The sequence below is a fragment of the Nilaparvata lugens genome, chromosome 2 (genome assembly GCF_014356525.2).
Source record: "Nilaparvata lugens isolate BPH chromosome 2, ASM1435652v1, whole genome shotgun sequence".
In the NCBI taxonomy this organism is placed as follows: Eukaryota; Metazoa; Arthropoda; class Insecta; order Hemiptera; family Delphacidae; genus Nilaparvata; species Nilaparvata lugens.
Window position 1 is genome coordinate 66,718,898 of NC_052505.1, and position 124,992 is coordinate 66,843,889.

The following is a 124,992-nucleotide window of genomic DNA, read 5'->3' on the forward strand; positions in this document are numbered from 1 at the left end:
GATCCTTCCCCTTTGGGAATGATCATTGTCATATTACCTCTCCCACTATTTGGATAAATTTCATAGGACATTAGGGCATGAAAGAGGCCCGTAGGGAGCCTGTAGATTCCTTCTACTTTTTCTATATCTCCTCTCTGGATACCTGCAGGACCCGGGGTGCTTCCAGGCTTAATCCTGCAGAGCTGTGCTCGAAATTCATTGGAGTTACTGAGGAGATAGTCAACGGCTAGAAAATATACAGAGAAAATACATTCTCTGTATTTAATAAGATGTTTAATAAACTTTCATTGCTTTTGACTTTCAAAGTCCTCCATACTGTAGGAACTGGGAACATTTTACCCAGAGAGTGGGAGCTTCCACCTGCCCGGTAACCAATGCGGTTCCTATTCATGTTAAAGTCCCTGATTCTATCGAGGACTGGGATAATGTTTCTGTAGTGCAGAACGTTGTGTTGCCGCTGGACATTATACAGCAGAAAATCGTGGATAAACCAGTGATGCAACTGCTGGCGAAAAATGGGCTGACAAAATCAGAGCACAAACTATTCACTTTGGCCGAGCAGCGTCGCTTGGAACGCTTTCAACAAGAGAAGGCAATGGAGGAGGAGAGAGCTAAACTACAAGGGGCAGCAGGAGAGAAGAAAGAGAAAAAAGACAAGAAATCCAAGTCCGATTTGGACTCAAATATGCCACTTTGTCTGCCAAAGACTCAAAAATTATTGGAAAATGCAGTCAGAACACTCCAAATGACAGAGAGAAAGAGGTCGAGCAGATTTCCCAGTGCCTGGCGGAACAATATGTAATGGAGACTGAGACTAGTTTTACGCTTGTCTGTAGGAAGAAGAGGAACTCTAAGAAGCCCCGAGGCTAATAAGTTACCTGCACATATATACAATATATATGTGCATTTTTGTGTTTAATTTTTCTCCATTTTCAGTTGTAACAATACCCAATAATTATGTATCATTTTTGGTCAATTACTCTTCAAGTACAGTAACACATTCATTTATTATATATTTGTTTATTTATTTATATATAATATAAATTGAAACAGGATACAGGAGATCTTCCTGTTTGATTGATGAAGGGAGCCCTTCAGAGAAACTTTCATTGCTCAGTAAATTGTCATTTTATAGGCATATTCATGGGTATTGAATCATATATTTTGCTGCATGAGAAGATTCAATATAATATGATTCTAATTCAAGCAAAGCAGAAATTGAATCATTGGAACAAGAAAATTGTACTGATTTGAAATGGCACATTGATAATCCAAAGAGTAATTATTCAACTGTAAGCTTTTCAGGACAAGTTGTTTGGTGTATTTTCAAATTTGATTTTGCAATTAATATTGGCAGAAGGCGATAAAACTGATTTGGATGAAGGGTGTTGTATTACATTGTTTGTAACTTGTCTGATTAACACAATTTTCTCCTGTACCTGTGGGACCTTTCACTGATGGTGCCCTTGGGATATCCACTTTATCCTCTCTTCTAGCGGGGCGAGTTGTTATGTCATCAAACCTCAAGCACATGAGCAAGATGTCAAACCTTTTTTTTGGACATCGTTGCTGAATATATGGGTCGGCCAAAACAGTCTTTAGTAAATAAAGATTTTATTCTTTCATCATCTGAGCTCAAAATGGAAGAGAGCAACTCCAAACCTATAAGAGCATTTATTTCTTCAACATCAGTGTCTCAGTAGTTATTTTTTTTTTTGGTCTGAGCCGATAAACCAGCCCTTACTGAAGCTAACTTTACATTAGTATTTCCAACGCTTGAATTCATCATGATAGGATCAAGCAAAAGCTGCCAAACATCTTTTTTAGCTGGTTTATCCCCGAATGTCCTTGCACGACCTTTGATGCCAGGTAAAGAGCATATTATATTCCTGGCTGGAGTTCTTACATTTCTAGGAGGCTCCTTACTGCTCCATGCATTTGGAGGGTCTATTTCCTTTTTCCTCTTCCTTTCTACAAAGAAATTTTCTTGTTCATTTTGTGAATTATCTTGAATTTGTAGAATTGTTCTTGCTATCCCATGAAACGTTGGTGTAGTATTCATTTCATGATCTGCAACTTATATCTTCAGCTTCAATTTGAGAGCAACATACCATTTTATATTATTAAATTTTTCAGCTTCTTTTAAACAGATATCAAGTACAATTAGTTTTGAAATATCAATATAGGATCAATAATTTCAAAATTTTCCTATCTAGAATGCAAACAGTTTCCATTTAAATCACTTTTTTGCTATTATAAAAACAGCTAGCAGTCAGATATTTTACAATAAATGAATTAATCACTCACTTTGACAATGAGATCTTTCGGAAGGTTCGCCATCCTCTTGGTTGTACTCATAGACAAGTAGAAGGATAGGATGGCAATTTTTAGTGTGCTGTTGGTGTCTATTGGATTAGTGTCTGTTGGTGCTGTTGGTGTCTATTGGGTTTGTTGTGGCTGAGAAGGTAATCAAAGAGGATGCAGGATTTGAAGTTGGTTTGTTCGTTTAATATACATTGTCTATTGCTTTTAAATTGGGTGTATATCTGAAACTGTTCTATTGTGTCCAATTCTGGTCCTTTGTTTTTCATGTGTATGATTTGTAGATCAGTATTTATGTTTGTGTGTTTGTGATTTTCTTGAATTAGGTGGTCGGCAAATGTGGATTCTGTTTTTGTTTTTAGTCCCTGGATATGTTCCTTGTATCTTTGATTGAAAGAACGGCCAGTCTGTCCAATATAGAATTTATCACATTCAGAGCATTTCAGCTTGTATATTCCTGGGAGTTTGAGTTTTTTGTTGTCTTGAATTCTCTTTTATTGATTTGCTTGTAGATTTTATTTTTTGTTCTAAATGCCACTTTATACCCAGATTTTCGAAACATACTTCCTATTCTGTTGGATTTGTTGTTTATGTATGTCAGTGTTATGAACATTTCAGTTTTGTCCTTCTCTTGTTTTTTATTTTCCATTTATACCTCTCTCTGTAATATATATTTATATATATAACTAAACTAGACTTAATATTAATCTAAATTAGTCTTATTGAAATACCATTCTACCATAATATGATGATGTATGGAGATGAGTGTGACATTCCCAGAAATTTCTGTCTTGGTGACATTCTGGTAGTGAAGGATTGAACTGAGAATAGATTACAATCTCCTGGACTCCTGAAATCAATAAAAAATTCTATGTTCTTTCAAAAGTTTCAATTATGAATGAATTGGAGAGTGAGAGAGAGAGGGAGTTAGTGGAAGAGAGCATAATAGTAGGAGTGAGTGAGAGGGAGTAAGTAGAAGAGTGCATGATGGAGTGAGTGAGAGGGAAGAAGTAGAATGCTTTTAGGTTACTCTACTCTGTTTGACTTGTAGCTGAGTGTGTGTGATAGAAAGAAAGCAATAGAGTGCAAGTGGGAATGAATCTTAGAGTATGAACTGGAACTTTCTCATATTTCAAACTGTAGTCTCATAAAACTGTAATACAAAAAGTAGCCTACTCACAATAATTATTGAACTCCTCCATATTCATGTCCTGGTTCAGAATAGCTTTTTATTAGGGTGACTTCTCTCTATTTTGTTTTCTCTAAATACAGGTATATGTGGTTCCTGAAAAGACAAAAGTGAACTTAAATCAATAATCCATCTTCTATACCTAATATTTCAAGAATATTGAGAAATAATTGAGAATAATTAACATAAATGTACCAGAGCTCCTGATATTTATCTTCCAATAATATTTAAAATCATAATAAATTCAACAATTAATCATAATTAAGAATCAATAACTTAAATGAGTCCCTAATATTCAACTACTGACAATAGTATTATGATTTTGAATAAATGTATCATAAATTGAACAATAAATCATAAACAAGAATTAATAACCTTAGTTGCTTGAAGCAACCTTGCAATAATTAGCAGACAATGGAATTAAACTCATAACCAAGGTTCTAACCTTATTCATAAGACACTGTGTTTGACGAACTTACTTGAGTGTTAGGTTTGAAATTACTGTTTTGCTGTTGAAAGCTTTGTTGTGGAAAACGTTGTTGTTGAGAGTTTGGACGATAGTTTTGTCTTTGGAAGCTTTGGTTTGAAAAATTTTGTTGAAAGTTTTGCGGGAAGTTAGTTTGTTGAACATTGTGTGTTGAAAATTGTTGTTTACTTTGGAAGGGTCTGTATGTTTGTTCGAAAGAATTGTTGTGTGACCATTGGTTTTGAAAGTTTGGTTTGTAATTGAAGGGTTTCATTCCAAAAATGACTATCTCCAAAAAGGAAATTTTTCAGGAGAGCCAAAAAACTGTATCTCGCTTATGTGTTCACATTCTAATATCAATTTTTCCATAAAAATGAGTCCTTGAATTCTGTGCACATTTAAATCAATCATAAAAGTTGATTACAGCTCAAATATATATTTTCTCCAATAAATGTTTTTCTTGTTTCCACAAAATTGACTATTTCCAGGAAATAGTCAATTTTGTTGCATTTCAACCAAGATAATATTTCCAAAGCATACTTTGCTAAAGTATTAAAAATAATCATAGTCTCACATTCTATTTTACCAAATAAGTTTTTCTATTTTCTATCTAATGACAAGCAGCTGTTATGTTATCAAGACTGACAACCCTAACTACTGCATTATAATCTCAGGTCTGTACTATACGGTAATATTTCTATGTCATACATCTATTATCAAAGATATTGTAACAAACAAATTCACTAGGTGAATATATTATGAGATAGAACATTAATATGATCGACTATTAGTCCATTACACTGATATATTTCATAATCACAGACGTTTTGATGACAGAAATATGACATAATTAACTATTACCGTCCAATACCAGCCTTAATAATAAATGGTATATGTATAGTTTTCAATGAAAACGAATAAATTAATAATAGAGATAATTCTGTATTATGAAATTATAATCATAGAGTACATAAGTAAAAAATATTAAGTAGGCCCATATGAAAGGTGGAAAAAAAAATTGATATGATTTAGGCCTATATTGAAAGTTTGTAGAAAAATATTATATTTACAATATGATTTCTGTGTCAGAATCAGCATTATATTCAATGTCTTCTTCCTCTTCATCTCGTGAGCTGCACAAAACATTTTCATAGAACTCCTTGCCATCTTCTGGTACAGTGAAAAATCTCATCAAGTTCTTAACATCCTTTTGTTTAGCGATTTTAACGTGATTTTCTTTTGAAAGAGAAGTGAGTTTACTATTGAGAACAGCAATCGATTTATTCTTCTTCAATATTGATACTGAAACTGGTAATCCTGTGTACGACGAAGATACTCCAACCGAAGTCTTGCTGCTGTCTTTGTATGAAATCATTTTTTGCTGTGTTGTTTTGAAAGGTAGAGGTGAACGGAGAATGGGCTTTAGAGTTTGCTTGTAATTGAAAAAATTGAAATCAGTGCCATATATCTTGACAGTTGCATGTTGACTCATTATTCTATGGTACTGGGAAGGACTCAAAATTTCACGCTTTTTTCTTATTATTTTCTCAATACGTCCAAACACCCTATCTGAAGGCAAGTAGCTATGACCGCGAACTGGATAGAAGTGAAAAAGTCCAATAATAAATTGATTCTTATTCTGCGCTGAAGAGGAGTCTGAAAATAATCTGAGGGTGTGTGGTGGAGGATCAGTACTTTTATATCGATTCTCAATAAGTTTCAAAAAATCATCCAGGATTGAACAAACTTCGTTGGGACCCCTTCCACCTTCTGTCTCATTCCATGTGTATATGAAGCTATTATTTGGTCCTTCGTCATCTTCTGAACAAATTACAAAATTCAAAATGTATATCCATACTTGCCTACTGTAAAACACATCAGTTGTGTTTAATTTTGGAAGCGGTTGATTTTGCATCATGTCAAATGATACAGTGACAACTCCGGGATCCTTTTGTTTCAACAGATTAAAAAATGCTTTAGCTTTCCTCTTGTGTAAATTCACCGATGTCTGAAGATCTTCCTTCTTTTCATTGTATTTCTCACTAGAAATTTTATTATTATATTCTGTGCAGAAGCTACAAACATCTCGTCTTGGATGGCTGAAGGCAAGATTGAAAGAATTGACGAATATGCTGTAATATTTTGAATACAATGCAATTGGTAGTTTATTTGTTGTTTGTTGCTTCTTCCATAAATGCCACATTTTCTTCACTGAAAGCTCTGAGCTCAAATAGCTTCTTCCAGTATCAGCACGTACATGATGTGGTTTGTTACACTTTAATGTCTTTATATGAGAAATAATTGATTCACTAATAGATGGATCAGCAAAAACTCTTTCGCCACCTCGATTTGGTAGATTCTTTGTGTTGAAAAACTGCCTTGAAATGAGGTTTAATCATCTCCTTTTAATGCAACTTATGCTTTCAAAACTTTGAGAGCATACCTTCCTCTTTGATCCATCATTCGACAATATGAAATATGACATAGTGAGTCTATCATTTTCTTTTTTCCAATGAGGATTCTTCAACTTCTCATCAAGAAGTCACCTAATTCTATCTGGTTTTTTAACATCTACAAAATTCAACAAGTATTTATCCTGTTCTATTTTTTCAGAATTCGAATAAAGATTATCAAAGAACAAATCAATTTCACTTTTCAGAAGCTTCCTGACCTCACAAATCTTGCTATCTGGTCCATGTTTACAAGCTATTTTCCAATGTTTTCCTGCAGAACTGTGTCTTACCTTCTTACTCACCTCCTTCTTATTCACACGCTTCCTTTTTCTTCCTCCTTCAACATGTGTTATGGTATCAATCCATTCAGGATTGGTATCAATATTTCAGGATCATTCAAATACTCGTTATCACTATCAACAACACTGTCATCATCACTTGTCTGAATCAGTTCAGTTGGTTGCAATAATATCGGCTGTTCATTTCCATTAACCTATTCACCATCAACAACACTTACATTATCACTTGTTTCTGTCGGTTTACTTGGAAATAATAGTTTTGTTTGTCCATTTCCACTAGCAGTACTTGTTGATTGTTCATTGGAAATCAAGTTTTTGATTTCAAACTGATGATCATTAGTAGGGCAGGTTTGTTCATCTTCGATAACAGGATCATTCTCATCAGAGGAAATCACACAATCAGAGTTCAAATTTTGCGATTGAAAATCATCATTCAGAATAATAATATTAACGTCTTCAACACTGTCTTCAAGAATTGATAATAGTTCATCATTTGAAAGTGTAGTAAAATCGTTAGCCATGGCAAGTCTATGAAGAAATCACACTTCGAACTGTCAACATTTAATGTATTTACATCTTATTACCACTTGATTTGATAACTAGAAAACCCGTTCGAATAATACAATATATATTATATCAATAATTTTCCACACAAATTATCATTGAAACAAAAAGCTATAAACGCAATATTACTGAAGTTCACAATCACAAACCACAGGACTGCTGGTAGAAAGTAGTAGCTGTTGTTTGAGGTTATGTTGACCAGAAGGAAATAGTCTGTTATGGTGTAAAACCATCAGCTGATACTGGCAGAACACATTGGAAATAGTCAGTTTTGGTATCATGTATTTCCGGTGGAATTAGTCAGTTATGCACGGAATCTTTCACAGAATGAAGCTGGAAATAGTACGTTTTGCAGAAAATCGTAGATTTCAAATAGCCTTTGGCTTGGGAAATAGTCGCTCCTGCTAAAAATGGATGGCGAATTCAGATTACTCGCATTGAAAACCATATGACCATATGAGAATAAAAAAGAATTGTACTTTTGAGAAAAAAATTATTATACCACCTATCTATCTACATGACTGCATAATTATGTGAAACATTCATTTAGAATTGAATGACCAAACACTCGAGGTATGTAACCACCAGGTGCCTGTAGTCTACTTTCCTCTGGCCCTGACAGCACCCTGGTTTCACACCCATATTGGTTGGTGCAGCTGTAGGGCGTAAGAGATGCATTCATTTACATCCTCCACAAGACTCAAATCAACAAGACATAGATACAACAATGAAAGTGTAGTACATACACCATTGTTTCTATGTAATTTCTATGTTTTTCTGTTATTGCTTCTTATGAGAAGGTTGGATCAGCTGCTCCAACTCTAAATTCTATCTTGGTTGTTATTATTATAAGTACCTTTACATTTTACTTTCCTTGCCCCACTACCATAGGTAAGGAAAGTTATGCTTTCCAGAAAAAATTGAAGTTGCTAGTAGAACTTCTCAATATTTTATAGCATTTTGTGAGATAGTGACATAGAAGTGATATTTGTATTCAAAAAGTAACATTGGAGACTCCTTCACAGGAAATATCACATGTTCAACGATTATTATAGGGAAACTACTTTGTTGGAAAATGTTAGTACTGTCAGGAGAATTTCAGCTTGGCTCGTTTACTATATTCGTAGTTCTTTACTTTGGTATTATGATTTATTTTCAATCTGCCAAACATAGTTTTATTGACAAGAAATTCTAGCTACTGCATTATATAAAATTGGAAATAAGTTCGATGACTTGATAATATCAGTTAACATTTATTACTACAATACAAAGATATGTTACTTTTGATCTATTAAAATAAATAGGATGGCGCAAAAAGAAGGCACTTATTAAATGCGGTAACTAAGTTCTAAGAAAAACATTTAGGTAACAACGATCAGGAAAAAACAATGTAGTTGTCCGGTACAACTAGGAAGCTTACTTATTTCACATTAACTTCTTTATAAGTAACTATTTAGTATTTTTGAATTGTGTGTTACTGCATTCAAAATGAAACTTTTATAAGATCATACAATTTTAAAGGATTGAATAATTGAAAATAACTGAAATCGGGTTTTTAACAATGAAAATTAATGTTCATAAATGAAATTACTGACAGAAACTTCAACGTATTAACCCTTAACTTGGCACAGGTACTTCCTGTCATTTTAAAAATTATTTTCTGCTTTTTTATATATGTATAAGACTTGAATAAGATATGTTGATAGATAAATTTACCCTATTTCAAATAATAAATTATATATGGTATTGTATCCTATAGGATACACTGCCAGGTTACCAAGGAAGAACATAGGTTGGTCATTGTATCCTACAGGATACACTGCCAGGTTACCAAAGAAGAACATAGGTTGGTCTTTGTATCTGCCAGGATACACTGCCAGCTTGCCAGAAAATTAGCTAGGCAACCTTGGAAGTTCAATTAAAATCACAAAATCTATCAGTGGTTATTATCACTAGTATTTCAGACCTTATAGTCAATGTAAAGATCCAAGATCACAGCACATCAATACAGGTTGCTCAATGAAATAGACTATTTTTGTGAATATAATTTACATTATACTGTTGAAAAAATGACAAAAACAAGAAAATGACAAAAACAAGAAAATGACAAAAACAAGAAAATGACAAAAACAAGAAAATGACAAAAACAAGAAAATGACAAAAACAAGAAAATGACAAAAACAAGAAAATGACAAAAACAAGAAAATGACAAAAACAAGAAAATGACAAAAACAAGAAAATGACAAAAACAAGAAAATGACAAAAACAAGAAAATGACAAAAACAAGAAAATGACAAAAACAAGAAAATGACAAAAACAAGAAAATGACAAAAACAAGAAAATGACAAAAACAAGAAAATGACAAAAACAAGAAAATGACAAAAACAAGAAAATGACAAAAACAAGAAAATGACAAAAACAAGAAAATGACAAAAACAAGAAAATGACAAAAACAAGAAAATGACAAAAACAAGAAAATGACAAAAACAAGAAAATGACAAAAACAAGAAAATGACAAAAACAAGAAAATGACAAAAACAAGAAAATGACAAAAACAAGAAAATGACAAAAACAAGAAAATGACAAAAACAAGAAAATGACAAAAACAAGAAAATGACAAAAACAAGAAAATGACAAAAACAAGAAAATGACAAAAACAAGAAAATGACAAAAACAAGAAAATGACAAAAACAAGAAAATGACAAAAACAAGAAAATGACAAAAACAAGAAAATGACAAAAACAAGAAAATGACAAAAACAAGAAAATGACAAAAACAAGAAAATGACAAAAACAAGAAAATGACAAAAACAAGAAAATGACAAAAACAAGAAAATGACAAAAACAAGAAAATGACAAAAACAAGAAAATGACAAAAACAAGAAAATGACAAAAACAAGAAAATGACAAAAACAAGAAAATGACAAAAACAAGAAAATGACAAAAACAAGAAAATGACAAAAACAAGAAAATGACAAAAACAAGAAAATGACAAAAACAAGAAAATGACAAAAACAAGAAAATGACAAAAACAAGAAAATGACAAAAACAAGAAAATGACAAAAACAAGAAAATGACAAAAACAAGAAAATGACAAAAACAAGAAAATGACAAAAACAAGAAAATGACAAAAACAAGAAAATGACAAAAACAAGAAAATGACAAAAACAAGAAAATGACAAAAACAAGAAAATGACAAAAACAAGAAAATGACAAAAACAAGAAAATGTATAAGACTTGAATAAGATATGTTGATAGATAAATTTACCCTATTTCAAATAATAAATTATATATGGTATTGTATCCTATAGGATACACTGCCAGGTTACCAAGGAAGAACATAGGTTGGTCATTGTATCCTACAGGATACACTGCCAGGTTACCAAAGAAGAACATAGGTTGGTCTTTGTATCTGCCAGGATACACTGCCAGCTTGCCAGAAAATTAGCTAGGCAACCTTGGAAGTTCAATTAAAATCACAAAATCTATCAGTGGTTATTATCACTAGTATTTCAGACCTTATAGTCAATGTAAAGATCCAAGATCACAGCACATCAATACAGTAGTACAGGTTGCTCAATGAAATAGACTATTTTTGTGAATATAATTTACATTATACTGTTGAAAAAATAACAAAAACAATATTATAATGGTGGAGATTTATTTTGAAATATGAGAAACTATACTATGCTTATGAGCTAAGTTATATGTCACATCACTTTCACTTTGTGTGGAAATTACTGAAACAGTTCCTCTTCTCAACAAGGCAGAGCCGTGAATCACACTTGACACATTTTATAGTAGTTTGCCCCTTAGTACAATTCCTGCATCGGCCCTTGGAAACAAATACTGGAAAGTGTCCAACTGAATCATGTCTTATCTCATTAGCTGGCATTGGGGTCACAGTTTTTCTTATTATTTTATTTTCATGTTTTTGTACTTCACTGGATGAAGGCCTTCCTCGTTTTCTATTTCTCAGCAGTAATGCATTAGCCACTGACAGTCTGAACTCTTTCAACTTTTGAGAACTATTTTCTCCATTCACACCACAATCTCGTCTGTATAATAACCAGCCATTATTGACACTTATGTCCAACAGTTGTGAAAAAATGGCTAGATACCACCTGTGCGTTTTGAAGCCTGTTCTATAGAGAGCAACCAGCATATCTGCCAAGTCAACCCCTCCCATGTGCGCATTGTATTGTTTCACAATATTGGGACAAGTCACATCAATTTTACTGCTTGTTTTGGTGCTTGAGGTTTCCGCCTGTGTTGACTCCTGTTTTTTAGACTTCTGAAATCTTTTTGTACTGCTAATTGGATATGCATCCACAAAAGAGCTACATAGCAGCACTGGCTTGTTGTCAATCCATTTTACAACAACAATCCTCCTATCATTGTCCACAATTTGCTCAAATGCTCCACGTCCCTTCTTTTGCAATGATTTGTCATCTGATAATGGAGAGTGGCCGAGTCGATTGGCTCTCAAAGTACCCAAGGATAGGATACCTTTTTCATACCTCAGATAAGTAACCAGAGCCAAAGAACAAAAGAAATTGCCAAAAAATACAACAGATCCAGGCTGATTTGGGATTGATTTGCAGAGTGCATGTACAACTTTACCTCCTAGACCATGAGTTTCCTCTTCTTCAGTGAAGACAAAGCCAGAAAATGTGTCTTCACCTCCATATAGTAGAAAATCATAAACAATCCCTGAGACACCACATCTGACAAACATTTTGAAACCCCATTTTTTGGGCTTATTTTTTATATACTGTCTTCTTGATCCAGCACGAGTTCCCTTGTAAGGTATCATCATCTCATCAATGGAGCACCTTTGTTCTTGTTCTACACTCAAACAATTTTTTCTTATGCTCTCAAGAACTGGTCTTATTTTGAAATATCTATCATTGCTCTGCACTGTATTATCCACAAAATGTAGATATCTCCTAATAGCCTGGTATCTTTTGAGAGGCATAATACTTGCTATTTTTTCATACCTCAGACTTTGTGACCAGTAGTCTGTATAGGCAGGCATTTGAACAACACCAACAAGTAATTCTATTGCTAGAAAATCAGAAATGTCTTCTTTGGTTACTGATATACTCTTACCAGTCATTTGCACAGAGTATAAATTGGAGTTGTCCACAATAAGATTGATCAGATCATTGTCAAAAAACATCTTGAAATAATCATATGGAGTTTTTTCTAAAACTGAGGGGATGAAAATATCTTCTTGAATGTCTACTGGGAAAAAAAATTCCTCTTTTCTCCAGTCATATTGGGTTTTGGGTTTGGATTTAGGTCGTTGACGGTGGAAGCTTGATTTAGTGACTTTGGCTGGAGATTTTGTTGGTTTCTGTGGTATATCCGGTTCTTCAAACAATGGGGGCTGTGTAGGCTGTATAGTCTCATCAGTTACATCTGAGATGATATCACTCACTAAATTCAGAAATTCTTCTTGACTGTGATCTCTACTTACAGTCTCTAATATTTCTAGAGCTGAATCATCTATTTGAATCTCAGTAAGTTCATCAACTTCATTCAAAAGATCATTTGCAATAGATTCATCAAAGTTTTTACCTCTATCAGAATCACCTGTACCAGCTACTTCAATTTCGTCAGCATCACTCTCTGGGTCTGAATCAGCATATGGGCGAGGAACGAGAACTCCATGTGTCTCAGTCTCAGTTGTCTCACTCTCCTGGGCTACTAATTCAGCTAGGCTCATGATGATCTCTGTTCTTGAATTTGGTGTTTGCCGATTCTGAGAAAAACAAATGAAAATTTATAAAATGATAAATAGATAACCAAATAGATAATGATACTTATAACTCTCAATGACAACAAATGAAAAGAGGAATTTATTTTGTTTTCTAAGTCAAATTTTGGCTACACATAATTATCATAGATTTATTCATTCTATCATTGAAAAGAATAATTCAATTAATCCATTACAATGAAAATAATCACTTCAACAAAGTTATTAGTGGATTATTTCGAACAAATGAACATTCTTGACCTCAAGTAACAATTTATACAAGAAATAGAGCGATTGTTGTCAAAGTACTAAACTGCTAGCTTTAGTTGCTGTGAACCAGGCAATGTGCACTAGGGGATACACAGTTTTAGAGGCCTTCCCACATTTTTACAATCAACTAAAACCCTATTATCTCTACATAATATGATGAATAATATATTTAGGAACAACGTTTCATAAAAATAATGTCTATATAATAGGTAATAAATCCACCAAAAACATTTTTCTTACCTTGGGCACTGAGTATTTCTTCCGTTTGGAATCCATGTTGGCAGCCTAGTTCAAAAAGTCTCCTGTAGATGTCGCTTCTAACCCAAGCCACCACTTCCACTGATCATAATGCAGTATCAATCTTACAGTCGAGGTAGAAAACAAAATGGAAGCTTTAAATGACCGGGAAAGTTGAATAATAGCTAATAAATGTGATTTATCCCATAGTACACACCGCCAAGTTAAGGGATAACACAATAGTTTGATGTAAACAAATTCAAGGAAATTCAGAAATAGTAGTTTTTAATTAACACAACTAACTTGTTCATTTTCCAGTAGGCCTATTTAGATCTATTGACAAAATATATTTTTTTAATAGTCTTTATCGGAAATTAACAACTAGGTACTTGTTTGACATAATTGACCTCATTTACGAAATCACCCTCTAACTATAGCTACTTACTTATTCAACATAATAAACTCTATTAACAGAATCACTCTTTAACTAGTAGGGTACTTATTTCACTTAATTAACTTCATTTACAAAATGTTACTTTGAATGCAAACACTTCTTAGATGAACTACAAAGATAAAGTGGAATAGTATTTACTATTGGTATCGGGACTATACAGGGCCGTCGACAGGGGGGGGGCTGAGGGGGCAAATGCACAGGGGCCCGGGCATCAAGGGGCGCAACCCTCCACCTCCCAATCACTCCCCTACCCCTTTGGGGTCCCGAGTCCGAGGTGGTATACTGCACAGGGGCCCATAAATTCTCTCGACAGCCCTGACAACATAGATGATAAAAAATCACAGAAGGTGATTAAATTCTCTCGACGGCCCTGACAACATAGATTATACAAATTCACAGAAGGTGATTAAGTAGCCTACTAAAGTGTATGAAAACATCAAAAATCTTATGTTGCCTGCTGCAAATGGACGCATCGTTGAAAGATTCTTATTTCTTTTTACTTATTGGACGAATCCGTTCAACAACATTCTAATGAAAAATGCAACCAGAAGATCTTGCAGTTCGGTGAAAAAAATCACACAATCCCTGGCCTGTAAAATATAAAATATACAGATGAGAAATTAACTTTACAGTACAGTAAAACTTCTATAATTCGTTATTCTCTATAATTTGTTGTGGAAGCTCAGTCATTTAGCTCGTAGTAGAGCAAAGTATTTCGGTCGCCTGGATCATTCATAGAAAAATCGAGCACTGTGTTATCTATAGAAATATATTATCTAGGTTATCTATTTTACCGTAATTGAAAAATAAATTGCAGATAGGCCTACCTATGTACGGCTACTTACCATCCAGTATGCGAAAACCATGAAGACCCAGAAAATTTTGACAGAAGTCTCCACACCAATCATCCACATGATGATCCCAATCATTTGAAAGGTGAAGATCTTTCCAGGTCCCTGTGAGTAATGCACTTGATTTGATACAGTGTCTGAATAAAGAAATTAGTGATTTAAATTCATAACCTACATTTTATAAAGTAGATCCGCTATCCAACTATTAGTTTAAGGTTTGTTGTAAATAATTCACTCGATCTGAGAACTGTACATAATATCAATACTTAGTCGAATTATCCAACATTAATAATGCGTTATCAAATCAGTAGAATCATCAAATAGTCTGTTCATGATTCTATGATGTAGAGATGTAGAGATAGATTTCAAATGAATAAATTCAAACAATAGCAAAAATTATAAAAACTTTACACATCCATGTGAAAAATTTTGAGAACGGAGGAATTTTGTTTTGTTAACAGTAGACTAAGCTATGAATGTGACCTAAAATTCATCAAAATCTTTAAATTAAATAATTATTATACACTTTTAAAATGTTTTAATTAATAATTTATAGCAGTGATGAAAGAATATATAGGTATACTTTCTTGTAGAAAATAGCCCTCGTATCTCATCCACTTCAAGTTCAATTCTAATCTAAAGTTTTCTATTCCATTCTAAATTATTGAAATGGTTTACTATTTCTCATTTTCTCTTCTCCAAGGAAGCTTCGAATATCTAAAAAAAAATCAAATTTCTTTGCTATTTAAAATCTTTTTGTTTGAAAAATTTTGTGTTCGATTTGATTTGATCTTGATATCATGAATTTAATTAATTCATGATTGATTTGAATTACACGACAAAAAACTGTGTGAGAGTAATTGCAAATAATTGTATTTGTTAGCTGAGTAAATTCAAAAAGAGGAAAACTCACCACCCAATGGATGCAGCGTGACACGACTCTGAAGATCACTCTGAAGATGTTCATGACATTCAGAGAGTACATTTGGTCGACCATAACAACAACAGCAATCAAGCAGAACCGCTAAAACATGGTGAAAATATAATGTAAAGATAAATACATTAATATATAACATGGAGAAAAGATAGCATAAGAAGATATGGTATAGGTAGTTTATGTTCCAAATTTCAAGCCGAATTCTCGGTTAATATTCAAGCCGACTACTGTCTATTATTACTGTTTTGGCCGAGTGAACAGCACAGTATGAGAGACTACTATTGGCTTGAGTTAATAGTGTAATTTAGATCATAAACGCCCTACAATGGGATATCTTCTCATGCTATATTTTCTGTATGTATATATTATAGAATTATAATATTAAGCACAGAAGTTGAAGATTACAATTTTCCAGTAAACAGTAAAAATACGGAGAGATCACATTATTGCTTTCATAACACACAATTAATAAAATGAAGCTTAGACCTGAAAAATATAAAAGAAATAATCTCAAACAAAATAAAATCTCTGGACAAAGTGTGATTTGTTGATTGATTCATACAAAAGTACATCATTAAAATGATTGGGAGAGAAAAAAATAAGGTAACTTGTGCTATTCCTCTCCCAAATTTAGATAAGGCTACACATAGTCCGAAATAGGTCGTCTTGTTGATCACTTCACAAAATGTTCAGTCCTTAATTATTTTTACAAGTAGATTTTTTAATTTAGATGCTTCAGAACATAAAAGAAATATTTCACATTATTATCACTAAAATAGGAAATATTCATGTATATTAAAGGACAAAAAAACAAACTTAATTCATTCTAAATTATGCACTCGGGTGTCCACATCAAATTGGATTTCTTTATACTTGGAAACGTTAAACTTGGATTTATATGTGTGATAATTTAATTCTCACCTATATATTGACATAAATACATGATAAAATATCTAATGGGTAACCAGGGGGGCCAGGGGGGGATTTTTAAAATGGGCGTTATATGGTGACATATATACTGATGGTGAGATAAGTTTTAAAACATTTCAAAACATTTGCGCAAAGTAGAAGTTTGTAAAACTGATTATATTATAAGTTTTGAAATATGTTTAAAAAACTAGTTTTAAAACAAATTATAACATAAGTTTTACAATTTGTCCAAAAATATGATTTTAAAATGTTTTAAAACTGCTGTTAATATTAGTTTCATAATCTGTTAGTGGGGGCAACTGAAACAAGTTTGAAAACTGTTTTTAAAGTTGTTTTAGAACCATTTTAACACCAAACTTATTGCAAACTGCTTTCAAAAGTGTTCAAAGCAGTTTTAAAACATGTTAAAATGATCTCAATGCTGCTTGGGTGTAGTCTACTTTCCTCTGGCCCTGACAGCACCCTGGTTTCACACCCATATAAAAGGGTTGGTGCAGATGTAGTTTTGTAAAATTTTTGTCTCCACATAGAATTGACAAAATAAAATGAAATCAGATTACCCACTGGTATTTCCTCCTCTGCATCCTGCAATTGAATTGGAACCAGGTTCAATGGAGTAATTTAAAATTGTGCACCGAATTGCACCCAGCTCAAGCACAATTGGTGCTCTCACCCATTGATGCACGCACTCCCCACACCCACAGGGCACTACCATTAAAACCTACTCAAAGATATATTTTCATTTATTCAAAATACATTAAGTTGTTTTCTATCTCAGTATCTCTTTAATGATCTTCTCGGCTGCACCCATATTTCAGATGCCTGTAGTCTACTTTTCTCTGGCCCTGACATCACCCTGGTTTCACACCCATATAAAAGGGTTGGTGCAGCTGTAGGGCGTAAGAGATGCATTCATTTACATCCTCCACAAGACTCAAATCAACAAGACATAGATACAACAATGAAAGTGTAGTACATACACCATTGTTTCTATGTAATTTCTATGTTTTTCTGTTATTGCTTCTTATGAGAAGGTTGGATCAGCTGCTCCAACTCTAAATTCTATCTTGGTTATTATTATTATAAGTACCTTTACATTTTACTTTCCTTGCCCCACTACCATAGGTAAGGAAAGTTATGCTTTCCAGAAAAAATTGAAGTTGCTAGTAGAACTTCTCAATATTTTATAGCATTTTGTGAGATAGTGACATAGAAGTGATATTTGTATTCAAAAAGTAACATTGGAGACTCCTTCACAGGAAATATCACATGTTCAAAGATTATTATATGGAAACTACTTTGTTGGAAAATGTTAGTACTGTCAGGAGAATTTCAGCTTGGCTCGTTTACTATATTCGTAGTTCTTTACTAGAATAGCTTTAATTGTGGATGTTAATCCAATCAATCTTGATTTAGAAATTTGCTGACCTGCTAATTCATATCGTATTTCGTCAAAAAGGTTGCCGATCACATTACTGCTTAATTTATAGTCTGCCGCAACTGGTGCATCAGCTGGGCCTGTTCCCGGTTTTGTACAGTTAACTGTTCCCTCAATAAATATGAATGATTTGCAAGGTAAAGAATAGACATCTAAAGAATTTATGCCAATATGTGCCTCGTCAGAGTTTTTTATTTCCTGTCCCGAATAAACTGTATGAGTGTGAAATTGGAATTTGGTTATATCATTATAAAACTGAAGGTCTGTCTCCACGTCCAGAATTTCACTAATTGCCGCCACTCCTCCTAACATTCTGCCAATCAACTATAAAACCTAACTTTTCTAATATTCTCGCGCTTTTAGCTGACAAAGCACGTTTGTTTTTAGGTGTTGATGCTCTCACGTTCGTCTCTCTAATGACATTGCGTGTACACGTCTTATTTGAACGTGGATTGAAAACAAGATAACCCATTACGTTTACTTTTGTTTTTCATGTATGTGTAACCTAATTGTAATTGTATCTCCATGGAAATCAATAAACGATCCGTTCTGGTCCATTACCTTTACATTAATAGTTTGAATTCGATGCGTATTCAAAGGTACATAAATAATTGGTGATGGTACTTCGTTTATTAAATAGCCGCTAGGAACCTTTAGTGAAAATTCGTAGATTATATGTTTTTGTTTTCCATCAGAGTAACTACCACATGCTAAATTACACTCGAGTACAATACTACCAATGCTTGTTATGTTAACCAAATGCTGAGAATAATGCCATTTATTTGGCTGCAAAACAACATTATTAAAACCAAGTATCTTACCAATTGAATCAGTACGTTTTAAATCAATGGCTTTATCAGAATGAATTTCAATCTTCATAGTATTTACGTTTGGGCGTATAATAAGTTTATTCTTCTTCTCATAAATATTCAATTTATTCTTTAAAGATTTTATAATATCCTCAACTTCATATGCACCTGTATCCAGCTCAATTAATCTATTGCCATATTTGAAGCTGGAATTTGTTCCTTTGTTAATGTTTGCAATACTATTGTAACTACAAAAATTAATCAATCCAATTTCCCATTCACGATTTTTATCCAATTCTATAATTTCTTGTAAATGTTCGTAGAGGTTACTTGTGTTAGATCTTAATGTAATAACAACCATCCTGTAATGTGTGTTCAGCACAAACACTTAATTACAACTGATTTGCAAGAAACAATAATGTAAGATGACCACAAAAATCACTATTTAATGGTTGCATGTGCTCTACATTATAAAATATATTTACTCCAATTTCTTTTTTCCAATATTTGTCCAATTCGTATGGCAGTTGTAAATTTCCAATTGGATCAAAATACCAAACATTGGAACTGACTTTTTTATATGCAACCCAATGTGTACCATCCTCACTTTCCCTCGCTAAATTCACAATGGCATTCTCGTTTTTTAGAATTTTTTTGGGTAATGCATCTAGCATATATATACCTCTTAGCTGAATCTGTAATAATTTCGACCAATCAATCAAATCATAATTACTCAATTCTCCTTCAATATTCATGTCTTCTTCTTCTTCTTCCTACTCTTCCTTGTTGTTCTACGTTTCTTAACTTGTTTTTGAGGGAATAAACTCACTCCATATGATGATGGGGGTGGTGGAGGGGGTGGAATTAAAACTCTCCCCCCACTAATACTAGGAAAAGGTTTCAAAAAATACTCTTTTCCTGCAATATGCTTTTTCAACTGAGCTATAGCTTTGCGTCTAATATCATTACTATAATTTCTCCTCTCATTCTTCTTCTTCTTCTTTCTCAAAGACCCACCAAACGCTGCTTTAGCTTTCATGACGTTTGTAACAAGATAGCTAAGTGCTTTCTCGGCAGGAGGTGTTTGTGGATTTTTGAAAATGTCCCACGCAGCGTTTGCTAGAGCTCTGTCAGCTACCGCTCGAGTTTTATTATCACTATTTTGCATATACACTATATCATGTACCTTACAAGCTCTATCTAATGAATTTATACCTTGATCACCTCTCTTTAACCTTTCATTAACCTTTGTGCCTGGGCCACACCACTGGTAGCCCCCCGGGAGTTGAATTTCATCCTGCAGGTTATCAATTACCTTATTTAAAATAGTTGATGTGACATTACCTGCCAAACCTGACACACCTTTAAAAAGTTTTGCCGCTGAACTCAAAATTCCTTTACCTCGTTTCCATGAACTCTGCTTTCTCCTACATACCATTTTCTTACCTTTCAACTCAATGGTTGAACATTAACTGAGGTTAATTAATTAATTAATCATTACACCAACTTAATCAAAAGAAAATTGAATTGGTTTAATTTTCAATCGAGTTGGAAATGAATTCACACGCTATGATACATTGCTTGAATGATAAGAATATTATTTCAAATTTTTACACTAAAAAAATTTTACACTTGAGGTTGAATTGGTGTATTTTCTCTGAGCTAATGCAGGAAGCAAATCTTTGCGGTAAATACACCTCACTCGTAGATTCGCTTCCTACATTGGTAATTTTTAAAATTACTCGTCGACCGTGAATATTTGTCTGTTCCCTTGCGCCAACTATGGGGTAGGGAGTGTGCTCCTTTAACTCCCTCAGCAGGATCCACGGTTTGGCTACAGGCTGGTTGATGAGTTGGACAAAGTCCAACTCAACCTCTCCCATCCCCTGCACCTCCTTCATCAGCGGGGCAAGTGAGGAGGCATGCTCCATTCCAGCTCGTTTCTGTTGAAAAATATTTGATTGGTGTCTTATTTGTTTCTATGCACTTATGATTTACATCTATGCACTTGACCTTCCTATTTTAAAAAATGAAGTTGCATTCAATATGGCGAATCCAAGATGTAGGACCAGATTTTTAAAGTCATTGTAAAGTAGTTTTTTCAATTTGAGTAGGGATCCCCAATCACACGCACCATCAAATTACCTTTGTGTATTAAGCCGTTCTTGGACAACTTTTCACCCACTCTGTATATTATTATAAATACATATTAAATTATAAAAATATTTACATTATTGACAGCTAATTCTTTGATTTTTTACTCAAAATCAATTTGCAATCTTTATTCTCTTTATACAACAAATATCTATTATCTTATTCTTTATCATTTAAATAGAAGTTGAATGTGCAGTTATGATTGTTTGAGAACATGAATCCTCTAGTAGATTCTACTTCTTTTTTCTGAAAGGTCAAATATACATTCAATTTTTTTTGTATTTACAATCTCAGTTGTCCTAGTACTTGTGTTTTGATTTTTGTTTTCAAAAATATCATCCAAAGTAAAAAAATCTGTCTCCGTTTTCTTCCTCATCCTCTGTGTTTTTGTTCTGCTGGGCAATATCAACTTCTTGGTCTAGGGCAAGTGACTTGGAATTTTATGTTACAGTTGAACTGGAAGTGTGTCGGTCAAGATTTTGGAAGAGCTTTTAGACACTTTAACCTTCAATATTATGATGGCTCCTTTATTATAATTTATTATAGTGGCCATACATTTCAAGATCCCTGAGTCCAAAAATGTTGTTTTTGGGTGTTGGTCTGTATGTGTGTGTGTGTGTGTGTGTGAACATGATAACTCCATTCCTAATTAACCGGGAAGCAGACCAAAAAATAATCCCATAAGCCGTAATGTTAACTTATGTACCTTTTTCTAGAGATCTATCCACCCGATCGATGTGAGATTTTGAACACAGACTAACATGACCTTTTTACATACTTTAGCACAAGATTTTTCGTTTTTGACATTTTATTTACCAAATATGATTTTTTTCCTGAATTACTGCTCGAAAACACTGTATTAGATCACAAAAAGTTGTATAAAATGGGATTTTTTAATTAATTCTCAATTATCTCTCGCTAAAGTGTATATAATAGTCCTAAAAAGTACTGTACAAAATTTCAGACGTCTACCTTGAAGGGTTCCTGAGAAAAAGGTACATAAAGTGAAAAAATACTGTTTTTAGAAAATTGACTTTGAAAATTTTGAAGCATTTGACTTACATTTAGAAGTTTCCTGGAGCGTAAGAGGGGTCATCAGGGCCTTCTTCTTCCTCGAAAAGCTCCTCCAATCTTATCCTTTGTAAACTCTTCTGTTGTCTGCATTTTTTTTCAATGATTTCGATTGATTTTTCCGCTCGTAGAATCCTGCGGTTGTCAATATATTTCATTGTGTTCACAAAATAGCTGCCTGGTTCTAGCCCTAGATTTTGTAGCACAAGACACTTGATGATGTTGCCCTTATTATAATGCCCAATTGCATCATAGACTCCCAGTTTAAAAGTGTCCAGTCTCACAAATACTTTTTTCGGAACTCTACACCAAATGACATTGTTTAGGGACTCACTCAAGTTTTGGGTTCCTCCATGACAACACTTTACTAACAGTTCTGGAGCGGCTAGATCTCGAAAAATAGGTTTTATTTCTTGGAGCACAACAGAAGAAATATGAGTGTGCTCGGCATGTTTGTAGGTGGTACCTTCTTCAATTGATTTGTTGTATTTACACCATGAGTCTTCACCTGTTGGACACAATCCATGACTGGGGGCCTCATCTGTGGAACCTAGGTGGAAATAGGAAGACCAAATCGCCTGTTTCATAGCTGCAACTCCGTTTTTTGCTTCGTTTGTAATCATGACGTTTGTAACAAGATAGCTAAGTGCTTTCTCGGCAGGAGGTGTTTGTGGATTTTTGAAAATGTCCCACGCAGCGTTTGCTAGAGCTCTGTCAGCTACCGCTCAAGTTTTATTATCACTATTTTGCGTATACGCTATATCATGTACCTTACAAGCTCTATCTAATGAATTTATACCTTGATCACCTCTCTTTAACCTTTCATTAACCTTTGTGCCTGGGCCACATCACTGGTAGCCCCCCGGGAGGTGAATTTCATCCTGCAGGTTATCAATTACCTTATTTAAAATAGTTGATGTGACATTACCTGCCAAACCTGACACACCTTTAAAAAGTTTTGCCGCTGAACTCAAAATTCCTTTACCTCGTTTCCTCAAACTCTGCTTTCTCCTACATACCATTTTCTTACCTTTCAACTCAATGGTTGAACATTAACTGAGGTTAATTAATTAATTAATCATTACACCAACTTAATCAAAAGAAAATTGAATTGGTTTAATTTTCAATCGAGTTGGAAATGAATTCACACGCTATGATACATTGCTTGAATGATAAGAATATTATTTCAAATTTTTACACTAAAAAAATTTTACACTTGAGGTTGAATTGGTGTATTTTCTCTGAGCTAATGCAGGAAGCAAATCTTTGCGGTAAATACACCTCACTCGTAGATTCGCTTCCTACATTGGTAATTTTTAAAATTACTCGTCGACCGTGAATATTTGTCTGTTCCCTTGCGCCAACTATGGGGTAGGGAGTGTGCTCCTTTAACTCCCTCAGCGGGATCCACAGTTTGGCTACAGGCTGGTTGATGAGTTGGACAAAGTCCAACTCAACCTCTCCCATCCCCTCCACCTCCTTCATCAGCGGGGCAAGTGAGGAGGCATGCTCCATTCCAGCTCGTTTCTGTTGAAAAATATTTGATTGGTGTCTTATTTGTTTCTATGCACTTATGATTTACATCTATGCACTTGACCTTCCTATTTTAAAAAATGAAGTTGCATTCAATATGGCGAATCCAAGATGTAGGACCAGATTTTTAAAGTCATTGTAAAGTAGTTTTTTCAATTTGAGTAGGGATCCCCAATCACACGCACCATCAAATTACCTTTGTGTATTAAGCCGTTCTTGGACAACTTTTCACCCACTCTGTATATTATTATAAATACATATTAAATTATAAAAATATTTACATTATTGACAGCTAATTCTTTGATTTTTTTACTCAAAATCAATTTGCAATCTTTATTCTCTTTATACAACAAATATCTATTATCTTATTCTTTATCATTTAAATAGAAGTTGAATGTGCAGTTATGATTGTTTGAGAACATGAATCCTCTAGTAGATTCTACTTCTTTTCTCTGAAAGGTCAAATATACATTCAATTTTTTTTTGTATTTACAATCTCAGTTGTCCTAGTACTTGTGTTTTGATTTTTGTTTTCAAAAATATCATCCAAAGTAAAAAAATCTGTCTCCGTTTTCTTCCTCATCCTCTGTGTTTTTGTTCTGCTGGGCAATATCAACTTCTTGGTCTAGGGCAAGTGACTTGGAATTTTATGTTACAGTTGAACTGGAAGTGTGTCGGTCAAGATTTTGGAAGAGCTTTTAGACACTTTAACCTTCAATATTATGATGGCTCCTTTATTATAATTTATTATAGTGGCCATACATTTCAAGATCCCTGAGTCCAAAAATGTTGTTTTTGGGTGTTGGTCTGTATGTGTGTGTGTGTGTGTGTGTGTGTATGTCTGTGAACATGATAACTCCATTCCTAATTAACCGGGGAGCAGACCAAAAAATAATCCCATAAGCCGTAATGTTAACTTATGTACCTTTTTCTAGAGATCTATCCACCCGATCGATGTGAGATTTTGAACACAGACTAACATGACCTTTTTACATACTTTAGCACAAGATTTTTCGTTTTTGACATTTTATTTACCAAATATGATTTTTTTCCTGAATTACTGCTCGAAAACACTGTATTAGATCACAAAAAGTTGTATAAAATGGGATTTTTTAATTAATTCTCAATTATCTCTCGCTAAAGTGTATATAATAGTCCTAAAAAGTACTGTACAAAATTTCAGACGTCTACCTTGAAGGGTTCCTGAGAAAAAGGTACATAAAGTGAAAAAATACTGTTTTTAGAAAATTGACTTTGAAAATTTTGAAGCATTTGACTTACATTTAGAAGTTTCCTGGAGCGTAAGAGGGGTCATCAGGGCCTTCTTCTTCCTCGAAAAGCTCCTCCAATCTTATCCTTTGTAAACTCTTCTGTTGTCTGCATTTTTTTTCAATGATTTCGATTGATTTTTCCGCTCGTAGAATCCTGCGGTTGTCAATATATTTCATTGTGTTCACAAAATAGCTGCCTGGTTCTAGCCCTAGATTTTGTAGCACAAGACACTTGATGATGTTGCCCTTATTATAATGCCCAATTGCATCATAGACTCCCAGTTTAAAAGTGTCCAGTCTCACAAATACTTTTTTCGGAACTCTACACCAAATGACATTGTTTAGGGACTCACTCAAGTTTTGGGTTCCTCCATGACAACACTTTACTAACAGTTCTGGAGCGGCTAGATCTCGAAAAATAGGTTTTATTTCTTGGAGCACAACAGAAGAAATATGAGTGTGCTCGGCATGTTTGTAGGTGGTACCTTCTTCAATTGATTTGTTGTATTTACACCATGAGTCTTCACCTGTTGGACACAATCCATGACTGGGGGCCTCATCTGTGGAACCTAGGTGGAAATAGGAAGACCAAATCGCCTGTTTCATAGCTGCAACTCCGTTTTTTGCTTCTTGTCGAATTGCCAGTCCATAGAACAATTGAATAGTATTTATTGCTGAATCAGTAAGCCTACCATGCCCTCCAAGTTTCTTTCCATCGGATAGTACCAACTTGGCATTGGTCTTTTTATATCGCCTAAGATGTGACCCCATACGCTTCTGGACGTGTCCCACACACTCCAATTTCTCAACCTGGAAGTTGGGGCCATATGGTTGCTCTTCTGATATAGTAGAAAACCCCTTGGAGTCACCATCTCCGAGATAATATTTATATTTTATATTATGTAGTGCTTCCGATCTGCCAAACATTTTCCTGACTCCTTCAACGTTCATGCCCCCACTAGTTCCCCTATAATTAGCCATGCAATCATCCTCGTGTATATTCTTATACCTTTCTTTGCATGTACAGAATTTTGAAAGAACTTCAACATCAACTACTTGGCCAGTAGTGATACTATTCGCAGTAACTACCCCATTCAGAGATGAAAATCCATGGCGTTGCCAGCTGCCATCAAAAGCTGCAGCAATACAATTATCACCATCATTATCCTCAACAGCCAATTTGGCAGCTTCACTCATAGAGTCATTGCAAACCTTTTGAACAGCAGGTAACAAAACTTTATTATAACTGGCAAACTTAGAAGGCATATGCAAGTTCATGACAGCATTGAACATCTCAGCAGTCTCTTGGCCTACTCCAATGGATCTACATGCATATACAAAACGAATATTTATATCATGTAATTTATTACTTCTATCTTCTAATTTTACACTAGGACAATTTGGCATAGAAACTTTCATATTGCACTGTTCTTGTGAGCACTGTAAATTCATTGAGAATGCTAAGCCTACCCTATTACTAAGAGAAAGTTTCAGTGGGCCTCCACAATGTTTACAAACAGCAATCTCATTTATTAGTTGCACTATAGATTGTACATCAACAATTTCATATTGAAAGTTTGAACCCTCAAATTGTTCATATACCTTACTGTGTTTGCTCAACTTTTTTTTCGAAGCACTTATATTTGTCTTGGCACTTGAAGAATGAGATGTAGAAGCAGTTTCTTGTAGAGAAGTTTCCAATGTTGAAGAAGTGAGGTTAGGACTTTTTTTACAAATGTTTTTCACTTTTTTAAAAATTCTTTTTGATTGAGGCATTTTTGTATAGTTTTTCACAACTATGAAGTGTAGAAATATTACATAAAAATACACAATCAATTCACTTTTCAATGCACTGTAAGAGTCGAATTCTTGTACCGAAACGCGAACCGATGTAAACAACTTTCGATAATCAAACTAAGATGATCATGGTATTCCAAAGCCTTCTATATCAGCATTACAGGTGTAGTAACATAACAGACTGTAATGTACAAGAATTTTATAAAAATTTCATCAGAAATTGAGTAAGAGTAAAACTGGAAAATGTACAAAAAATGACTGTGAAAAATGAGCAACTGGAACAGAAAAATCTGTTACAGCATGACAGTAAATAATTTTTTTCTCATCAGTGGATGATCGGATCCTTTCATATGATACATCGATTTGAAGCAGAAGAATGGAGCTATCGATATATGACAAAATCGAGAAATTGAAAAAAAATCGATTTTTTTGGTCTGCTCCCCTTACCCGATTGACTTGAAATTTGTTAAACTTGAGGTCCTTATACCATGAGGATCCGACAATAAGAAATTCAATAAAATTCAATTTAAGATGGCGGAGAAAATGGTGGATAATTACTAAAAAACCATGTTTTTCACGATTTTCTCAAAAATTACTTGACCGATTTTTTTCAAATTCATACCCTGTATAGTATTCATCAGCTCTATCAACTGGCATGAGTCTTTTTCCTGGGAAACTAATGGGGGGTCCACACCATCCTTGAGAAATAGACTTTGTAACCTCCTTCTCATGCATGAGTTAGGTAGGTAGAGCAGTTTATAAAAAGAACACAGTCATAGTCAAGATATTTCATCTGTAGAACAGCTGTTTTGATGACTTTTAAAAAAATCATCGAATTTCACAATTCACACAAAGGAGAAAGTACTCTGAAAACAATTATAATATTATACACATATACAGTAGTCTGATCGTAGTTGCAAATATGTTGCCGCCAATCGTCATTATGTTATTCCCCTAAATTATTCTCGTTTGAGAATGAGGCTTGCAGTTCAATGAGCAAGACAAGTTGTGTGAGTGTACCACACCAGATTTTTATTCTACACTTTTATGAAGAGCATTAAATTCTCTACAATTTTCATCCCCTAAACGTTCTTCTATCTCCAATAAGAAGCGAGTCATAACTCATCAAAAATTGGTAATTTTTTCCAGTTCATCACATATGTTCTGCATATGGGTGGACTCCCAGTGTCCATTTAGTTATAGTGATGTAAACATTATAATGGCAGTGGAGATAGGTAAGAGAACAATATTGCTGATCCTCTGTCTTGTCAATGTCTTCTATGGAGGATAGGTAACTGATACCGGTTTATTCATGTAATATTAACTGTTCATTCTCGTTTAAAGTAATCAATTATATTTTATCAAGCAATAAATTATACTTTTCAATGATTTAATAATGAATTTTCATAATCAAGTTAAAATATTCTGTTAGTCAATATCGGGGGACCGAGCTCTGCTCTGGAGTACAAAAGCATAGACATTTTATAACAAAAGAGGAAATTATAATATATTCATAGTTTATAGAATTATATATAGCCTATATACTTACTGTTTTAGACTTTTTAGAGTAAAAACATCACAAAATTACAACATTCTTCATCTTTTAGGTCATGTTTATATTTTACAGCTGGCTATATGTCAGCTTATGAATTTTGGGGATGAGATATTTTGGTTTTTTACAGACGCACTCGCTCACTCACTTCCATTTTCCTCAGATGATGAAAGTCTCAGCTGTTTTTCCACGGATGAATTATCCTTTCAATGTCCTTCAGTGAGTTTTCCTAGTGATGAGACCTAGTGCAATCAAATTTTTATATCATAAACATACTATGCTCCAAATTTAGTGAGAATTGTTAGAGCTGTTTTCAAGATCTGGTCACATACAGACATAATTATAAACATATAAACAGAAATTGCTCGTTTAGTAGTGTATAGGATATCTCTGCATTGTCCAAAAAACATTCTGGCAACAGAACTAAGCGAGAAAGAGATAGCGCTATCTGCTTGTTGAATGATAGACAAGGATAGCAATACAATTGCTAATCAAACACTGCCATTATAACGTGGACCTCAATATAGAACAGATTCTGTTATTACTCTGCCATGTGTCATTCCGCCACTGCTTTTCATGGATCTCATCAATGCTTGCTCTATGGTCATATCTAACCAAACCCTTGACCAATGCTTGTCGGTTTGCTGAATGCGCCAAAGGGCATTTGGTTGTGAACTTGTCATATTCATAATGATTCATTGTTACTTCAAGCTTATGCATATCTTGTAGGTAAAGGTGACTGCTCTTTTCATACAAAAAGTGACCACTGACTAGCATGGAAGTTTCCTTCACACCATTTTCTTCACCGTTTCCAGGTGAAGAGGCCACCTGTTCGTTCAGATTCTATGAATTGCTTAACAAATGTGACAAATTTCGACAACCTCTAACTCGCTTCCTATTGAAGATAGAAGAACGTCTAGAGGTTGAAAATTGTAGAGAATTTAATGCTCTTCAAAAACACATAGAGTACAAATATTGATAGAACAATTGGTTTTGGATATATTGTTAAAAAAACTGAAAAAATACGAAAATTCTGTGTTTTATATTCAAAAATGTTGGTGGGAAACCATAGATTATTCTTGCTAGTACCCAACTGAACCGATTAAAACAACAAAATCAATTACCTTAATTTTTGTTTGGTTGGGTCGCATTATAATGACTATTTGACTGGGCTAGCTTTATAAATTAACATTGTTAAAACATTTTTAACACTTCTGAAAATTGTGGAAATTTTGCCTATTCTATCTCAAAGCAATTTGGATAATAAATTGGAGTTCTACTGTAATATTAATGGTTGGGAAAGTTATTCTTCTGCCAGTCTAATCTCAACTTCTGAAACCAGGTTACTTATTTTCTTTTTTTAAAATAGCTACTTCTTTTTTTGGGAAACCCCACATGGTATTTGCCAGACTACTGAAAAAATTTTCGAGGCTATCTGGTGGGGGAGGAAGAAGAATATTGGGTCCTTCTACCATCTTCCTCATCAATTTTACTCTTAGTTTGTCCTTCTCGTTTTGTGGCGGCAGAGCTCTCTTGTTGGAGTTTGAAGTAGGCATCTTCTAAAGAACCGGCAAATCAAGAACAATCGCTTCTTGTCCCTCATCAACATCAACATCCTACACTGCTGGCCCCTCCTCCAAATCGTTTGAGAGGTTTGACTCTGTCCTGAATAATAGAAATATGAAAACACAAATTTGAAATTATCAACCACTTCACTTACAACACAACTGTAAGGTTAATAGAAATATGCTTTTAGATTTCATAATTTTCCTATGGATTTATAAAAAATGTAGATAAAATTGAAAAATTATCAGTAATGCACGTTTTTGGTAGTGCATTGTGCCCGGCTGTGTCTACAATTGTAAATTGCCTTTGCTCTGTTATTCAGAGCTTGTTCTCTTGGATACGACTTCATGAAGTTATCTTGCAAAGAGAAAGCCTCATCACCCAAAATCACGTGGGGTACTTCAATTTCTGTACCAGCTATCATGGCTGGTTGTGGTAAATTGAATTGTTTTTTAATAATTTTCTCCCTGATCTTACTTTTCTTGAATATCCCGGCATCCCCTTCTCAATCATAAGATCCCACATATACCGCAATGAATCGGTAGTGTGCATCTACTATCACTAATAAAACTATAGAAAAAAAACCTTTGTAATTGAAATAAAGAGAAGCACTTTTTGGAGGACAGATAGATAGGCTTTCCATTGATTGCTCCACAGCACATTGGATAATTCAGATATGTTCAAAATCAGCTGAAATTGTTTTGAATTGATCTTCTGTTGGCTCTGGCATGGCAACATGTAGACAGTTTTTCACAATGCTCTTCAAACATTTTGTGATTGCTTTACTGATCCAATAGTAGTGTATTCGGTAGGCAAATGACAATGATCTGTACAATTCTCCTGTTGCCAAGTACCTGCAAGCGCTTCAGGACTTAGCACTTTGTTATTTGTCCCATGTTGAATGTTGATACTGCCTCATAAACTCCAAAATGCAAAGTTTTTATCCCTACAAATCCAGTTTTAGGTAGACGTGCCCAAATAACACTATTCACACTTTCATTATGGTTCTCGGTTTTCTTATGCAGACATTTCTTAAGGAGTTCAGTCTCTGACAAACTTTTAAAAACTGGCGTAATGAATTCCATAATGGGTCCAGGAATATTGTTTTTATGGTGATAAGTCTCACCCCTGACTGCTGCTTGTTGAAATTTGCACCAGCTGCCTTCACCTTTTGGACAAAGCCCATGCTGAGGATCCTCATCAGTAGACTCTTTGTGGTAGAATGAAGCCCATATGGCTTGCCTCATATCATGAACTGTATTATTCCTTCTGATGGCAAGGCCATAACAGGTCTGCAGTTGGTCAATGACAGCAGATGACAGCCGATTTCTCCCACCCAATGACTTTCCATCGGAAAGCTTTACACTTTTATTTGATGACTTCAGTCTTCTGAGTCTACTGCCCATCCATTTTTGAATGTGTCCAATGCACTCTAATTTATTTATTTCTGTCTCTTCTCCATAGGGCTTTGCTTCTAACACTACCTGAAACCCCTTTGAATCACCATCCCCCAAGTAATGAGTGTACCGAGCATTATAGGAAGGGATAGAATTTTGAAAAATGTTCAGAGCACCCTGCACTTCCATCCCACCACTTGCACCTTGATAATTTGCTTGGCAGCTTGGTAAATGTTCTCTTTTCAGCCTCCCAGGGCAAGTACAAAACTTTGACATCACAGACACATCTATCACTTTACCTGTGTCAAAGCTTGTGGCTGTCACTACCCCATTCAAAGAAGTATGTCCTCGTTTCTGCCAAGTGCCGTCTATGGCAACTGCCAAATCACGATTACCTTCATTTACTGCAACAGCCTCCTTAACAGCTTCTGACATGGATTCGTGGCAAATTTCCTCAGTAGTAGAGCCTAAGAGATCATTATATGGAATGAACCTTGTTGGAGGGTTTGGCAAATTCATAATGCCACATGCCATTTTTGCAGCTTCCAAGCCCTTGCCTATTGCATGAAATGCATACACTGCCCTAACATTCACTTCAAAGAAATTATTGTCTTTGAGTTTTGTATTGTATTTTTGAATGTTTAATTTTCATGATAATAAAAAATGGTTTGTAAGTAGACCTCTGTTCATCTTGATTTGTTAATATTATTTAACTTGTCCAGTTTTGAAAGTCCATTAGTTTTTATGTTCATTAGTTTTAACTTGTCCTTCGATAAAATTAAAAATATATAGATAGAAAGAAAGAAATTTATTTACAGGAATAAAAAATACAAAAGTCAAGCAAGCTTACAAGTTATTACATAATTCGATAGTTACATTATAAGCAATAAGTAATTTTCGACCGTAAGATAAGTTACAAGTTAAATTCAAAACTTAAAAATCCTTACTTTTTATATATAAACTAATATTTAATACGCATCTTGAATTGTTTTATGAACGGTTTTCATCATCTGCAGTATCGCTGGAATCTTCATCTCTTCCATCATTTTGAGTAAGTGGTAGATTCTCCCAAAACTCAACCCGGTTTTCGGGAATGATGCTTGATTTACCTTTAATAAGATTGATAATGCTTCCTTTCCTCGTTGTAGAGATTCCTCTTGGCAATGAGCATTTTGGAGGATCTGGTAGTTTATTGGCCTTCGTAATTTTCATCAAAAGAAAATCCAATTCTTTCCATTCATTGTCATCCAGCTTTTTTTTATACGCTAGCAGAAGACTACCACGTTTCACTTTTACCAAAACAATATCATGCAAATATGGTCTGTCAGAAATATTTGCCAGTTTTTTAGCCGACTTGTAGCTTCGCCACTTAGCAAAGTCTTCAACAAGCATTTCTTGAATAAGAACTTTTCTTGAAGCTTGAGCTGTAGCCTCTTTAAAATCATTAAAGTCATAAACTTTCGATTGCTTATTCACTTTCATTGACTTTTCTACAGAATGATGAAAACTGTCAGCAGACATGAAAGTATGGCCCGGTTCAAAATATTTGATAGTTATATCTCTTGCAGTAATCACATTCGAGTTTATGATGTAGGATGTAGGAGTTTATGAAGGAAAAGAATGCCCAGTTTTTATTCTGAGAAGAGCAATTATCAGCCCATAATGTTATTGATTCTGCATCTCGAGCTTCAGTGCTAACTAAAAACTTAGAAAGAGCACTTATAATATTTTCCTGCTTTCTTCCACTTATTGCTTCATGCCATAGCACTGGTACAATACATGATTTTTCTTTTGACCCAACAGGAGCGAAAGTAAGATTGTAAACAGACAGCCTCAGAGTAAAAATAGCATTTTTGAACATATCTAGCCTAGGAAGCATTATAACTTTTTGCATGTCCATACTATAAATTATTTCATTTGCATCCTTATCTTTTTCTTAGTCAGATTTGTAAGCTTCTCTGGCAACATTTGCTTTTTCTTTATGAGCCTTATAAAATTGACAACTTTCACAATCAACATCCATGTTCTCTTCATTATGAGGATGTAACTCAAAATGCTCACAAAACTCACACTGCTCATGGCCCAGTTTCACAAATGATATATCCATTTTTACTAATTCTTCCCTGTAAAGCTCATAGGAGCAGGAAGACCCTCGGTGATTCTTTTTAAAATCTTCATACATTTTGGTGATAGACAAATCACTGGGAAGATACAGTCTATGAGGAGCATGTTCCCTATGGTAATGATAAATTTTGGGCGCAAATGACCTAATATGCTTTACAATGGGAGTTCTATCAATTTTATTGGCTGGAGTTTTTCCTTTCCTACATCCAACTTTGGCGAAATCCCATCTTCTCTAGACATATTTTGCAAAACTCTATCATTACTCTTGTCATAGCCAAGTGTAGTTAAGAAAAACACTTTGCACACCTTCTTACAAAATCCTTCATGATTATTGAAAAATATTGTATAGTCTCATTTCTTCTGGAATCTCCAGCTACTGTAGTGCGCCTTTTTACAGATTGTTTTTTAATTGAGCCCAGAATGAAAGATTTTTGAGCAAACTGAGTCATGCTCCAGTACTCCTCATTTATTTTAAATCTTTGCTCTTGTGAAATAATTGTAGAACAGTTTAGTTTACAGTTGCATGTTTCTGTGATATAGTTAGCTTTTTTCAATTTCATTTTCTTTATTTGTGCTCTTTCTTTTGGAGAGTAAACATATTTTTTTCTTTTTCTTTTCTCTCCAGATTTTGTGAATTCAGTTAGAGTTTCATTTTCATTAGCTTCTGCAATCTCTAGCTCTGAAGTTACCTCCAAATTAGGTATTTCTACTTCCTCAGAGTGAACTTCTTTCATCAGTAAACTACCATCTTCCATAACAGCGAATTCTGTACTTACATCTTCTTGGATTAGTAAATCAGATAATTCAACAAAGCTTGCAGTGGATTCTTGTGGGTCACCAAAGCTGATGGCGGCATCCATGATAGATTCATCAAAGCAGGTAGTAGGTTCATCTTGGGGGTCACTGATGCTGATGATGGCATCCATGATAGGTTCATCAAAGCTGATAGTAGGTCCATCTTGGGGGTCACCAAAGATGATAGTGGCATCCATGATAGGATCATCAAAGCAAGTAGTAGGTTCATCTTGAAGGTCACTGACGCTGATGGTGGCATCTATATGTTCACCAAAGCTGGTAGTATCCTGAGGATCACTAATGCTGGTATTAGCTGGATTAGCAACTTGAAGATCTTGATTCTTGTGTAGTAAATGAGGATCTGGTTTGTCAGGACTGAAAATAAAACAGTAAACTAATAATAAGAGAGAAGAGTGAATTTAAAGTATTTCAATAAAATTCCAAGAATGGTGTGTCTGTTGAAAAATAACACAGCTTTGTTAATGGAATTGATTGAGTTAGCTTGGGGAATAGCTCAATTTGTGATCTTGTCAACACCCAGTTGAAACAATTATACGAAATGATCCATTAAGTTAAAAAAATATATATGCTTAAAGGTAGGATTCCTAAGTGGCAGCTTACTATGTTATTAGGGCTACTAATATATAATAAATCAATAAAAATAGTAAAATTCACCCTTGTAAAGTCATTTTCATGTGAATTTCACTAAATAAATTTTATTGATTCATCATACATTAGTAGCCCTAATAACATAGTCAACATTTATTATATAGTTATGTGAATGGAGTTGTGGTGGCTACAGCAGCGCAGCTAGAGCCGGGCTATTCCAGCAGTGCAGCTGCAAGCGGCTAGAGCTGCCACTTGGGAATCCTACCTTAAAATGAGTACGAAATTCTTGCATTCACTTACAGTAGTATACTTTATCTTGTTTTTCAACTGATTAAGCTTTAATCATAATCAGTATATTTATCATAAACAGCTTTAATGCTCTTAATGGTATATCACTACTTGCCAACTACTTAACAATTCCATTTTCATGCATACTATAAAAATATTAAACAGTTCTAGTCTACAACATGAAATATAATTATGTTTTCTCACCTACAACTGTAGTTATGATAAGGTGATGGAGCAACTATATTTGGTGTAAAGACGAGGTCTGATTCTAATGCTGCTTTTCTTGGAGGCCCATCATCAACGGGTGATTCAAACTCAACTCGGCTAGATGTGACTTCTTTTGAACCTGTAACAATATTAATAAACATTTTCTTTTTAACATAAACAGGAATTTAAGCCTTAGTGATTTTAGATTACTATATTGTTGTATTTTGGCCAAGAACTAAGTCTATGTTTTACCAAAATTACTAATAGAATTGTAAATTTCCTGTTGTGAAATATGCAAACTGAATGTTTTTCAGAATGGTTTAACACTTACTGGTAGTGTTATAATGGAAAGTTCAGTAAATTTTAAACAAAACAAAACTTACCTATATTGATTGTCAAAGTATGAATTATTTGATTATAAAATGTAAAAAATGAACAATCTTCATTGCATACTGGACGTTTATACTCCTATCATAAAATGAGAACTCTAACCTAAATTATAAAAACCTAATATTATTAGGCTTCCAGTTAGGTCTAGCCTATTTGGAATTTCATGAAAGGAAGATCATGGTAAACTAGCTCATATTTACATACATATTTACTAACATAATTAATAATAGCCTTCACCTATTAATAATAATAACACCGAATTAATAATTATTTATGATAATACTATACAGCATCTTCTTAAAAATTGAATTAGGCTACTTACCAGAAATTTCTTTGCACAATTCTTGCAGGAGTTCTCTTCGACATGTGATTTTTCTCTTCATTCCTTTCACAAAAGATGAACTGCTGAACATTTTATTAAACTAAATATATGTTCACATCTATTATAATATTAATGAACAATCAAACAAACCAAGAAACACCGTGTCATGGTATGTAAGGAACTAGAAACATAACCTTGAAAATAGCACATTTCTTGTTGTATCTCTAGTGAGGTACACCAAACTTACTAAGCTAATTAGTCGTATGTGGTGAATGCTAAGCTATTCCGTAGTAACTGTACTTTGCTAAGGCAAATTATTGTATCTGCTGTTGGTTACAACTGAAATACCTTAGTAAACAGCAGTTACCACTTATTGACTTGGTAATTCAATCTAAAACTGCAAATATGACAAATAAAAAAATCGTTTTATTAATAGAAACAGCAGCAGATACAGCATTTAATGCTATTTTTCTGATCCTGAGAATGCATAGAATCACATGGCACCTTTATCTCATTTTTGCCAAAAATGTCAGTTACCACAACTGTGCTTAGCATTTTAAGTTACCTTTGATAGCACTTTGTTGAATTTCTTCTTTGTTTTTCAAGATCATTGACAGCGTGCTGCAAGGAATGTTGAAGTCTGCGGCAATGTCTTTCTTTTTCCTCTTCCCTTCACCCACTAACTTTATTATCTTCAACTTGTCCCCTATATTCAAAGTTTTCAATTTTTTAGTGCTCACGTTGTCACTCATAGTCACTCACATTCACTTACACAACATGGCTACTGTTCAATCACTAAACAAACTGTTCATTTACTAACACGAGTACCGAGTACGTGCCACTCTATTGACTGAATGCGTGGGAACTGACTGCATAAGGCACTGACGTTTGACAGACAGTCTGCCAATTCAGCGACATGTCCAAACCTGTTTGGCTAGGTCTATGACCTAACACAGGTTCGCTGAAACACAGCACAGCTTCGAGTTATCGAGAGTTGATCTGAAAATTTCGAGTTATAGAGGTAATGTATTTAAAGGCTTTGACTTACCTACTGAACTTCGAGTTATAGAGGTAAAATTCGGGTGTAAAATTAATTCGAGTTATGCATGTTTTTTTCGACTTAGGCAGGTTTTCTCAAGGGAATGGAAAAAAATTCGAGTTATCAAGGAATTCGACTTATCGAGGTTCGAGTTATCGAGAGTCTACTTTATCACGATCCTGCGCCAAACGGCCAATCACTCTCCAATCACCTCCCCTAGACTCCAAATTTCTCCGGAGGTCATCAGACAATCTTTTTCTCGGTCTTCCAGCTCACCTTCTTCCCTCTGCCTTATCATTATTGTTTTTTTTATTTATTCCTTTTACTTTTTGCCGCTCCCCAAATTCTGCCGCCCGGGGCAGCTGCCCCCTTTGCCCCCCCCCCCATCTAGTTCCGGGCCTGTAATTACTGATTTTCATATTGTTTAATCGTATTGTTTTCATTTCATTGTTGTTTATGATTAACAGCAAATTGTTTTCTACATTATTACTAAGATGGTATTCGTTTGATTGCACAGTTTGTAAAATCTTATCATATCGTTCTTCATCGTTAGCGTCCATATTACCAGTGAGCCATGAAAGTGCAGATCCTGCACTATTAAAAAGGCCTCGTTTTTGTCTATAATCTATTGATAGGATTTGATTTAATTTACTCTTCGTATACTTTAAATTTAATTTTATGATGCTTAGGCGACTCTTATCAATATCCTTATTAGCTAAAAAATCAATAAATGTCTCTATATTACACAATTCCAATCTTAAATAGCTAGTAGTTATTTTATGAACATATATGTGTATAACGTGTTAACAATAAAGGAGTTCTAAATTTTAATGGGAGCAACACCGGAGGATTTGCTCAGGTCAATCATTTCGTAAGGTGTCGCTGGGGCCAGCAACAGGAGAAGTAGGATTGGTATCATCGTGTCCTGTAACACATACGTTCTTTCGTTTCACCAGTTTTTTGGTGCGTTTCATTCTATTGGGGTGTATTTTAAATGGGCGTTTTTGGATTGCTCGAGGGTTCGTAGCTAGTTGATCTGATCGTCTTTACTGTAGTTCACTTTGAAGAATTTCGGTTTAGTTTTTTTGTTAAAAGTTGTTTTAATGTAAGGTTCTTTTTCAATTTCTACATCCTTTTCACGATTGACATTCAGTTGCTCAGTGCGTGTTTGTTTTTCGGATTCAATTTTATTCTTTATCAACTTGTGAACTAAATTCATTCTCTCTAAATATTGGTGAGACTGTTGTTCTGACACCGCCAATCTTTCCGTAACTCCGTTAACAAAAGGATGGTTGATATGCCATAAGTTATTTCCATGGGAGTCATTTTCAGAGTTGAGTTGAGCGTATTATTAAATGCTATAACTGCTAGTTTCATGTTTGCTTCTGTTGTATTGTTTTTATTCTCCAATTGAATTGCATTTAGGATTTCAATAAGCGTAGAATGAGCTCTTTCAATTACGACCTGAGAGTCTGGGTGTCCAGGAGTGACACAGTATGCTTCAACACCGTACAATCTCATAAAGTCGCGTAAACCTGTATTGTCAAACTCACGGCCGTTGTCCATTAATTGTATAATTTTGTGTAGGAGGAAAGATGAAGAATAATCATTCAGGCGTTCTTGAATATTGATTTGGTTCAAATTTTCCAGGGGATGGACCGTTAATCGTTTGGAAAAACAACCAATCATTTATCGTATTGGAAACAGTCAATTTGTAGTTTCTCAAATGGTTTATCTGGTGTAGGAGTGACTTTATATGTGACTCTAACAGGTTGTCTATCATACTTTACTTTCAGACATACAGCACATTTGTTAATGTAATCTGTTACGTCTCTTAGCATTGATGGCCAGTAATATCTTCTTCTTACCTGATTATACGTTTCATTGATACCTCTGTGGTTGATGACTAAAACTTGACATAGACTTGATTGGAGTGAACCTTGAATGTTCAACTGAAAAGTGAATATGGAATAGGCCCGAAAAACATGAAGATTCAAATTCAAATTCAAATTTATTCACTCGAAATTCATACAAAATATTAACAAAAGTATAACACGACAAGTTACAAGTGAACAAGATACTACTCACAAAAAGTACAGTATGTTACTGGACTTTGTCCGCGAATAGGAGTCAGATACAAAGTGTTATAAGTAAGATTATTTATTTTATAAATTGATATAGTTTAAGATTTAGTAGGTCTAGGAAAAGGAGTTGGGAAGAAGAGAGATTTAGAATTTAAGTATGATGTAAAGAAGATGAAATGAAGATGATTGAGTACAAGCTCGCACATACATACAAAACAAACATTTTTAGTATCATTTACCATTATAAATTACACCCATTTGTAGAGAAAGAGCGATAATACCTATCAATCTACAGAGAAATAATATAATTGAAATAACAATCAATTCCATAGTGTAGTATAATTCAACAGAAAGACAGTTATTAGTGACATCATCGAGACAAAAACGTATCACACAGAATAAATTGATGGACTATGTAGTAGTCAATACAAGGTTGACTTGATTTGTGGATAGGCCTATATATTGAAACTTATTAACTTAAAACCTTAAAGAAGCCTTCCACCTCGACTGGCGAATGAAGCCATAGCCAAAGCTTAGTTTTATTCATGAAGTGTTTATGGGTATTTATTCTTCTCAAATCAGGTGGTAGTAAGTTATAAAATTTCGGAGCAAGAAAAAGAAAACACCTCTGGAACGTGGTACAGTTAGATTTTGGAAGCCTAACAATCATTTGAGTAGTTTGCCGTGTTACAACAGAAATTTCATCATCGTTGTTATATACTGAAACAGATCTGTTACCACTTAATTGATAAAATAAAGACAGAACCTTCAGCACATAAGTGTGTCTCAGTGGTAGAATATTCAATGCTTTGAAAATTGGAAATGTATGTGACCTCCTATTAACTCCCTGTATAATCCTTATTACAGACTTCTGTAGCACTACAAGCCTTCTATAATGAGAAACAAAAGTGGATGCCCAACAGGAAATTCCGTAAACAAGCTTAGAATGAAAAAATGCATAATACATAATCCGTAGAAAATGTTTAGGGAAAAACTGCTTCAAGTGATAAAATCGTCTTATCAAGAACATGAAATACATCTTTATTTTCTTTATGTGGGAGTCCCAAGTTAATTTATAATCAAGAATCAAACCTAAGTATTTTATTGTATCAGATTGATTTATCTCATCACAGCTACATGACACACTATTACAACCAACTTTATGATATTTTAGAGAAACTGGAAAACTGAAAGGAGCTGATAAGGAGAAATTTATATATTCAGTTTTAGATGCATTTAGTGCTAATTTATTATATTGGAACCAACAACACAAGTCATTAAGATCCATCTGCATCATTTCTTGCAATTTCATCTCACTGTCAGAAGAATATGCAGCCATGATGCCAATATCAAGTAAATAAATAAAATAAATTCAAAAATTAATAACATTAATAAATACACTTTTATAGACTTCTTATTTCTGATTATGTTCTTGTACATTCATATGATTTTTAAACTATAGTGTGGTCCACGTTATTATGGCAGTGAATAAAGATAGAAGAATAGCGATGCCGATTCTCTGCATTAACTAATTATAATTATTCCTACACCAACAAAAATATAATTGTCATCGCTGTGAACCTAGAAAAGGATAGTACCACCGTCTTTGTCGAATGATAGACAAGGATAGCAAAATCAAAGTTGATCAAATACTGTCATTATAACGAAGGACCTCACTATAGGACTGTAAATTTTGAATAATATTTATATTTGCATGATTCTATCAAAAATAGGGTTATTGATGTCCAATTGAATTAAATTTATTATGTTCTCTGTTCAATTTTGGTGTGACATAAATGTGAAATACTTACTTACCATTCAGTTTTCCACTTTTATTTCCATAATTTAGTATTTTCATGTTAGAATATTTATATCTGTTAAATTATGGCCTAACTCTATCAATTGTTTGGCTAATGCTGACTTTTGTGTTGTATTATTTATTAGATGTTAATGCTTGAATGTGTCCTTGAAACCTTATATGGAATTTTTTACCCATTTTTCCAATATAAAATTTGCAATTACTTCAGTCATGTAAGTTCATAAATTCCAGATTTCTTGAAATTGTCTTGCTGCACTCTTAAATTTGATTCATTTTGTTATCAGTTCAAATGCATTAAGCTGCGTTTACACCAAAGTTATTAACAAAATGTTATTAACTTAATCCTTATAGATTCTATTGGATTGAACATAACTCATCATACACATGATGAACATATGTGTTTGTCAAGTCCTGTTCAATCTAATAAGGATTAAGTTATTAACATTTTGTTAATAAGTTTGATGTAAACGCAGTTTGATGTATTCATTGTTCTGTAACCAAATATAAATTTGTGTCCTGTATTGGTGTTTCTTATAGTGTTTGAATTATATGGAACACAAATAGTGATGTAAAATACCCGGGTATTTGAAAATACTCAGATATTTATGGAATCATGGATGTTTATACCACTGAATGCATTATTATGGTCATTGTATGATATTGTGATTGTATGTATGGCATAGTCTTAGTTATAATGCAATTTTTTCAATGACTATTATTATTTTTCAAATATTACTCAAAATTTGAAAATAAACAGGATTTTCTTATTTTATGAAGAAACTGGGTAAATAAGAGTAAGCTAATTCTTCAGAAGAATTCTTCAGAATTCTTATTCATGTATTTCTACTTGAAACTATACTCAATAATAATTATTGTAAGAAAATTTTAACATTTAACAATTTTAACAATATTTTTTAATGACCTGATTATTATTTTTTAAATATTAGTCAAAATTTGAAAATAAACAGGATTATTTTATTCTAAGAAGAAACTGGGTAAATAAGAGTAAGCTAATTCCTCAGAAGTTTTATGCATATATTTCTACTTAAAACTATTTATACTCAATAATAATTATTGTAAGAAAATTTTAACATTAAAAACAACTACAAACTTGAAAATCGAGAAAAGCATTTATTTGGAAATGCAAATAAAATTAATTCTTTGATAAGTGTGTAAATAATGTGGATGTGTGTGTCTTGGAATCATGCATGACAGCACCACATTAAAAAATGGTGAACATGAAAATGCTTCTACAGTTATTTTAAAATAAAATAACAGTAAGTATCTATTACATTTCACGCACAGTAATTATTTATATTTTATATTAAATTTATGTTTCAAATATAAATGATTTTATATTTTAAATCAAAATTTCCACTATATTAAAAAAAGAACATGAACATGCTTCTACTGTTATTTAATTATGTTATGATTTTCCTTTAGAAAATGGACTGCATGTGAGAAGTGATACTTGACTGGTAAAAATTTCCCTCTCCCAGCTCTGAACAATAGAGTGTTTCAAAAAGAATGGCCCAATCTTAAACAGTTATATTTATTTTAAAAAATGATGCACACAAACCAATTTTACATGGAATTACTCACAGAAGTATCGGGTTTATGATTATGTATTACAAGTGTTCTATGTGCCCTCATTTTGAGACTCAAACGAGAAAACATTTTGTGATCAGTCTGGGATGAATTTGGCTACCATCTAGATGTCGTTTGAGCCTCAAAAGGAGGGCACATGGAACACTTACGTCATCATAAACTCGATACTTCTGTGAGTAATTTGATGTAAAATTGGTTTGTGTGCACCATTTTTAAAAATAAATATAACTGTTTAAGATTGAGTAATTCTTTTTTAAACACTGTATAGTTATTAATTGAACAAATTTTTCATCATTTTTAATAAGATTCAACACCACAATAACAAAGAAAATCATAAATACCCAGCACTTGGGTAAATCATGTGAATCATGCTCAGGAGTAAAATGCTATTTCGGACTGCATGAAAGACTGTTGAATACATTCTATCATCATTTCACTATCCTTGGAGGATAGTTACGGCAAAAAGACAACTCAATCTTCAAATTCATTAAAAATGATAAATACCCAGTTTTACCCAGGCCTTGGGTAAATACCCGAATATATTTAACTACCCGCTGGGTATTTACCCGGCCCACATCACTAAACAGATATATTTATTCTTTATTTCCTGCATATTCATGACTATTTTGAATTCCATTCCATATTACCTTTTTTTGTTTGTAAATCGTTCTATCAATAGTTTTGGTATTATATCCATTTGTTATAGTCATATATTCTATTATTTTCATCTCTTTTTATAAATATCTTTTATAGGAATATTTATATTAGCCTGTATGTAATTGAAGTTGAATTTTTTTGTTGCCAAGGATGATTTGAATCTATAGGAATTATACAATCTGTGTGTGTTAGTTTTCTGTAAATGCTAAAATCATGTTTGTTATCTTTCATACCAATTTATTGTTAAGTCAAGAAAATTTATTTCCCGTTATTCCATCGTAAATTTTACAGAAGGTGACATTGAATTTAAATATGATTCAAAATCTTCTTGTGTTCTATCTTCATTATTATACATACATATTATATCATCGACGTAATATAATATGTGCCAATAAATAATAATTTTCTTTAAGGGATTTTGTTATTCATTATTTCAGATTTTTCCAAATTGTTCATTTGTATGTTAGCATTAGCAAGATATCTTGATAAAGGAAAGCCCATTGCCAATCCTTCCTCTTGTTTGTAATTTTTGTCATTGAATTTGGAATAATTTTGATCTACACATACTTTTGTTAATGCTATTAGATCTTTTTTTCATCATATTTTATATTATTTTGTTTCAGAATTTTGATTGTTTCACTTAACGTTGGAATACTATAAACTTACATGTTGGTTACATCTAATGATAAGAAAATAGCATTAGTTGAAATTTTTATAAAATATACTTAATTTCTTGAACCAAATCATATGTATTTTCTATGCTATTGTTTTCTCCCATTATTATCTTTTGAGGTAATATTTTATTCAAATATTTGTAAGCTTTTTATGTAGGAGCATTACAATAATTTTACTACTGGCCTTATTGGTATTCCTATTTTATGTATTTTTGGTTAAATATTGGTGATGAGGGATTTATCATTTTCATTTTAAATTGTTCTGATTTAGACATTGATTTACATTTAGATACTAGCTGGCCCGGTGAACTTCGTACCGCCAAATAGTTAATGCATCTCATGGCAAACTTTAGCTGGATGCACACCTGAGGAGGCGCGATGCGGCATTTTGCATCCAGGTGCTTCTTGCTTATTAGTTTGAATGGAAGAACTCACACACACTGAATCGGACATGGCCTGGAATACAGCATTTCGAGTTATACGACTCAAGTTTGGACGTCGTTCCTACCGCGGCATTATTAGAATTAAAATTTTGTCAATCAGTAGAAAGAAAAATGAAAAACAGATCCACCGACGGCTGTTGGATGACGCTATGATAACAGCTGATTTTTATTTCTGTGTGTGGCCAGCCACTACCTCCGTAAACAAAGCCATAGTGCATTCTGGTGACGTCAGCACAGGTAGGGCTCCTACACCAATACAAATTTGTTGATTTCAGCTAATCTAATATCGGGGATGTCCTTCGCAGCGAGTTTTTCCAGGGATGAGACCCAGTGCAATCGAATCTTTATATTATAAACCTACTATGTTCTGAATTACGTGAGAATTGTTAGAGCCGTTTTCGAGATCCGGTGAAATACAAACATATAAACATCTGAACATTTAAACATATAAAGAGAAGTTGCTCGTTTAATAGTATAGGATATCAGCTAGTGTTTTTATTGGTGTAGGAGCACTACCTGTGCTGACGTCACCAGAATGCACTACAGTATGGCTTTGTTTACGGAGGTAGTGGACCAGCTCACTAATCTTCTATCATAAGGATTACATGCAAACTTTGAAGGACTGAAGGAAAGAGTCCTGAAGTCGGATTATAAATTTGATAGGCCATAAACCTGGTTCCGAACATAACAAACAAAACTAAAAAATTAATCAAATTCGGTGCACACATAAAAAAGATATTGAATGTCAAAATTTGAGGCTCTATTTTTATTTATATAGATAGATGATATCAATATTTTTACCATAGTCATGAAGTGGATCTTTTGTTAAATTTTTAAATTTGTTATCTCTGATGAATTTTTCCATTTTATCATTATAATCTGTCTGTTCTATGATAACTGTAGTATTTCCTTTGTCTGCTTTTGTGCCAATTGCTTCCTCAGTTTCTCAATTATTGGTTTGAAATAGATTCCACTACTTTCATGTCGGTTTTAGATCTTTCCAAGAATTTATTTTTATTTGTATCACTTACTTTTTCAATTTCATCTACGAAATGAAAAAAAAATTCTATTTCTCTCTATTTAAGAGTAGCCCTAACTAAAAAAGATACTAATATATTTTGTGACTTGTCATTCAAAATGCTACGAGATAAACTTCTGTCATTATTTCCTTTCCAATCATTACAAGAACGCATGCCTTCATTCAGCAAAATTTCATGTTGCAAGATTGTAAGGCAGTTCTAGGATTAGTAGTTTGGAAATGTACAAGTCTACCATGAACATTTTCTTGAATTATAAAAATGTGTTGTAATAATTTGAATCGCTTGTGTAAAGTGAGTACTTATGTTTCAGACAGCCAGTTAAATGGCAAGGCTGAAATATTGAGAAAAGCTCTAATCATTGATAGGCTACTGTGATGAGTACACCCGCCTTTTGCATTGCATATTTCGCGCCCTGTGAGATACCAAGACGACTGCGCTTTGCTGAGAACTCAGCTAACTGGTAAGTTAGCTGTAACTCGTCACTCCAGTTGTGGAAATAATGACAGGAACAGTTGTCACTTTCTCCTGGTTCCAGACATCCCTGATTTCAGCAGCCAATGGAAGATACTTCGATATCTTCTCATTGTAATACTGTTCCAAGTTGTGACAGCATGGTATGCTAACGTCAATTTGAATTGTCTCCTTGACTGTCTTATTCATGAGAATTATGTCCGGTCTTTTGTGAAAAACTGTCCTGTCAGTCAGCACTGAGCGATCCGAGTTCATTCTCAAGTACTGAAGATGGTTTTATAGGTAGGGCATTTCATCATCCAACCAGCCATATTTCAATGCGAGATCTTGGTGCAGGACTCCTACAGAGTTTGATGCCTCAAATAATCTGTGGCTGCCATTAGCTGACAGGCTAACATGATGTGCTGAACATGATGAACCAAAAAGCCTGCATGAGTCATAGGCAGTTTCATTATATGTTTTTGGTGATTCCTTGTGGCTATTACCTGATCTTCTATTGTCACCGATCACCCTTATGTTTCAAAAAACATGTATTTGTGCCACATACATGCATTGGACGCTTCCTCAACAACTCCAGGTTGAGATAATGCAAATGCATGTCTTCCATGAAGCTGTCTCGATCTCCATTGCTCCAGGATCTCGCTCTCATGCTGCTTGTTGGTTTTCAAATGTTCAGCTGGCAGCTCAGTTTGCTTAAGTGGTGTGTGTACCCTTTATCAGCTTTTCTCACCACTGCATACAAATTACTTTCTTTTTCTGTGAAGTATGCCTTTATGCTTCTGTTTTGCTTTTCATAAGACCATTCATGGCTGTGCAACGGGCTTAAAAAACAACATTTTACTTGTGATATTTTTCAAAGCTTTTTGTTTTGTATGCTATCAAGCTATCTTGATAAATGATATACTTCCTTGAAGTTTTCTAAGGAAAATCTTTTTTCTGATTTATTACTTTTTGAGATATGAGCGCCTAAATTTTAAGTTTTTGGTCCTATTTTGTAAATGGAATAACTTTCTCAAAAATTGATATTTTTAGGAATTTTTTGTTTTATTCAATCAACAATACCATGAAAAGTGTATCCTCAAAAGTTTATGAATTTATCACTTACCGAATTTGAAACTATCTGTTCCAAAAATTTAAACTTAAAGCGCTCATATCTCAAAAAGTAATGATCGGAAAAAAAATCTCCTGAGAAAACGTTTTTATTTTAATAGCTTGATAGCATACAAATCGAAAAATATTACCATTTAAAAGTTGTTTCAGCCTTTTGTACAGCCCACGTCCGCCCTCTTACTTGTTGGCAATATGAGCCTTTCCATACAGGTCATAAGACTGCATAACCACTTCCAAATCAGTATCAGTTTATTATTATTATTTTGTATACATTTTTATATAAACATTATTACATCCTATACTATTAAATGAGCAATTTCTATTTCTATCTATGTTTATATGTCTATGTGTCACCGGATCTCGAAAACGGCTCAAATAATTCTCAAGAAATTTGGAACACAGTAGGTTTATGATATAAAAATTAGATTGCACTAGGTCTCATCCCTGGGAAAACTCGCTGGAGGACATTAGAAGGATAGTAATTATCCATTCTTGGAAAAACAGCTGATAATTTTGTCGTCTGTCAATAATGGAAGTGAGTGAGTGAGGATGTATGTGGGACTGAAACAAATTACGACTCAGCTGTTGAACTATTCAGGCAGCCGATGATCACTAATAATATTATCCGGAAATAATTAATTGATGTTTCTCACATACTTAGTGCTAGTTGCACAAAAGCCGGTTAAATTTTAATCCTGATTAATTCCACGAGAATCAATCAGTGAATCCGTCTTTTTAAAATGGTCTTCTCTGATTGGTTCACGTGAAATTAATCACGATTTAATTTAAACAGCTTTTGTGCAACCAGGCCATTTTTAAAAGACCTTTTTAAAAAGACGGCTTCTCTGATTGGTTTTCATGACATTAATAATGATTAAAATTTAACCTGGCCTTTGTGAACGAGATTTTTGCATTCCACTGGGAATTAATCTCAATCCACTATGATTAGATAGAACCTTTCTGTATAAACTATGAATATATTATATTTTCCTCTTTCATTATACATTTTCTATGCTTTTGTACACCAGAGCAAAGCTCGGTCTCCCGATATTATAAATAATATCGTAATATTCATATGTGATTATATTTGTAAACCATCTTAATGGAAAAATTAAGAACAAGAGTAATTATGACTTTTTCCAATAAATTTCATTTTCAATTGATTAGATTCCATTGGTAAAAATCTGGTGTGGCGCACTCACACAACTTTCCTTGCCGTTATGAAAATTTATTACCTGACGCTAGTGTACACGCGCATCTCAAGTCTACTATTCAAATATCTGCCAGCTGGTGACAGGACAATAACGCTGGAGACACACGAAGTCTGCTATCTCTTCATAGTGAATGATTAAACAGTCTGCATTATTGAATGAACACATTTTCTTCAGATTCTGAAGCCTGATTCTTCTGAGAATCTAAAATCACACTTTGCATTGATGGGGCGGAGCTCCTGAAATTTTTACAGATATGGGACTTGTGGCAGTTGATAGAGCTTATCAATGACTATTTTAGGTATGAATTTGATCAAAATCGTTGGAGCCGTTTTCGATAAAATCGCGAAAAACCCTGTTTTTGACAAAATTTTCGCCATTTTAGCCGCCGTCTTGAATTGGATTTGTCCGAAATTGTTCGTGTCGGATCCTTATAGGGGAAGGACTTTAAGTTCCAAATTTCAAGTCATTCCGTTAATTGGGAGATGAGATATCGTGTACATAGACGCACATACACTCATACACACACACACACACACACACACAGACCAATACCGAAAAACCACTTTTTTGGACTCAGGGGACCTTGAAACATATAGAAATTTGGGTACCTTAATTTTTTTTCGGAAAGCAATACTTTCCTTACCTATGGTAATAGGGCAAGGGAAGTAAAAATTGAACATAATGCTAAATAGTAATTAGCTGCTGTATTATTATCTAAGCATCATGAAGACATGATATTTATTGTTCATCTTCATTATTTTGTAGATGAGTCTAAAATAAATTATTGATCAATAAAAAAAGCAAAGTATAGTAAGTTAGCATATTAAGCTATAGTGAGGTCCACGTTATAATGGCAGTGTTTGATTAGCAATGATCCTTGTCTATCATTCAACAAAGTGGATATCGCTTTCTCGCTTTGCTCTGTTGCCAGATCGTATTTTAACAATGTAGAATTGATCATTAATCAACAAATATTTCATCTTAATTATCAAAATTCATTATGAAATTATTTTAAAATATTATTTCTTGCTTAATAAAATATAATTGATCATTTTAAACGAGAATGAACAGTTAATATTACGTTTATAAACCTGTATTAGATACCGTCTATAGAAGGCATTGAGAAGACAGTGAATCGGCAACGTTGTTCTCTTATCTTTCTCAACTGTCATTATAACGTGGACCTCACTATAATAGGTACCATACCCTTATCTCCAGATAAAGATAAAATGTTCATATTTAAAGAGCATCATAATATGATATGGCTTTAGTCAGTCTTATTAACGATCCCATTATAATTCAATATGAGTGAAAAATAAATTATGATAAAATGTATTAGAGAATAAAATTATATGCCTCATACAGTGCAGGTTTGTAATTTTCTTAATTTTGATGTCATTTTTTCTCAAGCAATCCAAGCCAAGTACGTTATTTACTGAATATCAAAGTTCATAACTGATTTGAAGGGTACCGTACCCGTGATTCGCTACGGGAATTAAAATATCAGATTATTTTTGTAAAATATTTATAACCTAAATCCTATCAAAGTCGTTATAATCGTATTTGAGATCCATCATACAAACAAAAATTGCTTGCTGAATATAACTTTAAAAATAAATTAATATAGTCTCGTCACTGTCATAGAATTTTGTATCCGAAAAGGTGCTCTCCCTAGATGAAAATGTTATATATAGGACCGTTTCAAGTTTCATTCAAACACATTTCTATTATACTTCGTTACCCAAAAATCGTTGTCAGTAAGTTTCATGATTAGTTGCATTGCTATCACCTCACTTTGAACAACATATTTAACACTGTTGAAATATACATTCAACTACGTACTTTGAAAAGCAATCAAGTTAGCGATGCATTATGATGTCACCCAATTGCGACCCAATTGCTCTTATCTACTCATCTTGACATCAGGGAGTATTTTTATTGAATCATGCAATGTTTTCAAATTATATTGCTAAAAATTTTATAATCACAGCTGTTAATTTTCTCTCTTCCTCTCTTTAGTTTTCAACAAACGATGGAAATTTCTGTTTCAATCAGCTGCCACTAGGATGATCAATTTTTCCTCTCAAGTTATCTCAGAGATGAGACTCAGCTCAAATTCTTATATCACGGACCTACTATTTGCTAAGAGCACCTTATGATCTGCCCTCTATCGGCAATATATAAAGAAATTAGGCCACAGCTTGGCATGAAAATTAATGAGACTAATCATTTTAAAAATTAATTGATGTGTTGGAAGTGCTCTGTAGAATAGTAGACTAATTACAGCGAATTTTGTGGAATAGTCGAGTCGACCTCGACTTTATCCATTGGCAATTAATATTTCCCGTTGACAGTTATCAAATTAGCAGTGATCATGTTATTTTTGCTTGATGCAATTGAAAATATCGAATTCCAAATCAAGTTTATTTGGAATTTGTTGACTCTGGTATCCATGGATCTCTTGCTTATTCTGGAATTTCTGGCATAGCCGATCGTTTAAGCTGGTTTACACCAATTTTTAACAAAATGTTAATAACTTAATCCTTATAAATTCTATTAGATTGAACAGATCTTGACAAACACATATGTTCATCAAATGTTACCTTTTGTGTAAAAGCTTTACTCTTCATTTCACTTACTCAGAAGTGTAAAAGCAGTCAATCCACTGATTCTTTCTTCCATGGAAGTCCATTTATATTTATGAGTCCAATCATAATAGTTAGTCTAACTTTTAATGTAGCTGATTTCTCATGTCCTAAACTTTACTATCATAAATATTAGAGAGGGAATTCTGAAGTAGACATTTTAATGTTAATTTGCATAATTATGAAAAGAGTTTATTCAATCACTTCGAATATTGACTACCATTTTATGATTTCTTTCTTAAATATTAGCTTGAAACCAAAAGTTTTGGGAGGAAAATTTGGATGTAAAATTAACATTATATATGATTTCTTTCTTTAATCTTAGCTTGAAACCAAAAGCTTGGGGATGAAAACTTTTATGTAAATTAACATGTTAACTTAATTTAATCTAAATTCAACTTTAGTATTAAATACTAAAAATGTAAAGAACTGACAATGCTAAAAATAAAATAAAAAATTATACTGTTGAATTGAACTTTACTTTAACAAAACTTGAACATCATATACTATTAAATGAGCAATTTCTGTTTATATGTTTAGATATTTAGATGTTTTTATGTTTATATATATCTGTATGTGACTGGATCTTGAAAACGGCTCTAATGATTCTCACGAAATTTGGAACAAAGTAGGTTTATGAAATGAAAATTCGATTGCACTAGGTCTCAACCCTGGGATAACTCGCTGAAGGACATTAAACGGATAAAAACGTCCTTGGAAAACAGATGGAAATTTTGTCATCTGTCAATACGGGAATGGAAGTGAATGAACGAGTGCATGTGTGGGATCATTTAGCTGATCTCACGAGAAGAAAAATTCAGCAAGAAAAACTTATTTTCGATTATTTCTTTTTTTTAGAAAACATGTTTACTTCAGAAAGTCCAAAATAGTAACTAGATGCTGTTAGTGTAGAATAGTACATAGTATATTAAAAAATATTGTAGCAAATATTGTATCATTCTAAATCAAATTCATAGTATATCTTTTTGTAATTGATGATGTGTTTGTTTTTTGAAGTGTGAATAAATTGTTATTTTGATGAGTGATAATAGCTTAACCTAGATTTTTATTTGGACTATAGTATAAATTTGAAAAAGGACAGTTTTGGGCATAAGCCTGTTGTGCCTCCTCATATAACTATAAAAATGATTGTACAACTGAGAAAATGAATAAATAAATATAAACTATAAATTTAGTTTTTTGTTACAAATTTTCTATGCTTTTACACTCCAGAGCAAAGCTCGGTCCCCCAATATTTAATGACTAAACGTAAAACAAGATAACAAACTTTTAGTCTGAAGGGTTGCCAGGGCAACAAATGCTAATGACTAAGCGGATTCCCTTCACACTCCCCCACCGTAAAATAGTAAATTTTACTTGTGATTTATCAATATCAATAGGTTTGTCTTATGTCATGTAATGATATCATGAAAGGAAATAGGACCAGCTGATGGAATATTATGTTTTTCATATAGTTTTAGCTGATTTTGAAACATGAAAATATCAGGCCCAATAGCTCAAAAGCCTGTTCAATTTCAATCATGATTAAATTCCAGGAGAACTAATCAAAGCAGGGTTTTTTTTAATAAAATGCTTCTCTGATTGGTTCTTGTGGTATTTAGTCTGGATTAGAAATTAACAGACAGTAGAACTGACTCTCTCAAGGCCATGGCTGCATACAAACATAGAGCAACAGAGGAACCAATACAACAGAAGCTGTTATAACTGCAACTGAAAAAATTAGCCGCATTTCTATCACCTCACAATAAACATCAATTCAGCTACCATATGTTTGGAGAGATCGATTTTAAATTTCTTTTGCTATCATCCAGTCACTTTCTGTACCTATTCTTCCAGATATTCCATGAATACTGCAATGTTTTAAAATAAGGTCGCCAAATTTGATAACTCAACTAAAGCTATTTTAATCATTTTCACTTGCTCAACACGGGTCGCCAGAGTTCCGTCTGCCCTGAAAGCCGCACTCGCCAAAAAAATGGTCAGTTTTAATGGAACAGTGAAAGACAAACTGAGTCTATTCCTATTTTACATCCATCATCTTTTGGCAGCACTGAACCTGTATTCCTCTCAGTTTGTAGTAACATTAAAAAGGCTGAAAAGTAAATAGGCCTATCAAAAGTGTTTTATAGGAGTTGTCATTAGTTTTAGTAATATTCTTAAATTGGGGAATTCCATCATATTCGGGGAATCAATAAATTTATAAAAACATCATGTTAATATATTTTTTTCTTAAATCTCTTTCTAGTATCTAACTGTATTGGAAACAAAACTAAGATATTTATAGGCTCAGATCAGAGAAGGTGGTCAATTTGGGTTATCTATTTTATAGATTAGTACCTAATTCTAATATTATTAATGATCATCATCCTGGCTCTACTTAATAGAAAAATTCTATTGACCGAACCGTTGACTGCTTGACAAGTTACTCGAAATCGATAGTTGAATATGATGAATAAAATGGAATACTATTTATTACTTATACAAACGTTAATATTATATTGAAATGAAATTATCATTTATATTAATTATTTTTTGAAAGAGTATGGATACTTTAATACATTGAGCTTTTATATACCAGCAAGTTCTAAATCAGTTTCCACTACCGGTACCACAAACAATAACAATAATATATGTGGACTGTGGATTTCCGCAAGTAAACCAAGCTTGTCGTGTGCATGAAGTGACCTATTTTGTCGTAGTCCCAGTTTGACGAAATAGCCCAATTCGTCCCAATTTTTTTGGTTGTGATGGTTTTAAGGGCTGGCGATACTCTGCGACCCCGCTCAACACACTTTCCTTCTCAGGTTTTCAACAGAGTAAGGAAACTTTTCCGATCAACTGCTACTCGAGGGACCAATAATCCTTTCTCAAAGAACTTCAGCGAATTTTCCCAGAGTTGAGACCTGTTCCAATTTTTTTTTCATCACAAACGTAGGCCTACTATATTCCTGATTTAATAAAAATATTTAGAGGCGTTTTTGAGACCCGTCAGACATAAATACATATCCACAAACACACATATTCAAACAGAAATTGCTTGCTTAGTATAATTGACTACAATGATTATGATTTCATTTAATGAGAGCTTATCTATATCTATAAAAGGCTAAGCCCCGACAGACTGAAATCACACCACAGCCCAAACTACTGAAATTTTGCACAATTATTGTTTATGATAGCCTCAAAACATCCACTAAGAAAAGATTTTCAAAAATTTGCCACCCTGAGGGAGCTGGCCCCCCCAAAAAATGTTGTAATTTTTAACCGTACATTTCACAGCAAAGTCATAAGGAACTTTTTTGCTCAGCTACGAAAAAAATTAGATCTATGCAGAAAAATTCTGATCAGGAGCACAGGAGGGTTCAGGAGAGGGCATTTTTAGAAAATTTTAATGTTAAATCACACTACAGCTCAAACTAATTGGCCTACAGACTCAAAACTTTGCACAAATATTCTTCAAACATGCTAGACGCGCACTGAGAACGGATTTTGAGATATTTTGCCTCTAAGGGTTTCTAAGGATGAAAAAGGATCCTATTAAGTAAGGTTATGAACATGGTAAGGTGAACGCCATATGGAACTGAGATAATTGACACATAATATTCCAACATATGTTGTAATCATTGGAAAGCTTAAAATAATTTTATCAATCAGCTGATCAAATTAATCTTGCGTTGAGAGCGCGAGCTTGCTATGTGTGTATTCCATTCTTGTATGCTTGGCCAGTTCGGTTTGCGCCTCCTATCAGCTGTATATGAAGTCTCATACATTCCGATTAGAAAAGAGCACATAGATTTTCTTTGGTTAGGAGTTTGTTGATAAATCTTTTTTCAAATTCAAATTTTATTGCTATCAAAAATCACATTGAAAACTTTCTTAATAGACAGCAAGATTACAAACATATACCTACATTTATTTGTAGCACGGCCAGAAAAAGACAAATTTGAGTACTATATTCGTGAGTTCATTCAATATAACTAATATATATTTTTCGTTAATATTTTGTGAATAAAAAGTACGAGTTGATTAGAGATGTGAGTACCATAACTCCTTATATCTGATCCAAATGGTAATTCATATTGTAGTAGTCTTGGTCACTGCAATCAAAAGTTTTTATTCTGTGGCTAATAAATTTCATATGTATTGATTGTCCATAATGTATCCAGTGTCCATAATGGAAGTAATTGAACTAGGTACTGAAAATTAATGGCTTACTGGTCCCTCATAGAATTTATAGTATTTCTGGTGATTGAGCCTGTCTTTTTTCAGCGTTGACTATTATAATAATGAAGCTTTATTTATAAATAGCTTACCCGGCGAACTTTGTACCGCCAAAATGTCAATGTATCTCATGTCACACTTGACCTTATTTGGTAAATCATGAAATTTATCTGACAATCAATATTGTCATTTACATCTTAATACAGAATTTCTTATGTGCTTAGTCATGCAGCATTCATCCAGAAAACATATTCTTCTCAATCAATTGGTATAGTAATATCTATCAGTAGAGTGTTGAATTAAAAAAATATATATATAAATAGGTTAAATCAGTGTTTCAAAGATGAATTCGATGTTTTCATAGTTGTTGATAATGAATCACTCCGAATTCCATTTTCTTACCATCTTCCATTTTAGAATGAATATAAGCTAAGCTAAATTCAAAAAAAATGTAAATTATTCTGTCATTCTTCAGTACCTAATCAATAAATGCAATATGAACAACTCTCTTTCATGAGGTGAATAATTTTTTCCCAACATTTTCCAGTTTCTCAATGATAGAGGAAAAATTTCTGTTCAGAAACCATCCCCAATATTCACACAACATATTCCAAAAGTTTCATGCCGTTATTTCAAGTAGTTCTCAAGTCTATAGGGAACAAACAAACAAGCACACAAACAGACATTCATTTTCATATATATATAGATTTACATTCAGCTCAAACAAAAGCCTCTCTAAGTGGAGGTAGAATGATAAGGTTGACAACTTTTAGTTCTGTTGTTTCAACAATTTTTTTTTCAAATCACTTTCAAAAAGTTCATGTAGTACCTACTATTGTGTTTGAGACACTTTTGGCACTATCATAGTTTCACCACTATTCTGTTCCACAGTCCTATGTCTTGCAGTCGTTATGTCGTTAACTGTATCTATAATAAGTTAAAAAGCTGTTTTATACGGGATAGGAAAATTATGTGTGACGCATCATCACGTCTGAACTACTGGACTAATCAACTTGAAATTTTGCATATAAATTCTTAATTAACCAAGGATGGTTATAGGCCTATTTTCAATTCTTCAAAATTTCATCACGTACGTCAAATTTCAGGTTGTCAAGTTTTAAAATAGATCCTTGCGGAGCACGGGTTCCTGCTAGTTCCACATAATAATAACAACTGGTATAAAGAGCAAAAATGTCAAACATAATTGAAATCGAAACTAAAAACAACTGGCATAAAAAGCAAAATGGCAATCATAATATTGACATCGAAACAGTAGCTATCATCTCATCTTCATATCTGATCTAATGTAAACAAATTATAGTAAGATTCACATCAATGTGTCAGCATTGTTTGAATAGGGAGCATTGATGCTATTAATGAGGAATACTGACAGTTTCAAGTGAATATCAACGAACTGTTATGCATAATTCTCCAATATTTTTATCGAAAGGTTTTCTTTGGTAACACAACTAAAAATGTTTGGGAATAATTGAATCATGGGAAAAGCGCCTTACTTCTATGCAAGATACGTTTACATCAGGAGAAGCAACAACAGCTATTTGGCCGTTTTAATAAATAACCCCTTTCTTTCGGAAAATTCAAATTCTGGCCGATTTTCCTCATTCTTTGCAAACAGATTCCACAACGGACACTTCTGAAGTTTTAAAAATACCCTCCATTCTCCATTTATCATACTGAATAATAAAAATTTCATAGAAATTGTTTAAGCATTTTAGGCGATCTGTCATAAAAGTTTGTTTTATGAAACATAAAAATTATCTATACTCCCAGGAATAGAAATGAAAATATTTATTCTGATATTTATATTCTAATATTTATAAATCTGAATACCCTTTTTAAAATTATTTAACATAACATTTTTCAGCTATAAATAATTGACCGAGCACAGTGAGGTCTAAGATTCAAGTCGACGGTTTGGCATTTCTCTTTTAATGTTTAAATGTTTGAATGTTTATAATATGATTTTATGTTGCGCATTTACGGCGAAACGCGGTTATAGATTTTCATGAAATTTGACAGGTATGTTCCTTTTTTAATTGCGCGTCGACGTATATACAAGGTTTTTGGAAATTTTGCATTTCAAGGATAATATATATATAAGGAAAAAGGAGCCTCCTTCATAGGCCAATATTGGAGTAAAAATCAGACTATAGAATTATTCATCATAAATCAGCTGACAAGTGATTACACAGATGTGTGGAGAAGCCAGTCTATTGCTGTTTTTCCATAAGGTCTATAGTTTCAATCAGGTACTTGTGGATGAGAATACTGCGTGACCGTGAAGTCTACTGTTCACAGAACTACTAGTGCCATTATCAAGTAATTGGAAAATAAATAATAATTGACCGAGCGAAGTGAGTTCTAAGATTCAAATCGACGGTTTGGAATTTCTCTTAATGTTTAAATGCTTGTATGTTTATATGTTGCGCATTTACGGCGAAACGCGGTAAAAGATTTTCATAAAATTTGACAGGTATGTTCCCTTTTGAATTGCGCGTCGACGTATATACAAGGTTTTTGGAAATTTTGAATTTCAAGGATAATATAAAAGGAAAAAGGAGCCTCCTTCATATACGGCAATATTAGAGTAAAATTCAGACTATAGAATTATTCATCATAAATCAGCTGTCTAGTGAACTGTAATACTACCCGTTCAAAAACATCGAACGTCTTGAAAATGTATCTTTCCATCAACGTTAGTAGACAGTTGACTATAATACTACCCGTTCAAAAACATTGATCATCTTGAAAATGTATCTTTCCATGAACGTTGTAGACAGTTGCAGCCAGACCTGATAACAGCGCTCACACTCACATTCCAGGATGACACGTCACGGTACGATAGGACAGAAAGCAATATGTTTATTTAGGATTTTTTCTAGACATTTTAAATTGATAAATTATTTATTAATTTTTGAGAAAACATAACAGGTCAATGTAACTTACTGAGCGCGAGGTCTACTGTTCACAGACATACTAGGTTAATATTCCCAGGAAAAGCTCTGATTGAAGTAGCAGTGCCCAATCAATTTTTCCGCGATAAATGCATTTTAATCTCCAACTCAACTTAATGCCAACCTGACGAAATTATTAATTTAGTTACCAGTCAACAACTGTTTCGAAGAGGTAATCTACTCCCTCTAGATTATAGTTCTATAATTAACATAATATGTTAATAATTATGGTATGGACATTTCAATATTATAATTTATTAAGAGATTGGAATAAGAAGAATATACATGCTAAAAGACGAACTTTAGACCCTTAAAAATCACCCTTAGAGTTGAAATATCACCAAAAGATTTCTTAGTGAGCACCTAGGACTTATAAGGAAGCTATATTTCAAGTTTTGTTGCAATCAGCCAGTAGTTTTCCAAAAATTGTGATCAGTGAGATAAGAATTTTATAAGTGTAGATTAAAGTTTAGTAAAATAGATTATTATACCTATTTCAAATAAGGCCTGGATTCTAGGACGTTTATTAAATTGAATGGGTCATTAATCTATAGATTTAATGGTGTAGTGTTCTAGCCGTGCCTTCAACTATTATACTAGTAGTTCTGTGAACAGTAGACCTCGCGCAGCTATAAACCGCAGCCTCCTCTTATACTGTCCATCAGAGTAAATCCTGTCTGTATGTCGTGTCGGCGAGATATCGGTGTGAAAACGGCTAATGGCTGTTTGGGTTGGTGTATCAAAAATGCTAACAGCAAAAGCTAATCTCCTTCAAGGCATACTGGCAACAGGACAGTCCAAGTTCAAAGCAGAGAAAGTTCGAGAGACAATACTATGTTATTTTAGTTATTAATTGCATGCGTTATTGCATGAAATCAATAGTTCATTTATTTATTCACAATGGAGACAACGGGTTTCCCCAAATATGTCTCCTCAACAATAAAAATTTCACAGATAAAAATGAAAAAAGAAAAATAATACGAAATTATGCAATAATAAATAATACAAACAAAAAAAATACCACCTAATTCAAAAATGAAAAATACAAAGATTTCAAATACTTATGAAAAAAGTAAAAATAAAACAAATTGGGAATTCAAAATTCATAAAAATTAAAGAATATAATAACAAATAATAAACACGAATTTTATCAATAGAATAAATAACATTATTTATAACTGAACGATGTCCCAAACCATATGCACATCCACACTGATACACCAACTATTTATTTAATCAGATCATGCTTACACAAGATTTAATTATCATTTAACGTTTTCCGGAATTTAGCGCGAGAAAACCAGAAGACATCTATAGTGTGGTCCATCTTATATTGGCAGTGGATGAAGACAGAAGAATAGCGATGCCGATTCTCTGCATTAATTAATTATATTTCTACACTGTCAAAAACATAATTGTCATCGTTGTGGACCTAGAAAAGGATAGTACCACCGGCTTTGTCAAATGATAGACAAGGATAGCAAAACCAAAGTTGATCAAATACTGTCATTATAACGTGGACCTAAATGAAAATCTAGTTTTCATTTTTGGACGGGAGCGTAGCATTTAAATCTACCGCTTTTATTTTTTGTGGGCTGTTGGTAGACTTGTAGCGTCGCTGGTTGTCATAGAAACGGAACATGGTATCCAACATCTGTAATGCCATCTGGACAGTTTTACTTGAACTACAGATGTGACGTTTGCATCCGGGACATAAGCAAGTAGAAGAGTAGAAATGGCCGCCATCAGTTATGGTAGAAGTGTTGGTGATAATTCGGGCCCTCAAAATGTCACAGTAGATCGTTTAAAATATCTTTATCCTATGGTTAACGAAGATGAAACACCTCTCCCAAGGTCCTGGAGCCCAAAGGATAAATACAGTTACATAGGACTTTCTCAAAATAATCTAAGAGTACATTATAAAGGTGAGCTTAGTCTATTTATTTGATAATTTTTATGTAATTTCCAATTACGACATGTCAAATGTTACTTGCTCTAGTCATTGTCATTATCTTTTTAGATTGTATTTAATGATTTTTTTAATGTATTGCCCAAAATATACTACGCATTCAATTCATGACATTTCTGCTGATAGGTTTCAAACAAAGAATCAGCTGATCGCTATATACTGTGAACAGACATAAATACAGAGATTCAATGTATTGCGTTGAAGCTATCATTTCCAATTTTCTTTCTGTTTTGTTTTCATTTGTTAGAATTAATTACTTTTTATGGACTTCTAAGATTTTAAAATATATATTTTATCTGTAAATATTAAAATTTACCTAGGATTTTGTCAGAACGTAGGTTCTGTGCTATAAACTTACCTACCTGTTTGTCTTTGGTATATAGAAAGTGATTAATATTAGGCCTATTTGTCATCCATTTTCACAAATTATTTTTGTTATTTACAATATGAACCATATTTTTTAATTTAGATAGTATTGAATACTTGATTATCGTGTAAAAAACAATCCGAAATATAGATAGAAAATAAAGTAATATTAATTAAGTCAAGTCCAATATCTTTTCGAAGGTTGCAGTTATCTAAGCTCACTTTTATGAATAATAATTATAACCAAATCAATTCAAGTAAGTTTGCTAGTTTTTAATTTTATTAATTCTATCATCTTCTGATTTTTTTATTGGGTCTAACTAGGCATAATAATAACAAGATCCTATAGCCTACCAAGTTCCTATTTATTAGGATATGATATGTCCATTTATAAATTTTTAGTTTCTGTATAATATTTATCTATAATAGTGTGAAATTATTTTAAACACATCTTAAAGAACAATAAAACTGTGTTATCAAAACAAGCAAAGTCTGTTGTTTTTGGCTCTGCCGTTCTCAAATTCAACGCTAAAAGAATATAGCCTATCAAAGAATATATTATTTGGATGTTTCCAGAAGGCTATGTCAATTTTCAAAACAGTACCGGTAACCTATTCTTTGTACAGTATTATGTATAAAAGTTCAGTACACCATCCTAAAGTAGTCTAGTTTTATACTAAAAATTGATTTGATTTAAAGTACTTTAGATTCCATAAAGTAGAGTTATAGTCTAATTAATAAAATCAATTAAATCTCCATGCACCCTAGCATATAGAAATAACTTGTACTGACAAACAGAGACTTTGTGCTAACACTGCAGAGATAACACTGTTGATATTGTGTATATGAAATCATGAGTCACATAGAATTATGATGAATTATAACGCTACCTATCATAAAGTATATGACTATTTTACCTATTTTATTTTACTTCAAATCTACAACTTTCCACTTGAATTATTAGAATGATTGGTTCAAAATGAATTTTATCAAAAACTATTTAATTAGCTCGCTTACTGCTATAAATTAAATGTTTGTACATGAAAATTTGTAATGTTTCAATTAATCCAGGGTAGATTTTACTTACTTCATACTTCAGGATTGACTGTGTCTGTAAGTGGACCTGACTTGGTCCTTGTCGTAAGGTTGTATTATGAGCTATGTCAATAATACACACTTAGTGCCGGTTGCACAACAGCCGTTTAAATTTTAACCGTGATTAATTCCACGAGAACCAATCAGAGAATCCGTCTTTTCAAAAACGCCTTCTCTGATTGGCTCTTGTAATATTAATCACGGTTAAAATTTAACCGGCTGTTGTGTAACAGGGCCTTAGTTTGTTAACTTAGTCTAACATATAAATAATAAAAACATTAAAAATTAATCAATTTTCAACTTTATCAAGATGACCTTGCCTCACATTATATCACATTTATCACTCGACGTTCAGCTGGTGTCTCTGTTGGTTTAAAAGTATTCCTCCATTGAGTTTCCTTGATTCTTCCTCTATTAACCAGTTTTTGAATGTTTTCCTGAAGCTCCTGTCGTCCATATTTTTCACCCTGTCAGGCAAGGTGTTATGAATCCTCAGGAATAGTATCGGAAAACAATAATTCCTCTTCATCAGCCTGCAGGAAGTGATGTCTATTTGCGCTTTTCCTCTGGTGTTGTAAGAATGTTTGTCTTCTCTTCTTGTCAGTATGTGAAAATTATCTCTTGCGTGCATCAGGAAGAGCAAGATATATTGATTGAAAACTGTAAATATTCTCAGCTTGATAAAGATGGATCGACAGTGGTCAAGTATCCCGCCGAATCCAGGATCCTTGAAGATTTCTTCTGCTGGAGCAGTACATCAACCTCCTGCATGGCCCCACACTAATTGAAGTCCATAGTTAATGTGACTATGAAACATATCAAAATACACCACCACCACGAGATGCGTGTATTAATGGCTTCAAAAGTCTTAGGTCTGGCAAGATTCAGACAGTTGTTATCAATGTGGCTACTCCAGCCAAGTTTAGCATCCAGCAGAAAACCGAGCAGCTTCACTTGTGTGAGACCGCTGGCCCTTACCAAAAGTTCATGTCGTCTCCTGGGTTTTGCTTTCATTAAACATCAGCTCGTTGACCACTGCTTTGCTTGCTAAGAAAAATCTGCTGCCACCTCTTAGACAAGTCTGGCACTCTACCCCTTGCGAAAATAGTGGCTTCATCAGCAAACATGAGGATGTTGCCCAAAAATCCAAGTTCATTTATCATCATCAGGAACAGAACAGGGCCAATCACTGAACCCTGTGGCACTCCGTGACGATTCCGTAGTGGACCTGAGTTCGCTCCATCAAGAGTGAGAACATGCCTCCTGTCAGACAGGTAGGCTCTGAGGTCGTAAGTACTGGTTCATGTACTCCTTAAGTAGCCAGTTTCTTGTAGAGAATATCGTGTGATACACACTCAAAGCCTTGAGGTTCGCCAGAGCAACCTCCTTATTCCTTACTCCTTTGAGTCACCCAACTCTAAGGAATTAAGCGGATATACAGCAGTGATCGTTGATTTTCCCTGCATGAATCCATGCTCAACATTTGTAAATAGCTCTCTTCTTTCAAAGTAGAGTACCAGTTGCTTCTTCGTGAACACCTCCAAAATCTTTGCCTGAGCTGGAATTATTGAGATGGACCTGTAGCTATCCATTTCTGATTAATCTCCCTTCTCACAATTCTGTCAAGCTTCAGAGCAGTAGGAAAATAGCCTGCCTCTAGGCAAATGTTTAGGACAATGCTGAGGGGTGAGCAATTACCTCAATATTAGATTTTAATAGATCAATTAACACACCGTATATATACTGGGTAATTTTACCTTTGAAGCTCCTTACCATCTGAATAATATTATTCCAAAGACTGTTTTGTGTTAGTAGTAGAACGATTGAGTTAGTAGAGCTCAAAAACAAGAATTCAATCATAAATTATTTTAATGGTAATAAATTTTATCATAATTATTAATCGTTATGAGCATTATTTTAAAAAGAAACAATTTAATCATTAGGAATTGAAGAAGTAGCATTCATCTTTAAATAAAATAATTTAGCATAATTTTTTAGAACATTATTACTCTAGAGCACCAGGCTGAGACACTAAGAGCCGGTTTCCGAGCTCAGGATTTAGCTAAGTTTGCTAACTCCAGTGGTATCCCAGCGGTTGCTGGTCTGGAGACCAAAGTGAGACCAACAAGCAAGCTCAAAACCTAGTGTCCGCCCACCAAAATGTGGTGTCCCAACTATAATCAACGCAATAATCCCTTACTACTCACTCAGACACCTAGGGCCGGTTTCCGAGCTCGGGATTTAGCTAAGTTCTAGACTTTAAACAGCTGGAGTCAGAAAATAGGCTTTCCGAAACGGGGCTTAGTCGTAGTCCACGTTTAAATTAAATTTCGAAAAACTAGAAAATTGAACACAAAATAAAATAAAGAGAAAATAGTGTAAAGTTTCAGCTATTTTGAATTATTTAGGAATGTTTCATTTCGTCAAGGAAAAACGTTTCCAATTATAGAAATAATAAAATATATATTCATAAAAACTACGACCAAGCCTCGTTTCGGAAAGCCTATTTTCTGACTCCAGCTGTTTAAAGTCTAGAACTTAGCTAAATCCCGAGCTCGGAAACCGGACCTAGGTGTCTGAGTGAGTCGTAAGGCATTATTGCGTTGATTATAGTCGGGACACCATATTTTGGTGGGCGGACACTAGGTTTTGGGCTTGCTTGTTGGTCTCACTTTGGTCGCCAGACCAGCAACCGCTGGGACACCACTAGAGTCCCAGTCTAGTGCTCTAATGTAATATGGGCCCTTACTTATTAAATTGGGCTATTTAAAGCAATGCAAGAGAATCCAAGATGTTTTTTATTGATGATTGTCGAGGTGAATCGTTTATTACTGTTCTGACACAATCACTGGTCTCAAAATGGACATTTGTAGTTTAAAGTGAACTAAGTTACTGCTTATAGTCATAAACGCTCTGCAATGATCATTGAGCAATCAGACCTTGTTGTAATGACCTCTTAACCTTTTTCTCCTCCTCCTCTCTCTCTCTCTCTCCTCTTTGCGCACATTTGTTCTTAGTGATTGTTGATAAGAGCTCTTCTCTTTACTATTTCAGACAAACAAGTGCAGAACGTCCTTTGAACTAACAATTTACTAGTGATTGTAATTGTTCTTGGTTCAATTGCAGTTTGTACTGTAAACGTAATTTCCACTGTGGCAATCATAAAATTCTAAATCAATATAAGATAATCTGTTGATAGCGTTGTAGAATTTAATTGTTTTATATTTCCATAATTTTGAGAAGTTGTTAATCTAGTCAAATTATTAAACATTTCTATTTTAACTTAGCTTATTCAACGATTGCATTGACAGTGCAGTGTACTATGTTTCCCTAACACAAAGTTCACTTTAAACTTTTCTAAAACTCATTATAATTCAAAACTCTGCAGTATCATTTTATAGAGATTATTCTGCTAATTCAATTTAGTTGAATCAACAAAAATAGCTTTAAATATAATGGTTCCTCCTAAGAGTTGTCAAAAGTACAGTAATAAGAGGATAGAACGTTTACTCACTTGTGTAAATTCGAATCATGCATAACTACTTGACCATTCTCGCATTGTTGCTTCACAAACGCCTGTATTTTTTATAACAAACCTGCTTTAATTATTTATTATTCATGGTTTAAAAGAGATGGCAACTAGAATGGTGTAATAAGCAGAATAAGCTTTTCGATTGTTCAATAAAATTATATTTGCTACACTAATCGTTTCATTCAATAGGGATATCCAACATAATATTACCTTCACAACCATGAACAACAAATAATAACGTGATTACTGGTTGGTACCTTGAAGGTCTCAGTTGTCCCATACCGGTACTGATGAATGAACAAAGCAATGCTCATAACATATTAAATAACATAAGGATTAGTATTCCTATAAATTATGCACAAGTACAGCGTCATTCATGTACGGTTTTGTAGATAATATTTAGCCTATTATTTTTATTATGCTATTAAATATTAGCCATGCTGCCACGCACAGGCACAGATAACAGCCACCATTGGTTGATTGGAAAGCATAGATTTTATGCATAAGAAATGCTGACTCATTTTAAGCGAATCGCACTATATTTTCGTTTGCATTCACAGCATTATAAGGAGGAATCAATTAAATTAAAAATTAAAAAACATAATAGAGTATCAAGAACATTCATTCCAAGGAGTAGGCCTAAAACTCTTGAGACTACAATGTATTTCATTAGCTGCTGAATTATTTACTAGTGAAGTACTACTGTAATATTATTATAAATCACTACTAATGAACTATAATTTTTCACTCTTAGAATGTAGCAAGTTCTAGGGATAGAAACATAGTTATTCCGTTTTCAAATATTATTCAAGTGAGATTATCTCAATAGAGTTGACTGATTCTGCATTCCACTTTTCTTGTAGTTCATTTGCTGTTTTCGTGGTTTGCATTGATAAATAAATAGATTTATTGTGAAACAGTAAAGCCTTCATAGTATCGTACATTTATGTACATTTTTTAACTATGTGGTTGTTAAACTAACCGTTTTAGAGCCATCAAATTATCAATTCCAATGCGTTATCCAGCATTTTTAAGAACGGTTGAACTGGAAACGTTAATCCTCATACACAGGGTCACCTTATTAGTTATTGGAAAAGTTAGGTTGAGATTTTAAAGGTTTTAGGTTTAACAGGATTTCAAAGCTCAAAGTTCCTGTAGCCTTGTATCGTGAAGAAAAGATGGAATAAGAAGATATCCCATGCTATAGGTCGTTCATGTTCCAAATTTCAAACTGAATATTCTGGCGAATTGGCTTATTGATGTTAAAGTTGAGTCGTACAATCCTAATACAGTTCCACAACAACACCTAATCATCTGAGCTGAGCTTTTCCTTTAGTTATATTCACTGTCAATTCAATTTATTATTATTATTATTATTATCTGTCAGCAAACCTTATTCATCGATGCTTTCCATTCAATTAATGGTGTTGCTGATAGTTGAAATGAATATACACTAGTGCAGAGAGTATAAAACGTATTACATTCTTTACTCAATAATTATCGTATATTCTATACTCTCTGCTCTAGTGCTTTCCTTTGGTGCGATCTACTTTGAACTGTCAGCATTCGTTATGTCTAATATCAATGCTTCCCGTTCAAACAATACTAACTGTTGGAAGTGAAGTACTGACCAACCTGCTATCGCGTACTGTAGGCTAATAATCATTTATTATTGCCGCGAAGGGATTTGTGGTTGTGGAGTAGCAGGGATCCGGTTCTCAGTTGTGAGACACTTGAAACCTGCTCAGCTGCTCTCGCATTCGCATCTCGCTCTCTACACTCTGCCCTTATTATTGTAGGCCCTTGTCACTCCTCCTCCTCCTCCTCTTCCTCCTCATCTCATCTACTCTTTCCACTCCTCTGATACCTCACCCCTCCCGCCCTTATAACTGTAAACACAGAGCACATTGAACTTTGGGAGGCAGCTGATGTGTTGGTAATGCAATTTTGCATTTTACCTTTCAACCTCTGGATAATGTCAAATTTTACTTGACATAACAGATTCATTTATATCAATTTATTTGCAGTATGTTAGCTTGTTATAGCTATTCCCATTTAGTGATTATTTTATGAAACATTTATATCTATTGCATTCATTTCTATTAATGTTTATGGTACCGTACTTACTCCATAAAGTTCAAAATATATTTACAGTATTAATGAACTTTGTTGAGAACTCAAATCAATTGTGATGAAGGTTAATAATTTATTTTGAATATAATAAATAGGCCTCCTACTCACTACACTACAAGATGTGTTTTTTTTGTACTACATTACAGTAGTATACTAGGTTACACAAAAATGTTTGAAGACCTACATTTTCAATTTAATTTTACTAAAACTTGATTAATTTGGATTACAATCATAATTTATTGATTAATGTATTGGATCATAATTTTAAGCTGATGGACATTAGGCCTACTGTTTGTGACATCCACTTGAGCTTAACTTGATGCGTGAGTAGTTTGGGATTATGATGAATGTTCCACTATGAAATTTATTGTAATCATCAATGTTCCTATTTCTCCATGAAATATTGATTGTAATCTTGAATTTGTTACAATATTTTACTTGACAATAGTTCGGAAGATTATAATTAAATTGATCTCATGACTCATCACACGCAAGATTTACATAATGTATTCAATATCTGTAAATTTTCAAAATTGATACATGTCAACTATTGGTTCTTACACTCTTGTGTTGGCTTTCCATATGGTTACACTACTCAGTCTGTAAAACCTATGTATTATATACTATATTCCATTTTTTTACACTTATTATTAATATGCGCATTCCAATTCGGATGTTTATCTATTAAAACACCTAGATATTTAACCACCCCCACGTTTATCAGTGGTTTCTCCAACAATAATATTAATCAATAACACGCGTTATATGTTAGCAATAATATTATTTCAGCTGCCGTGTAAATGCTTTGATGAAGGGGGACGCTAATTGCACCCTTTCCGCGTATACCCTCATCCTCTTTTTGAAGTGTTCCCCTCTCTAATAATCGACTAATGGTCCCTGGATTTTGTCAATCTAATGCATGTTCAAATTTACAAGAACTATTAATTCAACTAATGAAGAATTAGAAAGTTATTTTCCAGTGGCATATTTTCAGAATACCTGATGCTAGAACTTTTCCGTTCAAAATGTTTTCTTTCCTAATACATGGATGCATGGGCGAATTATGTAGTTTCATAAATTATATAGTTTGGAGGCATTGTTGCTTTCACAAAAAAATCTATTCGAAATTAGAGTACATTATTTATTTAATATTAGGCCGGACTAACCTCAGAATGTCTAACATAAATATTAGTTTGAAAAATATATGTTTATATTTTTCGCAGGAATGCGGATGAACTTGATTTGTATGAATATTAAACCAAGTCAGAAGTTACATCAAATAGAGTATAGTGTACTGGAGCATCGTAATCTACGCTATTTATTATTCTACCTGCATTTTCCAAAGTGCTAGAAAGACTCATTCATGCTCAAGTTGTAAAATTTCTAGACAAGAATAGTAAGCTTCATAACTTTCAATCAGGCTTTAGGAAATTCCATTCAACTGAGACAGCTCTGCTTCGTGTCACTGATGATATAAGTTTAGCTATCAGCTATGGACCAAAGAAAATGCACCATTCTCACCCTATTTGATTTTTCTAAAGCATTCGATACTGTTGATCATACAGTCCTTTTGAATAAGTTGGCTATTTTTGGTTTCAGTCACAACTCGTTAGTTTGGTTCAAATCCTATCTATTAGGTAGGAAACAATGTGTATCTGTCGGTGACAAAAAGTCAACTTGGAAAAACGTTTTGCATGGAGTACCACAAGGTTCAATTTTAGGCCCTCTCCTCTTCACTTTGTATGCTAATGACCTTTCTTCCATTATCAAATTCTCCAGTTCCCATACTTATGCAGACGACCTTCAAATCTATTTAAGCTGTCCCATAACAAAAATTAATGAAACAGTTGGAATAATGAATCAGGATATCAATTCGATAGTGGAATGGACAAAGAAAAATGGCCTTAAGCTTAATCCCATCAAAACACAACCCATTATAATTGGATATTCTCGTCTTATAAACAATATTGACCTTGAATCGATTCACAAAATTAGTGTAGACGGTAATGACATTCCTTACTGTAGCTCAGTTAAAAATTTAGGCATTATTATGAATAATACTCTTGACTGGTCAGAACAAGTGAACAAAACTTGTAAAAAGGTATTCTCAGCCATGCATGCATTGAAGAAAATGCACGATATCCTCCCTAGAAACATTAAATTATTATTGGTTCAATCCCTCAACTTCCCACATTTAATGTATTGTAATTCTGTTCTTAACGATTTGCAAGTCACTCTGAATGATAAACTACAGCGTTGCCAAAATTATTGTCTACATTTCGTCTACTCTCTCCAACGCCATGATCATATCACCCCAGCCCACATTGCTAGTTCAACATTAAAGCTTCCCGATCAAAGGCTTTTTCGAATAGTCAAGCTTGTTAGGGATATCTTGAAATACAGTAATCCGAACTATTTTAAAGATGATTTCAAATTTGTCTCTGAAGGTAGGAGGATAGATGCTTCACATACTAGAACCGGAGAAAGTACTTTAAGGATACCCAATCATCGAACTACTATTTTCACAAAATCCTTCTTAGTCAGTGCCTGTCGTGCATGGAATGCACCTCCTGTTTCTATCAGGTCTATCGAGAGCCGAGCGAGCTTCATCCTGACTTTAAAAAAACATTTTTTGGAACAAATGACTGAAACTGTCCGGCCCTAGAACGATCACATGACAACCATCCCTCACCCATTCCACCAATATAAACCTATAAACCTGTTATAGAACGAATTATATATATATTATATAAACTCATGTTATTTCAATTATCCACTGCATACTGCTGTATATTACTGAAAGTTGATAACCCTGATCTACTTTCAGCCTACTTCATTTTATTAATCAATTATTTGATCTTATCTACCTATATAAATATTTTACTTTATCAATTTTCTGTTTTTTCTCTCAAATATTCATATTGATTAAAATTTACTCCATTAATAAATAAATCCTTAGTTTAAATTAATAATGAAAGTAACGTTTTGGTAGAGAGTTAGTGGGAAGGATATTTTTAATAATATTCTTTCCGAAGAATGGACATTGATATGTCCAAAGCTCCGCCAATTTATGTAGATGCATAACAATATAATTATTATATTACAAATTGCTTTCTCATATCATATACAGTTCAATAATTATTTTCTTAGTCTATATTATGTAAATTCATCTATAATTTTGCTGTATTGTAAGCTATTGTATATAAGTGTATAAGCCAGTATATATTGTAATCTACATAAATAAAGTACTCAATCAATCAATCAATCAATCAATCTATTTATCGTTGTACAGTTCGTGTGATCGAAATGCATTACAAGTCGCATTCAATTTTTATCATTCATTACCCTTCTATTCTTTTTTCAAGTCACGTACAAGAGACTTGTGCATGTATTTTGACACATTAACGTTAATAACAAAATAGTTACCCAATAGGAATGAATTATCTGACAGCTCATGTTCAGGCTATCAGCACCAAATGTATGATATATAGGCCTAATATTATTATTTTTGTCTGATCGTTTATGAAGATTATTTGCTGCTCTTGTAATTCAACACACCATGGACCATTCATAGGAAAATCCAACAGCAAATTTAAATACACCATTTGAAATTCCCAGCAAGCTGTACTTGAAAGACTGTGACCTCTTTCTTGGATTGTCCTTGACATGCAATATAGCAGACATTCTAGTTTATGTGGGGTGGCAGCACGTGAATGCACAAACTAACTAACCATAATGTGATTTATATCCAACTATTAGTGAATAGATTGGCTCAAGTGTTGTTGGCTTCTTACATAACTCGGTTGGTATTCTTCTGTCTGTTGATAATATTATAAATTCTCTCCCGTAAGTTACTGCTCTGCGTCTAATCCACGCATTGCGTATTACAACTCTTTCCATGTTTCTCTTCTCTTACTATCTCTCACTCTCGCTGTGTCTCTCTCACTCTAAGCTCAGCTGACGCCCACCACCTCTCTCTGCCACCAATTTTCTGCTCGTAAGGTCAATCGATGTGTACAACTGTTGTGAAGGCTGCTGAGGCTGAGGCTTGCCTCTCCCTCTTCCACTCCCTCTCCCTCCCCTATCACTATCCTTTGCTCGCCTTCCACTTCCACAGTAACTTCAGCGAGAAACGTGCCAAGTTCTGCCTAAAAGTGTTTTTACTGCCTAATAAACCCAACCAGCTGTTAATATCTCGTGCTAGCTGATGTCGCTAGTCCTTTTTTAGGTTTTCAATATCTTTGTCCATTCTGTTGTATGCTTTGTCATTATTACTTGAAATTAATTTGACTATTAATATTTCCTACTGTAACCTTCACAAAACTATTCTCATATTTTTGTCCAAATCATTATTTAATAATATCGATATTAAAGTTAATCATTATTCTATCGTTTTTGCCTTTCTTTGTTCTAAGTTGTCGTATTATCTAAACATTTGAATATTTTGAATGATTTTGTAGTAATAGAGTGTTTTAATAGGACTACTTGAATGTTTAGTTATAGAAAATCACTAGTACCCTTGTTATCTATAATATTATTAAGGAAGGAATTGGCTTATACATGTTCTTCTTCTTCTGGCTTTACAGCTCGATGTGAGCTTTAGCCTCTCGCACAAGAGCCCTCCACACATCTCGGTCACATGCCTTTCGTCTACATGCTCTTATCCCCATCTTTCGGAGATCATCCTCCACTTCATCACTCCATCGGTTGCGTGGTCTCCCCTGTCGTCTTCTGCCTTCCATCCTGGCCTTATAAATTGTTCTTGGCATTCGATGTTCTGCCATTCTCTCAACATGACCAGCCCAGCGCAATCTTTGTGATTTAATAAAACGGACCACATCCTCACCCCCAAGAATTTCATTTATTTCATTCTTCGATCTTCTTCTCCACACTCCATTGTCGTTGACACCCCTATATATTCGCCTGATAATTTTTCTTTCAAAAATTCTTAGTTTAGAGGCATCAACAGCGGTGACACTCCATGTCTCTGAGCCATAAGTGATTATTGGTCGGATCAGCGTTTTGTAAATTTTCAGTTTGGTTGCTCTAGATAGAGACCGAGAGGTGATCAATTTAATATTGGCATAATAGGCACGATTGCCAGCTATTACTCTCTGCTTTATTTCATCACTCAATCTGTTAGCATTATTCACATCGGCACCAAAGTATGAAAATTGCTGTGTACTTTCAAAAGATAATCTTCCAACCACAAAGTCATTCACCACTCTTCGTGCAGCATTTCATGACATTGTCATATGCTTTGTCTTTTCCAGACCCATCCTCTTTCCTGCTGTCAGAAGCTCCTCAAACAATCCTTTCAGCTCTCTCTCGTTCCTGGAAATGAGCACAACATCATCAGCATATGCGCAGATTTGTCGTGATTTGTAGACGATAAAGCCCTTGTCGTTAACGCTTTCTAAAACCTTCTGAATAGCAATATTGAACAAAGTCGCCGATAGAGCATCCCCTTGCCGCACCCCTCTTGACAGCCTGAAGCGAGCCCCACTTCTACCCTCCACAAGTACCTTCGCTGCAGCTTCATTCAGCGTCATTTGGACTAACCTGACAACCTTCTTGGGAACTCCTTTCTGCTCCATATAACAGTATAGACCATCTTTGTTTATGCTGTCAAGTGCCTCACGGAAGTCAACAAACAGAATGTGTAGGTCAATGGAATGCTCGTATGCTTTCTCCATCATCTGCCTTATCACAAAAAGTTGGTCAACGGTTCCTCTTTGCTTTCTGAAACCACATTGGTATTCTCCAAGAATCTCTTCTGAGTATACACTTAGTTGTTGCAGTAGCCCCTTTTTTATATATTGAACATATCAGACCTATCTTCCAACTTTCTGGCATCACTTCATCATTCCATATCTTTACAAATTATTGCATGCAGCTCCTTAATCAATGCACTTCCAGCACTCTTCAACAACTCACTGGTTACTCCATCTTCACCAGGGGCTCGAAACTGCGCACTCAACATCTGCCAGTGTTGGGATCTGTATATCTGGCTCTGCGATATGATAGTCCAGTCGTTCAATTACCTCAATATATACATGTACGGGATAGTAAATACAAGATTGACTCATGATCACTTATGAACTAATGAACAGATTAACTTGCAATTTCACATAAAGATTCTGAACCTTCCGAGGATGGATATCCTAATTGAATCCTAATTAATGGTTATCCTATGGAATAGTAAATGGTAGCACGCCCGATTCATGAATTGAGGGTTCAACAGAATCAACACCAATCAAACTCATTTTTTTGCTGAGAATTTTAATTTATGATGAAGATTATCCACGTAATTTTGACAATATTTTTTTTAAGTTCCCTGGTCATAAGGAGATTGCATTTTATAACAAAGTAAAATTCCCAATGCAACAACGCACGGGTTAGCCTGCATGTCAGCATTTCATGAAACACGACTAGTTTCGAGCACTTATTCTCTCAAGTTTGAGAATGGCATAAAAGCTCAAAACTTGTGTTTTATGTAAACATAACAAGGGTACTAGTGATTTTCTATCATTTGTTTATAGTATTTGATTCTCACTTTGTAATCAGGACTTATTGATGAGTTGACTCATTTAATTGTAATAAGTTGACTGTTCATTTAATTTTATCTCATCCATAGAAAAATCGGTTCCATGAAAATGTTATGGTTTTATGAAATAGGATATTACACAATTGAAATGATCAGAAGTGGATTTCTGCACTATCTACAAATAGTGTTGTAAATGTAAAGGGAAAACTTTTACAACATTGAAAATACTAAATTCTACATTCAAATGAAATTTTAAATTCTTTTTTGAAACATGAATTGACAAATAGAAATTTGACTGGTACGATTGAATATCCCGCAGTCCTTTTTATTTTATATACACAGTAATGTGTATTTCGCACTTTGTACGAAATAGGTCTCAGTTATTTTACAGTATTTAGGATACGATAATTATAATATATTGGAGTATGCATGACTGGATTAATTTTAAATGTAAAAATTTGACTGTTGAAAGAATCACAAATAGCTTGTAATAATATTGATAAAAATTTTATTCATTCTCTTGAAATGTTTAATTTCTGTCATATTGGATGGAAACCTTTAATAAAGACATATTCTCACTTTTAATTTTGTTGGAGATACGTTCTGAATTTGAGCTACTGATTTCAAGTTGCAAAGATTGCACTGAATGCACAGTTTGTTCTACATAAACACAAATTGAATTAATGATAGAGTACTCCATTTGTGGAATACTGCATTGTTGTAAAGCAATATAGTAGGCCTATGTATGTGAATATCGTTTTGAATTAGTTGTGATACTCATATTATGAAGTGCGTCAAACATAAACAATAATCTAAAAACTAATTTTATTGATAAATGAGAAACCGTTTCAATACAGAATAACTTTGTCGTGAATAATACTTCCATTGCTACAATTTATAAGATAATAATTGTTTGGATCATAAATAGTGGATTAAGAAATAGTGTAGCAAGTGAGTAGGCCTACAATGTATAGTTGCATTATTGCGGAAGGACTTTCACTGCAGCTGTGGTGTTGCGTTTCCATTCAACTGAAGAGATTCGTCATGAGCACTTGGATGGATACTATAGTGAGGTTCTCTTTAAACTGTCAGCTTTGCTTGGATTGGCCAGCATTGATGCCACTTATATGAGATACTGTTAATCTTTCAATAAATTGCGAAATGTGTCCGATGAAAGGAAGCAACTTGTGACTGCTGCTACACTGTCAGCATTGGTTCAATGGGAAGCTCTGTTGTGATACAATCAGGAATGCTGACAGTTTGAAGTCAATAGTTGCTAATCCCAGCTCCCAGGGAAATCAACTTTCCCTGCAGACTTGCACGCATGCGTAGAAATTATTTGAAAACTCAGTGACCAAGTGCAATTAAAATAAGCACGCAATCTGGCTGTTTTGTTACATAATAAACATATAATAATATTGTACGTGTTGGGCAAAGTACCTTGTTAACTTGGTGTCAGGTGTGTTGCAGTGAAGTTGATATTGCGGTAAATATCCATTTTGAATAAAAATGATTGAGTCTCACAACAATTCATTTATTGAAGTAGGCTATATTATAATGTTTATGTTCTTATTAAAATTAGTGGACTAATTCTGGATAATAATGGACACTCATTCCCTTAGTTGATGAAAGGTTTGGAACTCTCTGATTCATAAAATATTCCGTTAAACTAGGTACTTATTACTATGTTAGATAAATTACAACCCCGAAAATGTGCATGTAATTTCCAAATCAGTGTTCCCGCGCAAGCTAGATAGTAGACGTATGTCCACTATTATTGTCACTGTGTACTGGCTGCTATAAACGCACAATTCTATATGATGTATGGTATAGGTGAAGGTTTCAATTTTTCTTAAGGTCAGCAATCATGTTTTTTAACGGATTAGACATGAGTTTGGTGTCGATTAGGCCTAAATGAGAATGAACAAGCGTTTATTCATTTTAATAGTGTGTAACAACCTAAAGTATATTACGCTACAAGCACAGAAAGTTAGTGTTTATGGTATGAGGATAGTTTCCGGGAATATGTTATCCGAATACCGTAAACACCTTTCTGAGAGAGTCGCGTACAATATTTTTCGCCACACTACAGGTATAGCTGACGCCAAAAAGTTAGGCGGTTTCGTGGGTCTCTTGTGCGTTCCAACAGCTGATGTTGTCATCTAGCTTGTCTTAGGTGATGAATCAAAAGAGACAATAAATAGATGCATTGCATCAGCTATCCAAAAATATGATACATTAGCTCCCAATTCCAAAGACCATTTCTCTTTCACTTTTCTTAGTTCCATGTTAGCGGCCGGAAAGAGTACCCTTTCCGGCCTTAGCCGGAAAGAAACCTGTTCCGACGTCAGACGAGAGTCGTCTAGAAACTATGTCTTTCAGATCTACATAGGGACTGGAAAACAGCTGCTTTCTGTGCAGTGTGGCGAAAAATAAGTTTATCGCTGAATAAGAGAACCTAGTGTTATTTGTCAGTAACAATTCCACATTATTGTATGTTTTACCGTGTTAAGTTGATAAATCAGACTTTCTGTTTAGAGTAGGCTAGAGTACATTAAAGTGAGTCTCACTCGAAACTGCTGTCGGCATTGATTGAATGTGAAGCGTTGATGTTATTTATAAGGAATGCTGACTGTTAAAAGTGAATCTCACTTGAGTTTGTTGAGTGCAGGTAGATGTGCTTCCTTCCGAAACAATGAGACTTCTTTCTGCTCCAGTTGTTAATATTTATTAGCCATTATGAAAATTTCGATTTTTTAAGGTGTGGGTGACTAAAAATGAGGGACCAGGCTTCCTTATACAAGAACAGACTATTTACTATTCAGTTGGATTCACCCCTTTTAATAACTATAATGTAGAATAATAGACATCGGGCGTATACTTATTTGTATTGTAAATAAAAATCTGACATGAATATTTATGCTATAAAGACTCAACTTTAAAAAATTAAATAAAAAATTTTCGATGTAAATTTTCTAAATGGCGGCCATTTTAGATTTTTCATGTCAAATTTCACTAATACCGTTCACTTTACAAAAAAATCACAAGAGACAAAAAAGTTAGCAAATTTTATCAAGACTTTAGTTATGCCTTATTTATTAAGATTGGTCAAAGAATAACGGAGAAATTGATTATTTCCGTACTGCATGCATGATCACTTTTCACCATTTGAACATAATTATTAAATTTCTAATTCCAATTGTATTTAAGATAAAGCTTTGAAACTCGGTGTGGCTCCATATGGCCATACAGCTGATTTTACAATGTTTTTCAGATGATCTTGTTTGTTTTGTGCATGCATGCAGTACAAAAATAATTAATTTCTCCGTTATTCTTATAAGGTATTCTTGAAATAAGGTATCATTAAAATATTCATAAAATTTGCTAACTTTTTTGTCTCTTAAATTTTCTGTAAAGTGAACGGTATTCATGAAATTTGCCATCAAAAATTTAAAATGGTCGCCATTTAGAAAATTGACATCAAAAATTTTTCATTTTATTTTTTAAAGTTAAGTTAATATTATGCTTTATAGCATAAATATTCATGCCAGATTTCAGATCAATACAACATTTCGTTCTTGATATAAAAATTCCTAAGTAAAAAAACAAAATGGCAGCTATAAGGCTAACCGCTGAGTTTTGGACACTTCAAATAAGACATTTGTAGTCTCCTATCATCCAGGAACAATACCTTAAGATGTTTGACACTACTTCTGAAACATTTTGTATATATCTATTTATTATAATATTACAGATGATATCCAAGTTTGATTGACTTGAATTGTGGAATGTAGGCAATACTGGAAAATTTATAGCAGAATAATTTTAATTCCAAGTTTCTTGTACATTTTTCCATTATATAACAATTTAAGTTAATTTCCATTGTAATTATTCTATTAAGTTTCTAAACTGAAGATGTATCTTAAGTATTGTTTCAATGATTGGCTATCAATTATATTTATTACAATAGTTTCAAATCAGCATTCAAAATATTGAAAAACCTCAAATTATAAAATTGAAAAAACTAAAAAATAGAGAAATTAAAAAATTGAAAACATTCAAAAAACCAGGTTGGTAAAGTGTTGATACAGATATTCTAAAATGGTTTATAAGACCGATCGATAGCAGAACTAACCGAATTTTTATTGTTCATCCTGTAAACTGTAGAAAGAAAAAAAATATGTAAAAGAACCGTGAAATCCTTATCAACATTATTAGTGGTCACAATTTGAACCTTTGTGTTGGAGTTTCTGTTTTTGAGCTGTCAAGTATTGATTGCTCAATACAGCAAATGAATTTGCACATGTTGAGTTAGAAAATAAAGAAAATTATTACCTCTGATCTGATATTATTTAGTATTTCACTATAATTTTGGAATAAATATCAACAGGAATTGCAGTCTTACTAAGTTTTAAATCTGTAACAGAGGAAACAATTTATTATGATGGAAGAAAATTCTTTCAATATATTTTCATTGCAAATACCATTGGATTATGAAATCATCACCATTTATTCAATACATTCTAGTTTCCTTATAATTAGGTTTTGGTGACGCAAAGTAATAAATATCACTATATATCTAGATTAGAAAGAGATGGAAAGTAGGAATCTAGCATAGATATTGATGCCAGTTTGTGGAATGGATTACTATTATTCTTCTTCTTCTGAGAATAAAAAAGATAATTGAAACATTGATTATTTACTTAATCACTCGGAAATAAAAATGTACTTTGTCATAAAAATGGACAATATTGATGAACTTGTAATTATTAAATTAATTATTTTGCCCGGTTATATAATCGAAAGTAGCACAAGTTGTTGTATAGCACCGTCGTGATGTTGACCTAAAAAAGTTGTTTGTCTAGAAGTGTAGAGTTCTGATGAGGAATAATTGTTTAGAAGACCAGAATGCAAATAAGGTACAATCGTCCTCCTCTTCAAAAAAGACGCGTACGAAAATTCTTGAAGCCATGCCAAGGTTAGCCACTGGTTTTCATACTGATTTCAACGACGGAGCATTGTCATCATTTTTATTATCAGCATGTCAAAATATATTCCGATAAAAATCTTAATTGAAACGCTGCTATATTTGTTTGCTTGGTTCAATTTTTGACCTCAATCGATTGATAAAATAATGTTGTGGTGTTTGAATTGGTCATTTTTATCATTACGAAATCACAAGTCATAGTTATTAGTCTTGAGTCATAATTTCCATAAACATAAATTTGAATTTTATTGTTATGTTAAATGAAGTCAAATATCTGTATGCAGAGTATTCTCCTGTTCGAACTTGTAATTAATTCAACATGAGATTGAATAGCCTACAGTCGCGGACTGGAAAGAAGATCCCTGGGTCTATTCACCCCTTCCACAGCATGAAGACCCTACTATGCGTAGCTATAATATTTGATCATCCAGCTGATTTGTATCCAGCTATTTGAGTCAACAGCCAGCATGCCTTAATTTTATATTACGAATAAACAGCAGTCCGGAGTCAGGCATGCGCAGTTGGTTTCCTTCTACTTCCGCCCGCCCCCGCACTGAACAACTGGAGATCATCCATCAGTCCACTATTGTGATGCCCATCAGTGTTCACTGTTTCTTAGCATCGATACTAACCTTGAATAAACTAGGATATTTAATTTAAGCTATAATAGATCAAGCTTCCCAAATTGCTAAGGTTTGTTATGAAAAGTTCCAATTACTTTAACGGTTAGAATTTTCGATTCAGAAATTATAATTCACATAAAATCCTACAATGAATTATAATTGATAGATTCTCTAATCACCATATTTACCACATTTATCATTGTCACATGTGACATGTTATCCATATTTCATTATCATGTGGGTTCACTTGCGAATATCAGTGGGTCCATTGCAATGATATCCATTTATTCATATTCATGCCCATATTTTTTATTTCCTTGTCCTATTACCATAGGTAAGGAAAGTACGGTATTGCTTTTCGAAAAAAATTAAGGTACCCCAATTTATAAATTTCTATACGTTTCAAGGTCCCCTGAGTCCAAAAAAGTGGGTTTTGGGTATTGGTCTGTATGTGTGTGTCTGTGTACACGATATCTCATCTCCCAATTAACGGAATGACTTGAAGTTTGGAACTTAAGGTCCTTACAATATAAGGATCCGACACTAACAATTTCGATCAAATCAATTCAAGGTGGCGGCTAAAATGGTGAAAATGTTGTCAAAAACAGGATTTTTTGCGATTTTCTCGAAAACGGGTCAAACGATTTTGATCAAACTTATACCTTAAATAGCTAGCTCCATCAACTGCCACAAGTTCCATTTATGTAAAAATTTCAGGAGCTCCGCCCCATCTATTCAAAGTTTGATTTTAGATTCCCAATTATCAGGCTTCAGATACAATTTAAACAAAAAAAATCAAGTTTAAAAGATTGAGTATGAAAATCTCTACGATTAATGCTCAGTAAAATTTTTACCTAAAATTGAAAATAAGCTTGAAATTCGAGAAAATGTGATTATTCAATTGCAAACTGATTCTATTTGATCATTCACTATGAAGGGATAGCAGAACTCGTGTGTCTCCAGCGTTATTGTCCTGTCATCAGCTGGCTTGGATCTTCGAATAGTAGACTTGAGATGCGCGTGAAAACCAGCGTCAGGTGATCAATTTTCATAACGGCAAGGACAGTTGTCTAAGTGCGCCACACTAGATTTTTTAATATTTAAATGAAACCCCGCTTTAAATGCCTACTTTGATTCATTAATACGCCAATCTTGTATTATTTATTCAGTAGGTGATTTGAATTTCGATTTGTAATGTTATTTTTCATACAAAATAGAATAAATTAATAAATTGAAAAGTTACTAATATATCATCACTTCTCTTAGCCATTATTTAAAGTGGTTCATTCCTATGCTGAACAATAAAAAATGATTAGCTGATAAGAAAATGAAATAACATTAAACATCATACTGAAATGACTGTTTTTTAATGTACTGTTTAGCTACCATTTAGTCTTCAGCCAAATATGAATTGTTATTATGAAAACTCTGTCATATTATCAATGAGTGTCTACGTGTTCAACTAACTACTCATAGGATAGATTATGATTATCATTCATATTCATGGTGATATTACTACCTCAATTTTTCTTGTAGGTACTTTTTGTTCTTTTATCCTGAGATTTTTTCAAATTAGACTAATTATTAGATTTATTAATTCATAAAAGTTGGAATTAGATACTAAAAATCTGGTTTGATACCCAAACAATAACTTATTCAGGTTGATCTTAAGAATCTGTAAACTCAGTAGCAATACCTACCGTACTCAGATAGTTGGCCTATAGGTAACTTTCTATATTCTCTGGCAGGCAATGCTATGGAATATTGGGCAAACAATAAGGATAAAATTTACACAGTTGCTTACTAATTATGATGTGTCAGATCAAATGAATACAAAACTGTGTTATAGTGTTTAATCATCAATTAGTCATGACTCATTGTTGACAATGAACTATTATACTACCAGTTTCATTGAAATGTCATTAAATTTTGTAATGATGAGGTAATCCTTAGTAAAATGTTTTCATTATTTAATTCCATTTCTGGTTGGGAAATATTTGTAATAGTTTTCACAAAATTCCATGAAGAATTATCTTTCAGATATTTTTATTTTTTGAGATTTTAAAATTTCCTTCAATTCTACGATTCACTGAAAAAACAGATGAACAATCGTTTGTTTCCAGTATTAGATTCTCATTCTGGTTCTCGTCGTACGATCTACGATCTTTATTTCCGGATAGCTACTATTTTCTATCATTTGCAAAGTGCTACTAAATTTAGACCACCGCCAAGGCAACGAACTCTATTATTGCGTGTATCTTTCCATTTTCTTTCAACACATCTTATGTTCTCCTCTTTCTCTCCCTTTATCATCTCCTCAGCTTTATCATTAGCTCTTTTTATAATGAAATGAGCCTCGTTCAAAGGAAATTATAAAATAGTTGGTAATTTTCTTAGCTTGAGGAGTTCACTAACATTCTGCTGATCAGTTCTATATTATTATATTTTTGTGTGCACGTATAATATTTTCATTGATTTATCCATATGATCCTAATTACATGCTCTACCTCTCCTGTTGTAAAAATCAATGTAATGTAAAATGCCAATAAAGAAATTAAAATTATAGATCAATGAGATAACTGAAAACAGTTCGAAAAACAGTTACACAAGATGAACAGAAATTAAGGATACGACATTCAAGGACAGTTGATACATTTCAAGAAAAAGCTTTTAAAGTTTCTAGAAATTACAAAGTTTCTGATATTACTTACACTTTCGATATAACTGTTAGATATGATTCACTTCAATTCACAAAACACACGTCAATACTAAAATAATTTAAAGTGCTTGAACACTTTTACTTTAACGTTTCAATCCTTTTTTACAAGTCAATAAAATGTAATATTATAAAAATAAACCTTGATAAATTGCATAATTTATTAACTTGAATTTGCCTTAATAGTCATCTATAATGTCTTCAGTGAAAGTTCATGTTTGGGGTATTCATTAGGAGTTAGGAGATATATCTTTAATATTCAATAATATCAAATCATTTTGACCTTGATTATAATCTCTTTCCTAAAGTTTCACTCTCATGATTTCCGTTGGAGGGATAATCAACATAGTACAATTCAATGATTTTATCTTATTTCTGTAGGGAAGAGCAATATAATTTTTATCAATAATACATCATGTTTACCATTGGGAAATATTTCTATCAAAAATTGAAAATGGAACAGTTTTTGGCTGAGCCTTCTGTTCCTTTCCCAATATTTATTATTTCTGTATCATTAAAATGTGTAAATAATATTATTATTATGGACGAATCCTTTGGAATGTTATTAATGTGAATGTTTGTTTGCACAGGTCATGGCAAAACACACAAAGACGCGGCCAGTGTCAGAGCTACGCATGCTATTCCACCTGCCTGCGGTCTCTATTACTTCGAGGTGAAGATCGTTAGCAAAGGCAGAGATGGATATATGGGCATTGGGCTCTCAGCTCAGGGGGTCAATATGAATAGACTACCTGGTAAGCATATCTACTTCATTTATCAATTCTTTTAAACAAATCAAATTCAAGGTTTAATTCATTCAAATTTATCTACATTTTATGATCCATTCACTTCCCAATCTTATTATTTCCATTCCTGGACAGAAAAATAATACCACTGGCTCTTACGAGAGTCTTCATACAATGACGGAATGGAAAAAATGAGAAGACTCACATAAGAACTAATGGTATTTTTTTGCCGAACTGAGCAGAAATTTATTGCAAATTAGGGCTTGACTCACGATACTGAGGTACAACAAATCTTTCCTGCGTTTTGATTTCATCAGTGTACTACAATGTATGTTAGGCTTATTGTAATTGGAAAATTATAAATATTGCAGAAAATAATAGATATCTACTAACAGTATAAATAATTTGTATAAAGTATGTGAACAGTACAGAAATTAGAGTAGAGGAAACTTCATGTTTAACAATGTTTTCAAAGATTTATAATTTTATTAGGTAATAAGCAATATTTTTCGTTTTTGCTATAAATCCTTCTAGAGTACGAAAAAATATTGTGTTTTTATTGTGTTTTCTACAATGCATATTCACTTTGATGTAACCAGACACCAATGCAATACAGCTGTACCTACCTCAGTATACCTTTGTAGTTACGTTAACTGTACAAAGTGGTAAATACACATGAGAGGTAGAATGGTTGAAATGTAAATACTTCGCCCTTCCTCTATTATCAAACTTACTAATTCATTGAATGGAATGTTATACCTAAAGATGATTGATATTGAACTTCCCAATTTCATGAGGTTGTTGTTGGTTGAAGTAGAAGAATTTAAATGGCACTTCATTGAGATCCACCATGTCCTACAGCTTTCATTGTGAGGAATGTTTGAGGTTTTTATCAAGAACCGTTTTTATGGAACTTCCTAAGCATGTATTTCCCGGTTCTATTATGCTTATGCGTCTTCGTGTAGTGGTGATATCAATTGATCCCCCAAGATCGCTTTTGCCAACCCTAAGCTTTGATATTCATTTACTATTTATGGTCATTGTAATTGAAGAAAAATTGTACAAGTAATAGCCCCGAACTGTCTATGAATTGACTCTTGCCTTTACGGAAGAAATCACTGCTTTCTATTTGATACAAGATCATGGAAAACTTGTTGAACGTCCTCTGTCAGTGTTCAAATATGTTTCCAAAAATATTGTTTAATAAGATTTGAATCACAACATAAAAAGTGAGTTTTTTTTTCTAATACAATAAAACTGTTGAAAAGTATCTTTTTTATTTTCATTTTGTTTTCTCCTCTTTGAAATTGGAAAGTTCACCATGAATACCTAAAAACCTTGGTAGTATGCACTGATGTTAACTTGCAGGTTTTATTTTGAGTGTTTCAGAGGCAACGATCAAGTCGCCAGGCTCATGAATAGTAGTTTTGAGTGTAATTGAAAGTAGAACATTCATCAAAGATGAGAAAATTCTACAAGTTTAAAAACAGTTCAGTAAAGTGAAAGAATGCAGATTTTCTTCACACCTTTAACACTTGAATATAACGCGGAAAGTTTATTAAGTATGTGCACTAATCTAAATTTTATATAATAATTTCAAGTGGTTTTGAGATGAATCTGTTTGACTTGTAAATAGGAATAGCCATAGTAGATTATTTATTATCAACAAACATACTGGTCCATAAAATAATAACTTCTTCCACAATCTCAAAACCAATTCAGAATAATTGTTATCACTTTTTTACACTGGCCTGTCGATAGTAGTTTTTGAACAGTCGACATAAGAGGCAACATAGCTTTGTATAAATGACCAGTTTGAAAATAAAATGTTCTCCACATAGAAACATTCTATGATTTTTTGCTGAGAATGATGCCAGCATAAGCCCTAAAATTGTATGTGGGTAGTGGGAAGAATGATGGCGAGAGATGAGTGGACCTACAGTTCTCGGTGGCCCCGAACCACCGGGAAGTGATTCGTCAAAAACTGATGTAATCCCTATAATCTGGATAAACGAACCTACAAAATAAGTTGAGACATGAGGCTTGAGTTTTCAGTTGATCAAATTATATGAGCACCAGTCCATAATATCTTCATGCAAACCTATATGAACACTGCTGGCCTTCACCAATCCAGCGTTTTCATGATTATTGAATTTATTTAGTTACATTTGCTTGCCTGAGAGTCTTAATTTCACACGATCCGGAAAAGGGTGAACTAATGCATCTCTAATAAATGTCATGCCCAACTAGTTGGCCACACTGTAAAAGTATGTATTTCTAGAATCAGCTGTCAGCTGCAGCATGCAATTCCTTTTTAGGCGATTTTTCTGGCGATCAAATCATCCAATCAGAGAGCTTCTTGCCCTGCCTGCTCTAAAAACCCCGTCTGAAAACGCTTAATATGGTCTGGCCCTAACTCAACACATTTCAACCTATCTTGGTATTTCCACTTCATTTCAATGCTTTCAACTTCACTGACAAGTAGACTGAACCCACATTATTATACATTATTAGAAATGGCTGTCATTATGTAGCTAAACTAGAAATTTGAGAAAGTTGCAATTTATCACAATCTGGCAACGCTGATTTTGTCAGCTGGGAAAACTGATATGGCATAGCTTAGCCAGTGTTATCTACTGTTATTCAGTGGTCAGTAATAGTCTCAACTTATCCTGACACCTCTCACCTCATAGCTTCTGACTTGTGTAGCCCATTCGATGAGAGTTAGGGGTTCTGTTGTTTTGTAATAACAACAAAAAACGTTTATCCAGACTATAGTAGTTATATCTCTCACCTCACTACCTCATTCTGTTCTGTAGTCTATTCAACGAGATTGTTATTTTTCTAATACATTTGTTGTTGTTTGCAGGGTGGGATAAGCACTCGTACGGCTACCATGGTGACGACGGGCACTCGTTCTGCTCGTCAGGTACGGGTCAGCCGTACGGGCCGACATTCACCACAGGTGACGTCATCGGCTGCGGCGTCAACCTCATCGACAACACCTGCTTCTACACCAAGAACGGCCACAACCTCGGCATCGCCTTCACTGATCTACCCGTTAGTAGTTGTACTACTTCATCATACTAGTTTATCATATCACCCACTCCCGTGTTATTGTCGGTCCCGGCTGAAGTATAACAGTCTTAACAGAAGTATTCAGGGGAGGTGGAACTTCCGTCAGGAACTCCTCACCAACAAAGCCATACGAATATTATTATTATTATATCACCTACTTTCTTCCATAAAGGACGGTAGAATGCATTCACGCACAGAGCCTAACAATCTAAGCATCCCTTGTAAGAGACTCTATTCCTGATTGAGAGCCCAGCCAAGTGGGAGGCGGTCGACATTGTCGTGCGTCCCCGTCACAGCCACACTCTCAACACTGGATGCATACCCACTAAACTGCCCAGTGTTCCCCAAGAGTAAGACTGACATCGTCACAGAGATCAACTTGTTTCAGTCTACTCATGGTGTACGCCATCTGGAGTACAGATAGTCTGCAATCTCTCACCGTAGTCAGTTACCTAAGCTTAAATGAGTTAAAACTTGAATAAATATCAGTGTTAATTTTAATCTTTTCATACTACAAGATTGGATATTTGACAACTCTGCATCGACTGTTTTGTCAAATTGAATACATCCAGTCTTATGGGCTTGCTTGAAAAGATTGAAATGTCACTCAATTTGGCAACACAGATATTTTGTCCAAGTCTCACTTATTTTATGCAGAGTATAGCTACTTAGCCTTAGCTAACCTAAGCTATTAAGTGATTTCCTACCTAACCTATAACCTCATTGTCAAAATTTGTTTCTTGACTAAAATTCTCATTGTATACGATCATAAATAGACAAACAACTTTAATCAAATGTTTGATTCTCTATTAGACCCGTATCAAGTCAATCAAATATTTGATGACAATAAATGATCAAATATCCATGTCATATTAATGATATGATATTTATGATCATGCCTGACTATGTAATGGGTACATTAGTCTCGACTTTATTTCACCAGCCTAGTAAAATCAAATTCGTATTGCATTTTTTGGTGGGAGTCCCTTGCGGGAAGGTCCCACCTCGCCTAAATATATAATTTAAGCCGTCAATGGGCCTTACGATTGTCACACTTCAGCCGGAACCGACAATTAACGTGCCCATCTGATAATATGGCAGTGACCTGGAGCCTAGCCTATATTAACTGTTGACCAAGTACCTACGTACCTTACCTAACTTGAGTACCTCAACAACATTAGTAACCAAGTAGCCTAACCTAAGTACAACATTTGTAGGCAGGTAGCCTAACCAAACGATGGCTCCTTTTAAAATAAAGTTGAGAGATATCATTTTAGAATATGTGTAAAGCTCATATCATATCATAGTTGAGATGGCAACCCCAAAAAATGACGTGTTATCCACTTCTTGACTGTTGAATAATATTCCAATTTTATATCAATATTCAATCTAGCCTCCAAGTAATAGTTTTTGGAAGATATTTCTCCTCTTGATTTTTCAGTTTCAAGTTTCCTTGTAATTTAATTGAGTTGTTTCTGTTTGCAGCCGAATCTGTACCCGACAGTGGGCCTGCAGACGCCGGGCGAAGTGGTGGATGCCAATTTCGGACAAGCTCCTTTTGTGTTCAACATAGAAGAGATGATGAAAGAGCTACAGAATAGAACTCGACTAACAATACACCAGTACCCCGTACCTGAGAGCCAAGGAGAATGGCAAGCCATCTTACAAAAGTAAGTGAATTTCAATTACAATGTAGCTGTAGATTGATAAGTATCATGTGGATAAATGAATTATTTACAGTAATAATTGAAATCTGAGTCCTAGTTGCATGTACTTCTATTAAATTCAATGGTGGTTAAATGATGTCATCAAACAGAATGGCTTCCTGTTAAATTTAATTTTCTCCAAATAATTTATAAGGAATGCCTTAAAGTAGGCTCAACGAAATCAAAAACAATGTAGGTATAATTCAGGAACAGTAAAAATATTAATTAACAATAACTACTCTTGTAGGTATGGTGATTTTATTGAGCTATCACTGATATGATTTTATAGAGTGATCTAGTAACAAGTAATAGTAGTTGAAAATGATGTTTTGTTTCAGAATGGTCTCAACATACTTAGTTCACCACGGTTATTGTGCAACTGCCGAAGCATTCGCACATGGTACCGGCCAAGTTTTTGATGAGGAAATAACATCAATTAAAAATAGACAGCGTAAGTACAATTGGCCTAATATTTTTTCCAATTTATTCGAATTCCAATTATGTACAAGAGTAGCTCTGAAATGGGATTTGCACATATTGTAATTCTTCAGTTCATATACCATTCAGAATACCCTGATGAAACTTGAAACAATAAACTTCATTAAATTCATTCATTAACTACTTTAAACAACATAGTGCAGTTAAATATGAAAGTTGCCTTGTTTCTTATGAAGTAAAACAATTTATAAAGCTTATCAATCATATTTTGAATTAATTTATTATAATAAGCACGGTTCGTAGAGCATTTATTAAATCCAATGGACTATTAAATCCACAGGTTTAATGGTTGGTAAAATTTAATAAGTGTCCTAGGAACCGGGTCTTAGTCTTATGTGAGAGGCCTGCAAACTTCTGAATTTATTCTGAAAACCATTCACATCCTATGCTGTTTCCGCAACAAAATGAACTCTTAAAACAATATCATATTTCAAAAACGTACTATTGGAATCATTAAAAGAGATCCCTGACCAAGAGATGTATGCGTACTTAATGGAATTAATAGCTCCAATCATTCTTTAATTGGTCAATACTTTGTTGAATTAATTGATCAATATACTGTAGTCCATGCAAACCTTGGTTTGCAGCACTGGGCTTCATGGCCAATGCTATTTCAATATTTAACAATACGAACACACTATTGCCGTTTTAATGCTGATTCTATCAAAAAGGCCTACTCTGTCCTTCTCGCTCTTTCTCTCACTAAATAATTGTCTGACAGGCTCTCTGGATTCTGTGAAATGTGGCAGCACTGTACTCCATAAGAGCAATGCTGCAATCTATGGTTTGCACAGACTATAGATGAATAACTGAAATATTTTTTTATATTGACTAAAATCTTGATCAAATCCTTAGAAAAAATCATGGCTAGATCAATCATAAATTCCCTTCAATTATTCAACTTTCCAAATTGTATGAAATGTTTGAAAAATATAAGTGGTCAATTTTCAAATATATTCTTTTAGCCTACTCATTTGATGTCTTTTCGAATGATGTAATGCCTGGTTTCGCCTAATTCAGTCAAGGATTTGAACATGATCAAATCAGTTACGGTTTACAACGAGTGCTCAAATATCTATGGTGATAGTTATTATCGATAATTCCAGTGCAACTTGTAAAGCGTTTCCGGCTGGACCCTGTTCAAATGTCTTGACGAAGTCCGAGATTAGTGAAACAGTGCAAAAGATTCACAAAAATATATACCACTTTTTATCGTACTGTATCCTTCAGATCTAATTATTATACAAAATTACTATTACCCTTTTTATATGTTTTATATAAACACAACTAGTTTCTAACACTTATATATTTATGCCATCTTCTAGTGTAAAAATGAAGTTTTTGATCGGTTTGACACTTGAAATTGACATAAAGTGCTCGAAACTAGTTGTGTCTTTATAAAAAAATATAAAAAGTGTACTAGTAATTTCTCATAATAATTGAACATTCAAGTAGCCCTATTGAAATGTTCTTGGATCTATGTTCAAATATGCATGATCTTGAACCTACTGTATTGTTATTGTTGCAGGTATTCTTAAGCTAGTTTTAGCGGGACGTATGGGCGAGGCAATCGAAACGACTAGCCGTTTGTACCCGGGTCTTTTGGAGAGAAACCACAACCTGCTGTTTCTGTTGAAGTGCCGACAGTTTGTCGAAATGGTGAACGGGTCCGACTCTGAGGTGAACCCGCCCAGGTGTCAGGTGAGAGGGCTGGGAGGGGGTGGGGGGTTCTCGCCCCCCCGTCCGCACAGTCCCAATCACACAGCTTCGGTCATACAGTCGACCAAGGCTCTCAACGGCAACACCACTAACAACACCAATAGTACAAGGTAAATTACATGCTGTTGAAGCTTATAACAACTGTTTTCAACCAAAGAACCATTGTAGTTTAGTCTCCGCATCAGTCATGGATTAGATCTCGTTTCGTTTTCAATTCGTTTTTTTATCATTCTTATAGATAAGAAGATAGCATACGGCTATTGAGACTGCAAAAGAACGTCAACAAAGATGTTTTTGCCTCGTATTCTGTTTGTGCCATGAATTGTTATTTTCAAAATTCAAAATTAATTGTTAAAATTTATCGTTTTTAGACTCCGGTAAGATTTAGGTGATACAGGAATAAACTGTTAACATACTAATTATGTTTTGTAGCATGGCTGCTTCCATTATAAATCCATGTCTCAACAAATTAATAAATTCATGCATATTCCTGCATTACATGGACGTTGTGATATTACAGGGTTTTCATATAATATTCTACAAGCTTGCTTTGCAATAGAACTGGTTGTACTTCATCAATAACTCAGTTGAATGTTTGTGATGTATCCTTGACAATTTTAAGGAAATTAAAAGAGCAATATTTTCGAATGTCTCTCCAAGATTTGAATTATGTTATAAATACTTTTATTGTAAGTATAGGAAGCATAATGAACATCATCATGCCTTTGTATTCTTATAATGTGTTTGATTTTTTACAGAAATAATAAGTCTAGTGATAACGTCGAAGAAATGAATCTTAGTAATTCTAATAATATGAGCGTCAATGGATCTAACGAATACGATCAGATACCTCGTAAAATAAAAACCGACTCGGAAAGCTCAGGTGATATAGAAATGGAATCACAGAACTCTGAGGATAAAACTTCACAAACAAACGGCTATCATAACGGCATAGCGCATGAAGAAATTGAAGATATGGGTAAATATTTGCTCCATTCAAATTTATTTCTATTCCACTGCAATGCATTTATGAGTAAATTTTTTATTATTTTTATTTATCTATTTTATTTATTCTTTTTTACAATGGAGCACAGATCGGGAGAGAAAAACTAAGAATACCTTGTACTATTTCTCTCCCAAATTTAGGTAACATTAAAAGTCCAAATGAGGCTATGTCTTCTAGATTTCCACAACATTTTCTGTACAAAAATATTTATACAAACAATTCTTTTGAATTTGGATGTTCCAAATTCAAAGATAATAATAATTTATAACACATAGATATTTTTAAAATAGAGAATATTCACTTATTTTTTAGTGAATTTTTTTAACAATTTAGTAATTTTTGAAATAATGTTAATCAATTTTATTGTAACTCAGTGTTTTTATAAAGAGGAAACTGACAGCGATTATCTCTCTTAAATCATTTTACCCTGATACATTTTCTTCTAAGAATTCTACAGTCTCATAAAAGTGAACCTGAATAATTGTTATACTTATAGCAATCACTTAAATATACTTATTACTTATATAGCCTATACTTATTACTTACTAATGTGAGTAACACTGCTCGATGATTTTCAAAGACTTTAGGTACAGAGATTATTTACATATTACTTGTTATGTGCCAGAAGAAAGAATAATACTTCCCATCTTTCAAATTTCATTGGAAAAATTCTGTGTAAGAGCTGCCTCTGTGCTCATAAAATTCATAAAGAGATGAATATTATTTTACTTTGTTTCCAAACAAGCTCATTTTATAGATAACGAATTATAAAGATATCTATAAAGGTTTTACAAATATAGATTTGGACTGTTTGTATAAATTGAAAGAGGAGCATATTTTGTCGGAGGCCTGTCTTTCCTATTAGATCTTTCCAGAAATATATCTTACACATTTAAATGAATAAATTATTGACTCTATTCTAATTGTTATGAATCAGAGCCTCAAATGTTTTCTTTCTGCATTTGGGGGGTTCTAATTGAAATGATTTAATAAAATATTATTACTACTGCTACTCCCTTCTATTACTTTTATTTCAGTTCACTTCAAATTCTTATATATTTTTTTGCAGACGTTGACCCTCCAGCCGGCAAGAAGCAGCTCTGTGGAGGAAGTAAAGTGGCCGTTGAACGGATGCTTGAATTTGGCCGAGAGCTCTACAACATGAGTGTCGTTTTGAGACAAGAACAGGGCAAAGATGAAAACAACAAAAAAATGTTACAAGTATGATCACTTTACCTACATTTTCTCGATAGTCATCATAGTTTTGTTTTTAAAACAATAAAAATGTTTTAGTGAAATTAGTAGCATGTTTATTCGTATCTAGCAGAGCGTTCGGGTTTGTATCCAACCAATCAGATTACAAGAAATAAATTAATAATGAATGAATAAGTGACGAGAACCCATTGAATGGGTGTCTTGAATGTTTCGTCTCGTTGGCGAAAGACCTCTGGCTCAAACATGTCCTTTTAAATCATGCCCCAATGAATTCGGAACCCACCTAAATCTGTAGGTCCGTCCATACCTCATCATCATCGCTTATGTTGGCACCATCCTCAGTAAAAAGGAATTAATTATAAACCAACGCATTTTACATATAATCTTTAATTTTCGCGTTTGATATTGAATGTTGTCAATTTTCGAGTTGTTTATTTATTATAATTCGATGTTTATTTTAGGTTAGACACTGCTGTCTAACAGCTGTTTTTAGTTTGAAGCCTTCCACTTAAATATATTTTTCATTCGAAGACGAGATATGTTTGACGCAATACATAAATCACAAATGTTTGACACACTTGCCCTGTCGTTAGTAGCCGGCCTAAGTACATTTGTGCTTGTTTGCTTCCTTTTATGTTTGAGCACTTTTTAGTTCCCTAGCTATTGATTTAAAATTCGGAATTTATGTTCATGGTGCATCAACATTGGTCGCAAAACTTATGTAAAGATTTCAGCCGAACTTCCCATTAGTTTTAGTTCTATTCGGGCATTCTAATGAATATTCTATTTTTCCATTTTCTATTGAAGAGGGTGAAAAAAATTATTGTGTTTGAATGATAGTTATACATAGGTCCCAGAATTTCAAGTCAGGCTCGAGTAGTCTTTCTCTTAACACAATCTGTACTGAATATTTTGGCAATGAATGAGGTTTTTATGAATTTAGTCTTATTTATCTTTTGGTATGTTGTTTGTGCTGTGATTTAAAATTTTGTATAATGAAAGCTGTTTGTTGTAGGATGCCTTCAGTTTATTGGCTTACTCGAATCCGTGGAGGAGTCCCGTTGGTTGGCAGTTGGATCCTGTACAAAGAGAGACAGTGTGTGCCGCTCTCAATTCAGCTATTCTAGGTAACTGAACAATAAACCACTGCATCATTTCAAATTTATATTTTTCGTCCAGAGTTATTTGCCTGTATTGACTATAGTAAGATTCACTTGGAATTGTTAGCATTCCATAAAAATAAATAACATCAACTCCTTATAATTCTGCTAATTCTGACAGTTTGAAGTGAATCTCACTATAGCTTGAACAAATATTCAATATCTATTTTCAATATCTAATTATCAACTTATAGGCCACCTGTTAATAATTTATTTCTTTCATCATAGTAGCTCCCACAATTTAAAAAATCTGGTGTGACGCACTCACAACTTTCCTTGCCGTTATGAAAATTGATCAACTGACGCTAGTATTCACGCCCATCTCAAGTCTACTATTCAAAGATCTGAGCCAGCTGGTAACAGGGCAATAACGCTGGCGACACACGAGGTCTGCTATCTCTTCATAGTGAATGATTTTATAGAATCAACAGTTGCCAACAGTTTGCAATTGAATAATCACATTTTCTCGAATTTCAAGTTTATTTTCAATTTTAGGTGAAAATGTTACTAAACATTAATTGTAGAGATTTTCATGCTGAATCTTTTGCAGTTGATTTTTATTGTTTAAATTGTATCTGAAGCCTGATAATTGGGAATCTAAAATCAAACTTTGAATAGATGGGGTGGAGCTCTTGAATTTTTTACAGATATGGGACTTGTGGCAGTTGATAGAGCTTATCAATGACTATTTTAGGTATAAATTTGATCAAAATTGTTGGAGCCGTTTTCGAGAAAATCGTAAAAACCCCTGTTTTTGACAACATTTTCGCCATTTTGGCCGCCATCTTGAATTGCATTTGATCAAAATTGTTCGTGTCAGATCCTTATATTGTAAGGACCTTAAGTTCCAAATTTCAAGTCATTCCGTTAATTGGAAGATGATATATCGTGTACACAGACACACACACACACACCACACACACACACACACACACACACACACATATATATATATATATATATATATATATTATATATATATATATATATATAGACCAATACCCAAAAACAACATTTTTGGATTCAGGGACCTTGAAATGTATAGTAATTTAGATATTTTGGTACCTTAATTTTTTCGGAAAGCAATACTTTCCTTACCTATGGTAATAAGGGCAAGGAAAGTAAAATGTGTTATGAATTCCTGGTGTTCGAATAATAATTGAGAATTAATCTATTTGATTCAAACATTCAACAGTTTCTTCCTTATATTTTGAAATTATGTAAAGAAAAGTGAATGATCTAATCTCTATATTCTATTTGGTTGAAATAGTAGTACCTAGAAATAAATTGAAATTTCAAAAACTATGTCAAACTATTAGGCAAAAACAAACAGTATTATGAAATTAATTAATTTTCTGAAATCGAACAAATAGTTCAGTAGCAATCAAAATTGTACTGCTGTATAAAGTGTATGTTTAAATCATTAGAATATAATTCTATTCCAGGGCATTGCTTACCGTAGTAAGTAAAGCTGTAGAGTAATCAAATTTCCGTTTTTTTGTGGCACAGTGAAAGATTGAACCAATGTAACTTGTATTCTAGGTACCTTGGATTGAACATAAACTGAATTGAATCAGCTGGTGGTATAATATAAGATTAAAAATGAGAACTCATTAAATTATACATTTTGAATATTATTAATTATTCATTATTTCAAATAATTTTTTTTCATTCATAAATTGATTGGTTGAAAAATTTTTTAGAAATTAAGAATTACTCAAAATTATTCAAATTTTCAAATTAATTGAATTTAATTTTCAATTTGAATAAATTATCGATTATTAATTTGGATTATCAAGCTTAAAATAAATTAAAGTTGTTATTAATAACAAAATTATACAGACAAACATTTGATGGATTTCAGCCATCATTTTTACTTCTCATATTCAATGGTAACTGTAGGAAAAATTTGTTGAGAAATACGTGCGCAAAGTTCCTCTGCTGCACTCAAGAAACCATTCCGCCCTCGCCTACGGCTCGTGCGTAACGTTTCTTTCGGTGCAGCAAACTGTCACTTTGCGCTCTAGTTTCACAAATAACTATTCTCGACGGTTCTATATGTATTTTAGGGCGCTGAATTCGAATCTGAAATTTTCTGACACGTCAGAGGGCGGCTTCACTCCCAAACCCCACATAAACCCCAAAAATGTCGGACTTTTTTCAATTTCCCATCTAACTCGAAAACATGAAGTTTTTGGAGAAAATTTATTCTATACAGAATTAAAGATATTAAATTGAGTGGTCGCGCAGGACGCAACTATTTTCGGTTCCAGAGCTACAAATTTTCAAATTTTTCAGAAAAAATGAGAAAATAAGAATCATCATTTTTTCAATTGGCTGTAAGTTTCGAACGGTATTGAAATCAGAATTATGATTCATGGGAGCGAAAAGAGGAGAGAATTCTCTACAAACTTGACTACTTTTTTGATTTTTCATCTCAAGTGTTTCACAAGATATGCTACTTTGAATATGCGAGACTGTGGAAATGAGAAAAATATTGCTACTTTCCCCTTTTTTCAAAGTTGCGTATATTGTGGAACACTTCAGATAAAAAATCCAAAAATTAGTCAAGTTTGTAGAGAAATTTCTCCTCTTTTCGCTCCCATGAATCATAATTCTGATTTCAATACCGTTCCAAACTTACAGTCAATTGAAAAAATGATGATTTTCATTTCATTTTTTTCTGCGATTTTACTGTTATTCAAGAGTCTCTAAAACGAGTATGATACATGATATAAACTTGCGATTGGTCTTAAATGAAAGAGATTAACATGCTCTATAAGCTGCGTTGCCTTAAATCCATCTTGCATCACTGTTTATTATCGAAAAACTGTCGAGACTGTAAAAATGGGGAAAATATCTTGATTTTATGAAACAAACGTATCTTACTTCCCAATTATATTTTTACAAAAATCATTTACCTCACATAAAAGAGGAGATTCTGTTCTTCAAATCAAGACCAAGTACCATTTTTTATTATTTCGGGTTACCAAGATACACAGTTTTGAATATAGAAATTGGCCATTTTTGTGTATGTAAATATGGGCTAAAATACACTCAAGAAGGAATTTTTATTTTTTTCATCAATTTTCAGCTATGATACATGATTTTGAACCGCCTTGACGAGCTGAGAAGAATGAGTTGTATAGTACGAGATCTGATTATTCTGTCAAAAATTACAAGTGTTTATAGTTTAGATCCTTGATGTATCTTTCTGTGTAACCCCCCCCCTCCACACTAGGAAATACTGAAATTAAATGTATCTAACGGGTGATTCTCATAGAACATAATCTTCGTATGATGATTTCAGTCGAAATATGTATTTTTTTGTTAGGAAAGCCTTGAGAATTTGTATTTTGGCTGTAGAACATGACTTTTGATATTTGGGTGTATTCCCTCTTCCCCCTCTACTAAATTCGAAAATTCCCAAGGAATCCTGTTCAGAATCAATTGTTCTTTCACGTTATGTGTGGTTTTTTATCATTACTAGAAAAATATCCAAGTTGTACAGGGTAGAAGTGGTTGGTTTGCATAATTTTGAAAACTCCTTAAAAAATATCCCTTTTTTGAAAATTCGTAGCTCCGGAACCGAAAATGGTTGCGTCCTGCGCGACCACTCAATTTATTGGAAAATTTATTATCTTTAATTTTGTACACAATAATTTTTCTCCAAAAACTTCAAGTTTTCAAGATTGGATGGAAAAATTTTAAAAAATCCGAAATTTTGAGGGGTTTTGGGGGTGAAGCCGCCCTCTGCGTGTCAACAAATTTCAGATTTGAATTCAGTACCTGTTTTAAAAATAAAAGTTATTGCCTTTCTTCTATTTCATTTATTGAAACTCCATACATTACAACATAATCAACATTACATCTTTTTTAAACATAACCTTAAACCTTCCAATTCTTTTCAGTGGCCACTGCCATCTACATAATACAACATCTTCCCCTCAAAAGAAAAGCTTATTAGAATAAAATAAAAATTGACTTGCTATATGAATATAATACAATATAAATACATAATTATGTAGCATACTGCACATCATACTGATCAAACCGTCTTGGTCTCCTACGTTCTCTTACATTATTATTTCCTCTTACTATTGTTTCATTTACTTCATAGTTCCTTTCTACCCCCTCTTCCTCTACTCTACACATCTCATTATCTTCACCAATAACACCTTTGATGCTTTGCTGTGGTTCATTACCGGAATTTCTGATATGATATGAATTTCGCCTATAAACATTACCATCGCCATCTTCTAATTTATATGACCTGAAATCATTAACCTTACTAATCACTCTACTAGGCTACCAACTACTTCCACCACTCCTGAAAATTACATTATCCCCTTGCCTAAAATCATTTCTTACTCTAGCAGTTCTGTCATAATAGTGTTTCATTGTTTGTTGTTTGTCCTTCAATATGTTTTGAATTGAATTGTAGTTAACATCAGTAACATGCAAATCTTTATACAAAGCGGGCAATTTTGTTTTTACCCTCCTACTCATTAATATTTGTGCAGGTGACAAGCCAATACCCTCAATAGGTGTGTTTCTGTATGCAAGCAATGCTAAATTAATATCAGCATTCTTCCTCAAAAGATTTTTAGCTATCTTTACTCCAGCTTCAGCCCTCCCATTTGATTTGGGATAGTATGGACTAGATGTTTTAACAACAAAACCCCAATCACTAGCAAAACATTTAAATTCAGTCGATAAAAATGGCATATTATCTGAAACAAACTGGTTCGGAATTCCATGAGTAGAGAAAATTTCTTTTAAAACAGAAATAACAGCAGAAGCAGATTTATATTTAATTTGTATCACCTCTAACCACTTGGAGCAATAATCACTTAGTACTAAATAAGATAAATTATTATTAAATTCACAAATGTCAGCAGCTACTATACTGAAAGGATTATCAGGAATATCTCTCAGCATCATAGGCTCTTTAACATTAGCAGGTCTGTATTTCTCACATATCTTACATTTCAATACAAAATTCTCAATATCATTCGCCATATTAGGCCAATAATAACTTTGACGTGCCAGAGCAATAGTTTTTGTTACACCCATATGACTCTCATGCAATAGTTGAAGAACTTTTGTTTGCAATTGTGTTGGTACAACTCAACGTTAGTAGACAGAAGGTTGATCACTCACAGGTGTAAGATTCGAAGTGGTGGGGGGAACGCCAGCGTGACGTCACGTGTAGTAAAAAAGTGATAGAGTAACCACACTGAGCATACAGTTTATTCACTGTATCTTCAAATACATCGTTGTTTAATCCCCTCAAGATTGACCTAGAACTTGAAAATTCTCCATACTTATAGCGAATTATTCACCGATTCTAATGATGTTGTTCAATATATCAAGTTCATTCAACTTGTATGAATAAAATGAAGTTGAAAGTTTTTCAAGAATCTAAACACGTGACACGAAAAAGTTAATAAGCTGGAAAAGCGTTAGTAGACAACGTTATACTATTATAATTTCAGATTAACCCATAAAAAATCTTGATAAACCAATGCATTTCAATAAAACAATAAACCGATCCCGATAAATTCAATGAATTTCATTCATATAAATGCACTGAACACATGCTGGTATCGAGCACATGTTCTACGTGAATCAAAATATCTCATCCCCGAAATTCACAAGCTGATGTATAGCCAAACTACAAAATATAAACACAACCTAGTAGATAAAGAAACCTTAAGGGTTTGAAAGGGAAGGTTAGGAGGTGGGTTTTTTGCTTTTATATTGCAAAATGCTTGTATTATTCAAATGTTTTGATAATCATTGTAAAGCAGAAACAGAAAGCTTGCATGTCAAAAAATGTTTGTGTTATATAATTTGACTATAGGTCACCGTATGATTTTCAAGAATGCGATATTCTGCCTACTCTGTACTACAGCCTACGTCACGGCTGCAGTTCCCCCACTCCAATTGCATTTCAACTAAAATACTATAGATGAGTGACCAACCTTCTGTCTACTAATTTTGGGTACAACTAACCTACTGTTGAATAATAATAAGTCATCTATCACACTAAGTTCATTCCTAATCTTATGAAAAAAATTCACATTGGCATTCAGCTGTCTGTTACTGACTGGCCAACCCTCACAAACATTTTTCTTTACAATAGATAAGATAGGATCATTATTTGTCGCTGATCTGAAATGTTTTGAATCCAAATCACTTATACAAATACACTGTGTAATTCCATGAACAACTTCAAGCATAGTTTCATCCTCCTGTACAGGATCATTCAAGTATGCTCGTGACAAAGTGTCTGCAACAAGCAATTGTTTTCCTGGCATGTATGATACATCTAAATTATATTTCAACAGTTTTAATTTCATTCTTTGAAGCCTCACAGATCCAATGCTACTTATATTCTTATTATTCAAAATTGGTAGAAGAGGCTTATGGTCAGTAATAATTTGTATTTTAGTTCTTCCATAAATAAAATCATGATATCATTTTTACAAGCAGTGACAATACTTAGCAATTCCTTCTCTGTTTGAGAGTAGTTTTTTCCACAGTCAGTTAACCTACGAGATGCAAAACATACTGGTCGCCCATTTTGCAAGTGACAGCTGCCCAAACCATCTTTAGAAGCATCACACTGAATGGTAATATCCAAACTCTCACTAAAGTTAGCCAAAACAGGCGCAGTTGTTAATGCATTTTTGATGTTATTCAACTCAGTTGTATGGCAAGGTAGCCATAGGAATTCAACTCCATTCTTGAGCAACTGTCTAAGGTTGGCAGAGAGAGAAGACAAATTTGGAATAAAACTACGACAGTAATTAACCATACCCAGGATTCTTTGCAATCCCTCTTTATTCGCGGGAGGCTCTAGCTTCAGAACTGCTTCAATTCTAGCTGGGTCAGGGCTCATACCTTGCCCACTAAAAATGTGACCAAGAAATTTTACTGTCTTCAACTTGTACTGAGTCTTGGACTTATTAAACTTTATATTCAATTGCCGTGCCCTATTGATAACCTTAAGTACTACTTGATCATGCTCTTCTTCTGTATCTGCTGCTATCAAAATATCGTCAAAATAAACTACAACACCCGGTATGTCCCCAAAATTTCTTGTGTTGATTTTCTGAAAATATTCAGGTGCTACATTTATGCCAAAAGGCAAACGTGAAAATTTATATAAAGTACCAAATGGAGTACTAAATGTACATTATTTTGCAGACTCAGGGGATAGTTTAACGTGATAAAATCCATCAGCAAGATCAAAGACACTGAAAAATCTTTTTCCTGACAACTTTGCAGTCACCTCTGATAAAGTAGGAATCACATAATTTTGCATCTGTATGCATTTATTCAACTCATTAGGATCTAAACACAATCTTAAACTACCATCCGGTTTCTCAACAATAACTAAATTACTCACCCACCCTGCTTCTGGTTCTTCAACTTTTTCTATGATTTTGGAAAGTTCAAGACTATTCAATTTGCTTTTAAGTCTATCGCGAAGCGCAAGCGGGACTCTACGTGGTGGTGCTGCCACAGGTACACTATTATCCTCTAATTTTATGACTAATTCCTCTTGAAACTCTCCAACCCCAGTAAAAACATCAATATTATTTGTCACAAAATTTTCTTGTTCCAAGTTTTTAGTTGTGATTTGACAGACTTTTCTGATTATCAATTCAAGCTCTAAACAAGCATGCAAACCCAATATAGGTTTAGCATCAATATCTACCACTACAAAATTTAAAATCCTACTCATATTTTTCACAGTACATTGCAATTTTATGCAGCCAATAGGTTTAACTTTAAACCCCCCATAAGATTCTAAAGTTATACTTGTCGGCACACCCTCAGCAAGATTATCTGAACTAATACAATTATGTAATACATACGTAAATGAAAATTGAATAGAACGATTTACGTAACCTGAATAAAATTTTGAAGAGGAGATGCAGCCAGGCAGACAGGCAATGAATCCGCAATACCCAAAGGAACAGGACATCAGCAAGCGACGATGTGATCTGGCCATGCGATGACAAGAATGGAAGCGTCCACCACAGCAGGCAAATCCCCCAGTGGAAATGAGAACAGGAGCATGTAGAATTCCAAACGAATAATCCGACCTTCAAGTTGTGGAATTTTTAGAATGATTTCCAAACGGTAGAGATGATGAACTTGAAAGTTTGAGTTACACGAGGTGAAGCCAATTGTTAGAAGAATGGCAATTGAAGCCCACACGAGGTTGTGAACTTGACAAAGTTTATCAGCGTAAATATGCGAAGAAATTGATGAATAGTTGAATCACAATTGAAGAATAGAATAAACGAATTAATTTGAAGAAGTAATTCACACTTTAAAAACGTTCCGTAGATCAGATAAATAGTGATAAACGCCCACACGAGGTTGCAATTTTGACAAAGTTTATCAGAGTAAATAAGTGAAGAAATCGATGAATAATTGAATCACAATTGAAGAATAGAATAAACGAATTAATTTGAAAGAATAATTCACTTTTAAAAACGTTCTGTAAACTAGATGAATATGGATGAAAAGTTTAGAGCGGGAGTGAAATGCACTCTCCGACTATACTCCATTGAAAGACAAAAAACAAGCTAGATGCGCTAGCAACAAAAAGGGAAGGCGGAAATGTCAGCCACGTATGTGAAACGTTTACAAACGTTTGGTGAAAAAGTAGCAAATATCTAGAAAATAAGATGCCTAAAGACAAAATAAATTCCAAAAAATCGAATAGTACAAATATTAAAATTGAAACGACAAAATAACACGACGAATAATGTGAATAATATAGGAAACCAACTTGATTAAAGCAGTGCCGTAGAACCGTGACTGTGACGTCACTGGCCAGCGCAGACGGACAAAATGACGACATGATGTCTACGTAGTAACGGAACGAGTAACAAGTGGAACCGTTCCAATAAATGCTTTGTCAGATTTTACACCCTCTTTATTCGCGGGGAGGCTCTAGCTTCAGAACTGCTTCAATTCTAGCTGGGTCAGGGCTCATACCTTGCCCACTAAAAATGTGACCAAGAAATTTTACTGTCTTCAACTTGTACTGAGTCTTGGACTTATTAAACTTTATATTCAATTGCCGTGCCCTATTGATAACCTCAAGTACTACTTGATCATGCTCTTCTTCTGTATTTGCTGCTATCAAAATATCGTCAAAATAAACTACAACACCCGGGTATGTCCCCAAAATTTCTTGTGTTGATTTTCTGAAAATATTCAGGTGCTACATTTATGCCAAAAGGCAAACGTAAAAATTTATATAAAGTACCAAATGGAGTACTAAATGTACATTATTTTGCAGACTCAGGGGATAGTTTAACGTGATAAAATCCATCAGCAAGATCAAAGACACTGAAAAATCTTTTTCCTGACAACTTTGCAGTCACCTCTGATAAATTAGGAATCACATAATTTTGCATCTGTATGCATTTATTCAACTCATTAGGATCTAAACACAATCTTAAACTACCATCCGGTTTCTCAACAATAACTAAATTACTCACCCACCCTGCTTCTGGTTCTTCAACTTTTTCATTGATTTTGGAAAGTTCAAGACTATTCAATTTGCTTTTAAGTCTATCGCGAAGCGCAAGCGGGACTCTACGTGGTGGTGCTGCCACAGGTACACTATTATCCTCTAATTTTATGACTAATTCCTCTTGAAACTCTCCAACCCCAGTAAAAACATCAATATTATTTGTCACAAAATTTTCTTGTTCCAAGTTTTTAGTTGTGATTTGACAGACTTTTCTGATCATCAATTCAAGCTCTAAACAAGCATGCAAACCCAATATAGGTTTAGCATCAATATCTACCACTACAAAATTTAAAATCCTACTCATATTTTTCTCAGTACATTGCAATTTTATGCAGCCAATAGGTTTTACTTTAAACCCCCTATAAGATTCTAAAGTTATACTGGTCGGCACAACCTTAGCAAGATTATCTGAACTAATACAATTTGTTGGCAACACATTTACCTCACTCCCAGTGTCTAGCTTAAACGTTATATTTTCATTTCCAACAGATATTTGTTGGAACCATGTTTTATTGTTGTTAGATATTGAATCAACCCTACAAAATTCGCCATCAAAGTTACCGTGCTCAAGTACTGCCAGACTATCAACAAACAAGTTTTCTTCTATAGCTTGAACCCGTTTTTTAAAACATTTGTTAGAAAAATGGTTAGGCTTACCGCATTTATAGCATGTTTTACCTATAGCAGGACACTGTTTATTAACGTGGATACCTCCACATCTTGAGCAATAAGTTTGTCCTTCTTTAGATGAAGAGTAATGATTTTGACCTTCTTTAGTTGAAGAGTAATGAAACAGATTTCAGCTGCCTTATCCAAAGTCAAGTCCGGAATAATTAAAAGTTTTTCTTGCACTTCACTTCTATGCACCCCCAACACTATTCTGTCTCTGATCATTTTCTCACTTTGATCCCCAAAATTGCAAGTCTTGACAAGTTTTTTTAGATCTTCAATGAATATGTGAATAGGTTCAGTTTCCCCTTGTATTCGTTTATAAAACAGAAAACGTTCATAAATTTCATTTCGTTTAGGAACTAAATGATTCTCAAATTCTTTCAGCACAGAATCCAATTTTTGTTTTTCGTCATCACTGATTTTGAAGTTGTATATGTCCAGGCCCTCATCGCCGATTATATTTAGAAAAACTGCAACTTTCACTGGTTCCTTTTCCGCACTCTTTCCACTAACAAGTAAATAAATTTTGAAATTTTGTTTAAATCTTTTCTAGTTTGAAACCACGTCACCCTCCAATGTGAGCGGTGCCGGTATACGCACCTCCATTCTAACCAAAAAAACCTTACGGACGGTTACCGACGCCAAAATTAACTGTTTTGCACTTTGTCAAATTATTTTCCTCGTCGCCATGTTTTTAAAAATAAAAGTTATTGCCTTTCTTCTATTTCATTTATTGAAACTCCATACATTACAACATAATCAACATTACATCTTTTTTAAACATAACCTTAAACCTTCCAATTCTTTTCAGTGGCCACTGCCATCTACATAATACAACAGCACCCAAAAAAAAAAAAATTGAACCGTCGAGAAAAATTCTTTCGTGGCTGTTTCCTGAAAAACGACCATTTGACTGGGCTAATGTTTTTGTGTAATCACTTTTACACCCCATTATTTTAATTGATTTATGCAATCGTGTGCTAATAACTGATGACTTGTTTTGTGCAGAATCGAGTAATCTTCCGCGGCGACCACCGCTGGAGGTGACAATGGCGCATGCGCGGGAACTCGTCAAGCTGATGTCTCGCTCGGGTCTCGGCTCGTGTGCTTTCGCCTCGGTCGACGGCCTCCTACATCATTGAAACAATAAGTAAATACACTCAATTTTCACCGATTCCTGTTGATTTACGGACTCAACTTTACTAAGTATAGATGGTTTAGTCACGATCTAAGGATTGAAATTGGGTTAAATTTTAAAGTGTAAAAATTGCAGATGTTAGAAGAGATTGAGTACTGCGCATGTCTCTTTTTTCTCGTAATCAATTTCGCACTAGCTCAGGGCAAACAACTTGACGTACTTATTCGAACTTTTTCTCGTGAGTGATGCATGAAAAAATAGCAGTAGCAAAAGGCAATGTGAAAATAGAGATAATGTAAAAACAAGACTCATACTTGAGCGAACATCATTTCTCTGCATTATTATGAATACAAGTTTGATGATAGCTTTTCAATTCAAGGATAATCTATAATATAATAAGAATTAGAAGAATTAATTGGCTTATACACGTACGGGATAGGAAATTGACGAATGACGTCCATCTCTGAACGTCTGAACTACTGGACTGATAAACTTGAAATAAATTATGGATTCTTAGTTTACCGAGGATTGTTATAAGCCTATTTTAAATTCTTCAAGATTTCAGTACATCAAGTGTTCAGTTCGTCAAATTTTTAATCAGGCCTTTGCGGAGCACGGGTTACCTGCTAGTATATAAGAAAGAAGCTCAAAAATGATGGTAAAATTCGTTCAGAAGAAAGGTGACAAATGTGTAAAATTTAAAGATGTTTGAATGTAATGAGACTACATAATTACATTTTTTCTACATAAAAACAAACTAATTGTTTATGAATGAGAACCCACTCACTTTATTATTTCCATTTCAAATTGAATTATCAGATATGGCCGCCATAACGATAGAAATGACATCGTCAAAAGAACGGTCATTGTAAAATCTCGTGTTATTTGAAATTGGGCTAATGAAATTAATTATTAAAACATAAAAACAAAACTCATGAGTAAATTCGCTCTCTTGATTGTTACTTTTTCATTTGACTTATAAATTGTAGTTTTAAAGTGTATAAATTTTTATTTGCGTAAAAACTTCAAACAAGAAGAATGAAAGTTATCGTAAAAGTAGAACGTTTCACGAACTTAGTGGAATAGATGAATAAAATAAGATATACGTTTTTGATACTGATGTTATCAAAATCGTATTAAAAGCTGCATACATCGCAGTTCGGAATGGATCAAGAAATTGTGGTTTAAAAAAAATATCTGAACCACTAGATGAACAGTGGAAAAAGTTAGCAACGGTAAAATATGTACTACTAGGTGAAAATATATGAATATTTTATCTTTTTAAGCATTTAAACGCTATTATTACTATGATTTAGTTCTTAAAGAATGCTTTATAAATTCTCAAACCAGTGTATTATCGGTTTCTCATTTTATTTGAAATTTAATAAAACATTTTAATGACATATGACATTTTTATTGTGAAGAAATATGTTGTATTTGAAAACAATGTCACTCAAGGAATATGACATCAAATAGGAGCTTTCCATTCCCTTGTATGCAGGTACTGTATTAATCTATTCTAGAAAAACTACATTTCGGCCACTTGCTGCCACTTCAGTCTTGGTTGCATCCTTCATAGCTCGGCCAATATAATGTGAGGTTGGTTGTAGACGTCTGATCTGAGGCAAGCTGACGTTTTGATTAACGTCCTCGAAACGAAACTGATTAGATGCAACATTTAATAACCAGGAGAGAGAATTTTACGCCTTCCGTCTTTTGTGTTCGTTAAGCTTCAATATTTTTAGATAAGAGGCAATTCTATATTGATTTTCAATTATAATCAATTTTCATCGTTTTCTGTTTGAGGGTCATGAAATAATAATGTTCTCTTGTAAAACGTTTATCACAAAGTTTGGTGATATCAACATTGATTCTATTCAAATTGTACCGTAATTTCTTACGGTAAATTAAATCCATTTTTCGAGCTTCTTATTCCGCCTTTACCCAGAAGTATTCAGTTACGTCGTCATCTATTGGTAACAAATAAGTTTTTCTTGAATATTGTTCAAACAATGCTTGAGCCTCAAACAATTCTGGTAACGAATTGTATAACTTACTCATTCAAGTATTAAAAAAGTTTATCTGCGTTACATAATGTGATTTCTTGTGCTCCATATTTCTTTATTTTCCTGAAGAATATTGTGTAGTGTTTTATCTAATAAGAGTTTGATGAAAGTAGGTTTATATAGTTTCATAAAGTATAGAGTCAATATAAATTGAAAAATAACTGCACTTTGGTTGCCCTTGTCACTCAATTTCTTGCCATGTGTCTTGAGCGTGCATTTAATACTACATGTCAGCATTGCTTGTAAATAACATCAAGGTTTCCGTTCAAACAATTCTGATAGTTTGAAGTGAATCTCATTACAGTGCAATAGATAGATACGTTAGCATTATTGTTTGCAATGAGAAACCTGATCTAGTTTCGACATAGATCACTCTCAACTATGCAAACGCAACTCATCAAGTGTTCACTAACACGATACGATTATTGAAAAAAAACTGCTCATTTCGCTTATTATCGAATTGCAACAGAGGGTATCGGATCTTATGATTTATTCATGTATTACTATGTATTGTTTGTCACTGTATTACTATATCATCTAATCTTACAAGATAAGATTCTGTCTCCTCTTACAATCTCATAGCATAATAAAAATCGTAGTATTCTTGAATATTTAAGAATTGCTAATAGGTGATTTTCCATAAATTTAAATTATTGTGCTTGTGTTCTACCAATAATTTTGTATTGTTATTTTTACAGCTGGTCTGGGTTTACTGTTGCTGCTGCTGGAAATGTTAGAGACTTGCCAATCGTCTTAACCAGTGCCTCTCATATTATACAAAGAATTTGACCAAAACCGAATCATTGTTTTGGAGAAACGTGCAAGAGAATGACAAGAACCATTTTTCTGTTTTGATTTTTGTGATCCAGAGAATTACCATGTCTTATCTAAAATTTATCAATACAGTAATAATTATTATCGTGGGAGTATCTTATAAGAGCTCTTGGTTCATATGAAAGATTAGATTCTAAATAACCGTTGAAATTTGCTATTATATATCATTGAAATTAAAGTATAGTGTTGGAGTGAGGAAATAGTTGGAGCCTCATGTTTGTCAAATATATAACTGTGAAAGTGTATGTTAATGAGATTAAGCATTTAAGAATATAAAATAAATGTATAACTGTTGAGAACGTATCGAGAAAATAATATTCGAATATGTATTACCGTGTGAACGAATATTGACTCCAATAAAATTGGATTTAACAGCGCGCTAGTAAATTATTTGAGAAATTGATTGTCGGCCGGATTCTGATGGTTAGATGTTTCCATTGTTGGCTTTTTGTGGTGATTGTGGTAGAACTGTATTGCAGTTTAAATATGACAAAGCACATGATGATGCTCATTCAGGAGTGCGGAATTTTCAAGTTGACGATTTGCTCACATTCTTTTCAGATGCATGCAGAATATTTATGAATTGAATTTGAGAATTGAGACAATTTTGTAGTTTATTAAAATTTTGAACTGTATTATTAGAATGTTGTCTTCTAGTATGCAGCTGTATCATTTTCAGTCGGGATGAACACAAATGTATATTTAATTTGTTTGTGATTGTGATAGCGTACGGAAATGATGTTAACATTGATTAATCGAATCCACTTTAGATTTCATCTAAAAATGTAGGTTTGAAACTGTAACTTAACCATAAATAATTAATCTAATGATGTGCACGGTTTGTGTGAGACGGTAGAGTGATTTCCATTGTCTTTTTGAAGCATGTAGATTTAAAATATTTAAAAATTGATCTAAATCTCTTTGAAAGACGGTTACTTTTGAAAAAATCAAACAGTCCATTTGAATTTATCGGATAATTACATTTATTAATGATTCTTAGATGTTATTGTAAATAAGTAAATAGTTTGCTCTTGTCCTTATTTCTAAGTATAGTACGATAATGTTTATTAAGCGGACAGTGTTATATTTGACAAACAGATTCTTTATTTTGCTTAAAACAAAAAAGGGTTGAATTGTTTCATTTCAATAAATATTCAAAAATATTAATTTTTTAATTTAGTAGAATAATTTAATTTTGGAAATAAATGAAATTTTATTTATGTAGAGATATATTATTTTCAATTCCTCGTATTCTGGTACTATCATAATATGAAGTACAAACCATTATTGTTGTTATGCACAGATTTTATTTAAATCAGTTAAAGCTGTGCAACAAGCTTTTGAAAACTTTTCACTGGTCGAATTTTTGAGAGTTTTTCGACTATCAAGTCATTATAAAAAAGAATCTTGAAATATTAATTTTTGAGAAATATTTAAAGTAGGATATTTTAGTTAGCCTGTATCATTTTCAATAAAAGACTCAAATTGAGTTTTTTAAAAGTTAATAACTTTCTCATAAATTGATATTTTCACAAAAAAAAATTCTTATAAAAAAACTACAGTGAAGAATGTAGGCTATCCTCGAAATTCTATAAATTTATTTGTTATGGTACTATTTTTCAAGTGATCTGTATCAAAAGTTTTTATGGGTCAAGCAATCAATTACAGTGTAGGTCTGTAGTACATTCATTGCTAATCTGTCACCTATGGTCATAAGAGCAAACACATCAGATGAAAATTAACATCGAAATATACAGTGAAACTTTACTTATATATAAATATAATATATTTAATTATCTTATAAAGCTGGATTTCCACATATCAGTGTCTGTCAGTGAACGTGCCAGGTACAGTGATAATATTATTCACATAAGTTATGTGACTAAAATAAATTTTTATCATATTTTTCTCATTCAAAACCAAACAAACCTTACATTCGAAAGCCAATTACACAACATTGACCTATCATGATGGCTTTTATTTAAAGTATATATACTCGCTCGGCTGTGCTGAGTGGGAATCGTTCAATAAGAGTTTATGATACTATTTTCACCGTGCCAACTTTTACTGATATGTGAGAATACAGCTAAAAAAAATCCTCGATAGTACCACGCAGACTAGATAGTCTGCACGGATCAAAAATAATGATGCTTCGGAAATGGTCGAGAGAATCTTTAAATTTGTTTTAGTTTTAAATAAGATTAATTTCGTGTGATCGGAGACATACGGAGGCCCCGACGGCAAGGTCGGATTAGGCCGGCCATACACGTTGCGGTATACCTGCGCAGGTATTCCTCTCTTGTATACCTGTACAGCCAAGAGCTCACTTACGTTATGGTAAACCATATGGGTTAAGGATTTTTAGTTGAAGAAATGTCGAGCTCTCTAGTCAGAGTATTCACTACAACTGACACAAACCTGTGCAGGTATACGGTCCAGGCCCACACATACACACATTCAGGTGAGCACACCTGGTATACCGCAACGTGTATGGGCGGCCTTAGCAAGGTTCTACCATGTGCGAATAATAGAAGAACTATGAACGAATAATTTTTTTTCATTCTGGGGTTCTCAACAAAATATTTACGAGAATCACCTAAGCCTCAAGCCTCGCTATTGTGATAAACCCACCATATCATTACCTTAATCCTGAAATTAAAAATTGACTCCCCTCAATGTCAATAGGATTATAAATTTGCATAAAAAACTCATTTAAAAATAGTTTATTGAGTATGAACAGAACTAGGAAGGAAAGGAAGTATAAGTTAGTAGGCCTATGCTTAAAGAATTTTAAGTTTCAAGTTTATGTTCTCGCAGTGTCGCCGTAAAAAATAAAATAAATTAAATATTGGCCTTTATTGAATTTTAAAAAAAGCTGGTATGGTAAACTCACACAACTTTCCTTGCTCAAGTTTAAGCTTCATTCTTAAACGAAAATAATTTAGGGGAATAATAATGCCGATTGGCGGCTGAATATTATTATACTACGATCATAATTTTATACCATTGTATACAATTATTGTAAATGTATAAAGCCGCCAATTGTCATCATGTTATTCTCCTAATAATATCACAGTTCAATGAGTAAGGAAAGTTGTGTGAGTGTACCACACCAGATTTTTATAAATGTAGGAATGTAGCTGTGAAAACTATTATTGTATTGATTTTCAAGTCCCAATCATCTACCGCAAGAGAGCATCGCCATTTGATGTGAACAATAGTGATGATAAGCTACTACTGAAACTTAAAAACTTGAATGAAACACATTTTTTTACATTTTAGAAGTCTAATCATTCTGATAAATTTTTCAACTTGAATTAATAGCAATTTAGTAATTCCAATTTAATGTTTTACATTTTTAGCGGGCAAAGAAACAAGGTTTTTCGATTGACCGCTAGGTTGTGCTGCGAGTACCATTTTGTATTTTGTAAAAGACAGCAGCGCTTGATGAATATTCCGAAAGGCGTAAACATGAACTAACCTGCACTAGTCGAGCCGAGTCAAGTCGAGTAGTGTTTCTGTTTGTTCACTATGTTCAGTCAGTGTTCACGTTCAGTGTCTTCTGTTCCGTACCCAAACATTCTATGTTGATGCAGCAATTCTCTTTCATGTTTTGGTAAACGCCGACGCTAGTTCGTTATTCAAAGAGTGAATCAAGTGGGTAGAAAAATTGGTTAAATCTTGGGATTTTACTGAATTCTAAACCAAAACTTGTTTATTCCAACCACTAAAACATAGCTCTCATGCTCTCTTGTTTGGTTAGCATTCTCTTGTGATTGTGCCGTATTAGTATTTTGAAACCTCCACATAGCTTACCGTACGTAAACAAAACTAGCCTGCTGTCAAAATCTTCAACGTTTGGGGAGATGATGTGCAATTTTACAGAGTGTTGTTGATAAAAAGTATTGTCAGTTTTTGATATGCCTGCAGCTGAAGCAATGACAACTGACCAGAAAGAGCCGGATAAGGCACCCGTGGTAAACGGAACAGAGACTTTACCACGACCCTCTGGAAAACAGGTAGGAGAATAGCCTACATTGACCTAATTTTTTTTCTTATTTTAAGAACATTAAAATTATATGATACTATACTAGTTTTTAGAAGTAGGATCCTAAGCGTAAAGTTTGAAGTCGCATAGATTATTTACAACTTACAAGCTTGTTCTGAGCCTTCTCATCCTTCTTCTTAGGCTTTAGACAATTTATTCACTATTAGCCTAATTAACGGTGGCATTTGCCGTTATATTCTTTTAGACTGATAGGAATCTTTTGCATTATTCTCAGGGGTTTAGCTTATGCTAGCGTTTTGCTATTGCTACATTAAAACAAATGGCTCTGTAGAACCGTAATTTTTCTGGTATTTAAAATTTTATTCCTTAATGCTAGGATATTCTTGTTTCTTTGTAGTGTAGAATACACTCACCTAGTTTATAACTATCTCTATTATATAGGTACCCCTTTATTTGTTGAATTACCCTATATCTCAACAATAATTGTGGAAATATATAAATTTTAGGTTATTCCCAGCAGATGGAAGGACCATATAAAAAATACGTATGAGGTAACTTGGTTACTGTTCTCAAAATTGGAGATTTCTGATTGTCATTGGGTAGTAGGCCTATGTCATTTGCTAACTTTAAGAAAAAAATCTTGGCTTGAAGGTGCAATTCCTTAGGGGAGAGTTAAGACTCGCGGCAGGAGACTCGAGTCGCCGCGGCTAGAGCAGATAACCTTTAAATTCATTAGATTCAATGATTCATTAGATATATAAATCGTAAAAACATTCTATCAGCCAACATTTTATCTGCCGCCACTCGTTATAATGATTATTATACTACAGAAAAATGCAATGTGTCATATCGTTTTTCGAATCTAATGAATTTACAGGTTATGTGCTCTAGCCGCTACGGCTCCAATTACGCGTTTGGAGACGCCTGCTTAAAGCCGTGCGTCTTGACAAGCCGCTAAGGAATTGTACCTTCAAATTAATAAAGTTACAGGATTATCATTTTTTTAAATATTATTTAGTCAATTTTTTCCTTTTGAACTTTCATTGGCTGACTATAGAGAAAAAAATCAAGAGATTTCTTTTTTCTTGCGGATGATGCCCACATGAGCTTTTTGCTTGTGAGTGGGTAATGGGAAGTGCGAGGGTGAAATCAAACGTTCATGCCTAATCGATGGGACTCGGCGGGAATCGAACTCGCGACCAGGTAGCACTAGCAGACTGAAGGGTACAAGACCTTAGTCAACTCGGCTATCTGCCCGGCATTTCTCGATGGTTAGCTTGTGATCGTCTAAATATCAGAATAACAGTTCTATCATTACTAAACTTGCGATTGGTTGAAATATCTGTTAGGTACCGTAGTGGAGTTTCACTGCTGGCCGAATTAAAAAGTCACTGTTCTCAGTTATCTTATTAGCCAAATTTTGGTGTTTTGTTAATTTTCAAATGAATTAAATTTTAAATAAACTGCTCGAGGTTGGTTCAAATGCCTGTTCCTGTACTCTCATTGGCGGACTTTGATAGTAAAGTACCGGTAAACAATAGTACTCATTGGCAGACTTTGAAGAAGGTCAATCAAAATCACTGATTTCTCATTGGCTTAATATTGGTTAAATTTTCTGTGACTGTAATGGAATTTTTTCGGTTGTTGCCCTTACACCGAAATCTCCCTTCACACATTAGCCGTTTTCAAACACACATTACCTGATAAAAAAAGTAAATTCGTATGGCTTTTTGTTGGTGGGGAGTCCCTTGCGGGAAGGTCCCACCGTCTGAATATATAATTTAAGCCGTCAATGGGCCTTACGACTGTCATACTTCAGCTGGGACCGACAGTTTAACATTACCCGATTTCGGGACGACACAGGGTGGGAACAGGAAAGAAAGAAAATGCAGGAGACAAGGATGAGGTGGTTTGGGCATGTACAGCGTCGGGAGGAGGATTATGTTGGACGAAGAGTGCAGGATTTGGTTTTGGATGGTGTGAGAGGACGAGGTAGACTTAGGATGAGGTTGGGAGATAGAATAGCGGCTGACTTGCGGGTGAGTGGTTGGAGGAGAGAGGAAGCATTGGATAGGGCTTTGTGGAGAGGCAGACTAAGAGGAAGGAATGCCGACCCCATTTAAATGGGATAAGGCACAGCCAAAGAAGAAGACAGGGTGGAAACAGGAAAATCTCCGATGGCTGATCTCAATACGTCAACCTGATCAGCCAATCAGCGAGCTTCCTGCGCTGTCGCGCAGTGCCGTCACGGAATCGGTAAGTGTGAAAATGACCATTGCTTATTATTGGTTGAATTCCTCTTAATTCAATTCCCTGATCATTGGTTAAATGGTAGGCTATATGTCGTGCTCTTCTTCAACCCTCATGTCAGATATTTGTGAATTCAATTCTAAGGGATTATAGATTTATTGGATTTATGCAGTACCACCGGTACCATATGAACATAATTTAGAATAAATCGTTCACGAGAAAAAGCTTGAAATTGCAGCGTCTCCATAGGGATCTAGGTTTAATCACTCTTTTGGGGATTTAGTTTTGTTATTTCAAAACTATATTTTAGCTGGACCTATTGAGCTATTGAATACTTCTTGACTTTATTTTCCATGTTATACAGAAACTCGTTCTCTTTTTCTGAATACACCTGTGTTGAGTATTTTTGAGTCTGGTTTAAATTTCTATCGCTTACACACTGCACTGGGTGTAAATTGAGATCTTGAACAAATTCATTATACGGCACTGATCTCCAATGAGTCTTTTAAAACGTGTATGATGTAATCGTGATAACCGGTTCGCATGTGATCTCACCAACTGAACCTGTATTGGAGAAAATATTATTACTGTATCTATTATATGATCTCTCAAAGTCCACCATACAGTATTCTGACTGTACTATACTATATAGCCTAGTCTGTAGTCTCCAGCTACAGAAAATTCAGTTTGGTAGATGATCTCCTTAGCAATAGAAATTATAATTTTTTGGTATGAAATGAATATAATAAAAGTATATTAAAAAATAATAAAATCTAATCGTAAAAAATAATAAGAAAATGTTTCTTTGAAATTGCATGCTTCACTGTACTCAAATAGTCAAATACTTGGTGCTCAACCTATGAGCACTTGGACCACTTTTTGCTTATCTCTGAAACTACTGATTATTAGTTGTAACTGGTTTCATTGGATATTCCTCGTAAAATAATTTAAAAGAAAATTTTATATCCGTCAAAATAGCTCTCAATAGTCAAAACTCTTTCAATCTTTGTCAACCCATTCAATCGAAATAGACAACAGTTCAGCAGCCTGGATACAGGGACATTAGTTGCGGCTACTAGCTGCTATGGAAAGCGGAATTGGAAATGTCCGGAACTTGGCATTTGCAAATGTAGCCTACTTAGCATTTCCAATTCCGTGTTCCCGCCGCGACAGCTGGTGGACGCTTGTTGACGCTCGCTACTATTGTCCCTTTGCGCAGGTTGCTTTAAAATATTTGAACTTGAATTGACCTCCTCTAATTAAAATTTATAGGAATAGGCAATACGATGCGGTATTTTGCAGGACATAAATTCTAAATTCCAGTCCACTGATGGAATTTATTTGAAAATTATTATTGGTTTGCTAATATAATTCCTCCAATCTTATTATTTCACTTTTTTACAATATTACTTCGTTGCTTTGTAAATTTCAAATGCGTTTTAAAGCACTGGACGCTGTCAACCAAAGTACGCTGAAGATATGGGGCCCACGACCAAGTACTGTACCTTGAAAGTTGAAACGTTCCCGGATTTCACAAAACACCTGTAAAAGTAAACTGCAAATATCGTATAAGTGGAATTCCGTTTATGCGGCTCTTATGAGATTCAGTTGTTGAAGTACCTACCAACTTAATAACACTTAATAACGAAATAATTCTCTCACATGACATTTTAGTTTTTTACTGGATGATTACCTCTATGTACCAAATTCCTCTACAACAAAATAATCAATTTCCTTACGGTACCCAGTAGTAGTTATAAACTATACTATATCGAACTGTACAGTTCAGAGAACTGTACTTAGTTCACAGAATTTGATACGTATAATGAATTATCTTGAACTTTTATGCTTATTAGAACAGTTCAGTAAGGTGAAAACTTGAAAATTAGTTGTCTATCTTTTGTAATTAAGCTCAATAATTTGTACATTTTAATTCAAGACAGAGCATTATTGATATATTGTAAGTCTGGAGTTAGTTGTTCAAGAAGGAAGTCAGCTACTGTCAGCATTGGTTGAATGGAAAGCATTGATCTTATTTACGAAATAAAAGCTGACAATTTGGAGTGAATCTCACTACATTGGACTAAACTGTGTTCATCTCTTCAATTTTGATCGCATCTCCAGCAGTGGTTGAGCGACGTTTTATTAATTCACGGCGCTCGTTAATATTAATAAGGAGAGCAGTATTGTTGGAGAATGGACACCTAACAAGGGAATATCGTCGGTTGAATTGTGAGTTGAGTAACGCAATTCATTTGGGACAGGATCGTCTCTGGCAACCATAATGGGATCTCTTTGTTGACGTAGATATTGTTGTATTTGATCATTTACAGTGATTGAGAGAGAGACAGAGTCAGTGTTGGAGGGGGAGAGAGCTTGGGGTTGTATTTCGAGTCAACTCTAGTACGATAGAATGAGTTTTGAGTATAATGGGGCTGAATTAATCATATTAGGCGACCCTCCCTGGCCTGGAGGGTAACTTTTCGTAATAGTGTTTCATAAATGGCTTTGGAAGTGGTTTGCTAGGAGCTAGCTCATACTACTCTATGGCAACTTGAATAGAATTATTTATCTTTTGCCTACCAACACCATTCTGAGTTTCCAAATTTCGATTTTCCAGACTTGAATGAAAGGCTTAGCCCACTCTAGTTTCTTTTATATAATTCATTGGCTTCCAACTTGATTTTCCAATATTAATTTTCAATGCTAAATAACCATATTCACCATTATGATGCTTTCAGTGGTATCCAATATGATTTTCCAGTGTTGAAAACAGCCATATTTTCCAATATGATTCAGTGATCCATGATCCTTTCAGCATCTTCCAATATGGTTTTGCAATGTCAATTGACCAGCTTATCCTCCTATCAATTTTCAACGAGAACGTTTTCTTCCAGTTTTCATGATAAAAGGTATCTCATCGACGAAACTGTGAAAATTCGTAATTTTATACAACAGAGATGAATCTATGTTTTCATTTGAGTCACAATTTTAACTGAATACTGTTTAACAAAAGAGTTTCTGTATCACAATATTTTTTATTCTATACTATGAGGTGAAAGAAGAGCATAAAATTTATCAGCCTTGAAACTCTCCATCCCCTAAACTAGACATGCACTCTGTATTGACTGAAAACAGCTTCAAACTGACAATGTTACATTGCCGATATTGATATTTCCATAGACATAGAGAAACCCTTTTTAATATTCACTTTTCTTTTAAGGGCTTCTGAAATAAATGATTGAAAAAATAAAAATTACCAAGTACCCTTGATACTTTTTATTGTGGTTCAATAACATAGAGAAAGGTATATGCTGGACTCCTGTACATTCTACGTTCAATCTTCTATTATATTACAGAAAATAGTGTACATAATGGTTGCATAATTATCATAGTTTTAAATACGTTTATGATTGGTAATTATTGTACATTATAACTTATTTAAAACTTGTATAACTTGTATAAAAGATATATAATTAAAGACGTTTAGTTTCTACTCACATCCAAAGAGCAACATTGCTTTTTAGAGTTCTATTTGCTATTTGATTGTAGAGTTCTATTATTATTTATTGCAGTACTACTTGCTCCCTAGCTGCATAGTGTAACTTTAGGTATGATGAATGGCTCCTTCCAGCCAGCCATTCATTACAATCTGTATGAATGGTGGTGACACAGGGTCACGTGTTATTCTAATATAATGGCCATTCCAGTTGATCTTTGCGGATGTGTAATTTCCGTTTCTCATTTTGCTCTACATACTCAATTAGATCACCTTGTTACCAATAAATCAATTTTTAATTTACTTTTTCATAGTGTGTCATGCTTGAATTATTGTTTTTTATTGATAGCTAGTATGTTTTATTAGAATTTTTTATTGTTTCTGGTTTATAGATTAAGGTACAAGGTTGAGTGTACTATAATTCAGTTGAAATCTAAAGTTTAATATAGGAATTTACTTTACTCTCTATTAGTACCTACTATTCACTGTAATTTCTAGTTACTATTTGTAACACGTTTTACCCCTATATTCGCCTATGAATTAAGGATGTATTATTTGAAGTGATTGTACTCGTTCTTCAAAATTTAATTGGAACGATTTTCGTTGAAAACCCGCCGGTAAATTCAATTGGTTTTGCTCGTGTGTTTATTATTAAACTTATTAGACTAATTTTGTATCGGAAATTTTGAAAACTATTTTGATGTGCTCTAACTATAGTATGGTAAAAAACTATATTAAAAACCTTTACTAGAGTAAAAAACTATAGTATGGTTCGGTATTGAATGTTGCTTGATTAAACTCTAATATTGCTTGATTAAACTCTAATCTACTTGAAACTGTCAAGCTTCCACTTGTGGTATTTGTTCAGTTTCAAATTGTCTCAAATCTCAATCGGTTGTACTCTGTTTATTTTATAAACACTCATAAGTGGAATCACCTTGAAAGCAGTATAGCACACATCCGGTGTGAATCATGTCAGTTGGCTCAACAATTTGTTCACTGTAACACTTTGGACGTTTTTCCTAGTATTTTTCATGCAATGATAGTCCTGGATTTAAAGTTTGATCTGTCTTGTAATGTTCTATTTCTCAATTCACTGGGGATTCCAAGGCAAAAAATCATCCAAGTAAAAATTCTCAAACATGTATAGTCCAGACGTAAACAATAACATGTAAGAACATTTCCACATTTCATTAAAACTTGAACTATTGATTGTATTCATGCATAAATACCTGAGGGCACCGTGCTTACTTTATGTAGATCTGTGTTGATTTCCACTGAAACATCCTTGCAGCATTGCTCAAAGGTATGAAATCTATCACAGACCTTAATCGGTGCGTCCTCTGATCCAAATCTTTCAAGTATTTGATTGGTGATGACATGATATGAGATTGACAGTCTCTCTCAACTTATTTCTACAATCCTATTTATTATTTTCAACGTCAATATTAGGCGTATGCTCTTCTCTGAGGTTTGCTGTGTTCATCTGTACATCTTGCATCTTCTAGGTTGAATAATAAGGGTTATAACAGTGAATTAGCCTGAAGGTGTATGCTATTTATGCAACTTTCTATTTGGTTGTTGAAATTTGTAATTTATAGGCTACTTAACTACTTTTATATTCCGGAAATTTTTTTATTCATTTACGAAAAGAGCAAATAAAAATATTCTTCGAAATTGCTGCTACGAATTATAAAATCACTGTAAGGAGAATTGTTTCCAACGGATACCTTTTCATCAATATAGGTCGATTGAATTCAGCTTTTAACTATTCTATTTTGTTCTAGTGGTCAAAATTGCTATCAGTGATGTACAGCTGTTGATGCGGTTATTTTACATGGATAAGATCAGTGGATAATGACTCTACAGTAAATTAGCCATGCTTATTAGGGTCAAGGAACTTTTAAATTTAAAGCCTTAGTGGTCGCGCGTTTACCAATCCTGTACTGCAACACTAGCTGTTTTTACAACTCTTCTAACTGTAGGCCTTCTAGCCAAAATAATACAGTTTAAATTTTTCTCTTTTAAAATCAGTATTTTACCATCTTCATCAAGGATGATACTTAGGGCATTCAACAAGGTTTTTGTTGTGCTTAACTGTTGACTTTATGAGAAATTCGTATTGGTCATATGAACTAAGTTTGGGCAATGAATAGATTTTATGCTCTCCATGTTTCCGGTATTCTGTGGGGATTATTGTTGCAGAACTATTATTTGAAAGAAATTATTTCCTTAAAAGTTAACTCATATAAATTATTTTATCTAGGTAATTCAAAATATATAACATAAGCGTTCAATCAATAATGTTAGAAATTGTTTTTGAAACGGCCTTATTTCATTCATTTAGAATTATTATGATTTATTTTTACAGGTAATTTACAAAGTTTCGTGTTTTTTGTGACCTACTATGTTAAGGTATTTGGTATTTAATTACGCACCAACACACCAATATTATTTCATATACCGGTAGTTGATATGTGAAACACAAGTACAATTCAAGTTGAATAAATTTAGTGATTGGTGTTGGAAATGAAAATTCTGCTTCAATAATTGATATACTATCACATTATTAGTAAATAACGACTTCAAATCCTACAATTTTTGAGAAGATTAAAGAATTCTTGGTTACTTCCTTCAAATACCATTAACAGCGCATTATTTGGGAGAATTTGAGATGTATGGCTTCATAGTGGAGCAAGGCTGCTACAATAATAATTGATAATACTATTACATTATTAGAAATAATTACATCAAATCCTACCATTTTTGAGAAGATTTAAGGAATTCTTGGTTACTTTCTTCTCATACTATTCACAGCTCATTATTTGAAAGAATTTGAGATGTATGGCTTCATAGTGGAGCGAAGCTGGTTTCTAGGCCAGTAGCCTGTTGATTATTCAGTAAAGCTCCAAATCCCTTTGCTCAGTTGATTGAGACTCTAGAATGTGTGTCCGGCCCGATTCAATCCATAACCACAAAGCTAGATTGACCGCCCATTTCATTTTTTCATTCTAAAATGATCGTGACGTTGGTAATTTGGGTAGAGAGACCGCAGTAATAGCTTTTGGACGTCTACATCGACAGGCGCTGTGCTGGTGAGATTCACTTCAAATCAGCAGCTATGGTTGAATGGGAAGCGTGTGGTGTTATTTGCATGGAACGCTGCCAGTTGGAAGTTTATTTCACTGTATAATAATTGTGGGAGAAATGGGTGAGTGGGCAAGGCAAGTAGACGGTCTGCCACACTAAACTGAAGAAGAGAGCGTTGAGTATTTTGGAAGAAGAGGAGGATGAGGAGAAAACAAAGAAAATGAGAAGAAAGAGGCGGAGAAGTAACGGTAGATCACATTGTTGTGGTGTTGAAATAAATTGGTTCCTCATGAGAAGTGATGCAATGAAAAAATTGAAATCATCATTTCCCTAGATCGCTTATTTTTAAAAATGAGGTAACATTCATTCAATAGGAATAACGTTTACTTTGAAGGTCCATAATATGGAACATATTATGTTACTGTGATATATCTATACTTTTCATTGGAGATCCCATATTCTACGGGATAAATATTTACTTTGAAAGCACTGCTAATAGTATAAATTTTACTTCCATGAAAAACCATCTGGTTTATTTTATCTTTGAGTGGAACTTATATTCCAAGCAGCCGCACGCAATGCTCCGTTCACACCATGAGTGTATCGTATATTTGGCTAGCGTCAGTGTACTAGAGAGGCTACTAACAACGATTACTGTCGATTATTGTCGATTTTTACTGATTTGGACGGGTGAGAGTGTATGAACGGCACAATAAGAGAGACTACCAGTGTCACACAGCTTCAAGGGAAAGAACTATGTGGACTATCGGCTTGAGATAACAGTAAAAGTTACGACATAAACTCCCTATACCATGGGATATCTACTTACGCTATTGTTTCTCTATGATATTATGCTCTCAATTTTGTTCGATTTATATTCTCATACATACAATGACTGAAAAATGAGAGAGAGAAACAGACTTAACCCGAAACTTCTCATATATCAAAAATGTAACGCAGTACAAAAATGATTGAGATTTCAAAAATATTGAACCATTATCCATAGAATGTTGTAAAGAAATGTTTAAAGTCAATAAGCATCAAATAATGTTGAAACTATTACAAGTTTCAATTAATAATTGAAAAAAATTATACACGAATGACTCCTAGGCGGGTGTATGCAAAATGTATATTGTGCAAATCTAAATTTTTTATTATTCTCTGTCAATTTCACTACAATTTTCGTATATGTTTACAGATTAGAACTCTCTCCACTAATCCAGAACTCAGTTACTTGATGTGTGTGTTGCATGTAGCCTATATAATTATGAATTCTGTTCACAAAACGACATCTGAATTCACCAATTGTATCGCTAGATATCAAACGATGCCGCTTCCTATTGTGTCCATGAATGAAACTGTGAAACTCGACCTTTTCTTCAATTCTTATTATTTGAGTCCACTATCTAGGCTAGTATATATGTGTATTGCACACGTGGTGTGGTAAGTATCTATCACGCAACATGCGTCAATTGATTGAAGGTGGACATGAAAGGGCATTATAGTGGGATTCACTTCAAACTGTCAGCATTCCATATAAATAACACCAATGCACCCTATTCAACCAATGCTGACAGTTTGCTCACGATAGAATAATGCGGTCAGTTGCTGTTTCCCATTAAAGCTCAGAAAAACAAATATTTTTCCAATTTTCTTCGCAGGTAATTGCCTTTATTTATCATTGTTTCCCTAAAACGTTATCGGGAAAGGAAAGCATGCATATTCTAAATAATATAATGCAAATAATAATTGTGACAAAAGTTTTACAAAATTCAAGACTCCTGAATTCTTGAAGATAGAACCTTATCCGGAGGTAAAAAAGTTAGTCAAGAAAATTAAGGAAAATAATATTCTTGAGAAACTCAATAAATTGATTACTAAATAGCATTTTTATTTTTATTGTATACGACATTCAATAATAACACATAATATAAATGAAATGTTTTGTTGCCAATTGACAACTTTAAGGTGAAAAATCTTGAAAAAATACTCGCATATTTGAGATATCGGACATATGAATGATACCCTCTTGTAATTCAAAACCTGGACTATTGCCTCAAGATTTACTGTCATTAATGACCTGTGAAATCATCAATTAGGATTTTGAAATTCGGAAGTGCGTAATTTGTGTAAATTTATAAGTACTGTAGTGTTGTTTCCAAGTCTTTGAGATTCTATACAAAATTTATATTTCGAACATTATAGCAGAGACAAGAATAATATAGTCTTAATATAGTCTTACTTATTTATCCTTCATCTATGATTATAGTTACTGTACCTACATTGTATTTCTACACAATCTTCATTCCAACTGGTCATGAATAAGAACAGTTTTGAATGAGGAGTTACGTAATTTGGCTTGTTACACTCGTATCTCGGGGCTATCAATTGAAAAGAAGGATTCGTGATTCCATTGATACTTTTGGTTGTCCAATCCAATTCTCAATAGTTGAGGTGGCATCAATTCCACTTCAATAAAAAGAAGCAATGCTGTCGTGTCCAACTCATCTAACAACCTCAGTTGACGTAATTCTCCATAACGTGACAGGAGTGAAATCATCTTCGGAGGAAAACACGTAAAGGGCGTTTTAAACTCACATCAATTTCAACCCTATTGTGACAAGCTTTTACCAAATAAAAGCTCTTATCATATTACACACACAACAAAACACACATTATTTAGTGGCAGCCCTTTGCAGTGTCCTCCCTGTGAGAATCCCGCCAGCTAATGAGCTTTGCGCATGTGCAGTGACCTGCTTTTTAGGCTTCAAGATCGGTAGCTGTGTGAGGGGGATGGGGGAAGGGAAAGGAATCATCATGTCCTGTGTGTGTTAGTGTGAGGCTGCATTCAATTTAATCTGGCAGCACTGATTCAATAGGATGTTATTCCTAAGTAATGCTGACAGTTGAAAGTGATCTCAGTACAGTGCTTTCCCAGCTTTCCCTTTCAACTTTGATCAGTGGCGGTTGGCTGAATCCTTGAGAACAAATTTTCTTTCCAAATTAGTCTCACCATGAACACCCAATCTGCTTCTTTATGGAGTCAATTATTATTATTAATAAAGCAGTTTGAAAGTACTGTAAACTGTTTCCTAGACAATGATGGGAAGGGAATTTCACTTTAATTTAAGCATTGTCTTAATTGGAATATATTGTTACTGGAATCCGTCTACAATTTGTTATGTGCAATTAATGTTGAGAACTACTGGACTCGGGAGATCATTAAAGTGATGTTGTGGTTCCAATTTATGGAAGCTTAAAGTATTCTTTTGGCGGTAGGATTTTTCCATTTTGTTCTCAAATTAATATAATAAATACAATGAGTAATCGTATCCTGAAACAATTTAAACCTGATTATGAAATAATAAATCATGAATACTGAATCTATTCTCATAATTTGTTGAAGAAAGAAATAAGAAATGATTTTTTAATGAAAAACTATCTTATACCTTAATCCTCTTCACCGCTCAATCTTTAAGAACTATTTTATGAATTTTTTGAACCAGCGACCAACAAAATGACTCAAAATTTTATCATGAAAATGTATGAGTATTTATTAATTTTATCCATTGCACTTAACATGATATGAATGTATGGACCACCTCAGTTTAAATGGAGATTGGTTAGGTGTTAGTTAAAACACGGCTTGTAAGGCATGCATTATAATAAATCCGAACATTATCTTCATTTAAACCTAAATTACCGTTAAACGTGGGTAGTGCATCTTTTTGTCCCTAGTAATCTTGAAGTAGTTTTTATTATTTCTCAGTTTTTATTCTTCATGTAATATATAAAGGCTGACTACCTGTATCAGCTAATATACAGGCCGACTGTCTGTTATCAGCTATATAACAGCTATATATAGCTGTTATTAGCTATATTTATCGAAGAGGGTTCGTTTCCCAAATTTCAAACAGTTTCTTTTTCCCAATCCCAATTGTGTTTATTGATAATGACTAACTTACTACAATAAATATGTTTAATATAGAAGCTTCATAATTTCACAATTGAGTGCACAAGTGGTTTAGGTTGAGATCACTATTTGAACAAGTCTATTATCTCCTTGAACTGGTTTTGATCAATCTAGTTCAGACTTCCCTACTTATTTCAACCTGTACAGCTTGTAAGCTCTATAGTGAGATCTACTTAAAACTGTCAGAATTGTTTCAATGCGGATCATTGTAGTTATATAATATATAACGCTGAGAGTTCAAACTGAATCTCCCTATATTGCTGTATATCTTGTCTTGTACATAGCTACTACTTCTATGCACTATTATTGTATTTCTTTTTGTTCATGGCTTCTCCTTGCTACCTTGTTATTGTTAATTTGGGATACTGAAACCACTTTCCAACTTTCTCCGGTCAGAAGCAGTTGGTTTTCTGCGAAAATTGCAATATTGGTGAATACCCGGTGATGGTATCTACTACTGCTGGATGTTCCAACCTCCATAATTCGTTTCCAGTTTGTTCTGCTGTGAAGTCCGATGACCTGTAACCGAATCTGTGTTGAACCTGAACCTGGTACCTGACCTCTGTCTCTTTCCTTTCTCTTTTCCACAGATTTTTATCTAGACACGTGATTTATTCTAAGCCTTTCTTTGTTATAGCTTTCGTTTAGAGATGAAAAGCTTTTTTCTGATGTTTTTTTTTTAATTTTGTGTAGATATTTGTGATTTAGTATGCGAGTAACA

General features: G+C 33.7%; 2 protein-coding genes across 2 annotated transcripts; one reads left to right on the forward strand and one right to left on the reverse strand.

The window, feature by feature from the left end:
- Positions 1–11,013: 11,013 nt before the first annotated feature.
- On the reverse strand, positions 11,014–13,599 carry LOC111063575 (piggyBac transposable element-derived protein 3-like). The gene is made up of 2 exons (XM_039420155.1): positions 13,564–13,599; positions 11,014–13,059 (listed from the first exon to the last, which is right to left on the reverse strand). Exons 1-2 carry the CDS (start codon positions 13,597–13,599, stop codon positions 11,014–11,016), a joined length of 2,082 nt encoding a protein of 693 aa, XP_039276089.1.
- Positions 13,600–59,749: 46,150 nt separating this feature from the next.
- LOC111061376 (ran-binding protein 9) lies at positions 59,750–108,670 on the forward strand. Its single transcript, XM_039422520.1, has 11 exons — positions 59,750–60,001; positions 82,635–82,799; positions 85,660–85,850; positions 87,354–87,538; positions 87,913–88,025; positions 89,601–89,901; positions 90,550–90,770; positions 91,867–92,018; positions 93,028–93,139; positions 104,421–104,562; positions 107,315–108,670. The coding sequence occupies exons 1-10, from the start codon at positions 59,812–59,814 to the stop codon at positions 104,552–104,554; spliced, it is 1,764 nt and encodes a 587-aa protein (XP_039278454.1). The 5' UTR covers positions 59,750–59,811; the 3' UTR covers positions 104,555–104,562; positions 107,315–108,670.
- The last annotated feature ends 16,322 nt before the right edge of the window (positions 108,671–124,992 follow it).

What these genes read in the sequence shown, in the direction of transcription:
- LOC111061376 (XM_039422520.1), top strand. Translation starts at nt 59,812, where the DNA reads ATGGCCGCCATCAGTTATGGTAGAAGTGTTGGTGATAATTCGGGCCCT. An exon ending in TCTAAGAGTACATTATAAAG is followed by an intron (nt 60,002 to 82,634) that starts GTGAGCTTAGTC and finishes TTGTTTGCACAG; the next exon opens with GTCATGGCAAAACACACAAA. An exon ending in TGGCAAGCCATCTTACAAAA is followed by an intron (nt 87,539 to 87,912) that starts GTAAGTGAATTT and finishes GTTTTGTTTCAG; the next exon opens with AATGGTCTCAACATACTTAG.
- LOC111063575 (XM_039420155.1), bottom strand. Translation starts at nt 13,599, where the DNA reads ATGGATTCCAAACGGAAGAAATACTCAGTGCCCAAG. An exon ending in AGAAATACTCAGTGCCCAAG is followed by an intron (nt 13,060 to 13,563) that starts GTAAGAAAAATG and finishes TGTTTTTCTCAG; the next exon opens with AATCGGCAAACACCAAATTC.